A 120,373-nucleotide genomic window follows, 5' to 3' on the forward strand; every position below is an offset into this window, starting at 1 on the left:
ACAGCAAATAGACTGAGTGGTTAGAGGGTGTAATCTTAAATTTAAAAAGCAAGTAAGATCAGATGGAAGAAAATGCCCTGTAATGTAAAAAGATTAGATGGTGATGGTTTGTATCAAATTTTCTACAGAAAGACACATTGTCAAGAAAACTCGAGATCATCCCACTTCCCCGTGCTGGAGATTTTAGTTTAACAGTAACAATAAATAAAGTTACCTTTAAATTTAATCACACAAGTGACATCTAGACCCAACGTTAGGCTTAAACTTCAATAAAATCAATCTGGTTGTGTGTGTTGTTTTTGTCTCCTGCAAACTTTGCTTTAGTTCTATTTCTTTTTTCTATCTAATCATAAGAAATCATAGTCAGACAGAGAGAGTCATAAAACAGGAGGAGCAGGTTTCCTGTTAGAAGAGGAAGTAAGTTTCCAGCCTGCAGATTTATAAAAATAGGTGAGATTATTCCTTATTTCAATGCAAGAAAGTTTTAAAGAATGAAATCTAAACATTTTCCTGGTTCAGTAACAAGTGCAAGTTGTAATAAAGAGAAAGAGCGACCTGCAGGTGTGCTCTGTGAAACTAGTTGGCTGCAGGCTGTTCAGTTTGGCTAATTCACAGGGGGAAGACGGGTGGGACATCTGAATGGAGGTCGTCAGAAACCAGGCGAGTCTTTCTCGACATCAGCTTAAACAGAGTTTACTTCAGTTCTGGACAGGGTAAATCCCAGCAGATTTAGGAAACTCAATTCACCCATTAGATGGACAACCTTAATGATGCAGAGCCTCATCCGGCGGCCCAACATGCTCTGCGGCAGCTGGTCTCGTCTCATGGCCTGGTGGATGTATGGAGGAGGATGCACGCAGGCTCCAGGCAGTACACATGGTCCCACATTAAGGAAAACTGAATCTCTTTAGCTTATTCTGATCGTATTCATAGTTTTAAACACCATTTTAACATGTTTAAAACATGCCAGATTTTCCCGGTGACTTTTACAGATCACTTGTTGCTGGATGCTGCTCTGATTTTAACTTTAAGCATTTTAGATTTTTAAAATTAAAAGGGTTACCTCAATTTTATCAGTGTTTTTAGATCGTGTGCTTTTTTTTCCTTAAACTGCACAGATCAAAAACATATAATTCTCTTCATTGGCTTTTAGAGGAACCATTAGTCTGTGGAGCGATACTGTGAGAGCACGGTGCCGGGTCTGACGGGGTGAGTTGTGCAGATCCGGGACGGTGACCCTAAAGGAGAGACAGCAGGCTGAAAACGTGGCAGCGGCAGCTATAGCAGCACTTCCTGTGACAGCTGCCAAAAGCTACCATGACTGCCACGACCTGCCGGTGACCTGTCATGGCAGCCATGGTAGCTTATAGCAGCTGTCACCGGAAGTGCTGCAATAGCTGCTACTGCCATGATTTTAAGTAAGTTTTTTTTTTTCTTTCCAACAATACTTGTGCCTACAGATTTATTTTATTGGCATATCAATATTTTCCTTTTTAATAGCCTCCTTAGCCAACCCATCTGCTTTTTCATTACCCAAAATACTTACATGAGCAGGACTCCAAAATAATATTACATTTTTGTTTTGTTCACATAGTCTATACAGCCATAACCTCATATAATAAATTTGTACTTCCCTTTTCAATACTCAACAATAGAGATAATGAATCACAAGGCCACAATACTGTTGGACTAAGTTTTTGGTTACATATGTTAAATGTCTTTGCTCTATCTTCAAAACCCCACTTACCCGCTTTATCTGTCCCTTCCTGAAGCTTTAAAATAAGATATTCTAAATTTCTACACCTTTTCCATAACGCTCCATCATCGGCAAAAAGTGATTTGCTAAAACTTAAAGATTATTATTTTTTAAAATATCATTAATTGTAACTGAAAATAATGTTGGGCTTACCACACTTCCTTTAGGATTTCCATTTTCTATTTTACATGATTGTGAAACATGGATCCTGTGAAACGTTGTTGCTGGTTTGGGGAAGTGTCTGAGTTTGGGGCATCTGTAGTTGTCTAGATAAGAGCGCAGACAGATATTTTGCCGCAGACAACTGAGGGATAAGAGTAATTGTGTGCAGAATTAGAATTTCTTACTATTACTTTTTAATATGGGAAGGTTCTTATTTGATGTTGTTATGAAGAACAATTTGAGTCAGAGAACAATATTACCCATGAATTTACGGGGAACTGCAATACTAGTATAGTATAGTAATTTAAATAAAGTGGAAGAGAGGATTTTACGTTTTTTTAAGAGATCTGGCACTGTCTGAGAAATCTTTAGCTGCGATGATTATCCAGTCCAGCAGGTGGCTGTAATGCAACAAAATGAATGCCGACAGTCAGAAAACCCTACAGAAGAAGAAAAACAAGATGGCCGCTGGTCTGTTTTGGTGAATGTGTTAGTGTTTTCCATGAACAATGTCTTCTGTCCAGCTTCAACGGAAGTTTATCAACGAGCAGTTTACGTTCAGAGTATTTTACACCAAATAGGGACGAAACTCCAGTGTTTGGACGCAGGTTGCGGTCTTAATATATCACGCTTTAATAACTTTTTCCCTCTTGTATAAATATTTTCTTAAGAGTAGAACAAACATCACAATTATGCTGTTAAAACGCCTGATGTAGAGAGAAAATTAAACAAACGGAGCAAAAGGAGAGTAGAAACTCTTGAGTTGGATTTTTGACGTCATATCCGAGGTAAAAAACAAAAAAACCGTTGTGTGTATTCATAATGGAGCGTACCGGAGGGGCCGCGTCTCATTGGCTGATGCCCATTCTATTTTTAGCGCGGCTACCACGTGCGTGGCCGTCTCACAAACACACGCTTCCCGACTAGCAGGACTAGCAGACCGGCAGAAAGTTTTTGCATCAACAATCGGAAAATAATGGTTCTCCATTGCCAGTGGGGTATCTGTACTGGTGATGTCCGGTATCCTGATCGTATCTGTGGTAGTAAAATTCACAGATTTCCGAAACCAGAAGCAGAATGCCTTGCTTGGATCAAAGCTTGTGGACGACCGCATGAGCAGCTCAACCTTTGCAGGATCAACAAGAACAAAGGAGTGTGTGCTGGTGTAAGTATTATTGCTTTGCTTTCTTTCTGTTTAGTGAATGGGGATGTTTTGAGTGAGTGATCATCCATTTTAAACTGCTTTCCAGCTCCAGTAGTGTTGTGCATTTTGTAGTCTGATGTAGATTTAATTGAGTGGAATACCGTTTCACCAACTGTTTCAGTATCTATGATAAATATGTATTGCATTTTTTTAAAAATTACAATTTATTTATTTATTTATCAGCATTTTGTTGGCGGGGATGGGCCAACAGCGTCCCATCCTTATCCAGCACAAGCAGACAGAATCCGAGTGCGTAAAGCAAGGCCTACACAAAAAAGAGCATCAGAAAGTGAAAGTAGACAAGACGGTCAAGACAAGAGACCATGGATTGGAGCAGGCAGCTTGTAAGTACACACAGTTACATATAGGCCTGTCACAATAACAAATTTTGCTGAGCAATTAATTGTCTCAAAAATTATTGCGATAAACGATAATATTGTTTGAAGACCATTTTACACTGATTTAATGGAAATGACGTAATAATGCATGCGATTTCCTGCCAAAGATAGATACACTCTATTTTCAAAAGAACACTTAACACTGGAGCTGATAAACAAAACAACCAAAAATAAAATGGATTCTCAGTCTCAGTCAATATGCAATGTGTACTGTATCTGACATACACTAAAGATTTTATTTTAGCAGAAAAGGCTTTGGACTAAACTGTTACTCGTGTTAGCCACGCTAGCACCAAGTACAGCTAGTCAATCAACCATCGCTGTGTTCAGGGAAGCGCTGATTAATAATCGAGAAATAAATACCAAGCCTGGAAACTTGATATCGTAACAGACTGAATGTTATGTTTTTAACGTAATCTTTGCTCGTCTTGCGGGGCGGTTGCCACGGTAACAGGTATGCTTAACCTACAAAGAGAGAGAGAGAGTAAAAAGGTAGGAGTGGTTTTGAGTTGATCACCTGTTCGGGTTATTTTACCTTTGTTTACTTTTGTTGTGGCGCATTACAGCCTCTGTAGTTTCTAAACGTTGGACTAATTACCTCGTTCGTTTGTGAGTATAAGTCATTCACAACAAACATCAAATAGAACAAATATATGTCATAAAATTTTAACAAACAAATGGCTTCTACTGCGATAATTATGTGAAATTAAATTAATTATATCCTAGCTTCAGAAGATTTGCCTTTACCTTTACAGAGCTCTTTGGTTCCTCCTATCAGTCTGTAGCTTCTCATATTGACGTCATCAAACCAAATGTCAGATCTACCATAACTGACTGACACCTGCTGGCCTCAGGTTTGCAACCAGCTTGTGACTGAGAAACCAGTAACCTGCTCCCAGATGATGACATGAACTTGTTAGTTCCTCTGTCCATTGTAGTAGCTGATATATTGTGAAAATCCGGTAGAAATTATGCACTAATCGAGTCATGTTTACATAGAAACAACGCGCCGCGAGGCTTTGCTTGTGAGACTTGCGGTCGGTTGTGGGCGGAGCTTGGTAAGGTCCATTGGAGATGATATGTGGAAACAACATTAATGTTTATTCAACATTTCATGCAAAGAATATAGAAATGACAAGGAGAGGAGTTGGAGCAAAATTGCTACCGCAGTTGATAAACCTGGTAACTTTTCAGCTGTTCTTTGTTAACGTGACGTAAATAGGTTCTAATGATTTTCATTCAGTCAGGACTTTACGCTGACAGTAGCCACATGCATTGCAGGTAGATTGCAGTAAAGCATTTATTAATGCCCTGTTTTAAAATTAGTCAACTGAACTTGTAGCCATTATTTTGTGCCCATTGCTGCACACCACTCACAGCACGATCAAACCTGATAGAACCGTTATACCTAGGATTTCTGTCGGCTAATGTGTGGTCTGTCAGGTTTTGAAAATGGGCCGACAACTCTAAGATCGTGCAGGATAAGATAGTGTGCGCTGGGCTTTACACTAAGGAAATGAGGAAGGGAGGGTCAGCGGAGAGCACCGGAGTTGAGCCTTTTTTCATTCAGTGTCATCAACAGAAAGAGAAAAAGGCCAGAAGAAACGATAATGCCGATAATTAAAATGAGGCCGATAGTTTTAATTTATCGTGCGATTAATTGATTTACTGTTTATCGCGACAAGTCTAGCTGCCATATACACCTATAACACAGTTCTGATTCAAAGTTATTTTATCATTTATCATGTGTCATAATTCACATTTTCCAAAAACATATGAACATCTAGTATCAATTTCATCGTCCATCTCATGCAGTACATGATTCACAAATAGAAACAGAATCACTTTTGTTTCAATTATTTACAGGGATACCATCTAGATCACAGTGAATGTTCTGAATTATTTACAGGGATACCTACGATGCTGCGGTGAACAATGATGCAGACAAAGGGATAGAGGTGCAAACAGATGAACAGTGTAAGTGAGCATAACCAGTTCCTTCTACAGTTCCTTCCTTCCTTGATTGCCTACATGTTTTGCAAATAATGCACAGCATGATCTCGATAGAAAGCAGCTAAAACTTCTAACATGGATGACATAAATGGTGTGTCTGGCCACACTCCTTCTACATGTAGATGTGGGTGAAAACAATAAAATCACAAAAATCACATCCTGTGATCATAAGTTGACCTTGAACCTGAGCATAGTACATGTGTGTCTTCTTCAGCTGAGCAGAGCCACTGGGTTGGATTTCTAAGCAAAAATTGGGTAGCATGCAGGCATCCAGAATGGTGGAATTTTGAGAGGCATACGGACACTGTCAAAAATTGACTCTAAAAACTTGTCTGTGACCTTTGCTCTCCTGACCATGACTCGATTTAAAGCTGTAAGCCTTTTTTTCCTTGCCTCAAACCACTCAGAACATTTACTCTGGTTCGAGCTTCAAGTATTAAGGTCTTTCAACGCTTTATGTCTTTCTGGAAGATCCACTGGTGGGTTATTTGTGACACAGATGTTGCCACACTGTTGCATGACTGCTGTCGCATCTGCCTTCAAGTTCCTTGTCTGAAACAAAACAGCATTATCATCATATATAAATATATATGTCATTTATTATATATATTTTTTGGTTTCAGGGATTTCGCCGCTGGATATGCTGGCACTGACTGCAGAGTTGGAAATGGCAAAAACAGAAATCAGTCGCTTACAAGCAAAAGTGGAACATTTAGAAACAGACCTACAGAAAGAGAAGAGGGCCGTACAGCAAGAACAGGAACGAAAACAGTTTGGTATGTATACTGTTGCTGAATCTGAGAAGAATGGGGGGTAAAAAAAATCTGTGTGTATATTATACACACAGATATGAAATGATATTAGAGAAATGTCAGCAGAAAATGGGCTTTTTCTGACTCTGTGCAGACTGAGACAAAACTTTGGTCTATCCGATCTAGCAACGCGCTTCGGCATTTCACAACAGTCAGCTGGTGTAGTATTTAACACTTGGATTGACATTATATATCTTAAGCTGTGCACCGTTTCTATCTGGCGCCACATACAAACTATAACATGCCAAAAGACTTCAAAGCTACTTTCCCTCCAACGTTAATTATTATTGATGGAACAGAATTAAAGACAGAATCCCCCTGGGCCCACGGTGTGCAATGTCAACTATATAGCGATTATAAGTCTACCACAACATTCAAGGCACTCGTAGGTTGTGACTCTTGGGGGTCTTTAATGTTCACATCAGAATTACTCACAGGATCAATATCAGACAAGGCCATCACAAAAGCAAGTGGGTTTTATGAAACAATAGAACAATTGAAGGATGTTGGTTATATTCAGAATGGTGACGGTGTCATGGCAGACAAAGGGTTTACAATCAAGGATGAGATAAATGCCCTTGGTCTGTCCTTAGACATACCACCTTTTGCCTCAGCAGACAAACAGTTGTCTCAGGCTGATCTTGCACTAACTGACAAAATAACAAGACACAGAGTGCATATTGAACGACTGATTTCTCGCATAAATGATTTCAAGATGGTTGACTGTACAATTCCTGCTATGTTATTTCCAAAGTTAAACAGAATATGGACTGTGTGTTGCTACTTGACACTTTTCCAGGGCTTGGTTTGGAAGAAAACGTAAGAACAGTAACACTAGTCTTGTTTGCAGAGCTAGTTCAATACGCATTTTATAAATTTTTACCTTATAGGAAACAGCAGACTGATCAGATTAGTGGATAAAATATATTTCAAATCGCTAAATTTGGATAGTTAATGTCGTTTTGGGGCAGAAAATATTAAATTCCAGCATTTATGTTAAGTTGCTTAACATAATTCTTGTAATCTCTCTTTTCAAAAGAGAAAATGCTTTCAGAAAACATGGGGCAGGGATTAACCAATTTTCTTGAAATTTAGGTCACTCAGTCATTCCAACAGACACAACTATCCATCCTTGAGAATTTGAAAACATTTGGTCTTTATTTCCCAAGGTTATGAGTGGCAAACCAAATTTTTCAGCTGTTTGAAATAATCTGTTCCCCCTCCATAACATGGGAACTAATTATTTTTTCAGAAACTCCTTAATTATATTTATGCTTCTTATCAAGACCAACAAATCATGTAGATGTGGAAACATTGGCTCTTTATTTGCCAAAGTTACCTGGGGGAACGAAATATTTCAGTTGTTTGAAATAATCTGTTGTCCCTCCGTAAATAATTCTGCTTTCAAAAACTCTTTTGAAGGGTGGAAGTGCAAATATTGGGCCAGAGTGTGTGCACTACGTAGCATGATATTCAGCAATGCTATTGTTGTCAAATGTCACTGCTATAAATATAAATATGAATTTATATTTATAGCAGTGACATTTGACAACAAATAGCATATATATATTTTTATATATCTAAATATATATTTATATTTATAGCAGTGACATTTGACAACAATAGTATATATATATTTATATGTATATAAATATATATATTTATAGCAGTAATAGCAATATAAATATATATAACAGTGATCTATGTGACAGCTAAAAGAAAAGATGAAGATCAGTCTGAGGGCAGGAGGCCCCGGAAAACTGAGAAGTGATCAAAAGATATATTGATAGTCAACATTGTATATAATATTATGTTGTAATATAATATACTGTACATAATAATACTCATATTTATAGTAAATATGAGTTAATATATAAGCTCTTAATAAAATACTCTATTCTTCACATCCTGTTTACTCAACAGAATTGATGCTTGAGGAGCATCAACATTGAAATGTGAAGTTTGGGAAGCTTTTCCCTCTAAAGAGGCAAGCCGGAGCCCCCGGAGAGAAGCTAAAGAGAATTTAGAAAGGCAACACGAACACACAAGACAAACAACCAAGCACGCACACACACACACACACACATCCCCCCCCCCCCCCCCCCCCCCCCCTCCCACACACACACACACACACACAAGGAGCAATTTAGAGAGACCAATTAAGGCGGTGGATGCTTTTGTATGGTATTGTCAAGCCGGAGCACCTGGAGAGAACCTGAGTTAGAAAGTCTATCCAACCCTCTATCCGTCCATCCTTCTATCCACCCTTTCCTCCATCCTTCTGTCTACCCATCCCCTATCCATCCTTCCTCTCCCTCCATTAAAAGTACTTCCACCATCTCTTCTTTGGATTGTTTTTGCCATTTTCTCTCCCTTGCCTCCTGTGAGAATGTGTTTTTTCTTTATATTTGCACTTATAATTGTCTGAGTCTTCCGATTCTGCTCCAAATTTTGAATGTCTGGTTGTTGATGTAGGACTTTTCTTCAACTGATACTTGCTTATTTCATGGGAATTTGTTGAATCATCTGTGGATGTTTTGTTTTCAGACATGTCCTCTGCTGTGGGGTACGAGCTGTCTCTTCTTCGGGAGGATTCTGTTGACTCATCCTCTGAATGAAATGCTCTTTGTTGAGGTGTTAGTCTTATTTTGGGTTGTGGATGTTTCTGGTCGGAATCTGATGACTCCTCAGTGATGCTTTGCTCATTATCTATCTCACTTGAAGACGACTCTGAAAATTTTTCTGGTTTCCTGATTGCAGCAACGTTTCCTGTTGAATTTAAATCATCTGCTGAAAAAGTTTCTGATTTCACTACGTCATAAGGAGATCTAAGGTTCCCCAGAAAGTTCTCAATTTCTGGTTGGAAGGCCTTATATTCATGCAGGAGATTAGTGATTTTAGTCTTGAAATAATTCAAGCGTTTGTTCAGCTTCTGTTTTTCCTTTTTCTCTTTTGAAAATGAGTAAAAGGCGGCTTTGGTCCCAAGTTTTACGTTTGCTTTCAACTCGTATATCTTGCTCAGGTAATCATTCTCAGCCTGCTCCAGATCTCCGATCTTCTTCTCCATGTCATTGTAAGCAGCCTCCCAGGACGTTTGATCCGAAAGTCTGTTTGTTAAGACCAGAACCACTATTTCTAACTCTTTGTTGAGGGCTGAGAGCCTTCGTTTCTCATCTACTGCGCAGAGAAACTGGTATTTCAACATGGGCACATTGATGGCTTGTTCTCTCAACGTTTTGATCATCTCCACTAGTTTCTTGTTCTTTTGGACTACCTCTTTCACTTCTTCCTGTTCCGTCGCTACTTTCTCCTTCACAGTGACCAGGTCGTACATTTTTAGTTTTTGCCTGATCTCTTTAAAGTAGCTGTCTTGAAGGGCCATCATCTCCTTGTTGTCCTTTTCCTTCTCTGTGAACTCATCAAATAGTTTAGTTTGATGTACAAGTTGTCGTGACAAGACACCAATGTTTTTTCTTAACTCTTTGTTAAGAAATGTCAGCCGTTCCTGCTGTTGTTGCGCGGCCCTGTTCAAAGATTTCATCACAGGTTCCTCAAGTAGTTGTTCGTTCGTTTTTTTCAGCACGTCAAAAAGCAGATCTCTCCTTTTGCATAGATTCTCCAGTTTGTCTTTCTCTTCAAACCAGATGTCAGATTCCAAATTCAGCTTAAAGAGCCGTTTTTCGGATTCTTTGAAAAACCGCTTTTCATCTCTCTCCAGTCTTTTCCGATTTTGATAGCGGCTCCTGCGGTCTGTGGCGTTCTCGAGTTGTGCGTTGACGTTCAAGAGCTTCTGGAGCGCCCTCCTGTTCTTCCTGCGGACTTTTTCAGCATCAAAAAAAGCAGCGGCTGGTTTCTTCTTCTCAGTTTTATACATTTTCTTGGGGGAAAAGCCAAAAATGTCAGAGCAAAACAAAATGCAGGTCAGACAGCTTCAAGGCCAAAAGCCAAATGGAGAGAATTATGATGACTCATAGCTCTTTGAGGCTATGATATCAAAGGGTTCTCTTGGTGACATCATCAGCCGCCAATGTTTGTGACATCATTGTTGTGATGTCATAACCTCCCAGGGCTCTTTTTATTCATCTTTTGAGTGACTTTTAAAAGTGGCCTGAAAGCTACATTTCCCTCACTGACTGAAGCACTTTGGGTCCAATTTGTCTTAAGTTTGTTCAGTAGCACGAGGCAACAGAAAACTAACATCTCCAATTTCCCATAGAGATGTTTGTGAAATTAATTTAAATGTAGATTTTTTTTTTCTTTTTCTTTTTTGTTGTTGTTATTGTTGTTGAACAGACTCCAAGTAATCCCTGAAAATGAAATAAAAACACAGAATGCCGTCCTGGTTTAGAGGCAGCAATTCTAGAAAATGTGAGAGCATGGAGGGATTTTTAAACCGGAAAAGTACATGTTGCCATGGGGATTCAGTGTGGCAACGCCTTAAAAATTTGTTGCGTTCTGAACTGATTCAAGGATTTTCTTTATTGTCATACCAGCTTTGCGTGTTTGTGGTATGAAATTCAGACAAAGATCCCAGATTAAGAAATATAATAGTAAAAGTGTGTGTGTAAATAGTTTAAAAGGTGAAATGAAGCTGAATTAAGTGCAGCTCGAGTTCAGCAGTCTGACGGCTGATGGGTAGAATCTGTTTCTCAGCCTGGTGGTCTTGCTCTGGATGCTCTGGAACAGTCTGTGTGCAGGATGGGTGGAGTAGGGATGTGTAGAGGTCTGATGTTTTGGGAAGGCTGCTCTCCAAAGTCTTCTGTGCAGCTTTAACCATCATCTGCAGAGCCGTCCTCTCAGCATCAGTGCAGCTGCTGTGCCACGTGGTGATGCAGGTTTAGAGAATGCTCTCCACCACACAGCGACAGAAGCTCCTCAGGACTGTTGGAGCTCATAGCCTTACGGAGCTTGATTTTCTGAAGGGTCTGCCTAACATCTGCTGTGGTCGCACAGAGGGGTGTGTTTCACCAGGTGGTATTAGTCTAGTGCTGAGGGGGGTGTTAGGATCCTCAAAGCGAGCCTAGAACTTAATGAGTGCATCTGGCAGTGAGAGGTCCCTTGGGCGTTGTGCATCCCTGATGTTGTAATTTGTGATGCAGTTGATGCCCTTCCACATGCCCTGGGGGTCGTTGGTGGTGGAGTGACCTTCAATTTTCTGGCCGTATGTGGCTTTGGTCCTGACAATGCCTGAGGTCAGTTCTTTTCTCGTTTCCCGGAGTGCTGATACCTTACCTGTCCTGAACGCAGCGTCCCTTGCTTTCAGCAGAGCTCTCACCTCAGCATTCAGCCAGGGTTTCTGGTTCAGATAGCTGGTTTCTGGCACACTTGGAGATGAAGCTGAGAACAGAGGAGGTGTATTCCTCCAGGTCCAACTCTTCCTCCATATGAAGACCTGCCAATCTGTGCACTGAAAACAGTCCTGAAGCACGCAGGCTTTTTCCTCAGTGACAGTCTTCTTAGTTTGCCTAGTCCATCTCAGCAGTGGTCGATATGCTGGTGCCAGCAGGATGGAGATGTGGTTGGAGAGGGAGAGCTCTGTACACACCATAAATGTTAGTGTACACACAGTCCAGAGTGTTGTCTTCCCACATGGAAAAGGGGACATGCTGGTAAAACCTGGGCAGAGTGTCCATCAGTTTCATGTGAGTAAAGTCCTCTGCAACCAGGTAAAAGGCCTCTGAATATTTCATCTGCAGTGAGCTAATGGGGTCGCATAGCTCCTTAAATTTGGGGTATTATCCCAGTGAGATTGTCATTCACATGTTTTGTCATTTTCCATCAATATCTGCCCATTTAAATTCCTAATGTGCATAATAAAAGTGTTCTTTTCATGGGTTATCTGCACTAAGATTGCTCAGATTTCAAACCACTGTGATGAGTGTCCTGTGATGGGTTTAATTCAATAAATAATAAACAATGTGTTGTTGTTTTTTTTTTACTGCAGTTAACAATTCCTCTTTTTTCTGTTCTCTTATCCAGCTTGCCGGCTACAAGATGTTTATAAGGAGGAGTTATGTAAACAGGAGAAGAGCTCCACTCTGGACCAGGAGGCGTTTGAACCTCTGCAGGTGAAAAAGGAAGAAGAGCCAGAAGATCAGCACATAAAAGAAGAGCAGGAGGATCTAGAATATCAGCAGATAAAAGTGGAAGAGATCGAAGTTTCCTGCAGTCAGGGTGAAGAACAGCTTGAGTTAAAACAGGAGACTGATACATATCATGAGCAAATGTACCACATTAAATCAGAACCAAACTGGATCCAAGTCATCTTTCAGGGAGCTGCTGAAACAGAGAACTAAAATCAGGAAAGGAACAAGCCTAGAGACTTTGGAGCAAAAAAAAAAAAGCATCTCTCCTATTGGTCAACATCAAAACACAAAAGTCCAGATCCAAAACTTTGTGTTGTATCTCTGATACGCCTGTAAATCTGAGGCACAAATGAGATCTGCAAACTGCAGCAATGGACAAGAAAGCCACTTTACTGAACACATTGGGGGTTAATTTTTGCTTCACACATACACCTTTTTTCTCACTGTCTGTAGTTAAAATAGAACAGAATTCTCTTGTCTTAAACAAATAAAAATGAAGCTATAAAAAAGGAAATGTGGATATAAAGCTGTGCTCAAATCTGCAGGTGAAATTATATATATGTTTAGAGAAGACATAAAGCAGCAGCAAAGATTGAGAGATAATGCATCGAAATGACAGCTATACAGATTTCAAAATAAATAAGTTTACAAGGAGTAGAAGAACTAGGGGATAATAGATAATTTTTTTTTTTTTACCTCTACTTTAATGGAAATATGTGTCAAGTGGAACTAGAGAGCTGAGGTCTACTTGCTTTTCATTGTTTTATTTAGATGAAGTCGAAAAGAAAAAATACTATTTTACGTTTTTTAAGAGAACTGCTCAGAATAAAAGAAAGTAACCTTATAAATTTTTAGACGTGATGATGGTATGATCCAGAAGGTGGCGGTAAAGCAACAATGTGGATGCCAACATTCATAAAAGAAGAAGACGGTCCACGATCTGTTGTTGAATGTGCTAGTGTTTTTCTGTAAAAAACAAACAAAAAATAAAATAAAATAAATGCATTCAGTGTATTTAATGTCTCCCGATGAAGAAACTTTCACGGAGTTTAAAGAAATCATCGTCAAGTCGGAGGAAGAGATGGATGATCAGCGCAGACTGCTGGATTTCTCCCGGACTCCCCAGATAATCTTGCATCGTATAGGTAGGAACCACCAGCGTTTGGATGCAGGTTAAGGTCTAAATGTCTGTAATATTCTAAATATTCTGTATGAGGATCATTTTAGTAACTGTTCCCCTCCCATATAATTGTTTTTTTTAAACAGGAAATTGAACGCAGGCCTCTCAGTTGTACTGATAAAATGTTTATTTTTGGAAAAAGAAGATGGAGCCAGTTCTGCTAAGCATATGGTACTAAAACATCAGCTGTGCTTTATTTTTTATTTCTTTTTTCATTGCTTTACAAACTCGCATTTGAAAACAGAAGGAATAGAACTATGCATGTCTAGTAAATAAATCATAATAACAGAAATACTAAAAATGTTAGAATTAGCAATAAATACAAAATAAATAATTCATGTCGTAAAAAGAAAGAAGAAAAACTGGAAAAAATGCATTTCCTGCGACAATGCGGTGTGAATGTTGTAAGCTGATTTTTTATTTTATTTATTTATTTTTTTAATTCTTGAAGCGGTTTGTTGCGGATTCTGTGTTTTTTCTCGCACATTGCTGCATGGTTACATAACCATATCACATCAGCCCGGTGACAGTCACACATAAACAAAATGTAACTGATTACATTACCCTTTAGGGAGGATACAGAATGAGCAGAGGAATAAAAGCTAAACTCGCGCTACAATCTTTGCTTCATAATTTGTCATCCATAAGGAGAGTTTAAGTGACACCCAGCGCTGGACGGTGAATGTCTCTCTGTCTGTTTCATTAATATGACCTTGCATGGCTTGTAACTTTTGGTCATTTTTGGCATTAAAGCCTCTTTTTAATGCCAAATCTCATTATTTCTGAAAGTAATAACACCGAGGGGTTCTGAAACTGGTAGATGGACCTGTGTTGTGCATAGAGGGGGAAAATAGGTGAACTATCAGTTTTGAAGTGACTTGCAGAAATGTAAGAAAAGAGCGAAACTTGAGAACTGTTGTAGTTTGTTGAAAATATAATATTAAAGCCCACAACGATATCAAAATGTTGTGTAGCACATTTAGCAACAAGGCAGTTAAAAATGCTTTAAATCATATACCGTAGATATCATACAGCCACCCATTGTGAAACCAGCAATAAATATTGCAGTTTCTTTCAAATGCAGTCATCCGATCAGAATTATCAGATCACATCAAATATGTTGATCAATGTTCCACTTGCAGTCAAAGGCAGTTTTAAGCAGGTGGGTATTTTGCCTTGATTTAAGTGAATTCTGTGTTTCAGATCTTTTGCAGTTTTCTGGAACTTTGTTCCAGATTTGTAGTACATAGAAGACGAATGCTGCTTCTCCATTATTTGATTCTGGGAATGCAGAGCAGATCAGAACCAAAAGACCTGAGTGATCTGGAAGATTGATACAAACTGTGTCCTCTAATTCGAAAAATCTTAAGGACTATCAACATAATTTCTTCACTAAATCACGATGAACAATCACGGCTTTGTGTGTGTGTGCCATAATCTGTTTAGTAGCTATGATGTGGTAAAAATATCAGTGCCTCATTTTTTCAATCAGCCATTTTAGTGAAAAACAGGTTTGTAACTAGAGAACAAACAAAATGTATGGCAAAATGGTAACGGGTATTAAAAATGAAACTGTGAGGATCAGGAATGTCTGAACAATTAGTATTCCAAGGCTTATGTATCTATGTTGTATCCCTTAGGAGATATGATGTTACAAAAACGTCTGCGCTGTGCTGATTTTTTATTTTTTTGCCCCTTACAATGTATTGTCCTATTCCCGGTGGGTGGAAGCCTCGATGCTTTGGAGTGATTTGCCAGAAAACAGCAATTCTCACATCAATGAGTGTTGTAGTTTCTGAATCCAGACATTAATTCCTACGTTTTGTTGTGTAATATGTGTGGAAAGAGTGAAAATTGAGCGAGTAATCAGAATTTGTTCGGGGACTAGAAGAATTTTCACGGAGTTAGAGTGAGCACTCTAGCAGTTGAAGAATTCCATCATTGGACTCCATTATAGAAACAAAATATCAGAATATTGCGCTTTCAGTTGCAGAAGGATTTTATGAAAATGGTAAAAGATATGAAAAACCTGAAACATGCAGAAGTAGCCAAGGGTTATGACATTTTAAATTTTGAATGGCATTTCTAGCTGAGAATATGTGAAAGTAGTTAGCTGTGAAAGAGTGATGAGTTTTTGCAGAACTTGGTGGAATTTCTGAGGTTTTCCAATCATTCCAATGTTGCTGAAATATGCATTAAAAGTTTAATATTTCATGATTTGTTGAAGGTTTTCTATACCAAAAGATACAATCGTATTGTCCTGAATGACCAGAACATTGTAGAAGTTGAATGGTTGGATTTTTGGAGTAGCAAGGCAAAAAAATTAGCATCTAGAATAATAAAAACAAAGAATAAAGAGAAACAACATTTCAATACTGTGAATGCTTAACAGTACTGACACAATAAGAGAACATAAATATTTGATATTTGTCTGCCTCCACTCTTGAATTTCAAGTGTCTGGTGATTTTAATGTCAAGCAATAAAATTATTCTCCAATTTACTTGTAACTTCTTTTTCTTTTCTTTTTTTTCCAGACCACATACAGCGTAACATTTGTATGAAGGAGCAATGGAACCAGGACAGGAGCTCCTCTCTGAAACGGGAAGAGCCAGAACATCTGCAGATAAAAGAAGAACAAGATGATCTAAAACACCTGCAAATAAAAGAAGAACAGGAGGATCTAAAACACCTGCAGATAAAAGAAGAACAGGAGGATCTAAAACACTTGCAAATAAAAGAAGAGCAGGAAGATCTAGAACATCTGCAGATAAAAGTGGAAGAGAAAGTTTACAATCAGAGTGAAGAACAGCTTACACTACAAAAACAGGAGACTAGTACCTTTATGGCAATTCCTGTTTATGAGCAATCACATCACACTGAATCAGAACCAAATGGGAACCAAGTCATCTTCCAGGAAGCTGCTGAAGCTGAGAACCAAAATCAGGAAAAGAGCAATCCTAATGACTTTGGAGCAAAGAGAGACGAAGAGAAGAAACAAAAGAGGCATCAGAAAATCAAACAGCATGTTGACGGTTCAAAAGAAAAAGGTCAGGAAAACCTTCCTCAAAGTAGTGACTTGACTAAAAATACATCAAGTACCACATGTCAGAGGCCTTTCTCGTGTTGGAAGTGTTTCATTCGAAAAGATAATTTTAATTGTAACATGACAGATCACAAAGGTCAGAAACCTTTTTTATGCGTTATTTGTGGAAAAGGTTTCAGTTATACAAGTGAACTTGCTGTTCATACGAGGGTTCATACAGGTGAAAAGCCATTTTCATGTGAGAACTGTGGAAGAAGTTTCAGTAGACAAAATAATCTAACTGTTCACATGAGAGTTCATACAGGAGAGAAGCCATTTTCATGTGTGACCTGCGGGAGAGGCTTTAGTCTAAAGCAGCATTTAGCTATGCACATGATGGGTCACACAGGTGAAAAGCCCTTTTTGTGTGTGACTTGTGGCAAACATTTCACTACAAAAAACTCTTTGACTATTCACGTAAGAAGGCACACAGGTGAGAAGCCTTTTCAGTGTAAGACCTGCGGAGAATGTTTTATTGATCAATATTCTTTGACTGTTCACACGAGGAGTCACACAATGTTGAAGCCATTCTCATGTGTGAACTGTGAAAAACGTTTTTCTCAAAGAAAGCACTTAACTAAGCACATGATCACTCACACAGGTGAAAAGCCTTTTTCATGTGCAAGCTGTGGAAAATGTTTCAGTCAGAAATGTACTTTAAGTCGTCACATAATGATTCATGCAGGCGAGAAGCCTTTTCAGTGTCTGACTTGTGGAAAAAGTTTCAATCAGAAATGTACTTTAACGGATCACATGACGATTCACACAGGTGAGAAGCCGTTTTCATGTTTAACTTGTGGAAAAGAATTCAGTCGGCGACATGGTTTAACTCAGCACATGAGAAGCCACAGATGAGAAGCATGGTTGCCATGGAGACATTTTAAATGAGTAAAAATCTACTGGAGCCCAAAATTAGCAACCTAAAACATACTTGAGTAAAAGGCACATAGTTCTTTTTTCACACCAGTTGGTTATGGGGGATTTAGCGATTATAATCTCAAAGTTGAATTAAATTAGAAAAATGCAACAAAAAAAAAAAGTCTAAATTGTCATTGCTTTTTCCCACAAAGCCACAAGACCAGAATGGCAACTTTTCATTAGTTGTTTTCTTGCTGCTGAGCTACACATAGTCACATATTGTAAAGACAGCACAGGCTTAAGGATAGTGTTAGTAGTTAATATGATGGGAGTATATTCTCATGGATTTTATATTGACGTAATTGTTAGAAGAGATAAATGTTGCATCTCAAGTCATCAGAAATTGCACCCAATTCTGAACCTGACAGCCATTGTTTTTGTGAGATCTTGACTCATTTCTTTAACAATATCACACAAGAAAGCAGTGGGTCTCAGGAGCTGGAGGAGTGCTTTAAAATAAAATCCAGCTTTGACTGTCCAGGTCATTGTCTCTAATTTTATTACTTTTTAAGATTACTTGTCTTCTTTCTAATAAATGACAGCAGTCCGTCCCAGCAGAAGCTTTTCTCTGCAAGTTTAAGTGGATGTAAATGATTGATGGATGGTGCTTTTGTTGTTTTTTCTTTCCCTTTTTCTGTACCATGGACTGGTGAAGTAAATTCAAAACTCCAGCAGAGGGAGCTGTTAATCTCTCATTTTGATGTTCAGAAAGATTTTATTATTCCTGGACTGTGTAGATTATTGTTTTTTTTTTTTTTTGTAAAATATGGTTTAATGTGTTTATTTTACAATGTAGCTTTTCAAATTAACAAGAGCTGAGCTTAATCTGGCCTTCTGAATATACGTCAGTCTTTCTAAAAGTAAAATATACTGAAAACTGTTGTAAATCCTTTAATATGTTCCACACCTGGTAATAATAAGTCATATCAATTAATAAACTGTAGTCCAGTGAGGCAGATCCATGAATTTGTATCACAATAGTTACAGTAGTGATTGACTGATTTAGGTGAGTTTTTATTGTTTACATAAAGATTACCAAATAAAAGCTTTTGTGGAAACTTTTAAGTTTTAGCTCTTTTTTTGACTGCCTGATTTTGTCTGTTTACAGATCACATGTTAGTTGGTGGCAGCATAAATGTATCAGAGGGTTATTTATAGAGAGCTGTGAAAACCTGTTCACCTCCATACAAATTTTTTTGTTTTTGATTTTATTTCTCACACTTAAATGTTCCAGATGATTACAATTCATTCTAATACCAGATGAAAATAACTTAAAGAAACAAAAATGCAATATTTAAATGATTTTATTTATTAAAGGGGAAAAAGGCTACTACCCTAGACAGCTGGGCCCTGTGTTTGGTTGCAACAACTCTTGTTAAATACTTGCGATAATGAACGTTTTACACCATTTTGAATTATTTTTGGCCCTTTCTTTCGGACCTGATCACTGGTTTTTAGCTATATTTGGTAGTATGAACAACCACACAAAAAATGTGGATTTCAGCGAAAATTGAAATGGAGCATCAAAGCCTAATGTGTGAATGTAGCCTCTACATTAAGATGGTTTTTCCTTCATAATAGTCACGTTTGATTGCAGTATTTTCCTCAAAAAGTTAGAAAAGATGTTCAGGAAGCCACATTTCCCACACTGGACACACCAGTAAGATATCCCCATTTCTCTAACCCCTTGTTATTATCCAACATGGCCCAGATGTTGCTCAGGCCAGCATGAAAGGGGATTTAGCGCTGCTAATTGTCATGGTTGATGGGCACCAAAGTGGCTTCAGACTGGATGAGTTGATGGAGACAGACACAATAAGCTTTAGTTTCATATCAGCGGATCCTGGATCGGTTTCATGCACTGATCCCGTCTGGTATGTCTGTAATTCATCCCGTTGATGGCGATCTGAGAGATGAAGCTTATTACTGTGCTGGCACACGCTCAGACTCACCAACCACTGGCTGAACCTCGTCCAGAGAACTTTTAAAGATCAGTTTGCTCCTGACAGCTAATAACCAAATTCCTGACTTTAATGAAAAACACGTTCAGGAGGACATGTCCCAAATTTGGACATTCTGTTATTGTTGTGGGACACATCATCCAGTGTGAGGAGTTTGACCTTTGTCCTCACAGTCAGTTTGGTAAAAACCAAAGAGGTTCTACTAAATAAGACGAACTGAAATAAATAATTTTTTTTTTTAGATGTACATTGTTTGAGTTGAGTGACAACTGAAGTGCTTCAAAAGAGACACTTCTTTTCTAACTGATTAGGAAACTAAAAATGATTATTTATAATTATAAGGGAGTCACTGTCACTCAAAAACAGTTAATTGCTTCTTGTTTTGCTACTTGTATGCTGGACTTTTGGCCATCGTTATTGAACGTTGAGGAATATTGCCGAACACTACTCCAGAGATGATGCTGTTCACACCAAATGGCGATTTGTCCTGACCAATCGGCATCTACAGAGATATGACGTCATCAAAATGTACCAGGTTGGTATTCTTTGACTTTCAACTAAAGCCGGTACAAGACGAGAGTTTAGTTTGTACAAGTTAAGTAGTTTCCAACAACAGTGTAGATCAAAAGAAGGCCTCAAGCCGTCGCTTGAGAGCGATGGAAAACTGGGATTTTCCATTGCTACCGAAAACTGGGATTATGCAGAAACCGCAAAGCTGAAATTCGTAAAGCTCAGAGGAAATCCGGAGAACATTCAAAGGAAGAATATGTCACGTATGGCTGTGCTAACTTTCGTCTGTTTCTGTTTGAGATAAATCCAGTTTGCGATAAATATTTCCTGGCTTTCCTTTGCTGTACTTTGAGAAAAGGTTGGTGTCATAGTAATTGTTTTCACCAAAAACCTGGTTTCGAGAGAGAAATGTTCCCTACAGTCATCCTCTGTTCAGCGAACATCCGTCCTCCTGTGGGACAACCCCAGACAGACATAGGATCAAGAAATGGATGGATGAAAGGATGGATGGACTGATTAATGGATGGAAGCTCTATAAACATGTAAATCTGACCTTACAGTGTTTCAAAGCTACTGCGTTGGCTGAATGAAGCTGTGCTGCTTTAAAAAGCTTCTTCGCCTGTTCAGTCAACTCTCCTTTTACACAGAAAGACGTTTTCAGACAGAAGAGGCTTTGATACACAAATACCACACAACCCTTGCAGAGAAAAAAAATAACCTTTACCTACCCACCGCCCCTTGTAAGCCCCCTTTGCAACTATTATCACTCTGCGTGTCCGTGAGGGGAGGTGGGAATCTCCAGGGACTGAATCCATTTTACCCGTGTTTCCATTACGGCAGCAGACCCATACATACGTTCTCTGTGTTCCTCGAAGCGGAAGCAGCATCTTTATGTGCCGCTATATGTTATATCAATAAAGAATCTCATCTTTTAGCTACTTTTTAGTCATAAGTCGCTCCACAGAACAGAAAAGACTGAAAAATGTACAAACGAAAGCAGAGAAATTCCTCAGAGATTGGCGGCAGGTTTCTGATAACAGAGATACTGAAGCTTATTAAAGTTCAGGTAACCACATTAAAACCTGAGTGAACTAACCTCAGTTTTACCTGCATGTTGTTCGGTTTGTGAGGGGATTGTGATACGTGAAACTTTTTTGTGTGTTAAAATGACGAAAAAAGTTGGAACCTGAAGTTGGGAAAAACCCTGGAAAGTCTAAACCCTAAAGTTGGAATCCTTACGTGGAGAGCTACGTTTTTTATTTCAACATGGTGGAACTGGACTACTAATGGCAATAGGTCATTTTTGCCAAATTCATGTCAAGGGTGAAGCCTTGAAGCACCAAATCTCTAAAGACTGAAATTAACATTCTTATATTAGATGCATATAATCTTATCATCTAAAACCACAGAATTGCTGTAGATTATTAATTTAAATTATTTCATTAGGCCTAATTTAACACATGAAGAGTTGACAGTGTTCTTATGCTGAAAAAGTTTACTGGCTAATTCTCTAACCTAAACAAAAACTACACTAAAAAAACCCCCCAGAATCTTACCAAGCATTTTTGGTCCAGTTTCTAGTCCAAATATCTTAGTACATTTGAAATAAGACAAAACTTTCAGGTAACTTTTCAGCAAGATATAGGAGCTAGTTTTGAGTTTGTTATTTCTTAATATTGATTAAATAATTGTAGTTCCATTGGCAGACAGTTTCACTTATAACGACATTTTTCCTGTGTTATAAGTGAAAACATCTGCAAATGGAGCTAATGCTTTTTCATCAATATTAAGGAATTATCTCCTCAAAACAAGCTCCTATGTGTTGCTTGAAAGTTACTTGTAAGTAACTTTTGTCTTATTTCAAATGTACTAAGACATTTTCACTAGAAATTGGACCAAAAATACCTGGAAGCAACTTTATAAGTAGCTAAACTAATTTGTTTTCTTATCTTATGCATGGTCTGAAATGCCTTGAGTGGTGGTGAAAGTCTACAGGCTGGATGATCAACATGGCTTACATCTTCATGTGTATGTAACTGGTCATATGCAATGGAGGCGGCTTAAATGTAGTCACCTCCAACATTCCTGTACATCTGGTGCCAGCTGAGATTTTAGCTGGTGACCTTTCAGCCATGAGTCAACAAGACCAACCCAACCACCAGACCCAACGTGCCAACTCCTAGTGTTCGATTACACACAATGCAGAGCAGCGTAATGCTATCTGCTTGTGTTGCTAATCGTAGTTAGCCTCGTGACTAAGCACAAGCATTTTAAATCTCACCTGGTTTCCGCCTTGACATGGAAACACGGGTACATCAAACGCAACACATCACGAACTGGACTTCTGAGGAAAACTCTGACTTGTGGGAACTGATGGTAGATTATCAGAGGTAACTGGTCAACTAATGCCACCAATTTGGTTAAATGTGAATAAATTGACTGTTGAATTATGTTTACAACTGAAAATAAAAAAATACTCAAAAAAGGATAACAGCCTGTTCATACTAAGCTGTATATTTGGTGGTCTATTCAGTGACACGCAGGTTTCAACAACAATAACCACTTTCTCTGGTCAGAACGGTGGATCCAATCTGAGCTGGCCTCAGTCTGTGGAGCTTCGGGCCTGTAGTGGATCTGGTTCCAGGCGAGGCATTGTTGTTCTGCTCTGATTGTTCTTCAGGTTCTATCAGAGGATCTGAGTCGGTGAAACTCCATCTGCAGGAGTCCACACTGAGTGTGTTTGTTTCGAGGGGGATTCCCTGAACTGTGGGGACGCCAGGAAATTCCACGGACACTGTGGCTGTGTGCGGTGCCCTTCAATTGTTGTAAGGACAACTCTATGTTTGCATTTAGCTTTGATGTAGCGTGACACCACGAAAATGTCTCTAGTTTTTATAAATTAACACATAGTACAATGGAAAGTCTGTTTTGCCCTTTAATCAGTGCTACTTCTTTCTTTTGCTGTTGTATTGACAGGTTTGTTTACAAATCAAAAGGTATAAGTTTGAAATCATCAAAATGATAAATTTACATAAAAATGTGAGATTCTTCTTTTGGTAACACTTTACAATAAGGCTCCCTGTATAGATGGCTAATAAATAGTTCATAGACATGTTATTAATTCAACTCTAAACACTTTATAAATCATTATAACTGATTAAAGATTAAATGCATTGGTTTCTTGTGAAATGGTGAGCCAAATCTGTTCACATATGAATTTTATCTAGTTACAATACTAAACATTAAGCATTTGTAAACAGAATATTTTAGCATATAGTCGAGCTTAATTAATGAACAATAAACAGTTATTAATAATTTATAAAGTGTTTACAGATTAATTGACTAATGATTTAATAGCTATCTATAAGGGGAGACTTATTGTAAAGTGATGCCCTTCTGGAATAAGGTCAGACACAGATAATGAAGAGCCTAAATTTTAACGTCGTCTTCAGATCCTTACTCTAGCTTTAACACAGAAACCTGAAACTCACTCCCACACGCTAAAACACACATACATAACATACTGACACACACACGTGCACACGCCCACACACGCACACACACAAAGAAGCATAGACGTTGGACCGTCCTCTTCCCGGATGACATTTAGGCCGATATATAAACCGCTGGCAGAGACTCAGTCAGAAGATTTCTGCAGTGCAATACTGAAGTACTGTAACACGTTCCTGTCTGCTAACTGAGCTGTTCAGCTGCCAGCCTACCTGTCGCACCCATCAGGGACCCATCTGACCTCAAAGCATCATGCTCACCAGGTACGTTGGTGCTCCGTTATGGTTATTTTCGTCATAGTACAGGACTGTAGGCACTCACATGCAGATCTGTGCAGATACAGTCAGCAAAGGTCAGAAACGGGTCCAAATAAGGAGGAATGTCTGGAAAAATGTATTTCAGAGAAATTTCTTGTCTCCGGTTCTTTGTAAACTTTAAGTCCAGTTTACAAATTTCAGTTTTTGATGTAATCAAAGAACTTTCTTCTGCTTTTCTATGCACACTTCTTCACTGTAATATTGTATATCGATTCTCAATTGGATTTACTGCTTTTGTCAAACTGTTAAACATTCATTTTTTATCAGGTTTGATGTTTATGAATAAAAATTAAACCTTCCATGAATGTTCTAGAAGAAAAGCTCCTCCTCAGCCTAAACGTTGTGCTTGTGTTGCAGGAAAATTATTCTTCTGTTCTCTCTGTTTGTCCTGCTTGTAAAGGGAGACTTTGATACCAATGGTAAGATTATATCCCGTCTAATTAAAAATACAATCTAAAAATCACCTCTGTTCAAATTACATTTGTGTTCAATAATGCTGTTTTATGGTTTCAGATGTGGGAAGTCAAGCCATATCGACAGGTAACCATCATCCAGATGTCTCCCATCATCATAAAGAATACTAAAACTTTAATGACATGTCATTAAAATGTTTATTTCTAACTTTTTTGTTAGATAAAGATTCATTGTCTGATGAAGTTCCTACAGGTCAGTAACAAACTGTTGACCCAAAGAAACTTGAATCTTCTGGATATTTCAGTACATTTTTATTTAAAAATAAATAAATAAATAAATGAAAATTCTGATATAAAACCAAGCATAAACTTTAAAGTTTGAAAATGTGACTTAGGTTTAAATCTTGATCAAACTATTCCCTTTTTTTTTTTTTTGAAGAATACTAATCTTTCCAGACAGTGAATTGCTTGTTTACGACAACTTAAATAATCAGTTGTATGTCATTAGCATGCTGACAGTTTCATATTTAAACATATTCTTCTTATTCTAAACCAGTTAAAAGTTGGTTTCCTTTTAAATTACTGCTAAATAAAACAACATAAAAAGATACAAACTGTCACAAGATGAAAACAATCCATTTTTTTTTTTAAAGTAAGAACATAAATGATTTTACATGACCATGATTTAGTTGAGGACGTTCATAAACATGTTGCTGGCAAATTAATGAGCTTGTTGCCAGTTAGCGCCACCTGCAGTCCACAGTGCAACACTAGCGTAGCCTCTGTTAAGTCAACTGGAAATGTTTCCTCTCAACTGCTGTTCTTGGTGTTTCAGAGAGCATGAGCGTCGTCTCTCCTGACCAGCCTGGTAAGATTTATTTTTTCAGAACGATAACCAAGCACTGATGAAAATATTTAGCTAAAATCACAGAATATTTCAACTCAATGGGAGACATTTGGGTGTAACTTCCAGTTACATTTGGGTGAATGTCATAAAATGAAAAATCAATATTTGATGCAATTAAGGTAGCACTGTGATTATAAATAGATATGTGAAAACAAAGATGTTTCACCCTATCAGCTCTGTCGTAGCAAAAGTACTAACATTTGTTTTTATTTTTTTGTTTCCTACAGATAAAAGATCCCATTCAGGGATTTAAAAAAATAACAAGCAGCTGTGACTGTAATCAGGTTTATTAAAAGAAGCTTTGCAGCTTTAAGGAAAATAAACCAGGTTAATACCAAATATTTAAGATGATAAAATGAATTTACTGATGAATCTGACTGTAAATAAAATAAATTTCAACTATAAAGTTATAATCGCTGTTTTCACATAAACCACGTTGTACTTCTTGCTATAACAAGGCTCAGTCAGACTGCAGTTTAATTCTTACTTAGAGCTTATAATAAACATATGACTATTTAAATATCAGTGTTTTCCTGTACATTAAAGTAAATGAATATAAATACCTTGGACCGTTAACATCAGTGAGGAAAAAAATCAGTTTTGCAGGCAGTTTCTTGACTTTTTAAACATGAAGAACTTAGTTGTTCTTTGGTAAACCAGAGAAAACACTTGTATATAAAAATAAAAAAAACTTCATGATCATTTTAAGTGTAGCATCACAAACTCAGCCCTCCGTTTTTAGAAATGTTGAAAGGTTATTTGCTTTTGTTTTTACCAAATAATTGGCCTGGACTACAATTATTCTGCCTATAATTGTAAAAGACCTTTGGATTTGTTAAAACATTTATTTCCTCATGTTAGCTGATTCTGGGCTTTAAACAGCAAGTTTAAAGACAAAATTTAACATTTCTGCTTTTGGGTCTGGAGCAGAAATCCAAAATAATATTTACTATTTTCTAAGAAAAAAGTTGAACAGCTCATGAATTTCCACCCTGAAAGAAAAGCAATAATGAATCATAATAATAGGTTTCAATAGGAAACTGAGCTGTTCAAAAATAAAAACTTATGCTTAAAGTGGATTTATTAGGATGTGGATTTATAACACTAAAATGATAAAAAAATGAATCATAAATCTGCATGAAAATGAAACAAAAAAGGTCAATTTCCACTAGTAGAGGTTGCAATAAAGTGAGAGTTTCTGATGATCATGTTGTCTCTAGCAACCACATTTAAAGAAAAGCTATAAATTTGAGTATAAATTAACATAAATGTAAATATTTTCTCTGTGTATAAAGTAAATTGATTGGTGAACATTTTCAGCTTTACATAAACAAATGTAACCATTTTTTTGCAGATGAATCCCAGTATTACGGAGGAGGACCATCAGGTAGGAAACGCGTTGATTAAAATGGTTTTAAAACTAAAACTTTATGTTTTCCGCTCTGACATTATTATTAAATAAGTGAGCACTTTGTTCTTTAACTCCTTTACCATATCATGCCTTTTTAAGTTTGGTCCAGAAACACCAATTTTACCTTCTTTGAACCCCAATGACTTGAGTAAATTTATAATCATGTTTTTGCTGCAGAAATTATATGTATCGATAATCATAATAGTCAATCTGCCTAAAGGGAGATCAGAAAATAAATGGGGAAAAAAGGTGTAATGCAATGTTTTCAGAAAATAGTATACAATTAAATTGAGTTAAAAGTCACATTTGAGTCTTTTTATGAAAGTTCCTCCCATCATTCCTCAAAAATAATCAACTGAAATAAAAGCAAACTGATTTGCAGGTGAACATCAACAAAAATTGTTTGTTCAGAGGCAAGAAATAGAAGTAAAAAAATATGAAATGGAAGAATTTAGGTGCAAATTGTGGGTTTTACTAACCAAGAGCCCTAATTAATTATTCACCAGTTCATCTGTTTGTGTTTCTTGTTTCAGACACCAGCAGCACCAGTTCAGAGACAGAAGACAGTAAGACCTTTCTCCTCCATTTTTCCACTTTTAGACATGGATATATTTACACTCAGATGATCTAAACATCCAACTAGAGTCCTTTAATTATATTCACCATCTTAGAGTTTCAACAGTATTGATTTGTTCTTTTATTCAGTCATTTAATATCTATATTTCTTTTGTTTAGCTCCTGCAGTAGAGCAAGTTGCAGCTCCTGGTACAAAAGACTTTCCTGTGTTTTTACTTAATTTATTGTTTTACATAAATAAAACATTACACCTGTGTAAAGTGTTTATATGAAGTTGTTTAACTGTTTCAGAGCCTGCTGCAGCCGCTCCACGCAGTGCAGAGGAAGAGGATGGTGAGGAAGACACACACTGAACATTAGCTGCTTTAATCTGTCCTCTGCTCTTATATTTCAACTTTAATCAATAAAAATATTTTGCCAATGAACAAGGGTACACAGTGTAACATAGAAGCAACAGTAAATTCTAGTTTGAACAAAATTAGAAAAAAATACTTATAATTTTATGGACTAACACAGGAGAGGTCTCGTGTTTAAAATATATTTAGAATATTGTCACCTTCCTAAAAATAATGGCCTCAGTAATTATTTGCAAAAACATAAAAAAATCACCACCTCTTTTTTTGCCCGAAGTTAATTGAGACAAAAATAAATCATTTTTTATTTATTATTAATTATTATTATTATTTTTTTCAAAAAACAAAAACAACAAATGTCATGCAACAAATGATGCCTTTCTTAATTAATTTATTTGCAAAATAAAACTAAAGAAATCACCACCTCACTTTTGGCACCATTATTTTTATTAATTTAGCAAAAAAGCAAAACAAAACAAAGCACAAAAAAACATTTTGGCAACAAATGACACCATTAAAAACAACAACAACAAAAAAATCACCACCTTTTTTTCACCAAAAGTTTGCTTAGATTTAAGAAAATAAATAAATAAATCACTTTTGGCAAAAAATGTTTTCATTATTTTAGGAAGGTGGCGGTATATTAACTATATTTTTACATTGAAATGTTTTAATTTATGAGCCGTATTTTGTTTCTTGCAGAAGATGAAGGTAATGATTCAGACGAAGGAGCAAAGAAAAAGTTCAGTTCTCGTGCAGCGAAACATCCAAGCCCCGCCCACAACAACCAGAGCCCCGCCCACATCGTTCGGATCCCCGCCCTCCCGACTCAGCCAGTCGCCCCCCAGCCGAAAACGTTGCAGAGGACCCGGTCGTCCAAGAGACGGTCCAGAACCAACCGGCGTCAGACACAATAAAACACCCCAAGATAACCCAGAAACGTGTAATCTACCCCAACAGGTTCACTCAGAAACAATGAGGCTGTTTTGAACAGTAAGGAGGAAACACTTTGGTGCTTTGGTTTATATTCACCTTCAGTCTCAAAAGTTAAACAAACTGAAACCAACAGTTCGATTGGACAAACACCGACCTCGGTCAGACGCTTCTGGAACAAACATGCCGTTTCAATCACAGCTGTGAAACGTGAATTGATCAAATTTTTTTTAATGTGTTTTAATGCATTTGAAGCTGATAGTAACTGAAGATGATCTACATAATTACAAAAAATGCTTTGTGACACTTTAAATTTTGTCTTTTGCGTAAGGATTTTGGCCTCTGGACTTCAGCAGACCTCAGAGTATTAAATCTGCTCAGTTTTGTGATTTTGTTTTTATTGTTCTTGTAAACGTTTGTGAAACCATTAAACGTGTCGCTTCTATTGTTCCCTGTATCATATTTCATAAGCCCCTTTGCCTGTCAGAAATCGAATATTACGAGCGTTGAAAAATGAGATGTAATAAATATCAGATTAATGTATGTTGTGTCTTTTTTTTTTTTAAATGAAAACACCAGTTTGCTTGTTTTTTATCCCAGTTTTAAGGCCTCCTTCAGGAACGTTTGACGCTGAACTTCATGATGTGGAAATCAGGACTGTGTAATCAAACTTTTCTCCCCAAGGAAACAGTTTTTTCCTCCACCATGAATATTCATGTTCATATACAAACATTTGAACACAGAAACGGCCAAGAATTGTTTTCACGAGAAAATGAGCTTGATTGATTCCAGATGTGGTGCCAAAAAACCCACATCGTTTCCAAGCTATTGACACAATTTGTTGATACAAAATAATTTACACCTTATCCTTCCTGGTAATATAACGCACGATGCATGAAAACGCCCAGGAAAAATAGCTTTCTTAAATTAGCATTTTAAAACTTTTCTTCCAGATTTGCTGCAGACTCCTGGGTTTGCAATCCTAGAATTTCCCAGAGTTTTTACTGATTCATCCCACAGACTAAAACATGTATGTTTAGCTAACTGGATGCTCTAAAATTATGTTTTATGTGTGGTTGTTTGCTTTTGTTTTGCTCCTGTTTGGAAGCTTATTTTTCAAGTTAATTTAGACATTAATAATCCTAAAACCAAATCTGATAACTAGTTTTAAAGTATGGAAAGTGGAGATTTGGGTACATTATTATGGATAAACAGATATAACATTATTTTTGTTGCTAAAAGTTGAATTTGACAGGTTCCTGTGTCCAGTGAATTAATAATTGTGATGAGCAGCGCCTCCTGGTGGAGAAAATGATGATCAGAAAGCTTCAAATGACGCAATCAAATCAAGACTGACTCAATGTGAGTGAAGTGAAATTTATGGGAAAGCAGCTGGTTGTGTTGTAAGTTTTAACAGCTTTAGGTTTAGGTTAAAATGTTGAGTGCAAAAGGTTGGCGTTGGTCATGAGTGTGCAGCCGGATGTGTGTGTGAGTGGGTTTTTTGTCTCTTGGAGCATGCTTGTTTGGCTGAAGTTTGTTGCTGCAGATACAAAGGAGTCAGAGAAAAAAGAAGCAAAACAGGGTAAATCCCCAGTAAAACAACAGCCCACTTTCTTCACATGCTTGCTGTGTGTCATCAGTGAAGGTAGCAACAGGGTGGTGGGAAGTCTGACTCAGTGTACAAATGTAACCCAGGTCACTGTTTCTAATGTTTTTGGGTCCGTTTTTCCTGCAGAACGTACGTAGTAAAGTGAAATATGGGGCAAAATGCAATTTAGATAAAGAATCAAAGCAGAGAAACATCCAGAAACAATAATATATTTGCCAATTAACTTTTTTTTTTCAGGATGCATCAGTTATTATTCTGATTTTAAGTTTAAACTTTCCTCACTTTGAATTCGTGACAATCAATGTAAGCATGGTACAGCTGAAAATCCAAAATATTCAGGATTATTTTCTCTGATGAGGTCCGGATTGTTGCTGCTTCAGCTTGTTTGTTCAGTTTTTGTAAAATAAATAATGAAAACAAGCCTCTTGTTTTGATTTATCTATGAGCAAATAAAGCAAATTTGAAGAATGATGGCATGAAACTAAACCAAGATGTGCTTTTACTTTTACTGGAAAGATTTCATTTGTAAAATGTTTCAGAAAGTTGCTTTGTAAAGCTATGACAGGAATTAAGGCCAATAAAATAAGGTTGTAGTAGTAAGAGAATAAAGTCAAATTATGACTTTATTCTTGTATTATTTAGACTTTATCCTGATACTGCAACTTTATTCCTGTACAAATTTATTCTTGTAATTTTGTGACTTTATTTTCTTTTTTTGTTTAACTTTATTATCGTAATATTATGATTTTATTCTCATAATTTTATTTTGTCTTAGTATGGCCCTAATACTTAGTTGCATAAAGCAGCCATCATAGAAGTTTGTTAAGCTATTTTAAGAGCAACAAATTCCTCTATATTCATGGGAAGGATGTGTGAAATATTAACATTTCAAAATAATATTTTTTATTTTAATATGAAGAACTGTTGCTGCACTATTTCCATCCCTAAAATCAGAAAAATTCATTATATTTTCCTTTACAATTTATTTAATCTGTATGTTATTAAGGTGCTCATTGTTGACGGATCCAAACATTAAATACCGATATGGTTCTCCTATTGAGTGTAGAGTTATTCTAGAGTTAATGGAGTAAATGGACCATGAATCTGGTTAAATAGTTGAAAACATGGCTGACATGCTGACAGCAGGTCAAAAACACGACCAGCCCACTGAAGATCCACCGAGTCTCTGGTTCTTCACAATAGAAACTCAGTAATTTGCTGCCAAAAACCAGTCATAATCCTATAAAGTCGTTATCTTACATTTAGTTTTGAGAAATGTAATTACCTTTAGTTTACAACCATTTATTTTTTAATTGTTTAATTTCCAGAAAATCAAAGTAGTCAAACTTTGTGCTTCCCAGAGTTTCTTTGCTAAAGTTACATTAACGTTTTGCCTCAAGCTGAAACTTACTCTTGAGAAGTTGCTGTTGTACAATTGATTTATCCACTCCGGTTGAGGCAGAAACCTAATTAGAGGCTGTTAGCATGCTAATGCGCACGCAGCCTGACACACAACTACACCCACACTGACATGTGTTAACGCCCACACACAATGAGACACCGACAGATTTATTTCTGTCCTTTTTCTCGCTCTGTTTTTTGTCCTCATGTGACCTACGGTTTTTAGAGTTTTTACTTTAACAAGAACTGAATCAAAACATGTTTTTGATCCTTTTCTTGGGGAATCGTTTAACAATGAACGAAGCTGATTATGTAAAAGATGGGAGCTGATCAGAAGCGTTGCTCTGTGTGTTGGTTAAACGAGAGCTTGTCTCGCCTGGTAGGTTGAGAACGTTTCCCATCATATCGCACCGATTGGGAAATACTGAACTGAAAATACACAACATGCTGGACTTCAAACGCCACACTGAACTCGGGTCACTCAATTAAGATTGGCAAGGTTTGTCATAGAGTTTCTTTTTATTTGAACAGTGAGTCCTTTGTTCCAGCTTTCAAAGACTATTTATCTTGTCAAGTAGTGATGTATGAACAAAACATGAAGTATGAACAAACTTTACGAGACAAAGGACAAAAGTGTTTTCGATTCCACTTGACAACTTGCACTTTACAGAGACCAGAGGTTGGGACCAAGTCGCTGCTTTGCAAGTCTCAAGTGTTTATCCTAAAGTCCCGAGTCAAGACTCAAATCAAATCAAGCAACTGTTAATGTCCTGAGGCTGAAACTTTTAATTTCAAGTTGTTTCGAGTCTTTTTTTTTAAAACAGTGTATGCTAAATGTAAAAAGTAGATCTTGTACTTTTTTAGATCTGCATTTACCTCAAATCGTGGTAATAAAGTATTTCTGAAATTGTACCTCGATATTGTACAGCAGAATTAAACTTAGCTGCAAAAACAGAACTATAATTTTCCAAAATCAAAATTTATTGAAAAATACAACAACAAAAACTCCACGTTCAGACATAATGTACTGAACAATGTAATAATTCTCAACAGGATTTTCCAGAGCAGAAGATCTGTCCTTGCTGAAACAGACACACTCTCACCTTCAACTTGATTTGAGCTGCACATTATTTTGGATGAACCAAATTTAAAATAGTAAACATGTTAAAACCAAACTGTATCACCAATATATAAACGAATGTTCTTTATGCAAAATGTCGGACAAAGAGAATCTTGCAAGAAGAGAATCCGTCTGCGATTCACTTAATTTTTTGTTGAGTACTTTGTAGTTCATGTAGTCAATAGAAATTATTCTGGGCTCGTTACTGTTTTTGTAAAAAATCTTTATTAATTTGATCGGCTGTGTGAAAAGAAAGAGAGACGGTCTGCGTTTGTTATTACAGATGGAGCTAAATTAATTAACGATGCTGTAGATTTTGGGTAAAATATCAAGTCTTTGCAAGTAAACAGGTTCAAGCCTGATTCGAGTCCCAAGTCATTGGTGTAAAAGTCCAAGTAAAGTCACAAGTCTCTGAAAGTCTAAAGTCACAATATTAATGAGTTGAATGTGATTTGAGTTCACACTTCTGAGAAAAACAGATGAATCCCTGTTGCAAAATGTTTTTTCATTTTCATCTTTTTCCTTTTTTTTGCTTAAATCTGTAGATGCTGGCTAAAAAAAAAGACTAATAATGTAAACATTACATGGTCTTTGAGAATATATTTTGTATTTCTTGATTAAACATGACTCTTCATGCATTAAATGTCCACCACAAGCAAATTGAAAACATTTAAAATGGTAAAAACGTCACATGACCCAGTCAGTCCTGGATGAAACTGATTTGGGTTTATTTTCCGGTGTTAGGACGTTTACTGAATATCATCCTCTTTGCCCTACTTCCTTTCCAACTACCAAGGAATATCAGCCATTAGCCAAAAAATGTATAAAAACTCATTTAAAATTTGAAATAAATATGAAAAGGCTGGAAAAAACAACCATTTATTCATTGTCTGGTTTGTAAGATGGTTCCCATCGTCAGCGATCGATGAGAGGAAGGTACAAAAACATCGTTTAAAAGAGACAAAACGTTGTAGATAAAGACTCTGAGTCAGTTGTTCAATCTGTCACTGCTGCTTTCAAACAAACCAACGTCTACCCCTCCAGAGGAAAACACTGATTAAGCTTCATCGGGAGGTTTTGTTCTAAATGATAACACGAGATAGAAAAAAGAGATCCTGAAAAAACTGAAACTGGACCAAAAGTTAGCAAAAAAAAAAAAAGAGAGAAAAGGCTAGGAAAGAAAAACTCCCCATTCCGCTATGCTAGCTGTTTTTTTCTCCAAGACACACCAATGTGATAACCGTTGTTATCGTCCAGCCTTGGGGCAACGCATTGTGAGTGGGCACAGAGAAACTGCCTCTGTTTAGCCTGAGGGATCTAACTGATCATCTGGGAAGAAGATTCCAACACTAAAGCTGCAGTATGTAAGTTTTATTTAATGGGGGAAAAAAAGTTTTCTACATATTTTTAAAAGTGGCGCCATTTCATGACAGTTTAATATGAGACAGTCTGTAAAAAGACTGATCGCTACACCTTGCTACTTTTATCGTCTGAAGAGACGCAACCAACCAAAAACAATCCAATCAGAGCCAGGAGGAGGGCCTTAGCGCTGTCAATCAGCTCGTGTACACTCTGCTCAATGTGCTAATGGCAGAGGAACAGCTTACCATTACAGGATAAAAGTTTATCCGCCTCTATCAGCGACCATGCTAATTAGCTGTAGCATTCCTGGCAGACACTGCTAACAGGACAAAGCTGTAGCATAGCAGAGAGCAAGGAGGGGCATGAGCAACGTGTACATGGGATGATTGACAGGACTAAGACTGTTGTAGTTTGGACCGAGAGTAGGCAGAGTTTTCTCGTTTTTTTCACAGATTATTTGTCTCATATTGTCACGACATAGTGACAATTTCAACAAATATGTAAAAAATATATATCTATATATACTGTATATTTTTAGTAAAAGTTAAATGCTGCAGCTTTAACAAAGTAACCAGATAATTAGTGACAGATTTAAGCTCAGATTGATCAAACTCTGAGCTTCACTTTTCATTTCATGCGTCCCGATAGAGCAGAGGAAATCTTCCTCAGTTGATCTAATCGTGTTGTAGAGACAAACATGTGGAGTGAGAGAGCTGTGATGCTAATGGTGTGAGGATTTGGGTTTTTCTCTGTGTTGATATGAGTTTTCTGTGTATTTATTTTGAGTTTTCTGTGTTTCTGAGTCTCGTTCTGTGATTACCCTCTGAGTATTTAACCCCACCTGCGTTCCTTGTTCCTCGCCGGGTCCGTGTCAATTCGGCGTTGTTGTCGCACCAGCCTCTTTTGTCCAATCGTTTGACCTGTTGCTACCAGTGCTGAGCCCTAGCTTCCGCTCTGCTGTGCTGCTGGGTTTGTGGACTGTTCGGATTGTGCATTGGACTGAGTCATTTTGGATATTTTCACCATTAAATCATCATTTCATCTCATCTGGGTCTGCTGCGTTTCCCTCACCGCGTTCACACCTTTTCATGACAAATGGCACAGAAATTATCCAAAATGTCCCCCCAAAAAAGCAAATCGTAGCCGGCGGTGTAGTTGTGTTAGGGTGATTTTATTTACGTGATGCATCTATGAAATACCAGGCAACAGGCTGATGAGGTCATTGATTTCCTAACATTTATTAATTTTACATGCTAATCTAAAGAAACCTGAATGCTGGGGTTGACTTTTTACCTGTTTCTGAGTTTCATCACTCAGGGAGGGAGAGACGCATCAAAAACTTTAGTTAGTGGGAATCCTCTGGAATTTAACGATAAAAACCAGTTTGTTGGTTTCAGCTCTGAGGATTTGTGAACACACTGCTGTTGAATCCTGTCATGAATAAAGGGACGACGTTGGGCTGTGTTTGAGCTTCCAGTGGGAAACATGAAAGTTGGATGTTAAAACTCAGTTTGCAATTCAAATCATCATGCTGATCATTCCAGGTATTGTTGTCTTTGTATATTTCTCCATCAGCTGTTGGTTCTTTGAATCGGCTTCTGGCTAAGTTGAACTTTTTACGTTTGTAATGTTTTGTGTTTGCCTCCTTTTGCAAAATGACGTCAAAACTGAACATTATTTTTTACTTACAAAATCAACAAAATCAAGTGCATCTCAGTATGTTGGAATTTCAAAAATAAATTTTAGTAAAAGATTTTAAAGGTGATACTGCACATATTTGTTTTACACAACATAATAATTCAAATGTTTATCGTAGTTCATTTTGTTGATTTCCGAAAATCTGAAATCCAGTTTATCATAAAAAAACAGAATATTACCTTTAACAGAAAAGAAAACTTTTTAATCCAGAAACATTAAGGAAGACTGATGGCAGTATTTACAAGGAAAGTAAAAACATGCTAAATGCTAAAGAACATGCCTGCACTGCTGTAGTGAAACATATTTAAGGAAAGTTGAGTGGAAGGAGAAATCATGCCAGAAAAAGGTCAACCAGCTTTTTTAGTGGATTCTTGTAGCATTTAATTAGAAAATCAAGGTGAATAATCGAAGCTGCTTGAAATGTGAAGTTTCCAGTCAATAACGATTTAAAGGCATAAAGTATTATGTGGATGAACTGAGTGAAGATTCTGATTTGAGTGACAGTGGTAAATATACCAGGTTGTGAAATAATTTAAAGGGCCGGTATGTTTTTTTCCAGGCACACAGTGTCATTTTATACCACAATCAAATAAATATGTTACCTTCAGTTGTTATAAAAATTCTGTATCTATCAAATATGGCTTATAATAAGTTTGACTTCATCACTGAAATTGGTATTTCAATCTCTCTGTCTCTTTAAAAACTCCTGCTCTTTCTGAAACTCTGCTTTCAGAAAGCACAGCGTCGCTCCAGTACGCTTTTTTTTATTACCAACGTTGTATTGAGAAGTCGCTCCTATAATGAGCTCAGCTGATGTTCCACCAGGTGTTTGCTAATTGCTGCTGGCTAGTCTGAAGGAGCTGAGTGGAAGAAGTTACTCTGAGAGGGGGAAACTAAACTGCAGCTTTGTTATTCTGCTGTGAACGTTTTATAAACTCTATAAGTGCTGATGCCAGTCTTGACCAGGAATCTCTTATAAAAGAGATTTTTAGTCTAAATGTTTGTTTCCTAGTAAAATAAAAGTTAATAATAAGAATAATAATAACTAATGTAATTCTTCATGATGTGGAATTTGATATTTTGAGTTATGATTATGCAGTAAAACCACCAGTTAAGGTTTGTTATTTGGATTTGTTTATATTAATGCTACATTTCCTAAAAAAACAACGTAGAAAAAATGAATTAGCAACAAGTTTCTTACTGCTGCATCAAAAAAAAAAAACCTGTTACCACGGTAACCCAAGACTATTCAACCACATCTGAACAAAACGCAGTCACTGGAAACCCAGCCTCTGTTCTGAGTAATCTGTGGGAGTTAAGCAATAAACAAAATCTGTCTGCTTATCATGTATATCAACATTACACAGTTACCACAAACAGTGCTGTATTTTACAGCCTTGAACCAAACTCCTTGTAATCTCATTTGTTGAACCGAGAATTGAAACACTTCAGGGGCTCCTGAGATTAAATGTTTCCTGACCTTTGGCTCGACATTTCTCCGCTGGGTTTTCCTCTTTCATTAGAGCTGCTGCTCTTTGAAAACCTTCAGGACGCGATCAGATAGCAGAACCCGGTTCACCCGAGCGCACCGCAGCAATTAACAAAAATGTGGAAACTCCAGCTGCAATTTTGCTACAAATGTGCACGAAACTTTGTCAAAAGGAAAAAACAAACAACAACCACAATTTCGCAATTGCTGTGTTTTTATTGAATAAGAACTGCAATTAAAAAACATGTGGATAACTTTGATCATGTGATAATTCATTAAAAAACATCATCCTTCTGTCACTTCCTGTTTTGTTCTTCGTCTTTTCCGCCAGCGGTAACATCCGGATGTTGGTCACATGACTCGTGATGCAAAGACAGGGTTTCGATTGCAGTTTTGTGAAATACATTAAAGTCGATGCCATCAAAAAACACCCCACTTCATCCTACCGCAAAAACGTGTTTCCATTAAACAAATTAATTTTTGTAAATCCTATTTGCACGATTTTAAGGTAAACAGTGTGAAGTAAAAATTTTTTTATTATTTCTCTTAACAGTTTTATTTAATTCTTTTACTCATTTAACCACATTAGTATTGTTCAATCTGTTAGAGTATGTAGGCTAGAGAGTTTCTGCAGAACCAGTCAGAGGGGTCCCTGCAGGCTGATGGCGACAATGCCTCACCATACATACCACAGCAAGGCGCCAGTATTTGTTAACAGATAAGAACAGATAGTTTAGATATTTATAGTGTGATGGAATATTCTCTGAGGCTTAACACGTTTCTCTATAGAATGTCACCAGCTCAGAGTTTTAAGAAATTGATGCGCCTGCTGGGTATTCTGGTCTGACAATGTTCTTGTTATGCAAAATTATTCCATTAGCAAACCTGATTCTTGGAAACTCGCATATTTGAACAAGAAGATGTTTATCATGCAAGGAGTTAACTGACTCTCCAGTGAGGACGAGGTTGCACCCTCCCCACCCTGCGGTTGCTGACCTGCGTGAAACCTGTTCAACTGGAACTGGAGTGACCACATTGTGTGATGAGTTCTTTACATTGAGGGCTTGCAGGTCCAAGTCAGAACTCAGAGCAGCCCACTGCTGTGTTGTTCTCCGTCTGCAGACGAAATAAAGCTTTGCTCTTTGCCATTTGCCACAGTCTCAGCCGTATCTGTTATCACACAGATTTGGTCCACAACGGAAAAGCAGTTGGTGTCACAGAATCAGAAGAATATCTGTGATAGTCTTATTTATACCACAGTTTAGAATATTACTACAGCAACATGTCTATAATCTAATGAAATACTTCAAATTCAGACAATCCAGAAGGATCTTGCTCATATTTACATCGGGCCAATCAGAGACGAGTTTCAGATGAATGGTTTCTGTCCTCTTGTTTTTGGTCCATTAGTGCTGATATTAGATTTATCAATACATTCTGTCACAACCGGCCCGTTGAGGACATTTGTGATCTTGATTAAAATTATTTTAACTCCCCTGCACTACATATATTGTTTAAGTGTTATTCCTTAATAAATGAAATAAGAAGCTCCCTATCTATGCAGTTTATGGACCTCTGTATTTGAGTTTTCCGTGATGCCTATTTATATTCATTTAGTGCTTGCCATACACTGTTTAATTCCTGTAGTCATTATTGTTCAAAGGTGTTGCCATACGGAATCAACCTTAGTTTATTCTTGTTCTGTTTATTGTGTTTTTATTTCTTTCTCTTAGATTATTTGTCAGTTTTTTCTCCTTCACTTTTAGATAATTTGAGTTCCTGTTCAGATTCTGTGTTTATTATTTTTCATCCTCCATGAATCTACCTGTTTCCGTCTCTTGCAGCTCTTACAGTTGAGAACAGGAGAAATTGTAGTCGTCATCGTCTTACTGTCATCTTCTTCATGGTTTGCGTCAGCAGTAACATCCGGTTGTTGACCATGTGACTCGTGTGTGATATGAAAAATGTGTTGCTCATTGAAGTTCTGCTAAATAAACCAATTTTGATACAGCCACAAAAAAAGACCTCATTCTAGTGCTAAACCTTTGAATCAAAACGTGTTTAATTAAATTAAAATTTGCATGTTTTCATGGGCAACATTATTGTTGTAATTTAAATTTTCCAATCGATAATGGCAGAAATGTTGCGCTCATGTTAGCTGTACGAGTATCAAGGCATAGCAGCAGATTTTGCATTGTGGTTTTCAGGAAATCCTTCATATTCTGGTTATATTTATAACTCTGGTGCTGCTAAGTTGAGTCTGCAGCTCCAGCTGTGAAGGAAACAATATGGAGGATCTCACTGTGTGAATAACATGAACATTATGTTTGTTTCATAATCTGAACAAGGAGTGAAGTAGATGAAAAAATTCATATACTGTTTGATTCTTCTTGCAGCTTATTAATAATTCCTGTTATTAGATGATGGATTTGTTTATAGAAGTGATTAGAACCTCCTGTTGGTGCCACACATTGAGTTTCGGATCAATTTAAGAGGGATTGATTAATAATGAGGCAGTGCGCCGCATGCTCTTTGGTGTCATCATGGCGTCCGTCTGTGGAAAACAAAACGTTTTTTCAAGAAACTGGTTATAAATCACTGTTATTAAAAAGAAACTACTGCTGATCGTTTGATGGTTTAAATGTTTCTCACTGATCTCAACTTTCTGTTGAATCTACAAAATCTTTGTCATGCAGGTGTGTTTTATATTAACTCTGACTATTAAAGAGCACTGAGATTTATTACAAACTTAAACGTTTTTTGTTATCTGTTGTATTTTAACTTTGTTGCTGTATGTATTTTGTTATGACAGAATAAACTTTGGCTTATTTACTGGGAAGAATGGACTGATAACAGAGGTTTCAGAGGAGTTTTTCTTCTCCTTTCCACCGAAACTCCTTTGAACCGGGTTTGATTTAGAGACGGCGGTACCAATTAATGGAAAATGGAAAAGCTGAAACTCCCTACCGGAGAGAGCTGGGAGGGAAGCACCGCGTACGGGACTGAAAAGATTTAAAAGAAGAATTGTATGTTTTAACTTTCACTTTTTCTCCTCTCACTCACTAATCTCTGAAAATAAATGATTCTATTACTCTGATTGTATAAATAACAATCTAAAGACAAATGCACATTTCTCTGACTAACTCAGCGTTTCACTATAATTATCAAAAGAATATTCCTTAACAGTTTCTTAGTTTGTAAAGCTACTCTTGGCCTTTTTTAAATGTATTTCAGACATCCTCCATTTCTCAAAAAAATGTGCAGGACTAATGTGGTTTCATTCAATTATTAACTTGGACGTCTTTAGTTATAACTACTAGTGCGGATTTTTGCTCTTTTTATTCACAATTACATGTAATCTTTCTTAATCTCTTCTATGCATGGTGCTCAGAAGAAATGTTGGTGCTAATTTAAAAATAATCTGTGTCAGAGAACAACAACAACAACATGTGGATGTTTGATTTGTCAGAACAGCTTTGAGAGATCCCAGTACAAACCGAACTGGACCGCAGTGAACCAATTCCTCTAAGAACGGGATTAAACCCAACCTAACCTGGTTCCAGTTTAAAGGTTGGAACCAGTTGGTTTTTATCAATTTCATGTTGCAGGATTATTCCCACAGAAGGAGTTTGCAGGGCAGCTATTTTAGACTTTGATGGATTATTTTGATGAGAAATGTTAAACTTTGTGACATGGATTCTTTTTTTCTTCTTTCTGGAAAGTTTTTGTGAATTTTTCCAACTTAAAATGTTGAAATGTTTACTTGATGGTGATGATTTGTAGCCCACAACTTTAAGTATAATTTTGTCTATCAAAATGTTTTGCTATAATTTGCTTTAATGGTCTTCTGGACAAAAACTAAAATAAGACGAGGTGAAATGAGGAGGAGAAAAGTTTTGGCATCTTTTCTGGACTAAAACTGTTTAGTCTTTGTCATTTTTGGACTGGTTAAGATATTTTACTGTTAGATATTCACTTATTCTTAATTTAATTTCTCTCCATGGCATTTTATTTCACGCTGCAACAAATGTTGACGCTTATGTTAATAACTCTGTTATACCAACGGTGCAAGATGCATTTGTTTATCTTATTGTGCGTCTTATTAAAAAAAAAAAAAAAAAAGCAATAAAAGATTTATAGACGACACTGACAGATTTGTGTTTTGTTTTTGGTTTTTTCCATCTCCAGACAGACATTTTGGAACAAAGAAAAATTAAAAATGAAATTGCTTTGAAACAGAATTAAAGAACAGCGTGAATGAGGAATATTTTCACTTTTTAATGACGTTGCACAGCCTCGCAAAAATATTTACCTTTTTTAAACGTTTTGGTTTAAAATAAAGTAAGACTTAATTAGATCAAACTACACTAAAACTTTAAACTAAGCATATCAAATATATTAATTTCACACATTGAATGTCTATTTAAATTTTTTTGTCTTGAATTAACCAAAAAATTATTCGTCATGATTCATATCCGATTCAAGCGGAAGTTTGTTTCTCATGGCAAACCATACTAAATGTAGATTTTGTGTATATGTCATGTTAAGGATTATCTCTCAGTAATTAATAGAAAACATTTTATTTATCACAGCAGTCAAAGCTTTTTAAAAGTTTCATTTGGTATTTTTTTTTACCCCTCCAGGGGTCTTTTGTGGGCTCTAGTGTCCCTTATATGACAGTAGGCTGACAGGAAAGGGGGGAAGACATGCAGCAAATATCATCAGGTCCGGGAGTCGAACCTGCGACGGCCTCGTCGAGGACTCAAGGCCTCAAAACGTGGGTCGCCTATCCCCTACACCACCACATCACGCCCTTATTTTAAATTTCTATGAAACATTTTTGGCCTCCTCACGTCACCCTAACTCTCACTTACCTTCACTATTACACGTCTCTCGTCTCTTCCTGGAACAAAGCTTTTAGGTAGTTCTTTGTTCTTCCTGCCAGTGGTTCTTAGATGTAATCCTTGCTAAGCTAACAAAGCATTCAGAGGTTTCTAGTTTATTGTCAAACCTGTTCCCTGTCATACCACAAACTGCACAATCATGCACACACACATAAAAACATGAAGTGGATGTATTTGTCCACACTTCCTGCGTGGAAACGCGGCGTTAGTTTACAGTCTTGTTTGCTTTTTTTTTGGGTAAATGAAGGTTGAACTGAAACTGACTGGGTTCAGATTTTACATGCATGTTTTGAATTCAGTCTGGATGTTACACGCTTATCAGTCTAGCTGAGCCAAACTCAGAGCGCCTGCTTCACGCTCTGAGCTGCTAAACTTTACTATTTTAGGCATAAACAGCAAGTTTTATTAAACATTTCATGCTCTGGTTTGACTTTCTTGATTTTTATGTCTGCATAATTAAAATATATTTTTATATGTGCATGAATGCTATTTTACAAAATCTATTTGATGTGTGACTGTTCTGACTTTGTTACATAGTTTTTGCAATAATAAGACGATGATTTTCTTAAAGATCTTATGGCAACCATGGACATGTTGCAAGTCAAAAAAGGTTTAAATCGCTTTTATGTGCATTATGATCATTGCATTTAGATCAGATTCTCAGTACGGTTGAGTTTAAACAAGCAGAAGCAACATTTTAAGGCATGTATTGCATTTAAACATTGAGAAAATCTTTTGGAGGCTCATTATTATGCTTTTGTACAATGGCGTATTTGGGCCGAGCTAAGAAAATAAAAACAATTACATGAATAAATTCATATTAGAATAAAGTCATGGTATTACAAGACGAAAGTCAAATAAATACATTATTCTTGTATTATTTCAACTTTATTCTCTATTTTTTATATTTTTGTTTGCATGGTCTCAACACTCCATCATACTCACCGGCCATTTTATTAGGCGCACCAGTTTTCATCAGTTTCAACTTGATGCCTTCAGGATTCAGCAAATGCTCATTACACTGCATTTTATAAAACCAAACTCAGACGTATTTCATTAGGCCCCCTGTTAAGGACCACAACCGTCTGCAAATAGGTAAAATACGCAAATACCTGGAATCGCCTCTTATATCTGCCTATTATAACAGTTTAAACACAAAATATACTGTAATATGCATTAATGCAGGCAGTGTAAAAAGTTTTAGTCTTCATTTCTTCTCTTTAGGTCTCAGCCAATCAGGGACAAGGAAAATGAAAGACGCTCCTCTTTGCTAATAAAGCAGTATTTCGGGTTCTCAGAATAGGCGAGTTTTCTGTGAATAATTAGGAGTCACGTTTCACAGAAAAACCCTTTCATACTGAAACAGTCAACAACTGTGAAAACTAGTAACAAAACATGACATTTTGTCGAGCGCCATCATCAAAATCATGACGCATCAAAATGTTGGTCAATGTTTCATGAATTATGGTTAAAAAAAAGACTAAACAGCTGGGTTTTCAGTCTAGATTTAAAGGAACTCAGTGTTTCTGCTGTTTTACAGTTTTCTGGAAATTTGTTACAGATTTGTGGTGCATAGAAGCTGAATGCTGCTTCTCCATAGTTGACCTGAGAGGTCTGAACGGTTGCTATGACAGCAGCAGATCTTTAAGGTACTATTGCGCTGAGCCGTTCAGTGATTTATAAACTAACAGTATTTTAAAGTCTATTCTCTGAGCTACAGGAGCCAGTGTAGGGACTTTAAAACTGGGTGATGTGCTCTAACTTACTTCCTGGTTTTAGTCAGAACACCAGCAGCAGCGTTCTGGATCTGATTAATTTTTTTAGGCAAACCTGTAAAGACACTTTTCCAGTAATCAATGCGACTGATTGAGAAAGAGGTGTGGCGCGGTTACTGGGTGCTAGGTGGCCGGGTCTGAATCTCATAAAATATTGACCTAAGTCGAGTCAGAGAACCTGATGTACTTGAATTCTCAGGCTTGCCCATCCCGACGGCTTACACACAATAGCTGAAGAGAGAAAATATTCAATAAGCAGCTTTTGTGCAGATGAAAATACCCAGCTGATGAATGGATGAACTGGTTTGAGATGATGGACAGACAACAGCTTGAATAATCACTTGTTGAATAAAGGAATGCAAAATACTGACTGAATGCACAACATCAAATTTCAAAATTGATGTTTCCATTAAGCAAATAAATTTTCAAAATGTCAAACTGAGCAAATATACGATCAATAGAAATACAGCTATAGACGGGATTAAAGGAAATACTGAGGAATTATATCATAGCTAAGTTACATGGACAGTTATTTATTGGATGATGCTGTTGATGTAACAGTGGTGGGTGTAAAAATACTTTTATACTTCTACCAACTCCTGCAAACATGTAAATATACTTTACTACTGTTCCTTTGTTTTTTTTTGTATATACCCTTTATTCTTTCATTACACTGCATTTTATAAAACCAAACTCAGACGTATTTCATTAGGCCCCCTGTTAAGGACCACAACCATCTGCAAATAGGTAAAATACACAAATACCTGAAATCGCCTCTCAAACGCTTATATCTGCCTATTATAACAGTTTAAACACAAAATATACCGTAATATGCATTAATATATGCAGTGTAACAAGTTTTAGTCTTCTTCATTTCTTCTCTTAAGGGCTCAGCCAATCAGGGACAAGGAAAATGAAAGACGCTCCTCTTTGCTAATAAAGCAGTATTTCAGGTTCTCACTCTATGAATAGGTGAGTTTTCTGTGAATAATTAGGAGTCACGTATCACAGAAAAACCCTCGCATACTGAAACATGCACAGGCTTCACTGTATAGATCCATCCTTCCTTGCATCATTACTTCACACTGGAGGAGGTAGGATAACAGTCAGACGATACCTTTTGGCACAGGCTATTTAAATATTATAACTGACCGTAACCTTTTCTTTATAACCGCTGCAAGTGAATCTATAGATGTTTTGTTTTTTTTCTAGCAGAATAATTCACCATGCAACAAAGCTTAAATAACCTAAAATAGTTTCTTAAACATAAGTTAACTTTTCTTTTGCCTCCACAGTCACTGAAGCTGAATGAGCAGGACATTCACATCAATCGATCAAGTTTATTTTTATAATACATTTACATGCTGAAAACATAAAACGACTATGAAAGCGGTCAACAACTGTTTCCAGTAATCAATGCGACTAAAGATAAACACATGGATGAGTTTCTCTAGATTTGGCTGGGATTTTAACAATGGAAATGTTTAGAAACCCGACTTTGTAACTGTCTTTATGTGATTCTGAAGGTTCAGGTCAGAGTCCATCACTACACCCAGATTTCAGTCATGGTATTACAAGACGAAAGTCAAAAAAATACATTATTCTTATATTATTTCAACTTTATTCTCTATTTTTTGTTTGTTTGTTTGTTCGTATGGTCTCAACACTCCATCATACTCACCAGCCATTTTATTAGGCGCACCAGTTTTCATCAGTTTCAACTTGATGTCTTCAGGATTCAGCAAAGGCTGGAAAAAGTTTGGTAAAGTTCAAGCCGAGCATCAGATTGAGGAAGAGGTGTGGTGTTGTTGCTGGATGCCAGTTTATTTTTATAATACATTTACATCTTGAAAACATAAGAAGATCATGAAACCAGTCAAAACATGTGAAAACCAATATTCAGGACTGAACAATCAGGAACATTCCCAAAGATGAAATTATCTATGAGCAAAGATATGAAGGAATGAGAGTGGGTTGACTAAGGTCATTGTTTTTTCAGGCTGTTTGTTCGGAGACAAAAACAAAATGCTCCAACCTTGGAAAACCTCTGAGTGCGTCAGGAGATAACGATAATATTGAACTTATTAGATTCAACTTAGTGCTTCTAATGTCGACATGACCAGTTTTGGAAAAGCTCCAGTCATATTTAACATCAGTTATCAATTTCAAAGCTATCAAGTTTATCTGTTTACAACAGACAACCAAAACTAAAAACAAATTCAGTTTGAAAACGTTAGAAATGCCAAATAATCCCTCAACTCCAAATTTCTTTTCTTTTAAGTGATGAGATTGAAAGTTTGGTGTAAAATGATCAAACTGAATCTTTGTACTATTCAAAGTGGATTAAAAAGAAAACACTCAGGTGATCAGAAGGAAGGAAGGAGGGACAAGTTGGAGGAGGAAGAGGAGGAGGAGGAGGTGAGTCAGAGTATAAAACGCTGCTGCGCTGCTTCAGCTGACTTCAGACATTCACTGAAGCTTCGTTGTCCGAGTTTTAGTTGCTGCTTGAAAATAGCAACATGTTCAAACGGTGAGTAAACGCCTCATGTTATCTTTTTTTTGTTGTTTTTCCTGCTGTCCGCCTGTTTTTACTGCCAGATCGTATGTCAGGTTTATAACAAACAACCAAAGAATTTAAATCATTTTTACGTCACTGCTTTACCACCTGCTTGTTTATGAAAGCCAAAGTTTACACTTCATAACCGTTTAAGTTGTCACTTTAAATCTTGATTTATTTTAATGGTTTTTGATGATATTTGTTTGAAATTCACTTCACTGATGCTGAGTTTAGAAAAAAAAACTATATAAAAGTTGTCCTTGTCTATCTTTCTAATCAAACTAAGCCTTAAAAAAGGTGTTTGTGTTTTTTATTTACCTGTTTTACTTTATTTTTGAGCTTCTTGGTTTAAATTAACTCCGTTAAAGTAACTTCAGTGCTCCTGAGTGAAGCCCTCATCATCAGATTGCCATCATGAAGCTAAAAGCGTCTCTTTGAACGTCTGAGCTGGTTTTCTATTGCAGCTCGTAGTTCTCTATACGTTGGAAAAGAAGAGACGCTTTGTGAGGTTTTTTCCCCCCGTTCTGTAGAGAAACACAAAGAAAGTCATTTAACCCTTCAGGTTGGGAAGTGGTTTCCCCCAGCTGCCACTGAACACACCTGAGACTCATCAGCAGCCATTTTCCATCCATCTTCACTCAGATTACTCACAAATCTGATATTTTTGGTTGCTTTATCTCTTAAGAAGGTCTCTAAATGCTTCATAAAAATCCATATTTTAATTTTGATGGAGTCACAGACTGAAAATCTGTAGTTTTTTTTCTCTTGCTGTTCAACTTGATTGCAAAGGGAAGCAGCATTCAAACAAGCTGCAGTCAAATCAAACGGCTTTGCATTGGAGACGTGCTGAAATGTTTCTTTTTGTGTTTTTTAGATGTGTGGTTCTGCTGCTCTGCGCCCTCGCTGCCGTTTCCCTCGCAGCACCGCTCCAAAGTAAGCCGCCACATCATCAACGTCACCCAGTTCTGTTCATTGTGTTGATCCGGCAAATTACTGCAACTTCTGTGAAACGATCGACCACAATGCACGTTTACAAAACTCTAGAGTTATTTTCATAAATCTGAACATTCTTTTGCTTATTACAGTTTAATCCCTGATGTATTCTCCTTTCTGAGTCATTTTATAATTTATAAGTTTAAGTTGTTGCTGCTCTACAGTTAGAACATAAAACAGCAGCAGATTAATTATTCTGGATTATTTAAACTAAAGCTTTTCCCTCCACACTTTGACCAACCGGTAAAATCTTGTAGTAGAAAAAAAAAAATATTAAAGGGCAATCCAGTCTTTAAAGTCAGCCCTTTATTTGTCTTAAAAATGTATTCAGAATCCATACATTTACATTTATGATGGTTTAAAAAGGACAGGCTTCTGTTTTCTTTCCATGCTTTTCATTATTAGCTCACTAAACTGGCATGTACACTTCTCTTTCCCATTTTGAAGAGTGGCTAACAGAAAGTAGCTTGTGTTCACATTATATTTTTACTTCAGAGAAACAGAAAGCCTTGAATAAATATTTTAAAGTCCATACTTGATCAATTTATCAAAGTAAATAATAAATTACAAACTACTTCAGTTGTATTTATTTTAAATAAATTTGAGATGTTGGATATTTTAGTTTAGAAAATTTGTTCCCACTAAATAAATGCACTGATATTGACATTTGGGTATTTTTAAGAATTTTATTGTGATCTTATATTGCTGCAAGAGGGGAGTTATTTATTTAAAGGCCTTTGCCTTGAAGTGTGGCATTTTTACAACATGGTTTTGATCAAGAAGTTTCACTAATCTTTTTTTTTTTCTTTGTTTTACAGCAAGTGCTCCAGAAGATGGTAAATATCAATGTTTACAACTTTGATATATTGCTGTATTTTTTTTAAAAAAGTCCAACCTTTGGGAAGCCATTAACATCTTCAGAGAAGAGAACATTTCCTGTTTCTAGCAGCTGCTGCCCCCTTCAGGCTGCGGCGGTCACTTCAGTTCTGAACTTCATCAGATTTCTCTTATAGCTACTTTTTATTTCTTTTTTCCTTTTTGTTACAGAGAGAATCGCAGCTCTGGTGAAACACCTGAATGGTAACAGCTAAATAATCTGTCAACAGTAATCCTGAAACTGCTGAAGGGTTTTTAATAATGTTTTTTTGTTTTGTTTTGTTTTATTTTTAGAGGAAGCTACAGATAAACCTATGACCTCACAGCCAGGTAACAAAGACACTGACAGCTCCTACTTTATTCAAATATAGAGAACAAAGACACACCTTGGACACACTGCACACATTTTTGTTTGCTTTGTTTGATTGTGTTGTAACCTGAGAGACAAATTATATAACTCATAATTACTGCGCTAAATAATATTTATTTGTATCTTTTAACTCATTCAGACTCTGATGAGACAACTGAGATCCCAGGTCAGCATCAGAGTAAAACTCTGAGGCATCAGGATATATTTATATGTTACTATATTGATGAGTTAAAAGGTTTAATAACCAATAATCTGTTTTGTCTTCTAGTCGACTCAGATGAAGCTGACTCAGATGCTTCCATGACTGAAGGTAATATAAACATTTTATATGTCAATTTGTTGTTTTTAATCTTTTTCCAGTTGTGTAATTGCTTAAAAATAAAGGAATCAATGTACTTTAATATGGAGGTGAAAGATTTGCAGCCTTCAGTTTTCCAATTTTACATTTCCTGTCTTTTATTTTAATGAAACATAACATAATATTTAAACTTGGCATGAAATGGAGATAAGAAAGTTTCACTATCAGACAGCCATAAAGGGAATATGTAAAACAGAAATGTAAAACAGATGTCCAATCAGAAGATGCTAAAACAATAATTCATAAGTACATAATATGTAATATTAACTGTAATGTTTATTCATAGTTATTTACATTTTAAGAACTAGATTTAATATCCAGAATTTGGATTAGAAGGCAGATTATTTGCAGATATAACTTTTTGTTTTGTATTTTTTACACTGCAGGAAGCAGTAAAAGATTTCAACAAAGCCAAAAGTACAAAGTAATGAAAATTATAAAACAAACCTAATTACACAGTAAACATGTTTAATCTCTTGCAGAGAGATTTTTTTTGGTCACCACTGGACATTGTCACTTTAAAAGTAGTAATGCCTCTAAAAAAAATGTGAGGTGGCGCTATACTTATATCAACCAACTTTTTCTTTTTAACACATCACATTCCTCCATATTTTTACACAAGTATTTAGCCATTGTTATAGTTACTCTTATAAATAGTTTCCATGTTCAGAGGCCTGATACAATTGTAGAGATTTATATTATTTCTGATGTTTTTCTTCTTGTTTGTCTCTGAAAAGCTCCAGAATCTGCTGAAACCTCTGAGATTTCAGGTCAGTTTTCTTTAAGTGTAAAGGAAATGTTTTTGTTTTAGTTAATAGAAGAAGAATGTTTATTATCATAGCTTTGTTTTTCTATTTTAATACAATATGATGTGGCATACTTTTTGGTAGCACTGTTGCCTCGCAGCAAGAAGGAATCCCAAGACCTTCCTGGAGTTAGCATGGAGTTAGCATGGAGTTAGCATAGAGTTAGCATAGAGTTAGCATGGAGTTAGCATGTTGTCTCCTTGTGCATATGTGGATAAATTACAAAATGTTTTAATATTTTGTCTTCCAGTGGAGAAAGAAGAAAGTGATGCAGATTCTTCTGTGGCTGAAAGTGGTAATCCATTTAATCCATGTCTTTATCAGACATTGTTCCTTTTTCTGCTTTGTTTGTCTTATTTAATAGATGTAAGTCTGGCACAAATTTTGCCTTAAAGGCAAATAAAACTAAAAAAAGCATTGATCATCTTTCCAGTTCACAAATATTTCACTTAATAGCATTATCAGTGAAATCTGACATGATGTGACTCATTATTAATTGTAGATGAAAGCAAAGACACTTCAGAGAAAACTAAAGGTAATATTTATTTCACCTGTCTGAATCTGTAGCTGTGTGTTTCTCTGAAACCTCACCTGTCCATGTTTGGACCTGATTCATTTTTCAGATTCTGCTGAATCAGATGAGAAAATAGATTCACCTTTTCAGCGTGAGTCTTCAGTTCATCACCAATTCTTATACTTTTTGGGGTTTTTTATTACAAAACTGCTTAGATGCTTAAACTCTTTATTTTCCGTGTTTATCAGCCAGTTCAGTGGAGACTGGTGGGACATCTTTCACGATGAACAGCTCTGAAGGTGAGGCTGAAGACAAAACAACAGCAAATACGTAAAACAGAGAATCGTCACATTCAGCCATTTTTATGTTTAATTAACTCCTCTGGATGTGTTCAAAGATCCCTAAAAATGTTGTAAATATGTAACATTTCATGCAAAACGTTTTAAACATACTTCCAACCAGGGCCGGATTCATAAGGAAATGGGCCCCTGGGCTGGAGACAGTTTTGGTACCCAGTCCATTACAGAAAAATAATTTTATTAGTTAATTTTATTTATTAATTAAAAGTAGGATTTTTAGAAATTGGAAGGCCGACCAACTCCTAAAGATATATTTACATAAAGTGTATATTTAATTTTTTAAGTCTATAAATTACTTGAAACCTTCCCAAATTGTAATTAGTTAACATTATAGGTGACCTACTTTACTCCTGTTTTGGACTTTTATATAAAATAATTTTTATATAGTTAAATAAATCCATCAACTATTAATATCAGTATTACTGCCTTTGGCTTCAACATAAAGAAAATGTAATAAAATTTGTGTTTTGATTTCACAGATGACGACACGTCCAGTAAAAGTGAGTATTTATTGATTTTATTCAACAGAGTCATGATGATATAAAAACAAAGACATAACAGCAAATATATACTTAGAGAACTTATAATCATATAATCCAATAATATAATCTTCATGTTCCTGTATTTACCTGTGTGCAAAGTCTTTGATAAAATATCTTTATTATAAGTTTAATTCTGTTCTCTGTTTGTGTTTTAGGTGTTTTAGAATCATCTGAGGAACCACGTCAGTTTAATGTTCATATATTTTATTACTTAATGCTGTTAAAATCCACCAAGTTAAATGTTTTATTTTCCTCTTTTAGCTGCTTCAGATGAGGACGGTGAACTGAAGGAAGACTCTGAGGGTAAGAATGTAAAGATTTATATATTTATGTCTTCATAATGCTTCAGTTGCTGTTCAGAGATAAGTGGTTTATTAATGAAAACAAAATACAAAATAAAAAAGGAAATTATTTGAACATTTTGAGTATTTCTACTTCAAATTGTTTTATCTAGTCTTTACTGTTTGTTTGTTGTTTTTTTACTTTTTATTTTTCAAGTTGTTGGTGATAACCCTGATATTTCTGAGGAGAAATCTGAAGGTGAGATTTATTTAATTTAAACAGTTTTATGTGGACCTGTCACAATAAAAGTTTTTGATAGATGATAAGAAATTATTGCGATAAACGATAATATTGTCGTTTTGAGACCATTTTCAAGTAGTATAACGATAACGGCATAATTCAAAATTGTCTAAACTTTGAATTTTAATGAATATTTAGCACTGGAGCTGGAAGACACTTTAAATATTTAAAAAAAATAAACAAAAAAACAGAAACAACAAATAAAATTAATTATGAAGTCTCAGCAAATAAAACCGTCCTTCAAAAAAAGGAATTGAGTTTATTTTAATTTATAATATGACTATTTCATCGATTGCTTATTCAGACAGGCTTAGCTTTACATCGTCTTTATATTTTAATTATTATTTTGACTCTCCATGACCCTCAGCATAAGTGGATACAGACAATAGTTTTTAAATGCTTTTATTTTGAAGGTGTTACCGATGAAGGCTCTGATGATGTGGCTGCAGGTCAGATTCACTTTTATTTCATTGAAGCCATTCGATATTTAAGATTAATGTTCTGATTATTGTCACATCCGCAAACTTTATTTTTTCTGAAATGTAATTTTTAATAATTATTTTTTCTGTTTGAAGAGCTCGACAGCAACACGTCAGAGGAAAGCTCAGAAAGTAAGATTACAATTCAAATTAATTCTTTGATACTGATTTATGTTGTATTTTTACTTATTTAAATTTTTTTTTTCTTAAAGCTACTTCTGAACCCAATAGTGACGAAACATTAGAGGACGAATCTCCAAGTAAAGATTATAGTCGTAGTTACTTAATTCGTACTTCTTGTTGTTTTTAATATTGTTCTTTTGCATCCTAAATCTTGTTTTCTTTCTTTTAGCTGCTTCTGAAGACAAAGACAACAAGTCTGAGGAAAAACCTGAAGGCGAGATTTTTTACATTTAGATTCGTTTGTTTAGATTTATCAAGATGGGGATTTTCAACAGGAAGCTTTTTATATTTTTTAACTTCCCCATCCTGTACGTAGTGACAAGATAAATAATGTTCCTCGTCCAACTTTGTCTATCAAAGACTGTTTGCTTGTTTATTTTATTCTTTTCATTTTGAAGAGTAGTTGGAAGATATATTTATTTCTGTTTATAAATATAAATACTTTCCACTCATAAGCAGAAAATCATGGATTAGTCATTTTAATTTCATAGAAACTGATCAACTTTAGAATTATTGGTGGTTAATTCATTGGGAAACTGATGCTTTTGTAATAAAATATGTTGAAATTAGAAACTTTTTGGGATAAAACTACTGTAATAAGAGATTTATTTTAAGTTTACAGGGTTTTTTGTTTTTTTAACCAGAGAGGGGCAATAAATCAGAGCTCTGAATAAATGTGTACAAACCACTTAAACTGATTATATGTGGCTCAGCTTTAAAATGTTAGAAACATAGAACTCAAAACTAATGCAAGTTTTGCAAATTCAATTAATTAAAAAAATATTTATTAAAAAAGGGAAATTAAATGTTGCTGTTCACATATTAATTCACAATTTTTCAATGAGTTTTTGTAAAAAGTGATAGCTTCAGAAAGATTTCCTGTAGCAGTCCGTATTGCAGCACATTTGAAGAAGCCTCTGACGGAAGACACTTTTTCTAAGACAGTCAGAGTTGGCCTTACGTTTCTTGATTTTATGTAAGGTGTTTTATTTTCTGTAAAAATGGTCAACTAAACAACCAAGTAGTCAGAAATTAGGGTAAAAAACATAATTATTAACATATTTATATTTAATTCCACAGAAACTGACAGCTTTGAAGAATTTGAAGGTAACAAAATTTTAGTCAATTAATAATTAAAAGTAAAGTTATTTTATTTTCTTAATAATTTCCAACAAACTGAAATACGCAGCAGGAATGTTGCTGTGAAAACTTTTAAATCTAATCCATTTTTTTTATTTTTGGTCCACCATTTTTAGCTCCTCATGGTTAGAAGATGCAAACAGCTGCATTAAATTAATGTTTTTGTTCCTGCAGACGTAACCGATGATTCAGCCCCTGAAACTGATCCCACCTCTGGTAAATATTCATTATTCTGTTTAATAAAAAGCAGCCATAACTCCCATGTTTTCTTTAAATATTCTGCTCTATGTGCATATTTCTAGACTTTCTAAGTATATTGTGAATATAAAAGAAATGATCGTTTTTAAGCGTAAGATTAATCTAGATAAATAATCTGTGGTCTCATCCTTGTTCAACTCGTTTGTCTTCATAAATAGCCGGTTTGACGGTAAATCTTTTGTTTTCTCATTAAGTTGAGCTTTTCTTCCTCCTTTCTCCTTCTCTTGCATTCTAATCTGGAAGGATTAGAAGGAATCCTTCCAGATTAGAAGAGAGATGAGAGGCAGACAAAACTTTAACAGTTTTTCCTGCAAAGTCAAGGATTTAATAACAAATAAATATGTATTTTATTCCAGATGAAACGACTGATTCTAAAGGTAAGAGTGTGTGCTAATGTCAAATAAGTTCCTCCACAGAGATGTTAAAACACCAGACAAGCTGGACGGTTTTCAACGTAATTTTAGTCGTTTCTCATTTGATGCCAATAATTTGACCATTTCTAAACAAACTGACACGTTCCACAACAACAGGATGTAATCAGAAGATACTCAATAAATCAAATTATTTGCTACAAGCCAGGATTTAATCGCCAATGCAGTGATTAACCAATCAGATTCTTGCATCTATTTGCTTAGTTTAATTCCAGGTGGCGACTAATTAATATTATCATATTTCACAACTTTACCGTAGTAATTTCAGAAAGCTGAAGAAAATAATCTTTCATCATTATTCGCATTAACTGGTTTGTACAGAACAGGATTAGATCTATTGGGAAAAAATAAAAAATCTGACTTTAACTGAAGTCTGAATTCTGAGATTAAAGTCAAAATTATTTTTATTATTTTATTTTTATTTATTTATTTACTTCAGTGATTCTTTCCCTCGGGTTTCGGACTGATCCACTCAAAAGTCATCAACTGGATAGAAATGTGTTTTTTTTCCAATTATTATCTAAAAACTTCTTTATTTCTAAAATTACTTCTACATTATATAATTTTTCTTTCTAATCAAAATTAAAAACCTATCATTTATTATTATTAGACATGACAGTAGTCATGTCTAATAATTTTATTTGTTTTTTAAAGTCCGGATCTATCTCATCAAGATTTGCTTATTCTTAATGGAAATTACAAATGTAAGCTGGAACATTTTAATCTTTTCCTACTTTTAAACGTTTAAACTGTAAGTGTTGCGTTAAATTTAATCCACCTGTTTTTTCTCTCCAGATGAGGAGGAACTGAGTGACGACGCTGAAATGACTGACAGTGGTAAATATCCCATTTTATGAATTAACTGGATATTAATTAACTTAGTTTTGTCTTAATTCAAGTGCACTAACTTAATAGTAACTTACCGGAGAGATATAGAAACTTGTTTTAAGAAACTTGTTTGATATTGATAAAAAACTTTTAAAAATAGTTCCACAGGCAGATTATTTCACTAAAACCTGGAGAAATTGTCTTGTTATAAATACATTCATCTGCCAATGGAACTAGTACTTTTTAAATCGATATTAAGGGATTATTGACTTAAAACAAATTTCTATATCTTTCTGATAAGTTAAGTTAATGTCTTATTTCAAGTGGAATAATATATCTGCGCTAAAAATAGTTGGTGAGTTTTGGTGTTTTTGCAGTGTAAATAGGTGATTTAATATTTTCCAGTTCCATTTTATAGAACAATTGAGCAACTATGTTAACTTCAGTTATGATAAAAATACTGTAAATATTAAACATAACTTAAAATAAATTTTGACACCTTAAAATTGGGCCTCCGTCTCTTTAAGAAGCGCCTAATCTTTCTGACTTGGTGCCTTCAGGATGTCATCACAGCAAGGCCTCACTATTATCCAGTTTCCAGCCGCTCTTAGGAGTGTTGGACTGAGAAGTAGTTAGTATGATGAGCTCAGTATTTCCACCAGCTGTTTGCTAATTGCTGCTGCCGCTAGTTTGAAGGAGCTGAGGCAGAAACTCAGCTGAAATAACATTATAACATGATATAAAGCTCAAAATGTCTATTTAAATCCACTGATTTGGATCATTACCATGATTTTGTGTTTTATTCTATAAAGTTATTTTAACATCTAAAGAAGCCAGATTGTTGAAAGCCTTAAATAACTACCGTTCGTTTATGCTAAATCCACAGACACTCCAGTTGACGACGACAAGAAGGAATCAGATGAAGTCACTGACAAAGATCTGGGCACTGACAGCTTAGCTCATGAAGATGAGGAGGAGGCTACAGATATCGCATCAAATGAGGAAGATCCACTGAATGACGACGGCGACGAGAAAGAGGCGACAGAGGAGGAGACGGATGAAGACGAGGGTGCGACCTCAGAAAGCGACGGCAAGGATGAAGATCAAACCGACAGCGAAGTTCTGAGCGATGAAGAAACTGATACGAACCAAACCGACAGCAAGGCGGAGAAAGACGAAGACGAGCCGGACATGCTCGGCGAAGAAGAGACGCTTGCAGACGACTCGCAGACTAAGGAGCCGGACGACCTGGCTCCAAACACGCCCGACTCCACCGAAGGTAAACGGCGATGGCTGACAGGTCAAAGTTCAGATTTCAGGACAGAGAACCTTCTCACGTCTTACAATCCTACATTTTATCATAATTTTGAATAATTTTAGACGACAGAGCAACTCAAAGCTGCAGTAACTCTCAAAGAATTCTGTGATATTTATTTTTTCTTAATACTTTTGGTAAAGCATCCATCTGTAATAATCATATTTTAATGTTTATTTTTTTAAATATTCTGTGTAACTTCTAAAAGCAGTTTTCTTAAGTTTAATTAATAAATAGTGCCCGCTTGTGTGCGATTAAATTTCAAGTTTTAAGGCAGCTTAGAGAACTTTAGTGAACAAATAAAACCATGAAGCAACTTTCTAAACTTTAAGCATCTTTGATCAATCGATCATCTAAAACCTGAAAGACAATAAAAAGATTTGAAGATGAACCTTCATCTTTCCTCAAAATATTTTATTTAATCTTATTCTTGTGACACATTAAAAATAACCGACAATAGATATTAACACGACTCATTTCCAGGATTCATCTTTTTATCATTTTAAATTAGTAAAAAATAAATGTTGTGCACCAGAAAGACAAACTTTAAGGAGGGAAATATAAAAACATTGCTTAAAGTCACAGAGAGTATTTGGAGCTAGCAAACTATTTTAAAATAAAAAAAATTAATCTTTGGCTCAATTAAACTGACTAAAATGCTTTCTGGGTTGTAAAGTCTAGACTTCAATAAATAAATGCAGCAACACATTTCAGTGTTATAACCAAAATGTATATCTGCATGTGGATGTATAGAGATTTAATTGGATGTGTAATTAGCAACAAAATGTCTCTTTTTCCAACCAAACTTTCAGCACTGGAAAGTTATCCAGTGTTATTGTTTTTATTATTGACTGTGACAGCTTAACAATAATATTAAATATATTTGCAAAACGTAAAACAAGGCAACGTTAAGGTGAACAGAACGGTAATATTCAAATTCACATAAACGCGGTTATATAAAAATATATACAAGATTAATCTGCTGGAGGAAATACGCTGACTTCCAGATTTTCTTTAACAAACCTTACCGTGATTTTAAAGTTAAATTTCAATGCAGCAGTTTGTAATAATTGTGTTATTTTTACTGGAAGAGAATGGATTAAATAAATATATATGTATTATAGACAAGCTTTCAAAATAAACCATTTAAAGGTAGAATTAATTAAAAGTTAAACAGTCCAACTGTGACATCTCAAGTTTTATCCCGTTGCAGCACAAACTTCTGACATGGACCTACTTGATGACTCCACTCCCGCAGGTAGATTTATTTGTTTTAGACTCAATATTTGACTTGGTACAGAAAATTTAATTCCTAGTTTGTTCTGAAATGCTGTAATATTATAAAAATAAACATTTTTATTTATATTTTTCATGCTAACTAAAGTAAACTTCTGTTTTTCTCTAATAGCTGGGAACCAGACGCCCAGTCTCTGAACCATGGAAGCTCTCTGATGCCAGGTATTACTGAGAACATAAAAATAAAAATATTTTTCATTTGTTTATGAAACGAGCTTGAATTTAAGAGGAAATAAAATATCAGAAACGTACAAAAAAAAAATTTCTTACATTATTTTTCAGTTGCAAAAAGAAACTTCAAAGGATTTTAATCAATCGATCAAATTTTATTTGTATAGCACATTTCAGCAGCAAGACATTTCAAAGTGCTTTACATCATTACAAACACAGAGACACAAAGCAACATAGAATCAATAATCAAAACACGACATTAAATAAAGTTCCATCAATAAATTTGTAATTGATTACGTTTCAAATACAATCCTAAACAGGTGGGTTTTTAGTTGAGATTTAAAAGAAGTCAATGTTTCAGCTGTTTTACAGTTTTCTGGAAGTTTGTTCCAACTTTGTGGTGCATAGATGCTGAAAGCTGCTTCTCCTCGTTTGGTTCTGGTTCTGGGGATGCAGAGCAGACCAGAACCGGAAGACCTGAGAGGTCTGGAAGGTTGATACAATAAAAGCAGATCTTTAATGTATTGTGGTACTAAGCAATTCAGTGATTTATAAACTAACAACAGTATTTTAAAGTCTATTCTTTGAGCTACAGGGAGCCAGTGGAGGGACTTTAGAACTGGTGTTATGTGCTCTATCTTCCTGGTTTTAGTGAGAACGCGAGCAGCAGCATTCTGGATCAGCTGCAGCTGTTTAACGCTGTTGTAATAATCAATACGACTGAAGATGAACGCATGGACGAGTTTCTCTAGATCTGGCTGAGACATTAGTCCTTTAATCCTGGAAATGTTCTTCAGGTGATAGAAGGCCGACTTTGTAACTGTCTTTATGTGGCTCTGGAGGTTCAGGTCAGAGTCCATCACTACTCCCAGGTTTCGGGCCTGATCGCTGGTTTTCAGTTGTAATAACTGAAGCTGTGCATTGACTCTAGATCTATAACTCTAGATCTATAACTCTAGATCGTTCCTCTTTAGGTCCAAAAATAATAACTTCAGTTTTGTTTCTGTTCAGCTGGAGAAAGTTTTGGCACATCCACACATTTATCTGTTCTAAGCATCTGTTCAGTGATTGGATGGGGTCAAAGGTCACTTGGTGACATCGTAATGTAGAGCTGTGTGTCATCTGCATAGTTATGGTAGCTAATATGATTTCCTGTTATAACCTATAACCTAATCCTTAATGGATTTTTTAGGCGAGGTATAAAGGAGTTTATTATCTGAACTTCAAGATTTATGAACGGGTTTGCAATATTTTATGTTGCTAAAATATGCTACAACATAACTTCTGCTTTACCACAGTTTGTTGCACAATCATTTAAAAACCGGCTTTAATTATTTTAAAAAAGAATTTAAAAGTTTCTAAAAAGCCGGAGCTTTTTTCCGTCCTGCTAACATAATTGGGTAAATGAACGCTCTGATGTTGTTTCCTGACAGAACGGCGCTCCGGTGTCTCCATGGTGATTTACTGCTGCCATGACAACAACAAACTAACCTGCAACTAAACTCAACTGTCTCTTTGTTTTGTGTCTTTTTGATTTGAGGCTGCTTTTGTTTTTCATAAAGAGATATTAGAAAATATCTTCTTTCCACTCTTTCTCCTCCTTGTTCTTCTCTGGGGTCTCTTTTAATTTTAGCTCATTTTCTCGCCTGTCTGCAGAAAATATTATCCCAGCTGCTGATCTTAGATCTGCTCTGTGGGTCTGATTTCACACATTAATGTGTACATACAGTCCACTTTACCGTTTACTTTACAAACATTAATGATTATTTTTACAAGAAATTGATGAATGTCAAGTTCTTCACTGTACACAGAAATTGGCTAATAAAGTGTGAACTGTCAGAAACTGCCTGAATTTTTTTCCGAGAATAAAAAGTCTGTTTTTCTTTATCATTTTGTGAACATAACTTAATTTCAAGTAATTTGTCTTTGTTCACTTACTTATTTTATGTATCGATGATATTTAACGATATCAATTTTCAGAATAGAAATACCAAGACAGAGGAGAAGATCATTTCTGTTTTAATGTGTTTTGGGTTTATTTTCACTTGTTACTTTTGCATTGGATAACATGCAAAATGTGATTTAAAGAGCGTAGATTCTTCTGAGAGATGCAACACGGCATCACTTTCTGCATCCAAGTCGCCATTTTGATAGGCGGAAGCAGCTTTCATTGGATATTATTGGATTCAAAAAGGTGATAAAACAGTGAAAAGAAGCTTTTCAGTACATCCAGAGAAGGTGAGTAAACTTTACTGAGCATCGAGGGTCGGCTAATATCCGGAGAAAACCCAAATCATCTAATACGGCACTTTATTCATTCAAATGTCTAAAAATAACCAAAACTGTGACGCGTTCAGCCAGTCAGTAGTGTTTTGGACTGATTGCTGTAAAAATAAAAGAGGTACTTTGTTTTGATTTATGACAGATCCATTCTCACAAAGTACGAAATGTAACTACAATGTAGATTTGCAAATACATATCAAGTCACTGCTGTACTTCTGTACATAAAAATCACTGCTCATGTGGTTGTATTTATAATCTCATAATGTTAATAAACATTTGGTCAAATTTGAGCATTTATAATAATTATTATACAGTGGATATAAAAAGTCTGCACACCTGTGTTCAAAATGCCAGGGTTTTGTGATGTAAAAAAAATGTGACCTATAACCTGTACAATGCAATTGGAAAACAAACAGAAATATTTTAGGGAGGTGAAGTAAAAATAAACAACTGAGAAAATGTGGTTGCATGAGTGTAAGTGTGTGGGGATGTAGCTGTGTTCAGATTTAACCAATTACATTCAAACTCGTGTTAAATCGGAGTCAGAACACACCTGTCACCAATTAAATGCCTCTGATAAAGTTCTGCTGTTCTAGTGGGCTTGTCCTGACATTTTTGTAGCCACATCGTCCAGCACAAGCCATGGTCCGCAAAGAGCTACCGCAGCATCAGAGGGATCTCATTATTCAAAGATATCAGTCAGGTGAAGGCTACAAAAGAATTTCCAATTCTTTAGATATACCATGTTTTTGTTCAGCTGGAACTGGGGGCCTTAGTGAGGGTGGACGCAATTATGAACAGTTCCAAATATCAGTCAGTGTTGGCACAAAACCTTCGGCCTCCTGTTAGAAAGAGGAACTTCATCTTTCAGCATGACGATGACCCAAAGCACACATCTACATCAACAAAAGAATAGCTTCCCTGGAATAAGATTAAGGCTTGGGAACAGCCCAGCCAGAGTCCAGACCTGAATCCCATGAACGTCTGTGGGGTGATGATCTGAAGAGGGCTGTGCACAGGAGATGCCCTATTGGATCTATCGGATTTCTATCGGAGTGGTTTGGCAAAGAAGAGTGGGCAAATATTCCCACATCAAGATGCGCCACGCTGATGGACTCCCACCCAAAAAGACTGAATGCTGTAATAAAAGCCAAAGGTGCTGCAACAAAGTATGAGGTTAAGGGTGTGCATATCTATGCAACCAGGTTATTGTAAGTTTTTTATTTTATACTTTCCTCCCTGAAAGATTTCTGTTTTTTTCAGTTGCATTGTACAGGTTACAGGTCAGATTAAAGGTGGAAAAAGTTAGAAAAATGTTTGTCTTGCTGTCATTTTTTTTACATCACATTTGAACAGGGGTGTGTAGACTTTTTATATCCACTGTATGTTTTTCAGAATATAATCTGTCAATATAACTAGTATTTTCAACAAAATTAAGGAATTATTAACTTAAAATAAAGTCCTATATATTACATAAAAGTAATTTGTAAGTTAGTTTTCTCTTATTTCAAGTGTAGTAAGACATTTGCACTGCAAACTGGACCAAAAATACTTGTTAATATTGTGTGTTTTTGCAGTGTGGATTTAAAGGAACTCAGTGTTTTGACTGTTTCACAATTTTCTGGAAGTTTGTTCCAGATTTGTGGCGCATAGAAGCTGAATGCTGCTTCTCTGTTTGGTTCTGCAGAGAAGTTGATGGGTTTTCCTTTTCTAAATTCACATAATAGTTTTAATCAGCATGGCCACATTTGCTGCATCCTAATTTTTGCAAAGCATTTCGCTAGTTTTTAAGCACTGATCCCCAACAGGTGTGTTGAAGTGGGATGAGTCGGGTTACCTGATGCCACAGGTTGAGGTTGATGTTGTGGAAGAACGACTCCTGACCATGAAGTTTCTCTCAGCTGACAAATGAAAACTGGCCTGTAGGTCTGCAGAGGTTAACCGATTCACACACCACAGAAGAAGGGGGCAGGAGGGCACTTCCTGCCAGATAAAGGAGGCTTGTTTGAAAATGTCCCCTGATTGGTTAATGGGGTCGCGGCTGAGGCCAGCAGCAGGAGGCAACTTAGTGGACCCTGAATGATATGCATGTGTGTCTCCGTCTGTTGGGGTGGGATGTAAAATAAAGCTTTGTTCACACAGAAGCAGGCCATGGGTCGATATCTGTGAGAAGGGATTTACCTTCACCTGAGACGTGCAGACCTGACCAGGTGTGGAAGTGCATCATGTTCTGGTCGCTTCCTGCAGCTAAACAACAGCAAACTTATGCTAAACACAAAAATATGAACATTTTTGTTCATATTCAGCAGCTGTGATGTGTCTAGAATAAACTACCAGAATTTACCAGAGGCAGAAGGCGACGCGACTTTTAAAAAGAGCCTCAAGCAGGTTGAAAACAAACCAGTTATTTTTCTGCTGCTTAAAGCGGACAGTTTTAGTTATCTCTTGAGTAAATGTTTTCTGTTGTTGAATTTTTTAATCAATCAATAAAGTTGATTTGCATGACATTTCAGCAACAAAGCAAAGTGCTTCACATCATAAAAACACAAAAATGCAAAGTCATTGAACATACAGGCATTAACTGAAGCATTACGTTTTGTGCTATCGTTACACATTAAAATGTTGATTAATAATTCATTTATAATTTCATTTTACTTATTTTAATATAACAATGTGTTCTGTCCTGTACATTGTACAGTGAGGTTGTTTTTTCTTAGGTCATTGGATGAAATTATGCTAATTCCTGCACTTTTACACTGCCATGAATTGTAATATTGTTGATTAATGTTCACATACCCAGTCAAATAAATTAAATTAAGTGACACTTAAGTAAATAGTAACTGCAAAAATGATATCTTAGATGCATATTTTAGTTTTCATTCTAATTAAAATGTCGTCCCAACTATTTATTGAGACATAAACTCCTTTATTTGAGTATTTTCACCCAATGTTTGTCAGGCATGAAGTCTTGTTGAGAAAATTTATCCAACTTCCAGTTCTGGTTCCTCAGGTGTCACGCTGCTCTTTGTTTCAGTCCAGCGTCCAGGTGAGCTCCAGTCATTCAGAACCAAGCTGGACCAGACCGCCATGCCTTAAAAGTGCCCCTAATTCTTCATCTGGACCCCGTCCCGGAGTCCAGGGCCGGTTCCAGCCCAGTTCTGATTTCAGGACGTGTCGCAGCAGATAGATGCAAACTCATGTTCTGCCCTGATTCACACAGACAGCGGGAAAGTTTCATTTCAAAATAACAGCAAAGGAGGTCGCCGGGTTTTCCAGAACGCCGAACGGTTTTACTTTTTCACAAAAAAATAAAGTAAATGAATTGTTTTTAAATTAAATCTTTGGAGTCAAAAACAGAAATCAATCAATCTGTTTTCTTTTCACACGAAGGAGCGACAGTCTCCATATTCCTGTTTATCATGAGAAGCTAATGATGTTAAATTTGACTAACATCAATTACTGTTACTAACAGATTCTGCTTTAGTTTGATCTCTAATGTCAGTTTTACAAAATGTTTTATTTTAATTTTGCACCATATTAACAGGCCACTGCTAGGAATATCAGACAGATAGATAGATAGATAGATAGATAGATAGATAGATAGATAGATAGATAGATAGATAGATAGATAGATAGATAGATAGATAGATAGATAGATAGATAGATAGATAGATAGATAGATAGATAGATAGATAGATTAGATAGATAGATAGATAGATAGATAGATAGATAGATAGATAGATAGATAGATAGATAGATAGATAGATAGATAGATAGATAGATAGATAGATAGATAGATAGATAGATAGATAGATAGATAGATAGATAGATAGATAGATAGATGTGCTTTTTTTCTTCAGCAGTGGAGTCTTGTGCAGTAACAATCAGAGTTGGTTAGTAACTATTTACATTTATTAGAATAAATTTTTTGAAAAAAATCTACTTTTAGGAGTATTTTTACTACACTGTACGTTTTACTTTTACTTGAGTATTTTTATTATGAAGTATTTCTACTCTTATTTGACTAACATTTCTGGAGTTTTCTGCCCACTGAATGAAAAACAAAATTGTTTTAACCAAAAAGACACCAGACACAGACACACACCTGCATATTGTTTTTAAAGTTTCATAAGTTTCATATTGAAAGAAACTGAATTGGAAAAATTTTCTTCTGCCTGATTTTATTTTTTGTTACTTTAATAATTTATTGTCATTTTGGTCCTTAAAATTACCAAAAATTTCCACTTCATTTTATATTTTCATCTGACTTAAGGTTAGTTGGGAAATTTTATTCATTTACTTAAAAACAAAACAATTATATAGAATAGAAAAAAATAGGGCAGCAAAAAAAGAAAAAAAATCTCATATCTGCCCTTTTTGTCCCAAAAAATATATTTAAACAAAAGGGATTTACAATAAACTAAACAAAACCATCAACTTAAAAATATTGTATGGATTCACATTATTCTATTTCATATTTCTTCATAAAAAACTAACTTATCATTCTCTTAAATATGTAAAGTGATCTGGCATTTTAGTATCACTTTCCTTAAAGTCTGATTTTCCTTTAGATTCTGGAAGTAAAGCTTATGAAGGCAGTTTAATTTATGCTTTCTGGTAAAATTAAAGCATATTACCATTGTAATCGGACTCCATTGAAAGTAATAATGTGTTTTTGTGTTGTCTCCATGTTCAGAACAAAGCAAAAGGTCGAAGGTCACTGCAAAGCGACGTATTTATTTCCCTGGAATGTTGGCAGTGGTTTCTCTGCAGCTCTCTGTCGCTTTAATAAAGCTTCCTTTCTATACGTCCTCTTAGCCTGAGCAGAAACAAAGAGCTGCAGCCCTGGAGGTTCGCTGACATGAAACTGAAGCAAAAAGCTGGAAACAAGCAGCCCATTTTCCTTCATGAAACCAAACACTCTGCATGTGCAGCTGAGGACAAAATCCATCTGATTCCAAAATGGATAATTTCCTTATGCAACATGTATTTTGATCAGATTTGATAAGATGTTTAAGTGTAAAAACATCAGTTTTATTGTGCTGATGGTGTCGAGTATGATTGGAGCATATTATTCTTTTCAGATGAGGAAGGAGTGCAAAGTCATCCTGACTCAAAACAAACAATTTAACTCTTGGAAGTTTCTGAAATATTCTCCATAACTTCAAGGTTTACATGGTTTCTGTCAATACTTTTAATAAATGTATGTGCTGTGTTTTAGATGCACAGATGAGGTTGCATCTAAAACCCGCCGGGTTGGTGAAAGAACAAAAAGCAGCGTTATAAAAAAAACAGATTTGAACAGCAATGAAGCTTTGATTTAAAGTATTTCTCTAATTTATATTTTCTTTTCTTGATATTGTGACAGCAGACAAGTGCATGCACTGCAAAAACACAAAAACTTACCAAGTGTGGTTTTTTTTGTCTAGTTTCTAGTGCAAACATTTTAATATGCTTGAAATAAGACAAAACTAACTTATAAATTAATTTTCAGAGATACTGTATGAGCTTGTTTTAAATCAATAATTCCTTAATTTTGATGAAAAAGTGATGAGAAAACATGAGAAAAATGTCGTTATAAGTTCAATAATCTACCAGTGAAACTAATATCGTTTTCATCAAAATTAAGAAATTATTGACTTAATAAGCTCATATCTTGCAAAAAGTTACTTCTCAGTTAGTTTTAACTTATTTCAAGTCTATTAAGATGTTTGCACTAGAAACTAGACAAAAAACACTTGGTAAGTTTTTGTTTTTTTGCAGTTTAACACTAAAACATTTTAATAAAACTCTAGAAATGACCTTTGTGTCCACATTACAAACTGTAAGGATGGTGACTTCCATCTCTCTCAGTGAAATTACATGCTTGCATGTAGAACAAAAAGTTCTGCCCTGTTTTCTTTATGTCTGAACTTACAGTAAAAGTCTCTAAACGTCTTCATGTCTGTAAAACTGATTTGTCCCAGATCAGCGTGGATCTCTGACTTCTACGTATTTTCCTTTCGTGTTTCTGGGAATCAGGAAGACAGCCTTATCTTTCTCCTGAACAATACACATCTGTTCCAACCCAGAAGTTAATTACAAATGAAACACGATCAAGTTGAGCCGAGCGAAGGCCGGAGAGGAGAGCCCCGGCATCGGAAAGGTAAAACAGACATACGGGCTGCAATCTTTTATTCTCTGCTCCGTATTACTCAAAAATATCCACATTTCTTTTTGCTCCAGCTGTTTTTTGCTTTGTTTTTCAGAGTTGCGTGTGATGTATTGCGTGTTAGCACGTGCTGTGTTGCAGGTTAGCTGTGCCCTCCACTGACTGATGCTTAACACTGATTACTCCCAACGGATCAGCTGTCATCAGTCAAAGCAGTTTGTTTCACTTTCCCGCTTAAATCCAGAGAAATAAGAGGTTAAAACTCTTTTTTTTTTTTTATTTCTCAAATCTCCAGATATTTGTCCTGCAATGAATAACCAAAATTAGTTTTTTCTAAACTGGTAAAGTCCAGTTTAGATTCTGAAAAAAGACAAACTTGTGAGATTTTAATTTATCTGCATTAAAGGATATAAAACAACCAACTGTATAATTTCTTAGTTTGTATAGAAATATACCAGATACTCAAAGTTTTCAGTATCTTAACTTTTAATTTTGTCCATTATTATATTTCTTACTGGTTTCTGTGTCTCAGCTTTTCTTCATAATCAGAGAATCAGTGGAAACATGTAAAAGCTGCTCAACAGTTAAGAGAAAGTCTTGAGAGTAATGCCAGTGAAGATTTTTCCATTAATTATCGAAGAGGGTGTGAATAATATTCAGCATACCATTTTCAAGGAAATGTAACATAAATCTCTTTCCTTATTTAAACATCTTTTTAGGGATGCATGGTTTCACATAAGAACAAACTTATGAGGTGAATAAAAATCATTTTAAATTTATTTCTCTCATCCGTTTGAATCATTTTGGGTTTATCTTCACAGAGATTTTCTTTCTAAATTAAAGTGACACGTCTATTAAAGGAGATAGATCCCAAATGTTGAATATTAACAGCTAGTTTGGTTTACATGAGTTTGTCTTGAACATAAAATGCATAGTAGATGGAGTTTAGAGGATAAACTTTGGGTCCAAAAGCAGAGTAAAAAAATTATTTAACCAAAGGAAAGCTCCAAAACTCTTATATAAGATATTTTATATTTTACATAAATTTTATACATTCTGTCTACAAAACATATCTGTAAATGTTATTAGATTGGATTAAAATTCATGATTGTTTCCAGAAAAAAAGAATTTTTTTTCCACCCATGAATCTATTTTACATCAGAATAAATAAACATCTTGAAAATTCATCATATTTAACACATTCAAAACATTTGGACATCGATAAAACATGTTTGGTGGTAAAGAAGGAAATACAAATTAAAAGCCCAAATAAACACCGAAACTCAAAGACATTGCAGTATAAACAGTAAATATCCACTGAAAACTGGGAAAGAGAGCTACACATTTTAAAATGTTGGAAAATTAAAAAATAATTAATTTAAAGAAAATAACAGAACAGTAATATATTCTGATGATTTTTGATTAGATCTTTAATGTTGAATTTGATCAGAAAACTCTGAGAGTTCATAAAATAATGAACAATCCTGAGAATTTCAAAACTGGTGACATAAAGATACTGATGTTCTGTCTGCAAAAATAATTAGAAAAATTAGCTTGGAGGCATTTTGTTACAACTAAATGTTACTGAGTTTTGTCCTTTTCCGTCCTTGTTACTTTATTTAGCTTCCTTTTTTTATTCTGTTGTATGAATTTATTTATATGTGTTTCCTCTCTGCTTTATTTACTGTTCATTTTTATTATCCTGATTGAAAAAATCAAGCCTGTCTTCTGGTTGTTTAAATCTTGTTGGTTTTTTTTTACCTCACACAGTTGATTCTTTTATTTAATTATCTCTACAGAATCCATTGAGTCCCTAACGCATAAGTTACTTTTGTCAGAACCTTTTATAGCTTTTTTCCCATAAATTTATAGATACTGAGCTGTTACATTTTTCTAACAAGATTAATCCATTAACAGCAGCAGCCTGCAAACTTATGTTTTATTTAACCATTGTCACGACTTATAAAGATAAATGCAAGTTAAAATGCTTAAATTTTAAGTACAATTTAATTCAATTCAAAATGATCATTGATCGGTGGTAGATTATATAATCTAAAAGTCACAAAACAACAAGCTCTTTAACGTGTGTAATCTTTTCCTTTTTGAATAGTTTATTGTTCATTTAACTTCATTTCTTCTTGAAAAAATACACGTGACAGTAAATTTGATGTATTTAATTTAATGAGATTGATATGATATTCAGTATATAACTTTAATAAAGTAGGCAACTGCTACAGCGTTGTTTAGAGCACTTACCCTACGACGATGACCAGATGGTAAAATGCCTCTTGTCTTGGTGGGTAAAATATACCCCAACATGTTTGCTAGCATAAACATATTGTATGATATGACACATAGTTGGTGCAAAAATTTTATGTTATAACTAAAAAAAAGCCAAAACTGAAAAAGTTTAGGCAGTAAACCTGGCTGCAAGTTTGATGGAGCATTCTGAATCTAATCTCATCACTTTCCTAAACTGACGGCCTAAATTACTTTTTGCCAAAAGGGATTTTAGCGACAAATATTACCACCTCTTTTCGTCCAAAAGACGTTTTAGGCTCAGAAAAATAACTCTTGGTAAAAATAAAATAAAGAAGGTTCAGGACAGGAATGTCACATGACCTTAACAGCTGTTAGGTTTCTCTCAAAGATTGAAAACAAATCCGTCTCTTTATAAAACTCTGATTTTTTTTCTCCCCTTTACATGTAGACAAACACCAACAGTTTTCACAATGTAAATTGTTAAAGATTGTTTAAGTGGGACTAATTTGCCTTAAGTGTCCTTGGATATTTTAATTTTTAACAAAAACAAAGAATTAGCATGTCTACAGAGAGTTCCCCTTCTGATTGTTAGAGGTCACCTGCCCAGGTGAACTCTACCCCTACCCCCAGTGCATGATGGGAAGTCCATCTGTTTAGCTTGGACAAAATCTGAACATTTAGCATGAATGAAAAAGCGACACAAACAGAGTAGAAGCAGCAGAATGAGGAAGAAGACGGATCGATTTGTACTGTAGCCGTTTCCGGGGCATGAAGTTTGTGTTTGCAGAAGTGTTTGTAGTTTTTAGGGGTAGCGTGGTCAGCCCCTCCCCTCGGTGTCTGTGTATATATTTGAGGGTTTGAAGGAGGGGCTGCAGCTCTTCAGCTTCATCTCTTTAGTTCAACAGAAAAAGTGTCAGACAGCAGCATGCTGCCACCGTGAGTAACGCTGATTATCCTGAGATTTATTCACATTTATGCCACTGGTTTTGTGTTGTCATTTACTGGATGAGCTGATCTTTATTGTGCTGATTTGTCTTTATAATATTGATCTTTAGCACTTTTTTTAAATAAGAAATTTGCTTTCATATTACTGATTACAAAAATAAGTCTGTCATTCTGGGTTATTGGTGTATTTTTTGTTGTAATATTCATCCTGTTTATACAACAAAATAAATGTTTTTATATTAGAGTTGTGATCAATTTTATTTATTTTTTTATTTTTATACATATAATTACTTATTTATAGTGCATCTAGTTAAAAAGCAGCAATATTGGGATATTTTTTTCTCCTTTTTGTAATTAATCAGACTATTAATCAGATTGTGTTTAATGATTAATAGATTTTTAAAGGAAAATTAGTCATAATTTTAAAGCAGATTATTAATATTTTCTTTATATTCATTAATTTTTACTCCTGTAAAAAAAATAAGAAAAATTCTTTAAAAATCTGCTTTATTCCCTATTAATGAATATTCCACTCATCTGTTTTATTAAAAAAAAAGAAACCTACTGATCGTGTCGATAGTCATCCTTCTGGGAACTACAGCATCTACGGCGCCTGTGGAGGGTAAAAATATGAGATTAATTTTGTTTTACTTTTTATATTCTGGCTTCTGCAGCTGGTGGAGATGAGAGTTTGTGTTGTGTCTTCCAGAGAAGGAGGTGGAGGAGGTGGAAACGGAGGCCACAGAGATGCTGGAGGGGGAGGTGTCTGAGGAGGAGGAGGGTAGGGCTGTGCCTGAGAAAAAAGAATCAAATAATTTCACTAAAAAACAAAAGGTCAAATTAATCTTAATCTGATGAACGAATAATAACCACAAAACTAAACTAATCATAAATTTTTTTTGAAACCTCTTGCTTCATGATAATGTGTTAATGAAAAACACTTGAAAAAGCGTTAAACCGTGTGAAAAACTGATCAAACATCAAACCTCTAACTTCACCAACATCCATTTATGACACGTTAACTCTTTACCTTCGATACCAATAATAACCCAAACTAACAACAGCTTTATTGTGCTTTTATTTTAATCAACCCATCAAAATACTTTTAGATTTAGAAGTATATAAAAATATTTTTTAGAGAAGAAAGATCAAGCCATCTTGAAAAATGGTATTGTTGCAGTTTAAATGTTTTTTCAGTTCATTCCAGAGGGGAAACTAAATATTTTTGGTCCGTTTGATATTTCAAAGGGAGATTAAATAATTTAAAACAGAATAACACCAAAACTTTTTTTTTCATGAGGCAAAGTTAATAACTTCATCTTTGCATCTTTGTTTTCTACATCAGAACCGTAAGGATACAATGTTTTTTCTTTAACTCTACAACCTTCATCCTATAACAGATAAAAGTTGTGTCATTATACCAGACAGAGATGTTCAGTAGAAAGAAAACCACTTTACTGTGCAGCTTTTCAAATACTTGTCATCATACCGACCGAGTATTAAAAAGATATTTTTGTCAAAGTGCTGAAAACTGAGCCAGGATTTGTCAGGATAGCAATATTTTTATGGTTTGTTTGGTTTGTTTAGAGATGTTTGCTCTTGCAGATACAGTTTTCATGTGTTTCATTTGTTGGCTTTTTCTCCAGATAACCAATATTCAACCATTTGAATATTATAATATTACAGCCCCACTTCACTAAACCGTGTAGTTTAAACCCCAACAACACAGACACAACAGCATGTTTTATTTACAAACCCAATCCAGACATTTGTTATCAAAAAGTTCTTTTTTCAGGAACTAAATTCACTTAATGAAACACCTCATATAGATTAATTACACAAACCTTTGTTTGCAAGTCTTTATTTCTTTTATTTATGACGATTTTCTCCCTGCAGGTCATGAAAACACGACACTTAAGATCAGAATATTTTTGTCCGACTAACAGCCTAAGCTTAAAGGTTATTTTCAAAAGGTATTTTTAATTTGACAAACAAGCCTCATCAGAATCCATTTTCTAACATTATTGGACATAAATATGTGTATTTTAGTGACTGGGCAAAGTTACTGCAACATTTCAGATCATTTTCTTATGTTTTAAAACATTTGTGCACTGTATTCAAGAATAATTTCCACAAAAGGGCGAAGATCATCTCAGAAAAATTACATTTTTATGGCAACAAAGCCTTAAAATCTTCAAGTTGATGTGTACATAACAGTTATTTGCAGTCTGCAGGGGTAAAATAAAGTTTTGCTTCCTGCCCAGGGCCCAGATTTTCCTACAACCGGCCCTGCTGGTATGAAGACTATTAAACAGAACAAAATGAAATTTTTAAAAAGTCAGAAAATTACAAACTTGATGCAAATGAATTCCAGCCAAACGGAATAAAAAATAATAATAACTCAATAAATATTTAAACATTAAACATCCTACAAAGACCAGACAGAGAGAAGAGACGTTCCTGGCGTGTTTCTCGTCTGAATCTATAAAAATGATGTTAAACCTTTTTTAATTAGAAAAATAAATGTTGGATTTTTCTTCTTTTCAGATGATGATGATGACTCCAAGAGTCAGGATAATATTGATGGTGAGCAGATAAAACATCATGACCTTTACATATAAACCTTCATAAACAAAAATCTAAATTGAAGGTCAAACCTCTGAAATTTATTTTTAAACTAATTATTTCATAAAAATTTGAGGCTACTCCTCACTTTACCAGACGATTTTAGTGTAATTTAAGCCATAAACCTACATTCTTCTTATTGGAATTTCATTTTTTTAAATAAAGAAACTAATAACCATTTTCCCCCTTAGAAAGCGAGCAAATCTGAAAGCCTTTTCTGGATATTTTACTGAGTTTGCATTTAAACTCAGTGTTGTCCTGCAGGATTCCTTTTCAGATTTTAATGCCACGGATCCTCGGTGTTTTTAATAACCCCAGACTTTCTTTCACCTGCTGGAGACAGAAGGTTTATTCATGCCGAACACCTGATCCCCTCTCCTCCTCCTCCTGCAGGAGCTCAGCAGACCACCGTGTCGGCAGCGGCAGCCGGAGGTTCAGGTGAGTCAGACCCGATCGGGTTTTCCCTCCTGAACAGTCTGCTTGTTTCCAGTTTGGTTTCATATTTAATCCAGATTAACTGGCTGGTATTCTGACCAGGATTAACCTGATTCACATCCGGAAAATAGTTCCACGATTGTGGCAGGATGACTTTGTTAGAGCCATTAGCGCCACCTGCTGTCAAAGATCAGAATTACAGGTAAAATCTTAAAGTTAAAAAAAATCTCCATTAATCATTTCTGGTTAAATGTATGCAAAGAAAACTACATATTCCAAAGAGTAAATAAGAATTAAATCATTTCAAAAATATTTTAAATTTACAAACTGATTGTGGCTTACAGAAAAATGGGATCAATTATAAAAATATTTTTCTTACATTTTCTTCAGAAACATGTTTCACAGATTAAACCTCCGTGTTTTACTTAATCTAGGTTTGTTCATCGTTTTACAACTTTAAATTTCTTCACATTTTCTCACATCTTTGGAAAAAAAACTTTTAATACATTTTACTGGGATTTTTGGTGAAAAGCCAAATCAAATCAATCTCTTCATTGAAGAGAAACAGAAGGAAAAAAATACATACTTTATAATTTCCTTTAAAAATCAGAAGATTTTGACAAGCATTAGTATTCAACAACAAAAAAGTTTTAAAAAAAATTTGCAAGTCATCTTTTTTATAAACTTCAAAATGTGTTTAGTCTAAAATGATCTAGTTTAATTTTGACCAGTCAAATAGTTTAGATTTTTAAACCAGAGCTCAAAGACATCTAAAATAGTTTTTTATCACGTCTCTGGGTGCGGAGCCAAGCTGCTCGTAGTTTTATACTGATGATCAGTTTATTCTTTATAAAGAAATGTTTTTCACTGGAAATAAGGCTTTAGTTTTAAAGTGTGTTCATTTTAATTAAAAAACTGCAAGTCTTTTTCTTTTCTAAAAATTGTTTTTTAACAGGACTTTGCTAAGAAACTAAAATTGTAACTGAAAGGTAAAAATCTTTGAACTCATAATCTCAAGTACAGAACTTGTTTTGGGTTTTTTCAAAGCTATTTCCTCAAATATTCAACATATGAGCGGTGAGTTTACCCTTTGTAAACAACTTTAAAACACAAACAAGTCTTTTCTTCAAGTTGTACGCATGACAAGCCAGAGAAATTAAACAACTCAATGTCTTCAAACATGTTGAATTTGAGCTATTTGTGCATAAAATCTTGGTTTTAACATCTGCTCTTATGAACACTGGCATCAAGTTTGCGCACATTATATGTGAATAATACATTCTGATTCTGATATAATCTCAAGTTACTGCTATTGTTTTTAAACAATAGATTTCATCTATCTAGAAGCCCATAAATTTACTGCTAAAAAAAAAACACTTTTTTCAAATGTAATATTCTAGTACTTAAAGTTGTTGTGATTTTAAAATGATTTATGTTTATGTATGTCAAAAAGTCACTTGTTTCTGTTTATGTAATGACGGACATTTTGTCAGTTTCCAGTGGTCATTCTCCAGAGATGGGGTCTCATGTAGGGGCAGCAGGAAGCTCTGCAGGTAAATAAGTTCACGTTTTTCTTTTCTCAATTTGGATTGCAGCTGCCTTGGTAAAGTTATTTTTTCATGTTGTTATTGGGGTTAGTAGTTATTATCATTAATGGTTTACTTGTGTTTGGTTGGTATTTTCCTGGTTATTTGGAGATATTTGGTGAGTTATTAATTGGATTTTAGTTGATAAACTTCACACAGGTTGTTGGTATACCATGTAGTTTGTTGGTCCCGGTTCATGTTTGATGGCGATCATCGGTTTTTGGTGTGCTTGGCAGTCAACATCACTGAAGTTTGATACATAGCTTCAGGGCCGGCCCAAGGCATAAGCAAATTAAGCAGCCGCTTAGGGCCCCAAGGCCACTAAGGGGCCCCCTCAGTGGAGCAAATTTGTTTTTTTGTAATAATTTCTATGTCATTATAATATCAAAAACACACAATTTCACTATGAAGTGGTTTGTTTTTACAATAATATATATTTGATAATGCATGAAGAAATCATTATTTTATGTACATATTGTTAACTGTAAACGTTCAGACCTGAGCTGGTGGGTCGGTCTGCCAGTCAAACCTCTCACTGTAGAGCAGAAGAGGACGGAGGCTGATTTTTAAACCTTTGCTGATGAAGATAAGATCAGGGGATAAGATCAGCTTCACATGTATTAGCCAATCACAATTCCCCAAAATTAAGGAAATTGGTGCCCAGAAATCAACTGGTCAATAAATCAGTTGGCCAATAAATGCATCCTATATTATACATGTATATAATGTAAACAGTACTGCCAGAGATGCAATAAGTTTATAGCAGGTGTGTGAATGACCTAATGATTGGATTTCTGATTGCAGCCAGTCCACATTGTTACCAGAACTAGAGGGCCCCAAAATCACATTTCGCTTAGGGCCCCATGGAGTTTTGGGCCGGCCCTGCATAGCTTAAGCCAAATGTTTGATCAGGATTTAGTTGAAATTCGTTGTTATAGTGGACACATAGTTTTCTGTTTAATGTAACTCCAATTTATTTACAAATTTACCAATTTGCCGATTTTATTTTTGTAGGGTGTTTCTGAAATAGTCAAATTCAGCTTCTGAAGCTGAAATATCTAGATGCAATGCTACTAGACATGCTAGCTTGTGTTCACAAACAGCCAATCCAGGAGGCGCCACTGATTTTCATTGGTGCTGATCGGTCGTGAGCCAAAAGTTGACTGTAAATGGTAGCAATGTGCTATTGCTAAGACAGATTCCACTGTACATTTTAATGAATGTTAAGGTATGTTTGGTGTTTTAATCTAGAAGTGTATTTTCTTGTTTTTCAGGTCACGGAGGTGATCTCTCCTCTGTCGATTTAGCAGGTAATTTCTACATTGTGCTTCATCTGTCAGCCATGTTTCTTGAGTCAGGAAACCAAAACAAACCACCTGCTAGAGGCGTGTATCACTGCATCTTTATGGCAAGATGGACTTTATTAAGTTTTACTTTCCATAAGCAAACTTTTAATTTGTCCAGTTTAGAGTTTCAGGAGGTACAAGTAACATTGATGTGACATCGATTCTTACATTTCTGTCTCGCAAAATAAATGTGCTTCCACTACATCTTACTGCTGTTGTTGCGAGGAGCGGCCATTTTGAAGCACAAAAGTCAGAATCTCCCATTTCCGAATGCAACTGGAACACAACATTAGCCAGCGTGTTGTTTTAAAATCTGGCGGTCTTTGAACAGCTGGAGCTAATGTTGTAATACCCGCAGCCACCAAAAGGGGCGCTGCAACAACAACAGAGGCACCAATGGCTACATAATATTAAACTCTAATTGAAATGTTTTTTATGTTTATTTTTTTCTACAGCAGCTGGACATCCAAGCAGCTCCTCAGGTAAACAAAATTCATCGTTTCAGTTCATAAAAATAATAAATAATATAAAGATGGCTGCTCACTAAATAACATTTTTCTGTGCAAATCAATTATAAAACATTTCAAATTCTGCTGTTCATTTAAAATCTGACTGAACTTATTCAGTATTATTTTACTCAACATTTTGACCAGAAAACCTGTTATTGTTCCGCTTCTGATCGCCCAGGTTCTGAAGGTTCCACGGGTTCTGCAGCCTCTGTAGGCTCTGCAGGATCTGCAGGTTCTCCAGGGTCTGTAGGCTCCATGGGTTTTGCAGGTTCTATAGATTCTGCAGCATCTCCAGGTTCTGCAGGCTCTGTAGATTTGGGAGGATCTCCTGGTTCTGTAGGTTCTGCAGCTATTTTAGACTCAGGAGGATCTCCAGGTTCTGTAGCAGCTGAAATCTCTGGTGTTTCTGCAGGTCAAACTCACCCAGCAGGTAATCAAGAGAGTATGTCTGAGTTAAAGCAGGATCATATGAATAAATGTGCTGGTGTGAATCAAGTGCAACTGTTCAATGAAAGTAATTTTTGTTCTTTTAGGATCCGAGCGCCTACCAAGTCCATCTAAAACAGACATGAACGGTAAAATATCCAATCATTGATGTCAGTCGGCTCACTTTTAGTCCAGAGCAATTCGATGTATGTGGAAATCTGCCATTGGTAGAATAATTTAAGGAGTTAGCTAAGCAGGAGTCTACAACTTTAAATTTCAACATGATAAAAAGAAAAAACATCTAAAATGAACTTTAATTAATTTTTTACCCACTAACTCCTATTAGCCCAATAGATTATTACATTTAGCAGCAGAGCAGGAATAAAACTGACTTTCAACATGTGAGTTTCTCTGGTGTAAAAGCTTTGTTTCTGTTTCAGGTCCTGGTGGAATAGACTCAGAGAATAATGGTGAATTTACTTAAAATTACTTAAAATATGTTGCATCATATAGAATAGTTGATTACATATACATATCATTGGTTTCATATGGGAAAATAATGTAAATCACTGGAACTACTAAAAATGCTGGGAATCTTTTAAGGCTAATTTAAACTCTTAAACTACAGTGTGTAACTTTTATTAAATTTTTTTTTAAATGTTGTTTTTTTTACATATTTGTTAAAACTTTGTTGCTACAGTATAATATCAAACATAATCTATGACAATCAAATTCTTTGGCTTTCTCCCAGTGCTCCCAGTAATAACAGCCGAAAAACACAGCTTGGTCTGAAACAACCAATCAAAACCAGGAGGAGGGTCTTAGGGCTGTCAATCACTCTAGTGTATGCTCTGTTCCCACTCTCCACTTGCTCTCTGCTGCACTATAGCTAGCACAGCCTGACTCAGAATAAACAGTTTTTCTGGAATGATAATTCGTCTCTCCTCCATTAACACATTGAGCAGCATATGCATGAAGTTGATTGGCAGCGCTAAACCCCTTCTCCTGGCTCTGATTGGTTGACGGAGAGCGTTGCATTTCTTCAGACAGATGTAGGGTGAAGATGGAGGAGCTCAGTCTTTTCACAGACCATCTGTCTCATACTGTCACGACAAAGTGACAATTTTACCAAATATGTAAAAAACTGAATTTTTTAAAAAAGTTACAAACTTCAGCTTCAAAATCAGTTGAGTTAGTTGTTGTTGTTATTTACAGGTAATGGACAGAAGCTGCTGAACGGTGGAGGAGGTGGAGCCGGAGTCGACAGTCACACTGGTGAGCAGAAGGTGGAAAAAAAAAATTTAAGATCAGCGAAATTTGACTAATTCAAGGAAGACTGAATGTCTCAAAATCAACTTTTCAAAGCAGTGAAAACTATTAGACCTCAAGCCAAAACAAAAGCCTTAACAGCTTCTACTGTCATTTTATTCCCCTTTGGAAATATCCAGGTCTAGACATATAGTTTATTTTACGACAGAGAGATTTTATATTCTCTGTTGAAAAACAAAATGTCTCCCATATGTATTCAGATAATCAAATTTATTAATCCAGGCGACTTGAACATAACATGGCTTGTCGTTTGAATGTCTGAAGATTTGAACCAACAAAGTTCAGAACTGGGAAAAAAAATTATTATTCACCTACTTTAGGACTAAAAACCCCCCAAAAATTATCAAAACAAAATGAAGTAAAGTAAAGAGTTCCTCCACTCAGCAACAGAAACCAGATGAGAAAACTTCTATGTACTATTAAAAAGTTGAAAAAAGGAGATACAATCCTTGATTACTCTCCAGTTCTGCCAGCATCCACTCTCTGAAACCAATTAGTTCACTTTTTTTGCTTTAACATCATTTTCATTCTTGCATAAAACATTCAAATGTTGTGTTTCATCAGGAATCGTCGATCCGTCCAGTCATGACTTCCTGCTCAACCTCATGGGTACGTTTGTCTCATCCATTAGTTCAATTTGCCTGAAGATTAAAATATTAAAAACTCATCATAAAGACAAAAAACACAGATTCATTTGGAAATTCAACGTTAACAGGATTTGTTTTTCAAACACACCTTTGTATTTCTAACAGGGCAAATACTACAGTTGATCAATTTTCAAAAATAACATAAAACAGCTTAATATAGCAGATGGTGAAATAAATGTTAAAAGATTCAAAGAGAGCTAATAATAAATGTTTATTAAATGTTCAGATGGTGATTTATGCCTAGTTTACAGCAATGCAGAATTAGAGTTTTATAAAGGGACGGATTTGTTTTCAATCTTTGAGAAAAACCAAATGGCTGTTCAGGTCATGTGACGTTTGTACTTTGAGACTTAATGGCCTAAATCTTTTTCTTTTTATTATTATTTACCTAAATCATATTTTGTAAAGAGGTTATGTTGTGATTTTAATTTAAAAATGTTTATATCAGGTTTTTTTAGAGGCTTGATACTAATGATTTGATATGAACTTGAAAATTATTTGTGAAGAACTTTAAAAAGGCTGAACATGTTTCTACACAAATACTTTATTGCAATTCCTGTTATGTTAACTTCAGTATGTTGTTGATTATTGTGTTTTCAGGTGGTGGTTTGGTGGATCCTTTCAGTTCAGATGCTCACTTAAATATTCCAGGTCTGATCTCTCAGATTTACCACTGAAGAAGAAGATACTAGAGCTCTGAAACTCTGAAACTTGTGTTTTCTTCTGGCAGCTCACTTGACCGCACCGCCTCACCATGAGTTCTCAGGCCCTGGAGAGACAGCAGCGCCACCTGGTGGACAGAACATCCCAGGCTCGCCTGCAGGTAGTAATTTCTCCTACAGTTCGGCTTGGATTTTATTTTAGAGTTGGGCTGGATAATATGGCTGAAAAACTTCTCACAATATAAGCGCTTCATATCAGTCGATATTGATAGTTGTCAATATTGATAATTATTGATTAGTTTTTTTGTTTTAAATATTGCCAAACCTGTGGTGTGATCATTCCTCCTTTCCACTGTATTCACTTCATGCCATTGTTTTTTTATTTTTAAGTTTTGAGGCAAAGTGGCAAAACCTGAAACTGCTGCTGCGCCAGTTACTCAACAGGTTGTTGCTAGGTAACCAATGAGTGAGATTTTACTTTTTAATTGACACCGCCTACTCAGATTTGGGCACTGACTAGTTACATTTACTCAGTTACATTTACTTAAATTTTTTAAAATGTACTCTCAGGACTATTTTTACTACTCTGTACTTTTTACCTGCACTAAAGTAATTTAATATGAATTATTTCTACTCCCACTTGAGTAAAATTTCTGGCTTTTCTACCCGCTGACTGAAAAACAAACATGTTTTAACCAAAAATTCACCAGACACAGACATGCCTGCAGTTTTTGTTAAAGTTTTTTATTGGAACAAACTGATTTGGAAAAAAATATCTTGCCTGATTATTATTTTTTGCTACTTATATTAATTATTGTCATTTTTGTCCTTAAAATACCAAAATTTCCTCTTAATTTTTTTATTTGGTCCATCTCTTAATGGACCAAATATTCCTGTGCAGTTATTGATCGGAGTTCAGTGAATCTTCTATTGAATATTGTATCTCATGTATGATGTATGGATATTGATTACGTGTCTATTGTAAAATATATTGATACTCATTCATTGTCCAGCCTTATGTTAGAGTAAAACAAATATCTTTTTACGTTCTTCATGTTTCCTGGTGGTAAAGATTCTTCGTATCACGCTGTGGGAAGGGTTGACCAATCAGGCGCAGGCGGCACCTCGCTGACATCCGGATCTGACCAATCACTGGCCAGGCCTTTCCCGGGTTTCTCTCATTCTGCAGGTAAGTGGAGGAAAAGATGTTTGTGGTGGAAATCCCGGAAGAACCCGCAGATGTTTCTTAAAGAAAAATAAGAGCCTGTTTTTGCTCAATATGTTCAGTTTCCTCAACATCTTTAATAGACAATGGCAACGGAGATCACCAGCAGCAGACAAGTAAGAGATTTACTTCTGTTTCTGTTACCATCATTATTTGATGTTATTTTATATGTTGTAATTAATTGGTAATTCATTCTGTTCTGTTGTTATATATAACTTGTTCTGTTATTTAGTTTGTAATAATTTTATGGATCATAACTTATTTGTCGGTTCTTTAGCAAAGTAAATTGAACCAATATATCCATGTCACACGTTGTTATTTACAAATTTATGATAATGACTGATTTTTTTTGATAAATTTCATTAAATTGAGGTAAAGGGTAGGATTAATTAAGTGTTAACTTCTTCCAGAAAAGCAGTGGCAAGCTAATTATTTTGTTAGTTAATGTATGCACATGTTTTCTGTTTTCCTACTGGTTATTAGCTTTCCTTGGTTTTAAAAAACAGTTTGAAATAAATAAATACTAAAACTGTACATGCTCACATCTGTAGGGTCGCTGCAGTATTCAAGTGCTGCTTTAATGACTTGTATCTTTTACTTCTCTGACTTTTCTATTTGTCTCCTCAGATGGAGAAGAATCCCCTGACAATAATGGTAAAATTGTTCTGCTTTTTATTTTCTTTTGGTGCTTGGCTGCTTAATACAGAAACCCAGATAGTAAATATGATTTTTATTTTCAGGAAACGGTAGACAGACTGTGCTGACAGACATGAACGGAGGTAAATTACTAAATCCTTCTCTTATGTTTCATTTCTACACCCACAACTTATGATCAGGGTAAGAAAAAATGTCAATTTTAAAGTTTTGGTTTCAATAATAAAGTAATAAAATTATGGGAAGACATTTGTGTGAGAATATAGTCAAAATATTACCAAAATAAAGTCGTAAATTAATGAGAACTTCGATACATACTGTACATCTGCAGTAAAATTACAAATATTGAGCATCTTGTTAAGTTATACTTTGATATTTTGTTATAGAAATAAGGAATTATCAGCAGTAGTTTAAATATAAAATCAGTGGCCAGCTGCTACTGACAATAATCTGAGGCTGATGTGTTTATTATGACTTTATTCCAGTAAATTTACAACTGTATTCTGGGGAGTCCAGATCTCAGTTTTCTGCAATTTAGGACATGGTAATACAAATATGTTCCAACCATGATATAATATAATATATTCCAAACGTAATCAGAATCGGCTGCACACAAACAAGGAATTTGAATTTGGTTCCACTTTGTTCTCAATCTAGACAATTTAAACTTAGAAATATGAAATATTATAGAATAAAATATATTTTTAATATTACATAAAACTAGAAGGCTTTACTGAATATATGTATATACAGTGCTTTTACAGAAGAAGACCAGATCAATGCAAATATGCAACTATCTGTATGATTTATTTAGAAGATTTTCATTTAATTCCTGTTAGTTTTGTGTCTCTTTTGCAGGAGTGACAGAAAGAATGGTTTCTCTCCATGATGTTAACACTCAGAGCCTGCAAATGCAAACTGATCTCACAGGTAAAACTGCTGGTTCATTCATATCTGACCGCTGTTGGTTAAAGCAAACTAAAGAGGTTGGATCTCTGGTCAACATTAGTAAATAAATTCAGCCTGAATCTCTTCTGATAGCATCAACACTTCATTTTACAAATTGATAAAAACTCAGCAGGACGATTGTCAGCTTTATTCACCATATTTTTATTTGATACAAATATGTAGCTACATATTTTTTTTAAATAGTTGTGTTTTGTGTATGATTTATAAGTTATCCTCCAAGGATTACTGTTTAAGTAATTAAAAAAGGCCTTAAAAATGATAAATGATCTATAATTAAACCAGTTTTGTTTGTGACCATCCTTTATTTTTAGAATGACTTCATTCATTCATTTAATTTTTTAACCAGGTTTATCTTACTGAGATCTCACGTCTGTTGGAACGGAAATATGTATGACGCTGTATTAGGCCATTGGAGATAGAAAAAAAAGTAGAGTAAAAAGAGTAAATTTCAGTAAATTACTAGAAAAAAAACAAGGACATTTTGAGATTGATTTCAAAAACTTTCTAAAACAATGAAAATTTCTGAGTTTCAAAAGTTTAAAATTTTCTAAAAAAAAAAAAGAAATTTTGAGAAAGTCAAACATTTTCTATTATAATAATAAAATAAAACTTTTGGGGGCGTGCTGTGGTGGCGCAGGGGGTTAGCACGCCCCACGTTTGGAGGCCTTAGTCCTTGACGTGGACGTCGCGGGTTCGACTCCCGGTCCCAACGACCTTTGCCGCATGTCTTCTCTCCTCACCCTCCTTCCTGTCTGCCTACTGTCGAAAAAATACCAGCCACTAGCGCGCAAAAAAAATTAAATAAAACTTTTGCCTGCAGGTGGAACAGAGTCTGTCACCCGTCTTCATGTTGACTTCTTAAGTAAGTTTCACCAAGATATGAGTCAAGCAGATCATTCCTAAACCTCATTGATAAAACTGAATATTTTTATGTTCTGATCCAGATTCAGGTCTCGGCCGTGATGTCACAGGTACAGATTGGTGCGACAACATAATAGGACACAGCGATCGATTGACTTTTCATTTTATGTTGAATGATTTTGTTGCAGAGTTGTCTCCCATCACTTTGAGCATAGAACCTGCAGCTGCCGTCACCAACACGCTGAGCCCAGGTACACCTGTCTCTTCACACACCTGTCTGTTCACATATCTGTTTCTTCACACACCTGTCCGTTCACACAGCTGTCTCTTCACACACCTGTCTCTTCACACACCTGTCTCTTCACACACCTGTCCGTTCACACACCTGTCTCTTCACACACCTGTCTCTTCACACACCTGTCCGTTCACACACCTGTCTCTTCACACACCTGTCTGTTCACACACCTGTCTCTTCACACACACCTGTCCGTTCACACACCTGTCTCTTCACACACCTGTCTCTTCACACACCTGTCCGTTCACACACCTGTCTCTTCACACACCTGTCTGTTCACACACCTGTCTCTTCACACACCTGTCTCTTCACACACACCTGTCCGTTCACACACCTGTCTCTTCACACACCTGTCCGATCACACACCTGTCTCTTCACACACCCCTGTCTCTTCACACACCTGTCCGTTCACTCAGCTGTCTGTTCACACACCTGTCCGTTCACACACCTGTCCATTACTGCATCTCTTCCCTTTTCCAGTTTCAGGTGTTTATTCCAACACAGATCAGGTTACTGTGCCAGCAGACTCCACAGGTACAGACACAGGTAAGGCTCTCAGCATTCAAGAATTGTTGCCATAGTATCAGAATCCAGGTCAAAGGTCAGTCATGACAGTAAACTGCCATTGTTTTAGTTACAGCACATCCAACAGGGACTCCATTTGACTCCAGTAAGTTGTGTTTATTTTTTGAAGGAAGGAGCTTTGGTAGTATGTTATTGTTTTGTGCCTTTCTTCAGCATATTTATGTGGATTTCTTTCTCTGCGTGGAAAAATAAATATATTTATATTTCAAGATTAATGTGTTGTTTTTGTTTGTTTGTTTTCAGGTCATCTAGCAGGGACAGATCACTCACAAATGGCTGGTAAGTTTAATATTAAAAATGCATCAATAGGAACTTTTTGGTCGATTTCAGATCTCTGTTTGGATTTTTTTGGGGTGTGGGGGTTTCATAAGGTTTTGACCAATTCGAGTAACCTTGCGATCTTTAAGATATCATTTAAAATCCTAACAGGCATTTATTTTACCATAAAGATATACCCGTTACCCCCAGACAACAACAGCAAAATATGTTTTCCTTTTTTCCATTTTAACCATTTAAAGGACAATTTGTGTACTAAATTCCATAGTTTTCTTATCAAAAAACAAATAATGTAAATGAAATATTTTGAACATTCATTTGTAATTAATGTTGCAAGACCTAAATATTGGTCTTTGATTGGCAGTGACATTCATTTTGATGCATCTTAATTTTTTTCTACAATGTTGAATTTAAAACCTTTCAGTAAAAAAAGGGTTGAAAACAAGCTACTTTTACTTCTTCTATTTTTATTGAAACATTTTATATTTGAACTCATTAAACCTGAAATATGCATATGAAGTATTAATTTGGGATTTAACCCATTTAAACGTCAGTATGTTTGCATAATCTTTTTGTTTTTCAACTAACCTAAACATGGTTTTATACACATCATCACCCAACATCAACAGTGATAAATACTTATTTCAGCAGCATTACTCCCTTGCAGAAAAGAGTAAAAAGTGTGAAAGTTGGTGCATAGCGCCATCTGGTGGGCAAATATAAAATTTAATAGTTGATTGGTACTTTAAGTTTAGATAAATGTGGGATGAATAATGGCCTCTCTGTGTTATTCATACATTGGGACATTTATGCCGTTAGTAACAAATGTGTCGGTTGTTGGGTAGCCATTTTGACCATTTCCAGTTCCAGCTCAGGATTCGGGGTAGATAGATCAAAATGCACAGTTGTGCATGTTCTGAGATCTTGAATTCTTTGTTTACAGGCTGAATAGCTGAGATGTTAGTTGTTTCTGCTAGTGTCTTAGATCAGTTGCTGAAAGCTTGTTTGTTCTCTTTTCTTGGTTGGGCTTGTCCTCTGCAGGTTCAGTCACTGAACAGTACAACCCATCTGGTCAGGGTCCTGAAGGTTAGTAACGCCTGTGTCACTTAATCTGGTCACCTTTGAACTCTGCTCTTTCACATTCACAAAGTATTCACACCCCTTGAGCCTCTTTACACATAATCAAACTGGATTGTACTTATTTATATAATAGGGAACACAGAGAATCAAAGAATCCTAATATACAGTTTATTTTTTGCAAACATTACATTTCTGTCCTCACAAACGCTTTAAGCTGTAGAACATAATTTATATTTGTATAGATATTAACTTGTTCACCAGTCCACTCTAGTTAGTTATTAGCTTAGATTTATTGGATTTTATTTAGTGGAATGAGAGTATTTTTTTTTATTTTTGTAAAGAATAGTCTACTTAACTGTTGTGTATTTTGTGTTGCTCTGTTATGCAAAATCCCAAGAAAATTGAAACTGGAAGGAGTTTTTTGATATGTGATTTAAAAAAGACACATTACTAATTATTCTTTAAAGTGTTATCATGCCAGGTAAATTGAAATAATGTCATTTGTATTTAACATATTAACAAAAATCTCTCAACAAGTCATCAAAATTCACTCCTACATTTTACCTTTTAAGAAAAATGTTAATGTTTTCTTGTGAACCTCTTTAAAAACTACTTGAAAAAGCAGAATAGAAAACATTGAGAATTTCTTTTCCTCTTCAATTCTTAACGGTTTTATTGGGCAGTTTGTGTTTTATGTTTGTGGTCATTTATTCGATCAACAACATGTCAGTTAACGGTTATCTTCAGGCTCACCAAAGCTAAATGATTATAAATGTTTGTGTTTTTATGCATTAGACTTTACAAGATTTTGTTTGACTGAAACTGTATTTGTGTCTCAGGTGCTGAAAATGTGGAATTGGAGGATACCTGCTGACTTCCACATCAAGCCCCGCGTGCGGTTTATCCGTTTTCAAATTCCGTGTACCGACCAATCAGCATGGCCCAGGAATTCTGACTCCACCCACTAGTTGTAGACCCCGCCCCCAACAAATGAGAAATGTTCCCTTTTGTTGTTTAAATATTTAAAAAAACGAATATTTGTGGACGTTTCAAAAGGTTTTCTTTTGTTTTAGACCATCTTTGGGTCTGCTCCTTTATCTACCACTGGGGAACGATCCGGCTAGACGTGAGGACGGAGGATTAAGTCGCGTCAATAATTACTGACGAGATAAGTGTGTGAAAATAAAGAAAAATCACTCGCTGGTCATTTCCCAAGCTGGAATGTAACATGACGACTCATTACTTGCCTCGCATCTTTTTTAATGGCGTTTGAAAACTTGAGTCGCCACCAGCCGGTGGTGAAGAGCCATTTAAAGGGGAATTAAATTAATAAGAATAATTCAGGTGAATCTCGATCGTCTGATTGCGTATTAATGGCGTCAAACAGGATGTGGTTGTAAATTGTGGTTTTGAACTTCAACAATAAAAGCTTTGTCTATTTTGAACATCAAACTGTTGCCTTTTGTCCGACTACTGTACATGGAAGTGAAATAATCACTCGCTGTGTTCAAAACAATTTATTGAACAAAAGTTTTGCAACCAGAATACTTCAACATTCGACCCTCCTCTTCCCAACATGTAGAGAGCCGTCAAGAAAATTAAAGATGGATGGCTTGTTTGTCGGAATTAAATGCAAAAATCAAATAAAGTCAATATATTATTCGCGGCGGTTTTTACATGGCAGAGCTTCCCGTCTACAGCGTCTGACAAACCTGTAGCGCATCTGAGGACCGACGCATCAGGACATCAGGAGCCACCTCACTGTCAGAGACTTGTGCTTGATGCATTTAAACTGAGAATTTATTGTAGATCAGATTAAATCTAAAATGTATAAATCAAGTCAATCATTTATGATCTATATTTTTGTTTCATATGCATTTGATAAGGAGCAAGTGTTTTGCTTAAAGTGTTTTTATTTAGATTATTGTGATTACAGCGAATGAAATCCCAAAATTCAGATTCTCTGAAAATGTGAATGTTATAGAAGAGCAACAGGATATTAATCCAAACATATTATGTTGATCAAGCCTAAAAATGGAAAGTTGGGTGGAAGGAAAAAGTATGGTAGAAGGTGCACGAGCAACATAATCTAATACAGGTGTAATAAGGAAGCGAAGCAAAGTCTAATCAAGAGTCTGCTTGAGATTAATTTCAGAGAACTCAATGATTTTATCTGCTGCTAACCTTCAAGATGATGATTTCATTGGGATTTAGTCATTAATACGCCTGCAAACTGACCTCACCCTCACAGAGAATCTATCGGGTTCTGTCAAGTTGGAGATGAAATGTCGGACTCAACAATGCAGATAAGCTGAAAACCAAGTTTAAAACATCATCAGCGCCTCCATTCTATGCCGCATTGATGCAGTAATTCATGCAAAATGAGTCCCAACCAGGTACTGACTGCTGATGTTGTTTCAGTTTGCCTGAACTTCAGGATCAAACGTCCTTTTTTTAAATTGTAACTTAATATTCTGAGAACCTGAATTTTTGTTTTCCATTAGATGTTAGCCGCTGGAAATATATCTGTGTGTGTAAAGAATACTCATAAGCTTATCCTTTTGAAGTGAACCAACTTTTCAATAATTAAGTTATTAAGATTTGCATTTGTTCAGTTGTAGCATTTCCACACCCAATAAGGTTTTTGAGGCTAAACCTCTAGAAAGACGGTGGAGTGTTGATGGAGAAGTTAAGAGTGAGGAAAATGTGGCGTATATTCTTCAATAAAGTTGCAATCTCATGTTTTCTTAATGTGCAGCCCTTGTTTCAAACACACATCTTTGCTATTGTAATATATTAAACCTGCACAATCCCAGCCAAACTTTCCTTATACATTTTAAATAAAGTAACTTCACTTTAAGCTCTAATAATCCTTCCGCAGCTGAAGTTGGAAGTTTATTCAAATAAAAGAAACGTGAGTATAAAAGGTGAATCCATGCTTGAGACTGTGAGTACAAACAATCTTGGATACGTTTCATTAAAACTGAAACGCGACACCTGATGTCCTGAAGTAAGTTTTTGCCATAAATCTGATCTGGTTCTGGCAACACTGGACCCAACAAAAGTACCATTACACAGAAATGCCCCCACTCTAAACTCACTTTGGGAAAAATGGGTCCAAAATGTAGAAAACTGATGGAGCTGCTGACAAACTAATGCGTTTTAGACCAGACGGAGAAACCTTCTAAGAAAAGTAAACAGTGATTTAACCTAGCTTGTTTTCTGTGAGCAAGTGGTCCAGTCAAAACTCTCCAGCATAACAAACCTCTTGTTAGTTGCAAAAATAAGTTTTTCATCTTATTTTTGTTTTGGAGATACTTTAAGTTTCTGTCAAAACTCCAGCACTATCAGGAGTAGGCATGGGCCAGCTACCGGTATCAGAGTCTACCAAGGTTTTAAAAAGCTGCGGTTCCAAAAAACCGTTGAGATTTTCCACCATTCTGTTCTTTCCTAAAAGCTCAGAAAATACCAAAAATGCCAGAATGTTCTGACTTATTGCTGCGCTCTCCTGGTCATCTATTAAAACTCTTGCATCCTTTCCACTTTCCACTCGCAAAAACACTGACAAAAGCTACAATATTCAGCACAACAAGCGTTTCAAAAATCACTAAAACAACCAAGTGTTTTATTCTACATCTCTGCTTAAATCTAAGTATAAAAACCTAAAATAATCAATAAGTTTTGCTGATAACATAACAGCAATTTTAGTAGCAGTAGAGATATTTGCAGACTGATCGTGTCATACATGTTTGTGTACATACAGTGATACTGTAGCATTTTTCACACACACCGTCAGACTTGTCGTAGCGGCCCATGCCTAATCAGGGGTCCAGCGTTAGAAAATACGCAGTAGACCTCAGGAAAGGTCTGGATCGAAGCGATCCTGTCTGATGAAACAACAGGACGAGGATAAACACTCTGCAATAAAATCTTCCAAAAATATTCCGATCCTCTTCTTTATGTTTAAATTATAAACGTGAAAACAAATACAGCCATCAAATGTGACTTAAACATGCAATGCGGTAATCACCAGGGTCACATGATCCCGACATCACGCGCTGTGCGACCGCCTCCAGATCTGTCCCTGAACACACCAGCAGGCGCATGTGACCCCGGTTTGTTTTGTTTTTTTTTTTAAACTTTTCATTCCTGTTTTTTTTTTTTTTTTACAACAAGCAACAAAGAAAGGTTTTGATTTAGGTGGCAAACACAAAAATAAAACCTAAAATAAAAATCCTAAAGTATAGAAATGGATTAATATCGATTAATAACATCTGCCTGATAAAAACATGACATTTGACCTAATGATTGATCTACAACCCATCGATTTCTTCGTTGTCGTCGTCTATTGCTGCTGCTGAGCTGCTGCCCAGTGTCATGTTGTTACTGAGGAGTCATTACATTCTTCAGGATATTAGAGGTTAGAGTCCAGTTGGGAGGGGCTCAGCAGGACGTCGGGCGGGTCGTCGCCAGCCGCATCCGAGTTGAACAGCGGCTCCGTTTCGTACTCCAGGAGGGACGGGAGGTCGGCGTCGCCTTCCCCCAGGACCACCGGCTCAGTCAGGTGGAGAGGCGTGGCGGTGTACTGCACCAGCTGCTTCCCTGCACAAATCAGAGAAGACACGGTCACCATGACAACAGCAGGGCGAGGGGCGTGGTGCGAGCGAACAGAAACGGTGGTCACCTGTTCTGTCTTCACTTTCTTTAGGGGCTTCGTCAGACAGCAGCTGAAAGAAACGGTTTCATCAATCAAACACAAAGCAGCAGATGCTGATGATCAATTCAGATTTTTTTTTTGATGAAATCCATTTTTGGGGGGGTTTGAGAGGTCGTTCATACTACTAATTAAAGCTGGATAACAATATGTCACAATAGATACGTGATCAATATCAACTGATTACACATATGATAGAATATTCAATATATAGAATATTTGGTAACACTTTCTTTGAAGGGGTGTACATCAGACTAACATGACGCTGTCAGGAACATAATGAAGTCTTCATGAATGTTTATAACTGTTGTCTTGACGTGTCCTAGTCGCATATTCGCCGATTTCAGTCGCATTTGCCTGCTGTGTGAATTTAACAAAACCCCGCTGGACTTTGAGTCAAATTAATGATCAGTTGGTTCAGAAGATTCCTTGACTTTTCATGTCAGGAGTCTCTTTCAAAAAAATAAATGTATATTTTTCTGACAGATTGGCGTCATAAAGACAAGCTGCCATTAATAAAACACATAGAGAAAGTGACATTCTGGATTTCAACTTACATTATCCAAACTTTCGATGTCAAAGTCTGCAGAGGGAATGGATGAGCTGAAGAACTAAGACACAAACAAAACGTTTCAATTAATACATGCATGTACTAACAATTTAAGGCTCACAGAATAAAATAAATGAATTACGACCAAACTCACCTCCATGAAGGGAGACGGGTCAAAGGTGAAGGTTTGAGAGTTCAAAATACCCTGCAGGTTTTCTAAACTGTTGTCAATACTGTCGACGTGATCGGAGAGTTCGAACCTGGGACACAACCAGAGGGAGAGAGACACCGGCGTGAGATAACCCATCAGGTCTGATCTTATTCTACATTTTTCTTTTGCCCACATGGAGAAAACGTTGCCTTTCTCAATACCACCGAACTTCTTTTCAGCAACTTATCAGTTTCAAGTTTGTGATCCCTCACTTCAGATGTGTCTGGTGAAAAGGAGACTTTTTAAAGGTGACCTATTATGTTTCCTTCAACAGGTGAGGATAGGTCTGTGACCAATAAAGAATCATGTTCTTTACTTTTGTTTTTTACTTTCAGAAAATCATTTTTGGATGAGGAGATTTCAGCCTGCTCAGTTCTGCCTATTTTGAAGTTTCTGAGTGAGCCTCTTGTACCTTTAATTCCAAATAAGCTGCTCCTGGCCACGCCCCCAAATCAACATTTACACTCTTAAAATGGCTGCAAACAGATGCGCAACTATACAACAGCACATATTTGAAAAGCAACCAACAAGAACACAGAAAGTGGCTTCAGGACGATAAGTCAACAACACTTGTCTTTTCCAGCAGCCATTGTACAGTGCATACAGCAGTAAAACCAGCTGACCAAAATGTGCTGGAGCTCAACTTGGGCTGCTAGGTGACGAGTGGAGTTCCTCGGGGGTTGCTAGGTAACAGGCGGGGTGTGGGGTCACTGGCTGAGGGGCGTTGTATGCTGATTATCAGGGAAGGTTTTGAAACGGCTCATTTTCCAGACACCACAAACCGTTAACTTGACGACAAAAATCAGCTGGGTGATTTTTTTAAAGTGACTTGGCTGTTTTTAAAAGCCATAGAGACTTAAGTGGGAGTATAAAAAGATGCAAATAGTGAATTATGCATAATAGGTCCCTTTAAAAGGTCTTACAAACACGATCTAGGTGTATCACCATCATCTATGAAAAAAAAAACCGAGTGGAACACAACTAAACTGCAAAAAAAATCTGGATTTCTAAGAAAACAGTAGTTGTTTTCTCATTTAAATATTAATCAAAGTTAAAAACAGTTAACATATTTTCCTGGATATTGATTTTGCATTTTAAAATGGCACTCACAACTGTCGTACTCCCCACTAAAAACATACACTGCTGTTTCTTTTCCCATGAAGACAAAAAGGAAAATGCAGAACAACACCAGGCATGTAGATACTCATGTTCGAAAACTTCAGTAATCATCACAGACTTTATATAAAAGAAAGCTGTAGCCAAAAGTGATGTCACATAATTGTAGGCTAAGATTTTCTGAACAAGAAGTTGGAAGATAGCATTTTGTTTATGATAAGCAGGCGCCCTCAGAATCACTGCAAAGTGAATGGATTGGTCAAGTTAATTTTATGTAACTGTGCAGGGGGGAAGGCTAGGCTCCATCTTTTACATACAGTCTAGGATAATCATTTAAAGATTCACTTCTCAGGATGTTTCGATAGGACGCGCCAAACATCAGGTGTGTGTCCACCTGCAGGCGGTGGGGGGAGGAACCTAAGAGAAGCACAAGGATTTTTAATGAAACACTTGACAATTATCTGATAATAAATGTAAGAAGAGCTGATATGTTGGGATTCTAATGCAAATAGACGATCACAAACAAGAAACATTAAGGAGGCCGTGCATTTACTGCAGCTGCTCCCCTAATGCAGTGATGTATACCAAAACAATCTGACTGCATTTGCTGGTAGGCAGAAAATAGCTAACGTTGGCAGCTGTTTAAGGAGATAATGTTCCAGTGTTATGGCTACTGGTGGGTTTATTATGAGAAAGGGTTGAGGTAGCTCTAAGGTCATCAGCAGGCAGCAGTAGCTGACAGAAGTTAGTGGCCAGCAGCACTTCCTGCTGTTGTCACTGGATTTCACAGTAACCTGTCGAGTCGGGCGATGGTCTGACATTTCTGTTTAGGATTGGCGGGGCTTGGGACCGAGGCGGAGTTCGAGCTGGAAACAGAGGCCGGAAATTTGACGGTAGGAGCCGACTGAACGGGCCCGGCAGAGGCGGGGCTCATCACAACCACAGGCGGAGCTGAAAAACAGAGAGAAAGACGGTAAACTGGGAGAAAAAGTAAAGAAAGAGGTCTGGTCAAACTTCGTTTAGAAAATTCAATACAGAACCACTAGAAATAGGGGTGCATCGACTGCAGTTTTGTGCCGATCGCCGATCACAGATCTTTAAAAAGCCTGACCTGCCAATTCCGATTTTGGCTGTTACCAATATTTAGCAATATTTCAGACAATTGTTTTGTTTGAAATGTCGCTAAACATAGCATGAAAGTCGCTGAGTTGGTAACAGTTCATTGCAAGCATGCAGATATGACCTGGTGGGCCGGTCTGTCAGTCAAACCTGTGTCATGGAAGAGCGGAAGAGGAGAGTGTTTGACTTTTAGACCTTTGCTGAAGTACATAAGATTGGTGGATAAGATCGGCTTCACATGTAATTATCAGCCGATCACCAATCCCCTAAAATTAAAGATATCGGTATTAATAAGTCGGCTGGCCGATAAATCAGTGCACCCCTAATATTATTACCCTTGAACCTTTTCATATATTAACCTGTTGGAACCACAAATTAAAATTTATTTCATTGGAATTTAGTGTGATAAAAAAAAAAAAGAATAATGGTAAAAAAATTTAAAAAATGCGGATATAAAATCATACATTGTTTTCAAACATTTAAACATTACAAACCTGAAATGTTACAGCTATGAATAACTTGAGAAAGAGACATTTCTTTAAAACATGGTTAGGGCCGTAAAAAATTCATCGAATGATTCTAGACCTCGATTATTAAAATTCCTTGAGGATTTGTTAAATTATGCTTTATTATGATTCAATGATTATTTGTATTGTGCAAAGCCCTCCCTTGCACCAGTGAGTTGTTGACGAATGCTAAGTGCTATTACCATAACGCAGGTTGACCAAACATCCTATTTTCCCCATAACATGTCCACTGTTTATATTCTTTCTTTAGTAAAATAATCATTTACAGCTGGTATATCTGAACCACCACGTGAAGCTAAAACTATTCCACATGAGCCATTCTGGATAGAACATTTTTAAAGAAAAATGTTTTTTCTCATCTTAAAAGCAACTATACATATACTGTATTTTGTCCAGTTCTGGCTTAATATCTTCTCTCAGTATGTTGTTCTTTCAGCAAATGGCCTTTTTTAGAGTCTGTATAATCCAGTCTGTATATATTTGATTACTAATTTAGTTGACCATTATTTCACTAATTGATTAATCACAATTAATCCGATTAATCGTTTCAAATTTCAGCAAAATACATTAATGAAACAGTTAAAGGGGTGTGAATGCTTTTCACCATGTATGTCACCATGTCTACCTGCTGGGGTGATGGTGGTGGTAGCAGTGGTGGTGGTGGAGGAGGAGGAGGTGACCTGCGGCAGCTGCGTTTCCTCCTGAAGTATAGAGTTGATGAAGGTGGTGGGGGACAGAGGCGTGTCAACGTTTGCTGGGAGTGAATCCTGCTCCACCTCCAGAACAGGACACTCCTCCACCTCGGGACTGCTTGGCTCCTCTTTGATAAAAGTCGAGCGGTTCTCTCTGCAGACATAGAAGGAAGTCTTACATACATCTGCATGAACAAGGTGGAATAAAGCAAATTAGTCCCATTCTTCCTCACTCCAGGCTGGTCCAGTCAGTGGCTGCGTCCTCTGGGGAGGACAGCGCTTCCTCCGGGGAGGACGGCGCTTCCTCTGTGATGTCCGAGATGATCGGTCCAGAATTCAGCGGTGAATCCGGTGAGAGGAGATTGGCGGCTGCGTTCTGAAAGGACAAGCAGACACATCAGCACAATCAATGATGGTCAACGCTTCATTTCTCATGGCCTTTAAGTGCCAACAGGTTACATAGAGACACCTGAACGTCAAAGCTGCTGCAGAAAAATTTATTTTTACTAATACGCAGTTCCCACAAGTCTGAATCGAAAGTGATCCACGCCATCTTAGTAAGCTCAGAGCAGAGCAATTCATGGCTTTGATGCTAACAAAAAGAAAATATGTGGACACTCTTGACCAATATGTGAGAAAGATAAAACAAAATGGTTGTCACAAGAACTACATATACAGCTCAGTATGTAGTTTTCATAAGAAATATTTTTTACATATTTGATGAAACTGCCACTATGTAATGACAATATATTATGAGAGATAATCGGTGAAAAGATTGAGCCCGTCTGCCTTCTCCCAGTGCTAACTAGAAACAACCAATCAGAGACAGGAGGCGGGCCTTAGCACCATCAATCACCCTCCATGTGGCGCTGCTCAACACTCAAAAAGCTCAATGTTAAAGCAAACATTAATAAGAGAGAAAAGAAGACAAAATCACACCTGATGTAGTCATATCAGCATTTTATCACCACTGCAAGATTTACTAATGCAGCCCTACTTCACGGTATTTCCACCAATCAATCCAAGCAAACCTGAGCCGCAATACTCCTGGTTTATCCACTATCTCCGCTCTCAGCCGAAATACAACTGAATTTTAAAATATTGCCATTTCAAAACCTATAATTAAGATATTTTTCAATACTTTCCATCACTGGTACAAAATTAAATGAATTACCTGAATGTGCTCCAGCGTCAGGGGTCGGCTGTACTTCGGCATAGAGTGGGCGGAGATAGAGTCATTGAGCATCAGGGGTCTGCCGGTGGAGAAACGAAAAAATAAAAAAAACTTCATATGTGATCATAAACTCTAAATCTGTGTCAGACAATCATGTTTCCTATCTGTAGCAACAATCTAAACTATTAAAATAATATTTTCAGGAATTTAACTCAATCTAGAGTTTAAGGTTTAGTAGTATTTCTATTCAGGTTTGAGGTATGAAGCTGTATTAGAAGAAAACTTGCATCTTCCTCTTGACTCCCATGATTCTGTTGGTCTGGACAAGAGACACCAGAAAATGGATCAGCTGAAATCAAAGACAGTTCATCATTAGTTCACTCAGCAACTTTATTAAACTGTGATAATGTGGCTCAGTGCCAACATTACAATACTTATATAGAAATGAGACGTGCATCAGGATGCTTGATAGTGGACTGCTGCTCTTCATTTCCCCCCTTAAGTATTTATTAAACTAATTTTGTGTTTTATTACCTTGTTGACAACTTTCTGCTGCTGCACATGTTTCTGTCTCAGACTGGCCACCTCCCTCCATAAAGCCTCATTCTCACTGAAACAGAAAAACATCGGGCTTAATAAAAGAAAAGTGAGCTGTTGACAGAAAAAAACTTTTTAAAATCATTTTGACAAGCAGAAAGAAAATTAATGACCTAATTTGTAAGACTTGGAGCTTTGAATCAAAGGATGGGATCAGTTTTTGCTTACCAGCTTGTGTGGAACAAGAGGATTTTACTTTATTTTATTTTTTCCTTTAAATGCTCCCCTCATGTAAAGGTGTGAACAGATTGCGATTCTTACTGTTTCATGGCGATGATCCTGGAGTCGATGGTTTCCTGTTTTCCCTTCATCAGCTGAACGTCGGTCAGGATTTTGTTGACTTCATCTGTCGAGATCTTCATTTCTTCCTGACGGACTGATGACACCTGCAACAATTTTGCGGGATTTTCTGTTACCGTGGAGACGAGAGAAACTGGCAGAAGGAGGGGCTGTGTCACCATATTACTATGCATTTGTGGGTGGTTTGTAAACACAGTAAAATTTGAGCGTTTTCAAGGTAAACAGAAAAGAGAGGAGGGTATTAGTGCAAAAAGGAACTTTGATCAATTTTTGGTATTTTCTGAATACTAAATACATGAATGACATTTAAATAAGCGAGTTGCAATTAATCGTGTTATAAATTTAATGTTGCTCAGTAATTTTTCTGTAGTTTCTAGTGCCAACATCTTGGTACACTTAAAATAAGACAAAATTAACTTGCAAGTAGCTTTTCTGCAACAGATAGAAGACTGTTTTATGTAAATAATTCCTCAATATTGATGAAAAAATTCTTGTTACATTGGCAATTTAACTTATAGCAAGACATTTTCCTCATGTTACAGAGAAATCTACCAGTTGAACTAGTAGTTTTTCATCAATATTAAGGAATTGTTTAATTAAAACAAGCTCAGATATCTTGCTGAAAAGTTACTTATGAGTTAGTTTTGTCTTATTTCAAGTTTAAGACATCTAAACTAAACATCTAAACAAGTCTAAGACATTTAAACTAGAAACTAGACAAAAATTTGACAACAAAATTTGTGTTCTTAAAGTGTATAATCTTTCTCAATGAAATCATTGTTTCTCTTTGGCCATTGCTGATGTCTTTCCTCTTTGGCATTGTGTTATCATACACCTTTGTCCTCGGGTCTTTAGTATTTATCCAAACAAACTTTGACTTGGAACAGAATTTGATCTATAATCATTAATCAGAGATTATCCTGAATTATAACACCTGGTCTATGTAAAATCAAAGTTTTACAGAGTAGTGAACTTTAAAATTTTGCCACTGAGAGCCGCTCAGAAGCCAGGAAGTTAATGATCTCTAAAGTGGTGTCCAGGTGCATCTGCAGCTACTTACGTTGGTGACTTTTCGTTTGATGTGCTCCAGGAGGTGCTCTTGCCCTCTGACGAAAAATGGATGTTGGAACTCTGTGTCATCTTTCTCTGGTTTCACCAAGCCACCCTGCTCGATGTGCACCACCTTACGGAAACCATCTGCAGAGCAACGTCAACAGAGACTTTCTGCATTTCAACCATTTCTCCAGAGAATCTGGCAGCATCGCAATAAAATAACTTGTTAGACGGGATTCTTTCTTAGAGAATCTGATGCTTACACATGTTGAGCTGTCGAATAAAGCTGGCCATGTTGTTGTGTTTGAAGAACTTTGGTAGGACCTCCTTAGAGAACCGGCATTGATCGAAAACATGGAAGCTGGTTCCACTCTGAAGAAAAAAGGGAAAAAATACAGACAGGCAGATTAAATCATTGTTACCAGGAGCAACACTAATACATATCCCAAAAGAGCAGAACAAAAAATTATCCATAACTCCTCTATATTACAAGCACAAATAAACTTCTCTGAAAATATGCATTTGTTGTTTTCAATGAAGCACATAGTAACTAACTACTAAAATTGGAACACAATGTCTTAAGACATGGGTGTCCAAAATGCGGCCAAGGGGGACTGATGATACAAATTTGGTCTGTTGATGCAGATGGAGACTTTTAATTTGTTACAATGGAAAATGTAAAGTACAACACAAAGCGTTTGTCTTTATATAACCAAGTTTTAACAAAAAGTAGAACCAGGTATATTCAGAGATTTACTACTACTGAAATCAGCTTTTATCAAACTTGACTAAATAAAGCAAATGTTTTGGAAAAAACTGACATAAATCCTGTTATTACTGAAAATAAATTTATTCAATTGAAGCCAAAAGAAACTGAAAATTAGACGCTTTTCTTTTAAACCAGCAAACATGCGAGATCTACGACCGCGTACGAGGGCCATTCTAGAAAAAAAGTAGTACAATTTTGCCAAAAAAACTCAGAAATTTGGGGAATAATCTCAGAAATTTTCTATAAAAAATTTGACACTTCTTAATTTCAAATGTCGACAATTTTCAACTGTTGAAACTCAGGAAATTTCAAATGTCAAACATTTGATTTTTTCCCCCAGAGAATTTCTGATTAAACTCAATTTATGGGTCTTTTGGTGAAAATTTGCAACTTTTTTATAGATTAAAAAAAACATTTAAATCAAATTGTGCTACTTTAGTTGCTTGATTTTAGCAAGTAAAATTAAGCAAAGACCTTAACAAGAGAAAACAACTTTATTCCTAAAGCAACAACTTCCATTGCAATTAGAAAGCCCTGAATCAATCAACCTGAAAAACATCCAGGAACAATGCACAACTTTTACATACTTAAATACAACCCTAACAAAAACAAACTTTTTCTCCAAAGTCAACTTTCTTGCTCTCCTCCAGGAACATTTGATGCCCATTTATGGAAAATATGCAAACAGAAAGGACAGTTTGCATGTGATCCCAGCAAAAAACAGAAACTGGATGAAAGAAAGGTCATACAGAAGGTAGAAAGAACAGATGGAGGGAAACAAAAACACTAAGGAAGACAGAAGAAGTGAAGGCTAGACATAAGAAAGAGAAGAAATAGAGGAAGGACACAGAAAAAGGAAGAAAAACTCAAACATAAGGATATGGCAAAAAAGGAAGGAAAAACAACTTCCAAACTAACAATTATTTCAGTAATCGATTAGTCTATCAAGTATTCTGATGATTAAACCGCTAAAAAGCTCGGCAGTTTAACAACAGGAGCTTTTTCTTAAACTAGTATTAGAAATACATCAAAAGATCCAAATAATCTTGAATGAGATAATTAAAAACATATTTCCTAAACTTCAGCATACCTTTAGTGAATGTTTGTAGCAAAGGTTGAATCTGCAGCTAAAGAAATACTGTTTACTAATCAGTTTGTTATTTTTGGGATTAGTTATTGGATAGCAAAAGGTTCATAATAGGAGATTTTCTTGTTTTATGAATTTGAACCAGATGAAGCTAAAACTGTCACTTTAATTCTGGGTAGAACAGATTTATAGAAAAGGAGGATTTTTTTTATACAATTTTGGCTTATTTAATGATCTGAATGTGTTGCTCTTTAATCAAATTAGCTTTTTTAGAGTCTTCATAGTTAATGATTAATCATTTACTAAATTAGTTGACAATTATTTCAATAATCGGTCAATCACGATTAATTTGATTAATCATTTCAGCCCTACAATGAAGAAGGGATAGAAATACAAGAGACAGAAGACAAGAGTTAAGAAAATAAAAAAACCAAGCAAAAGTGAGAAAAGCCAGACATGAGGTGGACAGGAAGAAAGAAATAAAAGAAAAAGAATGACAGAAAGAGAATGAAGCACAGCCTGAGAGTGTGAAGTAACATCTGTTCATCCAGATTTAGATTTACGAAGAGCTTTACATTCACAGTAGCGCCTCTTATCTCAACAAGATGGTCCAACATAACAACATGGGTCAAGAAGATGGCCGCCTGAACTGAAAGAGACATTTTGCCTTTAAAGTCATATAACTGAACTGTTTTATAAAAGGTGGAATAAACACTGGTAGACCTACACTGAGCAAACCTTCCAGGCAAACAGACACAATCATGTTATTTTTATTAATTGCGCAGTATTTTGTTAATTTCCCTTCACTGTACAGTGTTATTTTTAGTTCTGTTTTCATGTTTTTATTTTATAAGGACTGTGCTGCTCTCAAATCTAGTTTTCCCCCCAGTAATCAGACTCTTGTACACATGATGTAGATAGTACATTTAGGCCTGTCGCAATAAGCGACAAATCAATTAATCGCATAATAAATTAAAACAAACTCAATTTCATTTGAATGACTTATCGTTTTTCTCTTTTCTTTCTTAGTCGCTACCAAAAACTGGATGATAAAAGTCTTCAGTCTGGTGTTTTGGTCACATCTAGCCCTTTTTCTTAACAACAATTTTGTTCACAGAAACTTAATAATTCACTTCATCTGTCGTTTTGTTTATTTTGGATATTTAAAATGTCTTCCAGTTCCAGTATTAAATATAAATTAGAAATCAACACTCACAGATGCTCTCCAATCAATATAACAGAGCTAAGAATATTTTGCAAAAGAAAAATAAATGTAGTCCCTAAATGTGAGTCTACTCTAAGTCACTGAAGTTTGACAGTTTGTACATTTCTTAAATTTAGTCTACTCAGTTCATGTTTCTTTCAATAAGAGTATGTTATTTTTATTGATTGTACAGTATTTTGTTATTTTGTAAATTTTCCTTCACTGTACGGTGTGTTATTCTTAGTTCTGTTTCCATATTTTTATTTTTGTGAAGCTGCATGCCAATGACTCTTGCTGTTAGTAAACTTGAATTTCCCCACTAGGGAAAGTTTTTTCTATTGTACTCATGAGCACTAAAATAGGTACCAACCATTTCTCATGAGAAAAAGTAGATAGTAAACTACAAGGAGCAAAAGCTGAAAGTTAGACACAACACCATGAGACAATAACAAAATACTAACACAACATCTGATTCTTTGTACAGGTATATCTTTGTGTAAAATTAAATGTAAATTTGAGTCATAAATTCCTGCCATATTCATTTTTTAGCTACACACGTGTCTTTTGTATCTCATTAATATTTCAGAATAGGTTTGTACAACCTAAAATACAGAAAACTAACAATTTTAACAATTTAATACATTCGATCATTTATAAAACAGGTACACCCACACCTAACAATATGCGATTTGTAAAAAATATATATTATCAAGAAACAATCCTTTTAAAACCAGTAAACCCAAAAATGTAGTGCTAATCAACTTAATACTTTACAAGACTTGGATCTAATTACCTAAAAGCTAACGAGATACCCTGCTTAATTAATTTGCCTCACGATGCAATAATAATTAGCACAATTAGCATCACTTAATAAAACAAAATCCACAAATAGTGTGTTCTGATCCGTAAATAATATCTGAGATCTGTTGTTTGACAACACTAATGAACCCGTGTGGAGTTAGCTTTACCAGGCTAGGCTAGGCTAAGCTAAGCTAAGCTAAGCTAGGTATGGTGAAGTGAGTACCGGGCTCCAGCAGATAAGAGGGTCTGTCTCCGGGTCTTCCACAAGGGTCCACAGTTTAGTAAGAAAGGCCGGGACGTTACCACCGCTCACCACCACTCCACCTGTTCCTCCGCCGACTCCAAGAAACTCCATCTCAACTACTAAAGGCTAACCCCGCTCCGGGCTCCAGTAGCTTATCTAACCGAACGATGCTAACAGTTAGTTAACCCCATCCGCTCCTCAAAGTCCAAAACAAAAAACGGATGAACTGCGACACGTAGCCCCGGAGAGATCGCAACTATTTCTCGAAATGCTCCGTTCCGGTTTTGTTTTGGTGTATTATCCGCCAGTCTACACGGTACTTCTAAACTATATTGTAAACAAACTCCGTAGTGGAAAATTCCAACAAATCCGATAAAGCAAACAACTGCGTAGCTAGGTGGCTGTCTTTCTGTCGCATGCGGGTGACGTCATAAGAAAACATTATGTCACGTACGCAATGTGTATTATTCATAATTTTAACAAAAGATTCTAAGGGTTAAATCGCATATATATTTCTGAGTGTGATTTTTCAACATAATTTCTAGCACTAGTGTTACTCTGATCATATTTTTACAAATGAAACAGGAAATGCTTTTTACGGTGGAGTCCTACTAGACAATATACTGTAAGTGATCGTTTATGTCATTGCACAACACGATAAAATAAAAGAAAAAGAAAATTTGTCATATAAAGAATTTTAAAATAAGGCCAGACAAAAAATAATTAAAGTCCATAATACCCTGTTAAAGCAAAACGGAAGTGGTGTGTATGTGAATGTGGTTTATGATATTTTTAATATAGCTTGTCAAACTGTTTGGGATTAGAAAATAACGGCTTAAACGTGTTGCCTTCTTCTCTGATGATTTGAACAAAAATTTCAACAACTATCAGAAACAACTACCTGAAAACACAGTAAGCTTTTGGGGTTACTGTGTTTTCAATACTGGGTGTTTTAAAACTGTTACAATATTGTAGGACTGCAGGTACTCAAATAACCTTTTATTTAACATTTTAACCTGATGTAGTTCAGTAAAAGTCTTTGAATGTGTTCATTACAATTTATTTGTATGTCAATAAACAAAATCCTGCCAAGCTTACACTAAAAACGCATGTCATGTCAGGCATGTGGAACAAAGTGTGAAACGTAACTATAAAATATATTTTTGCAAATGTACATGTTCACATTTCTTCCATTTGCAACACCTGCATTTGAAAACAAAATCTAAATTAAATCCAGTCACTGCTGTACAAGAGATTATGATTTTTGTGGCCATTACAATCACAGAATGTTAAATAAAAAACAAATAAAACATTTTTTGAAAATTTACATTCCAAATGTTTGTTATGCATCACTCATAGCATGTGGTAGAGAAAGATGAAGCAGTAGATGGCTTATTCCGGCCTCCTTCTTGTTATTAATGCTTCTTTTGGTGCTTGCATTACAAAGTGTTCAATACAAATCGACGGACAGGGCCGTTTTAACTGTGAAACCCACCAGGATTCACTGAGGATTTTTTTTTCTTTTCTGTTCTTTCTTAAAAGTATTGCATTCTCTTGTAATAAGCAAATACACCCTGGTCTGTTTTGTATACAGACATAAATATCAATTTAAAATTTCAAATATACACATTTTTAAAGAGCCTCAGTGAGAACGTGTTTATGTATTGTTAACTGTTTGGTGCAAAAACTGACTGAAAATCAATTTATTCACTGCATGTCTATGTCTGTTTGTTTTAGGGTTTAGATGGAACAGCACATGAAAATGGCCCTTTATTAACCATTCAGCCCACCAACAAAAAAAAAACACAATCAAAACTGTCAGATGACCTTATTACCCTGTGAAAATAACTCAGAAATAGTCCAAATAGTTTGGATGTAATTTTTCTTTTTCTTTCTTTCTTACGGAAAGTTTCTATTTATATCTTATAAGGGATGGAAACAGATGGAAAGCCCATGTTTGGCCTGTTTTTTTGCATTTTGCCCATAGCTTTGTTTGTGGTGCATTTACACAACAGAACCCCCTAGCAGGCATAGAGGATTTTGTTTTCTTTTGTGCTACCTTGCAAAAGGTTTTGCATTCTATTGCAATAATGTACTGATCAGTTCCTGCAGCATAACTGAATACTGAACGTCTTTCTTAGGGTGGCCATCAAACTTTCTGTTATAACGTTTTACCATCTATTGTTAATATTGTTTGTGAGATATCTGAAGTTTTATATATTTTTTCTTTAGGATAGGCCAAGGTGTGTTTGCTTATTGCAAAGGAACACAAAAGAAAAAAATTGTCCCATATCTCTTAGGGGACTCCATATTATTAATTAACAAAGTTACCATTAAATACAAACAAATTATCTTATGGTTTACTTCACACAATTTTTTATTATTAGAATTATAAGATTGTAATATTTTTTTTATTCAAGGCTTATTCTCTTCTTTCATTCTGGCTTTTCCTATCTAGACATTACATATACTTTTTTTTCTGTCAAACTTCATTAGGAAAAACAAAATGTCACTTGTCATCAAGTTGACAAGAAAATGTAAAGGATTACAAACTGAAATGAACAGAAGGCAGCTTGAATATTCCAGCAGTTTCAAATTGTTCACACAACACACCAAATTTAAGCTGTATATTAACACGTTTAAAATTCAATTCAAAAACACCATATCGAAAAATGAAAGTTCACCATACAAAACATTTCATATTTTAGAATAACAAAAATATTTCTAAGTCTTAGTTTTATTTTTCACCAATGACCAACCTAATGCTCTGTTCATGCCAGGAATATTTTCATATCTGGGACAGTTTATACAAAAAGTGCTGCCTCATTTTGGACTAATTGTAGTTCGTTTAGATGTTTCTCTGGACCAAATGTTGCAATACTGCAAGTGAGATAAGACAGCGTTAGTGATGAGATAAAAGGCAAGTCACTGGTGAAAATGGAAAACAGTAAAGGTCCTAAGCAACAGCCCTGTGGAATTGCACACAATTCTTTTAGAAATGAAAACCTGCTATTTTAAAGTATCGCTTTAGTTGAGAAGCATAACTAGCAAGAAGGAATTAAATGTACAAGTATACAAATAAACATTTTAGTCACTAGTTTTATCTAACAGAAAATCACAATCAAATAGGTTAAAAGCAGAACTAAGGTCTAACAGAACAGCTCCATCTATGTTACTAATCTTCATTAACCACGGTACTCAAGAACTTCTAACAATGTACTTTATTGGGACATACGTACTATTGGAAATAGATTATCAAAACTCTCAATTCTGTCTTGTTTGTGGAACTTTTTCAACATTAAAAAGGCTTTTCATTTTTATGAAGTGAACTTTTAAGCTGTTGCTGAATGCTTCTCCAAAAGGGCTTCTTCCCTGTGTGAACTCTCATGTTTATTCAATGAACGTTTTGATCTGAAGGATTTTCCACAGGTGTTGCAGGAAAATGGCATTTCACCTGTGTGAAGCAACATGTGATGAGACAAAGAAGCTTTTTGATTAAAACTTTTGCCACAAATCGTACAAGAGAAAGGCTTCTCGCCTGTGTGAATTCTCTCATGCTGATCAAGAATAACTTTACGGGTAAAGCTTTTTCCACACGACTGACATATGAAAGGTCTCTCACCTGTGTGATTTCTCATGTGACGTGCTAAACTATTTTTGTCCATATAATATTTTCCACATGTGGTACATTGGACACGTGTCTCACCTGTGTGAGAGTTCATGTGAACTCTTAAATCGTTTTTTCTCATAAAACTTTTTCCACAAGTCTGACATGGATAAAGTCTCTCACGTGTGTGAACTATTAAGTGAGTTTTTAAGCAACAACTATAGCTGAATGCTTTTCCACAGGTCACACACAAAAAGGGCTTCTCACCTGTGTGACTTCTTATGTGACTCATTAACTGATGTTTGTGACTACATCTTTTGCCACAGGTCACGCACGAAATGGATTTCGCATGTGTGTGGACTTTCATATGTCTAGTCAATAATTTTTTGCTTTTAAAAGTTTCCTCACAGATATTACAGGGAAAAGACCTTTCATCTGTGTGAAGCTTCATGTGAGTGGTCAAATGCATTGTTGGAGTAAAACCTTTGCCACAAGAGTGAACTCTGGTGTGTTTAGCCAAATGCTCTTTTCTAGGGAAGCTTTTTCCACAGGACTGACATTTGAAAGGTATTTCACCTGTGTGGGTTCTCATGTGAACCTGTAATAGGAATCTCTGATTATGTCTTTTTCCACATGTCACACATACAAAACGCTTCTCAGCTGTGTGATTTCTGACGTGCCTGTTAATATTAGAGTTTGTAGTGAAGCTTTCATCACAAGTCAGACATTTGAAAGGCCTCTCATCTGTGCGACTTCTCCTGTGTTGAGCCGAGTTTTCTGCTTGAATTTTCCTGTACCTTTTGGGTTCTGAATGATCAGCACAGTTTTTACACTCTATGGTTTTCTGACATCTCTCATTTTGTTCCAGCCCATTGTCTTGCTCTAATTCTGAGTCTTTATGGTGGTTTCCTTCTTGCTCCTGATTCTCAGTTTCATTAAAGTCCTGAGAGATGATTTGATCTTTCATTGGTTCTGGTTTAATGTGGTTATTTTCTTCATGAGTTTGAGTCACCATAAATGTATCTTCATACTCCTGCTTCAGTTCAAGCTGATCTTCATGTTCACCTATGCAGATCTCCAATACTTCCTCTTTAATCAAGGGATGTTCTGGCTCCTCTTCTTTCATCTGCAGAGGTTCTGGTTCCTCCTGGTACAAACTGGGATCCGTCTCTTGTTTATAGAGCTGCTGGTCAGAGGGATCCTCCTCTTTCCAGACATGACCCAGTTGGTGGTCTGGAAAGACAAACACACACAGGAGAAAGACTTTCTATTGTATATTTAACAAAGAACACTTCACTTTAATCATTCACTGTACATAGTCCTAATATTAGCTAAAACTGGATTTAAACCTTTCTTTCATCAAAAGCATATTTCAATCCAATAGGCTTTGAAGGAAAATCCTGTTATCAAATGCAGTTATTAATTTCTACATACAAAAGCAAATTACTACAAAAATATTTTTCTATAACCATTTAAAATGTAAATAAATTACGATAACTTGGGAAAAGTTCAGGTTAAGTTCAAGTGAGAGACAGAGAGGAGTTTCTATAGCAGCCTAGAGCTGAAGCTGGGAGACATGCATATCTTTAAAATACCACAATCTGGTTAGGAAAGTACTGACATATCACAATTACGATTTATGTACAGAAGAAAAAAGGTTAATCTTATATATTTGATTTATACCATCACAGTTTTTGAACTGGTCCAGTCCATGTTTGGTCGAGATGCAACTGAAGAAATAAATAAATCAAATAGTCACATGGTCACCGAGCAAAATGGCTGCTCAATCTGAAACAGTCAGCAGGAACTCTTGAATTTAATTGAATTAGTTTGCTATTTTTAACTTGTTCATTAAAAATGTATAAATATAAAGTCATATTCAATGAATTACAATATGGGTTCTGATGTTTGACAGATTAATATCATAACTTTTGAGTAGGTATAAACATACTTTTCATTAAGCCCATATTTCTGCATTAAAAAGTCTTTATTGGCCTGGTGTAATGTTCTAATCTTAAATGTCATGTTTTAATTAAGTGTAAGCAAGAAATCATCATCATTAAAATAAATAAACAACTTAAAACATCAGTCTGTGTGTAACTAATCTATATGTGAGGAGAGATCTCTCTGTATTTCTTGCCACATTGTTGGTTTTGCACAAAATGTTTATGCTTGGGGTCTGAGTCCAGTGCGCTGAAGAGGCAAATCTAAATGTTGCAGTACATCAAACCTGGATGACTTGATTTGAATGCCCTTGTTGTAGAATCATCTAGTCCAGGTTTCAAGAGTCGGCGGATTCGCCCATTAGACGATTCTCAAAATTAAACCGCCGGAAGTGAGTTTAGCCTCGTTGCCTAGTTTCCGTTAAAAAAAAAAACACCTCCCGGAATGAACGCTTTAAAACCGTAACATGCTTCCTGAATCATCATTAGAGGCGTTTCATACCCGTTCTGTGTAGGATTATCTGAGGTGTCGGGGTGAAATCCGGGGAAAGTTTGCGCTGATCGTCCGTCTCTTCCTCCTTCACGATAATTTCATTAAACTCTGTGAATGTTTCTTCAGCAGGAGTTACCTGCTCGTTGACCGACTCTCCTGGAAGCTGGACTGAAGACATTTCTACTGCAAACATCGACATATTCAGCCCACAGAGGACCAGACTACCAGCAGAAGGAATGCTAACGCTGCTAGCATCACATTTCTTCTTCTTCTGTTTGTTTATTGGCGGTTGAGAAACATTGCATGTCACTACCGCCACCAACTGGTCTAAAAGGTGGACTGCAGCGTCATGATACGGTCATGTAATACAGATGGGTTAGTTTAATATAATTAAATGTTGCCTGATAATTATTTCATGAGGTATAGTTAAGCAAATCATTTAAATCTAGTTCTTTTCTTTACTCTTTTTAGGTTTCCAATAATTTATCTAGTTTTTTCCTCACAAAGAACTAAAGTCTAATAGAACAACTCCAATTATTTTCATCAATAAAATTTAAAAGGTCATTTGTTTTCTGAGTTAGTACAGATGTGGTTGAATGACCTTCACAATAAGATTGTTAGTCTAATTTTTAATAATTTCTTCATCATAACTTCTAATCTGTTTTCAATCATTAAAAAATACAGGGTAAAATAAAACGTGACGTGAGGCAGAGAGCAGGAACTTCTTAAAGAGACAGGCGATAAATGGCAAAGTCTTATTTCTTTCATGGTCGATAAATTGAGCATTTTAACAGCAATTGAAGGTACCATAGTTACTTGACTGTGCTATAAAATGGCATTATCTGCCTGGAAAACACAATAGTACCTTATTAAATAATTTTCTACACAGAAATCAAAAGGCTTTTTAACCAAGAATGTTCAAACTGACCAACAATTTAAACTTTATTGACAGCAAGAGCATTTTTCAGTGATTTCAAGATTAACTTTGATAGCAAACTACAGACTCCTGCCTATAAAAGCAGTTTGTTGACGTCCCAATGTTTAACATTTCACAATGTTTACAATATTACACCTTATCATTTGTAAGCTTCACATGAACAGTTGGTTTAAAACGGTTAGTAAACCCTTGTCTTCCAAACACTGCAAAGAAAAGGTTTTTAACCTGCAAGGTGGTTTCTGATGAGTAAAAGAACATTTTAGATTAATATTTTTTTACAATTCATAAGTGGAAAAGGCTACTCTTGTGGATTAACAGTGAGAGTTAACATGCGATATGATAAATCTGTTGGTTTTATACAAATTCTTCTGCAGGCCATACATGGAAAAAGCTTCTGATTCGTGTGCGACGTGAAGTGAGCTTTAAAAAGTTTTTATTTTGACTGAAAGCTCTTCCACAGATGTCAAAAAATGGCTTCTCACCTGTACGAGCGCATATGTAATCATTCTGGTTCTTTTCGTAAACAGTTTCCCACATATCTCAAAAGATTTTCACAGGTATTACAGGTATTGTTTCTTTCACCTTTTCTTATTAATATTGTTTAAATACAAAGGTTTCTTTTATGATTTCTTTGGGGGGACAATTCTAGACTTTTCCAAGATTTGGGGGGTCCGGGCCTTTCCACTTCCCTGTGATTTCCGTCCATGCTGGTTCTGTTCTGGGGATGACAGATTACGTTTTCTTCATAAAATAAAGAAGATTATGGAAAACCCTGACCATCCTCTTCATGGGACTTTCTCGGGAAGGCAGAGTGTCTTCAGTCAGAGGCTTCTTCAGATTTAATGTAATACAGACGGCTACAAGAGATTATTCCTGCCAACAGCCAGACTTTTCCTGCAAATTATCTACAATAATTCCTTGAAGAATTGGGGAGTTACAACAACATTTATTTTCCCTTTGGGATTAATAAAGTATTTTTGAATTGAATTTGAATGAAATCCGTCACGTTCACTCCCTGGCGGTTGAGGGAGGGAAATGGCGGGGTTCCCTTTCAAAGCCCAACGTTGCCCTCAACACACATAAAAACCCCACCGGTCTCCGGTCCATTTAAACCTCTAGTAGTTTCTGTACTTCCGCTAATAAATGTACCAAAATTAACAGGTTAAAACCACAATCTGCGTCCTGCGTCATCAGTCAAACATTCGGTGTAAGATGATCCGTGGTGTCAGGAGCGCTGACCGTCCACGTCCTCCTCGGACTTGAAGATTTATTTAAACTCAGCAGAGTTTAGCTGCTGATGTTGATCAACTCTTGATAAAACTGGAACCAAGACATGCTAACTCCAAACACTCACAAATGATAATAGCTCTCTGGAATGACTCCAAGCAGGAGGAAAGCTAACGCCACTAGCACCACAGTTACCGTCTTCTGTTTTTTATTGGCGCTCAACCAATCATGTCTTTAGCGCCACCAACTGGTTTGGAAAGTCCCTCTTTGTGTTGAAAGTTGTTCAAATCTAATTAGATTAGACTGTAAAAGAAATGCGTTAAAGATAATCAAATGTTCCCGACAATGATTGTTTCTGGATTTATTTCTAGTTACATTACCAAAATATAATGCTGTTAAGGATTTCTTTCAGATATTTCTGAGAGTTTATGCTCTATTGGTTCTTCCTCTTCTTAGTAATCACAGGAGGCTCTGCATATTATAAAACTCTCGCTATTCTTACTTGAGTAAAATTTCTGGATTCTGTACACACTGAATAAAAAACAAAAACAAAAAAATTCAACCAAAAACTCATCAAACAAAGATACACTTGCAGTTTTATATTGAAAAAACTGATGTGGAAAAATATGATCTTGCTTGATTTTGTTGTTGTTGTTACTTAAATAAAAATACCCAAATTTCCACTTAACTTTATATTTTGGCCTGTCTGATTATGTAATTTTTTAATATTAAATTATTGCTAGTTTGATCAGTTACTCAGTACTTGAGTAGACTTTTTCCCAGATGCTTTTTTACTCAGAGTAATTTCTTGGATTGCTATGTTTTCCTTTTACTTGATTAAGTAAATATGTTTAAGTAATGTTACTCTACTTGAGTACAATGTTTAACTGCTCTGCCCACCTCTGGTCACTTGAGTACTGACTGGAAAAAAAAAGAAAGAGAGAGATTAACCAACGTGGCCCAAACTCAGCTAAAGTATTTTAGGATGCATTGATAAAACAGAATGCAAACTTACAATCATATAATAATATTACAGGACTGGAATATAGGGAAGGACAGAAGAATTTTAATCCCTATTTAATTTATTCTAATAGCTTTATTAAAGCTGCAGTATGTAACTTTTATAAAGTTATGTCTCATACCATGCTGTCACAACAGTTTCATAAAAGTCACACCAGCCGGCTAAACTCAATATTAAATAAGCAATTAAATTTACAAAGTATTTACCACAAAAACAAAATGCTCCCTGCATGCAGGTTTTTGAAACAACCTCTGACATTTTTAATTGAAAGATCTTTTGTAATTCATATAAAATCCTCTTAAAATTTCCCTTTAACAATCTGTGCATTAAAAAAAAAAAAATTATTCCAGTTTGATTCATCAATTAAGAAAAGAATGAAAAACACCGACAGCAGAAAATAATGCAATAACTGTAAGGATAGTTTCCCCTGATTTTAGCAAGTAGAGCAGAGCAATAAAATTAGTTGATGCCAAATGTGCACATAGAAAGAAAACTGCTAAATTACTAAAAATACAGTTTGAACTAGAAGAGTAAAATTTCTTGAAATATATTTTTCTTTTTTGTTTCTTAACACAGGTTTTTTAATCAAGTCAAATCAAGATAAAACTAAAATAATTTCACATTCAAATCAAATGAAAATGCTTCAATCTCATTAAACTCTTAGACAAAAAATGTTTCAGTGGTTTTAGGACTTCAGCTTAGTAGTGAACGACAGACTTCTGATCTCTTTGGCATCCTGATGTTTACAAGGTTTACAACTTTTTTGTAAAATAAAATAAAAACTGTTGGATTACCACTTAATAAAGCAGTCAGACATTTTTTCCACACTTCGTCAGGAATTGTTTATTACGATTTGGAACATGCGAAGGGCAACAGGCGGCCTGGTATAAAAATCCACTAAAAAAAAAATCTGGTTCCAACAAATCATCATGATTAGAGTCATTATAGTACCATATAAACAATAAACATGTTCATAGTTTAATATATACTGTATATAAGCAATACAATAATATGTTTGCTGGAGAGAAAGATTAGTTTTCAGTTCGATTTAGCTTCAGGTTTATCAGACAAAAGGCATCAAGAGCCAGAGCAGGCTTTGAGGATTTTTGGTTTGATAGTTTTTCCCTCAGTTACATTGTTACATTTTTCACCAAACATCTGCACCACAGCTAGTGCCCTTCTTAAAACAATTACTACCAACTTCAAAAAGTTAACCCACGAAAGTTAGTCATTCCTCAAAATCTGTAGTTCATTCCACAGTGTCAGTTTTATCAAAACAAAACATCCTGACAGTGTCAAATGGCTTTATATTTTCATTTTGACACTTCACTCTGTTTTCCAATGCAAAAAACCTGTCAGATCTTGGTGATAGTGCCTGAAAATACTCAAGACAGCACTATAGAAATACTTGCATAGCTGTTTCAAATCTACGGTTACAGTATGTTAGGTAAATGGCGACCAGGCACTGAATATTTTTGACATTTTTACCGAAAATGCTCTTTGCAGTTCTACCATATTTTTCGGATTAGTCATAAGCCACTACTTTTTTCCTACACTTTGAACCATGCGGCTTATAGCCCGGTGCGGCTTTTCTGTGTATTTTTCTTCAACCACCAGGAGGCTCTCTAGCAGGAAGTGAATCATTGGAAGTCAAAATTGGAAATCAAAGAAAGTGCTGAAAACAGCAGAAGGTAACACAGGTACTAGATTGTGTTAGACCAAACGTTTTCTGCACAGTACACCAATTTGTGTTAAGGATGAAATGTTTTCAAGTTTTTACTTTAGCTCAATGCTTGACAGGTCCTGCACAAAAGGGGCTTCTCGCCTGTGTAAACGCTCATGTTTATTCAGTGAATCTTTTCTTTTGAAAGTTTTTTCACAGGTATTACAGCGAAAAGGCCTTTCATTTGTGTGACTCATCATGTGTTGAGGCAAATAAGCTTTTAGAGTAAAACGTTTACCACAAATGGTACAAGAGTAAGGCTTCTCACCTGTGTGAATTCTAATATGCTTGTTGCAATCAGAGCTAGCAGCAAAGCTTTTTCCACAAGTGTTGCACACAAAAGGCTTCTCCCCCGTGTGAATTTTCATGTGTTTATTACATTCAGACTTTGTAACGAAGCTTTTTCCACAGGTGTGGCACAAAAAAGGCTTCTCACCTGTGTGAATTTTCATGTGTTTGTTCAATGACGGTTTTGATCTGTAACTTTTTTCACAAGTATTACAGGAAAACACCTTTTCATCTGTGTGACTTCTCATGTGATCAGTCAAATTAACTTTTCGACCAAAACTTTTGAGACAAATCACACATGTGAAAGGCTTCTCACCTGTGTGAATTCTGACGTGGTCATCCAGAAAAGATTTCTGAGTGAAGCCTTTTCCACAGAACTGACATTTGAAAAGGTTCTCACCAGTGTGAATTCTCATGTGACGTGTTAAACCTGTTTTGCTTATGAAACGTTTTCCACACGTCACACAATAAAATGGCTCCTCATTTGTGTGAGTTATGAAGTGAGTTTTTAAACTACCGCTGTGGCTGAACGCTTTCCCACAGATGACACACAAATAGGGGTTCACACCTGTATGACTTCCCATGTGAACCATTAACTGACGTTTTTTAATAAATCCTTGTCCACAGGTCTCACATGAAAAGGGTTTCACACCTGTGTGAACTGTCATGTGTTCAATTAATGAATATTTAGATCTGAAAGTTTTTTCACAGGAGTTACAGGGGAAAGGTTTTTCATCTGTGTGAGTTCTCAAGTGATTAGTCAAATGACCTTTGTCAATAAAACTCTTACCACAAATGGTACAAGAGAAAGGCTTCTCACCTGTGTGAATTCTGACGTGTTTAGCAAAAGCCGGTTTTGTGATGAAGCTTTTTCCACAGGACAGGCATTTAAATGGCCTCACACCCGAGTGAATTCTCATGTGTTTATTTAATGAATGTTTTAATCTGAACGTTTTTTCACAGGTGTTACAGGAAAAAGGCTTCTCACCTGTGTGAATTCTCATGTGTGCTGTTAAATTTCCTTTTTTTGTAAAACTTTTTCCACACGTACACTGAAAACGCTTCTCACCTTTGTGACTTTTCAAGTGTTGAGACAAGTTACTACTTTCACTAAAACCTTCACCACATATTTTACAAGAATACACAGCAGTTTCTGTGCGAGCTTTCTTGTCCCTTTTGCGTTTTGAATTAACACAGTTGTTGAGCTTCATGGTTTTCTGATGACTCTTATTTTGTTTCAGCCCTTCATCTTGCTGTGATCCTGAGTTTTTATTAGGATTTCCTTTGCAATCCTGGAGCTCAGTTTGATTATAATCCTGAGAGACAACATGATCTACAATTGGTTCTGGTTTAATGTGGTACTTGTCTTCATGAGTTGGACTCACTATTGATGTATCTTCATTCTCCTGCTTCAGTTCAAGTTGCTCTTCCTGCTTACTTATGCAGAGCTCCAATGGTTCCTCTTTAGTCCAGGGATATCCTGGTTCTTGATGCTCTTCTTTTATCTGCAGAGGTTCTAGCTCCTTCTGATCCAAACTGGAATCTGTCTCCTGTTTACAGAGCTCCTGGTCAAAGGGAGCCTCTTCTTTCCAAATGTAATTCTGCAGATCATCTAGAAAGGCAAACAAACACAGAAAGGCTTTCTGTAGGTTATCATCTCCCAGTGCAACTAGTACCAATTTTAATTCTTTGCCCGCCATTTTTCCAAGGCTACACTATGAATGTAACATGCCTCCTATTGTTAGTGTCATTTGTGATTATATTATACCATACTGCTTATATCGATAATTATTTTAACCTTACAGTTTTAGCATAAAGCAAAGGTGCTCTAATTAATTTGCATTCTGAAAGAGTGGTTCAAAATTATTTTCACGATTTGGAAGCATCCACAGACAAATCCTGAATTTAAAGTAACAAGTTAGCAAGTTTAGCATCTTTTGTTTTAAAAATTTGGAGCAGATGTGTAAAATATGAAAAAAAATTAAATCCGTCACTACTAAATAAAAACAAGTGATGCTCTTGGGAGCCCCCTAGTGGTGCCGGGGCCCTAAGCAACTGATTACTTGCATATGCCTAGAGCTGGCTTATAAAAACTTATGTGTTCACAGGACTTTTTCTCACCGATGGAGAGACATGTTGTCAGAACATGTCAAAACTGGTTGTATTTCTGGTGGGGAGGTCAAAGGAGAGATGGTGGTGGGGGTGGGGGGGGCACAATATCTTTTAATTTGGCCAAATACATCAGGAGGAAACATAAATAGAACCTTCAAGATAAAAAGTGTGTGATTAAATATTTTGTCAATCAAACCAAAGCAGTTTTTAACTGTTTGCTGCCAAATTAAAACCAGTCACTCCACTTTTTACCAATTACACAATCAAGGAAACTCATACAAAATCAACAGATTGCTGCACTGTTTTCGCACTAATGCATAATTGTGAGTTAATCGCATGTTTTCAAAAACATTGAACATTATAAAATTATAGTCTGATCAAGGTGGAGAACAACAAAAATCAAAATTATAGCACAAATATTGCTAAATGTCTTGCAAATATTTCTGAATTTGATGTTATTTTGATTGCAAAAACAATCACAAAGTCCTAGGTGGATTGATCAATGTTGAAAATGCTCAATATTATTTAATTTTAAGAAGTATTTATCACATTTAGACAGCTATTTACTAGTATTTTAACAGTATGATCGTGGGTTTTATTCTGGCACAACCATCCACTTGAGAGAATACATAACCCAACATCAAAACCAGTTTGACACCCTGCTGTAATAAACAACGGTCACATAATATAGTGTAACATTGTTTCATACCAGTTCCGTGTAATGCGATCCTGGACAAATCCTGCAGTCTGTCCCAATCATTTATCTCTTCCTCCTTCTTTACGGTTCCATTAAACTCTGTCGCCGTTTCTTCAGCAGGAGTTTCCTGCTCGTTGCTCAACTCGCGTTCAGGTTTGATTGAAGACATTCTGACTGCAAACATTCAGATATTCAGCCCATAAATGGATCAAAACCCACAGAATAACTCCAAGCAGAAGGAAAGCTAACGTTGCTACAATCACGTTGTAGCTTCTTCTTCTTCACACATCGGATCAGGTCTTTACCGCCACCAGCTGGTCCGGAGGGTCAACAGCAAGATACGTTTATGATTTTCTTTTCTTTTTCTTTTTTCAGTTGTTATTAACTGCATGTACAACAAATACGGCATCAGTATCAGATGTGTTCAAAGCTGAAATAGCTAGCACGGGCTGCTTCCAAACACAAGCAAGTGAGAGAAAAAAAGAAGAAAACACAAACCGACAATGAAAAGTAATCTATGAACCAAAATAGATAAATGAGAAAAAAATTTTTAAAAAATGACCAGGGGTTTTCTAGTAGTTTCAGATTGTTTATTATATGATTCATTTGGCCATGAATTTTAATAGATAAGAAAAGGTGGCAGAGCTTCTTGTGGGGATTTTTTTTATTTATTTATTTTCAAATGACATTTGTGTATTCAATATTTGCCCCTACCAAATAATTACCTTGTTCTGCTGTGAACTGGAATGCAAACAAATAACTGATTTTCATGGTTCTGAATCTAATATTGCAATAACATCTCCTGTGTATGCCAAAATACTTTCCCTACTTTGAGTTAAAACTCTGGTATAATGCACTCAATTGTTTTTGATGTGAAACTGTCTAAGAATGTTTACACCACCTACTGCTGCCATCTTCTGGATTAAGTAGGTATTTCATATTTTCCTTTTACTATAGCACTTCACCCATTCAACAAAAACTCCTCAACAATTCACCATAAATTTGCTCCCACATCAACACTTTAATACATACAACCTGAAATGAAAATATCATTCTCTTAACTCACTAACTGCTGTCTTTTTTAATCATAGAAATAAGGGTGGTGCTGTTTCTTTCTGGGATACGAGTAAATAAAAGTTTCCAGAACCAAGCACGAGGTGTCTGTTTCTTTTAACTGAACTTTTGTAAAATGATTCAGTATATTTTGGCGTTCTTGTATTACTTTACTCTTAACCTTTTCTGTTCCGCATCAATTCAACAATTAAGGATGACTTTTTTCACCTTTTCTCCAACCATACAACATATTTTACACACAAAACATAATGATGTGACTGATCATCCAAACAGAAAAAGGAGCATACCACACCCAGTAACTCACCAAACATGTTTTTTTCCTGTTCCATACTGTGTTCAGGTTTCTTTATAGAAATGTTAAAAAGTTCTTACTGACAGCCAAAGAAACATGTTCAAACTCAAACCTTTATCTTGAGTAAACAACAAAATTTACCAAACATTGACCATAAAAATAATAACTGCAATCACATTCTGTAAACATGCTCTGTTCACCTTAATGCCATTACAAAATATAGATTACTCTTTTAGGTTGTCTGAAAATGTGAGAAAACAAAAGATATTTGTCATTCATAGGAAACCATATTAAAAATTAAAGGGTTTTTTTGGATTAATTTAAGGAGCAATGTCCACAGCAGAAAACATAAATATGAAGAACACAAATTTACCTATCAAGGTACAGAACACATCCGAAGAATCAAAAGCAGCAGCACTGAAATTAGTTATTAAATTTGCACATTAAAGAAACTAAAAAGTAGAAAGTTCAAACTTCTAGAGGAGTTTAGCATCTCTAAATAAATTTGTATTGTTAATGCAAACGGCTTTTTTCCAAGTCAAATGATGAAACTCAAGAATTTAAACATTAAATCAAATGAGAGAAACAGATTTAAACATTTTTCTAATTGCGATGCTGGACATTTTTACAAGGTTTACAATATTACATTTTTGAGTTGCAGGTTTTCAAATTAACTGTTGGATTACTAATTAAAATGACACATGGACATTTTTACACAGGTCATACTAGCAGAAAGGCCTCTTAAGTGCATTCTTGTGGCTTCTCATCAGTGTGAACTCTCATGTGTTTATTTAATGAATCTTTTCTTTTGAACGTCTTTTCACACGAATTACAGGAAAAAGGCCTTTCATCAGTGTGATGTGCCATGTGAGAAGTCAAGTTACCTTTTTGAGTAAAACCCTTGCCACAAACCATACAAGTGAAAGGCTTCTCACCTGTGTGAATTCTGACATGCTCATCAAAAACAGATTTTCTTGTGAAGTTTTTTCCACAGAACAGACATTTGAAAAGCCTCTCTTCCTTGTAAGTTCTCATGTTTACCGTTAACTGACTTTTATTAATCAAACTTTTTCCACACGTCACAAATTGGAAAGGTTTCTCATTTGTGTGAGTCATGAAGTGAGCTTTTAAGCTACTGCCGTCGCTGAATGCATTCCCACAGATCACGCACACAAAGGGCTTCTCACCCGTATGGCTTCTTGTGTGAACAATTAACTGGTGTTTTTGATTAAATCCTTTTCCACATGTCACACACAGAAACGGCTTCTCGCCTGTATGACTTCTTATGTGAACCTTTAACTGATTTTTTTGATTAAACCTTTTTCCACAGGTCACACACAGAAAGGGCTTCTCACCGGTGTGAATTCTTATATGTTCTTTCAATGAATGTTTTGATCTGAATGTTTTTCCACAAGTATTACAAGGAAAAGGCCTTTCATCTGTGTGACACTTTATGTGATTGGTCAAATGACCTTTGTCAGTGAAATCTTTACCACAAATCATACAAGAGAAAGGTTTCTCACCTGTGTGAATTCTGACATGTGCATCAAGAACAGGTTTTGTAGTGAAGCGTTTTCCACAGGACAGACATTTGAAAGGCTTATCACCAGTATGAATTCTTGTGTGAACCATCAACAGATATCGTCGATTAAAGTGTTTTCCACATGTCTTGCACACAAATGGCTTCTTACCTGTATGAACCCTCATGTGTTCATTCAGTGAATCTTTTCTTTTGAAAGTCTTTTCACAGGCATCACAGGAAAAAGGCCTTTCATCTGTATGAAGCCTCATGTGAGTAGTCAAATTACCTTTTTGAGTAAAACTTTTGCCACAAATGGTGCAAGAGAAAGGCTTCTCACCTGTGTGGACTCTGACATGTGCCTCAAGAAAAGGTTTTGTAGTGAAACTTTTTTCACAAGATAGACATTTGAAAGGTCTCTCACCTGTGTGAATTCTCATGTGAACAGTTAAATGTCCTTTGTTTATATAACTTTTTCCACATGTTGCACATGGAAAACGCTTCTCACTTGTGTGATAATCCAAGTGCTCAGCCAAGTTACTATTTTGAGGTAAAAAATCACCACATAACTTACAAGAACACAAATTGCCATGTCTTTCTGGTTTTGAATTTGCACAGTTTTTACGCTTTATGGTTTTCTGACATCTGTTATTTGGTTTCGGCACTTTATCTTGCTTTGATCCTGAGTCTTTCTGATGGTCTCCTTCTTGATCCTGGTTCTCAGTATCACTGAAGTCCTCAGAGATTATTTGGTCTCTCATTGGTTCTGGTTCAATGTGGTCATTTTCTTTGTGTGAAGGAGTCAACAAAAATGTATCTTCAGTCTCCTGCTTCAGTTCAAGCTGCACTCCATGCTCACCTATGCAGATCTCCAATACTTCCTCTTTAATCCAAGAATGTACTGGTTCCTGCTGCTCTTCTTTAATCTGCAGAGGTTCTGGTTCCTCCTGGTCCAAACTGGAATCACTCTCCTGCTTACAGAGCTGCTGCTCCTCTTTCCAAACATAATCCTGTAGATCATCTGGAAATCAAACAAAACAGGAGAGTGGGTTTCTATTCACTTTAATCCATGTATATAAACATGCTTTGAGAAGGTATTCAGTCCTAAAATCAGCTGAATCTGATGAAGATTTTAGTCTCAACGCATTTCAGTTTAACAAGCCATTCAACACAACATCCTGTAGTATGAGGCAGTTTTAGATCTGTACAAAGAAAATGACAATTGTATAATTTCCATGAATAAAAATATGTTAGAAAATGTTAGTTGAAGCAGTCTGGACTTCCTTAAAACCTCAAAATGTAAGGCTGCTCAACCATACGGCATGTTGCAAAGGTGCACTAAGTCAAGTTAAATGTCTCTACCAACTAATCATACTTTATTGAAATGCCACAAATTACAAAACTATGTCTGAAAGATTCTGCCATTCACATGGAACAATCCTGTCTGGGTTTACAAAGTCTAAGTTATATAGCTTTCAAAAAGCAACGGATTAAAAATGTTCATGCCAGTAAGAAATTAGGTGAATTCACCGTTAGCCGTTAGCTGAAGCTACCATCAAAAGGCAACTTTATCTTCGTTGATAATCTCCGCTAATAAAGCTCTAAAAAAAATAACATTAAAATCGCAGTCGGCATTAAAACGTTAGCATCGCCTGTATTTAATACCTTTTCCGTGTGAAAGGGTCAGGGATGTCCGGGAGACATCCAGCAGTCGGTGCTGATCATCCATCTCTTCCTCTTTAACGATTATTTCTTTAATCTCCGTCGATGTTTCCTCAGCAGCAGTTAGCTGCTCGTCGATAAACTCTCGTTCAAGCTGGACTGAAGACATTTTTACAGCAAACACTCACATATTCAGCCAGCAGATGATCAAAGTCCCTAGAATGACTGCAAGCAGAAGGAAAGCTAACGCTCTTCTTCTTCTTCTTCTTCTTCTTCTTGATATGTAATGGCGGTTAGCAAACAATTAAACAGATCGTTGCCGCCACCAACTGGTCTGAAGGACCGACCGCAAAGACCAAGATACTATCATGGAAAATATGTCAGAAAGAGATAATAAAATGTTGCCTGTGGAAGAGCCAAAAATATAATTGTGTAACATTATGATGGTTTATGTCTTTGAGGGGAAACACGCTCTAGTGGAAGTGCTTGGAGCTCATAAAAAAGTTCTGTGTGACAGAAAATTGATTTTATATTCTTAATATTTCATATT

The 120,373-nt window shown here is 35.9% G+C and overlaps 7 protein-coding genes across 13 annotated transcripts; 3 read left to right on the forward strand and 4 right to left on the reverse strand.

Annotated features, from left to right (window-relative positions):
• Positions 1-12,562: 12,562 nt before the first annotated feature.
• On the forward strand, positions 12,563-18,677 carry LOC116730927 (gastrula zinc finger protein XlCGF8.2DB-like). The gene is made up of 2 exons (XM_032580501.1): positions 12,563-12,617; positions 16,527-18,677. The coding sequence occupies exons 1-2, from the start codon at positions 12,570-12,572 to the stop codon at positions 17,547-17,549; spliced, it is 1,071 nt and encodes a 356-aa protein (XP_032436392.1). The 5' UTR covers positions 12,563-12,569; the 3' UTR covers positions 17,550-18,677.
• Positions 18,678-46,299: 27,622 nt separating this feature from the next.
• On the forward strand, positions 46,300-59,762 carry LOC116730907 (clumping factor A-like). 3 transcript variants are annotated; one of them, XM_032580471.1, is made up of 28 exons: positions 46,300-46,391; positions 47,293-47,351; positions 48,230-48,247; positions 48,459-48,491; positions 48,582-48,617; positions 48,797-48,823; positions 48,926-48,967; positions 49,753-49,785; positions 50,072-50,116; positions 50,324-50,356; positions 50,445-50,486; positions 50,584-50,634; positions 51,174-51,194; positions 51,392-51,418; positions 51,498-51,539; positions 51,735-51,776; positions 52,232-52,267; positions 52,394-52,429; positions 52,510-52,557; positions 52,650-52,694; positions 53,561-53,587; positions 53,795-53,836; positions 54,235-54,255; positions 55,105-55,146; positions 56,024-56,416; positions 57,666-57,710; positions 57,861-57,910; positions 59,353-59,762. In XM_032580471.1, the coding sequence occupies exons 1-27, from the start codon at positions 46,381-46,383 to the stop codon at positions 57,884-57,886; spliced, it is 1,323 nt and encodes a 440-aa protein (XP_032436362.1). In that variant the 5' UTR covers positions 46,300-46,380; the 3' UTR covers positions 57,887-57,910; positions 59,353-59,762. The 3 variants fall into 3 exon arrangements, with proteins under 3 accessions (XP_032436362.1, XP_032436363.1, XP_032436364.1); XM_032580472.1 differs by having other exon boundaries at positions 55,105-55,139; positions 56,023-56,416; XM_032580473.1 differs by lacking the exon at positions 53,561-53,587.
• A 9,685-nt stretch (positions 59,763-69,447) lies between these two features.
• Positions 69,448-86,336, forward strand: LOC116730892 (collagen alpha-2(I) chain). Of its 4 annotated transcripts, none has more exons than XM_032580447.1 (28): positions 69,448-69,551; positions 70,118-70,182; positions 70,270-70,341; positions 72,108-72,146; positions 72,579-72,623; positions 74,114-74,173; positions 75,481-75,516; positions 76,008-76,034; positions 76,240-76,491; positions 76,595-76,636; positions 76,928-76,957; positions 77,703-77,762; positions 78,381-78,425; positions 79,064-79,114; positions 79,194-79,286; positions 80,198-80,314; positions 80,413-80,466; positions 80,978-81,004; positions 81,091-81,129; positions 81,863-81,934; positions 82,794-82,835; positions 82,918-82,944; positions 83,023-83,085; positions 83,610-83,675; positions 83,764-83,799; positions 83,958-83,993; positions 85,032-85,076; positions 85,910-86,336. In XM_032580447.1, the coding sequence occupies exons 1-28, from the start codon at positions 69,541-69,543 to the stop codon at positions 85,942-85,944; spliced, it is 1,587 nt and encodes a 528-aa protein (XP_032436338.1). In that variant the 5' UTR covers positions 69,448-69,540; the 3' UTR covers positions 85,945-86,336. The 4 variants fall into 4 exon arrangements, with proteins under 4 accessions (XP_032436338.1, XP_032436339.1, XP_032436341.1 ...); XM_032580448.1 differs by having other exon boundaries at positions 80,434-80,466; XM_032580450.1 differs by lacking the exon at positions 78,381-78,425.
• Positions 86,337-86,572: 236 nt separating this feature from the next.
• hsf1 (heat shock transcription factor 1) lies at positions 86,573-101,643 on the reverse strand. Of its 2 annotated transcripts, XM_032580439.1 has the most exons (15): positions 101,208-101,643; positions 97,387-97,495; positions 97,131-97,267; positions 96,032-96,156; positions 95,708-95,783; positions 95,461-95,522; positions 95,174-95,252; positions 94,233-94,375; positions 93,933-94,153; positions 92,456-92,612; positions 92,007-92,078; positions 90,489-90,594; positions 90,342-90,395; positions 89,755-89,797; positions 86,573-89,672 (listed from the first exon to the last, which is right to left on the reverse strand). In XM_032580439.1, exons 1-15 carry the CDS (start codon positions 101,337-101,339, stop codon positions 89,485-89,487), a joined length of 1,704 nt encoding a protein of 567 aa, XP_032436330.1. In that variant the 5' UTR covers positions 101,340-101,643; the 3' UTR covers positions 86,573-89,484. The 2 variants fall into 2 exon arrangements, with proteins under 2 accessions (XP_032436330.1, XP_032436331.1); XM_032580440.1 differs by lacking the exon at positions 92,007-92,078.
• A 631-nt stretch (positions 101,644-102,274) lies between these two features.
• LOC116730889 (gastrula zinc finger protein XlCGF26.1-like) lies at positions 102,275-107,556 on the reverse strand. Its single transcript, XM_032580442.1, has 2 exons — positions 107,281-107,556; positions 102,275-106,068 (listed from the first exon to the last, which is right to left on the reverse strand). The coding sequence occupies exons 1-2, from the start codon at positions 107,468-107,470 to the stop codon at positions 104,561-104,563; spliced, it is 1,698 nt and encodes a 565-aa protein (XP_032436333.1). The 5' UTR covers positions 107,471-107,556; the 3' UTR covers positions 102,275-104,560.
• Positions 107,557-111,279: 3,723 nt separating this feature from the next.
• LOC116730873 (gastrula zinc finger protein XlCGF57.1-like) lies at positions 111,280-115,540 on the reverse strand. The gene is made up of 2 exons (XM_032580414.1): positions 115,289-115,540; positions 111,280-114,079 (listed from the first exon to the last, which is right to left on the reverse strand). The coding sequence occupies exons 1-2, from the start codon at positions 115,458-115,460 to the stop codon at positions 112,233-112,235; spliced, it is 2,019 nt and encodes a 672-aa protein (XP_032436305.1). The 5' UTR covers positions 115,461-115,540; the 3' UTR covers positions 111,280-112,232.
• Positions 115,541-116,735: 1,195 nt separating this feature from the next.
• LOC116730874 (gastrula zinc finger protein XlCGF57.1-like) lies at positions 116,736-120,081 on the reverse strand. Its single transcript, XM_032580415.1, has 2 exons — positions 119,827-120,081; positions 116,736-119,182 (listed from the first exon to the last, which is right to left on the reverse strand). The coding sequence occupies exons 1-2, from the start codon at positions 119,990-119,992 to the stop codon at positions 117,384-117,386; spliced, it is 1,965 nt and encodes a 654-aa protein (XP_032436306.1). The 5' UTR covers positions 119,993-120,081; the 3' UTR covers positions 116,736-117,383.
• Positions 120,082-120,373: the final 292 nt, after the last annotated feature.

The sequence above is a fragment of the Xiphophorus hellerii genome, chromosome 13, assembly GCF_003331165.1.
Source record: "Xiphophorus hellerii strain 12219 chromosome 13, Xiphophorus_hellerii-4.1, whole genome shotgun sequence".
Lineage (NCBI taxonomy): Eukaryota > Metazoa > Chordata > Actinopteri > Cyprinodontiformes > Poeciliidae > Xiphophorus > Xiphophorus hellerii.

Coding starts and splice junctions, on each gene's coding strand:
- LOC116730927 (XM_032580501.1), top strand. CDS start 12,570: ATGTACCACATTAAATCAGAACCAAACTGGATCCAAGTCATCTTTCAG. Junction 12,618..16,526: donor GGATCCAAGTCATCTTTCAG/GGAGCTGCTGAA, acceptor GTCATCTTCCAG/GAAGCTGCTGAAGCTGAGAA.
- LOC116730907 (XM_032580471.1), top strand. Junction 52,430..52,509: donor GTCAGAGGAAAGCTCAGAAA/GTAAGATTACAA, acceptor TTTTTCTTAAAG/CTACTTCTGAACCCAATAGT. Junction 57,711..57,860: donor TGATGACTCCACTCCCGCAG/GTAGATTTATTT, acceptor TTTCTCTAATAG/CTGGGAACCAGACGCCCAGT.
- LOC116730892 (XM_032580447.1), top strand. Junction 72,147..72,578: donor GAGTCAGGATAATATTGATG/GTGAGCAGATAA, acceptor CTCCTCCTGCAG/GAGCTCAGCAGACCACCGTG. Junction 76,958..77,702: donor AATAGACTCAGAGAATAATG/GTGAATTTACTT, acceptor TGTTATTTACAG/GTAATGGACAGAAGCTGCTG.
- hsf1 (XM_032580439.1), bottom strand. CDS start 101,339: ATGGAGTTTCTTGGAGTCGGCGGAGGAACAGGTGGAGTGGTGGTGAGC. Junction 97,268..97,386: donor TATTCGACAGCTCAACATGT/GTAAGCATCAGA, acceptor GTTGCTCTGCAG/ATGGTTTCCGTAAGGTGGTG. Junction 90,396..90,488: donor ACCCGTCTCCCTTCATGGAG/GTGAGTTTGGTC, acceptor TTTGTGTCTTAG/TTCTTCAGCTCATCCATTCC.
- LOC116730889 (XM_032580442.1), bottom strand. CDS start 107,470: ATGTCGATGTTTGCAGTAGAAATGTCTTCAGTCCAGCTTCCAGGAGAG. Junction 106,069..107,280: donor GATAATCCTACACAGAACGG/GTATGAAACGCC, acceptor TTGTCTTTCCAG/ACCACCAACTGGGTCATGTC.
- LOC116730873 (XM_032580414.1), bottom strand. CDS start 115,460: ATGTTTGCAGTCAGAATGTCTTCAATCAAACCTGAACGCGAGTTGAGC. Junction 114,080..115,288: donor GATCGCATTACACGGAACTG/GTATGAAACAAT, acceptor TTGCCTTTCTAG/ATGATCTGCAGAATTACATT.
- LOC116730874 (XM_032580415.1), bottom strand. CDS start 119,992: ATGTCTTCAGTCCAGCTTGAACGAGAGTTTATCGACGAGCAGCTAACT. Junction 119,183..119,826: donor GACCCTTTCACACGGAAAAG/GTATTAAATACA, acceptor TTTGATTTCCAG/ATGATCTACAGGATTATGTT.